A 144,179-nucleotide genomic window follows, 5' to 3' on the forward strand; every position below is an offset into this window, starting at 1 on the left:
GCTCAGTGGGACTTACTTCCAAGTAGACACATACAGGATTGTGCTATTAGTCACCAAGAAGACTGGAAATTCTCCCACTCATTTCCAGTTCTTCCAAACAAGCAGCCTTTAAACCACAAAGAGGCACAAGTGGCTAGAGCTTGCCAGAACCTTCAGAGTGCCCTTTGTTTTGGCAGCCTGCTTGGGGACCTGAGGCTGCAACCTCAGGGAATGTGCCAAGTACCTTCTGGGTTGCCGTGCATGGGTCATATGCTGTGTATGGCATACGAGGCTGCATGCTGAAGAGGCCTATGGTAAGAGTTGCTCTTTCACATTAATGCTACATTCCGATATGACATGACTTGTAGGTCACAATATGCTTAACTTCCTACATAAAAATTATTTCACTCCTAAATTTCATCACTAGAAAATACTTGCAATTTTACACAGTGCCGCCATGTTGTGAGAAGATCTCAGACATGAGCACTGTTGCAGGACTAGTGGCTTAGATGCAATGTCGTGAGTTGTTCTGATGTGCAGCTGGGTGATGCTGATAAGCCCCTGATCATAGGGTGGCTGAAGGAATGCATATGCACAGGGTTAATCCCATCACCCATCATTACTTTCTAAGAAGGATTTGTAATAACAATGCTTCCTAAGGACCCAGGTTGAGGGAGAGATGGGAATGCAGAGAGAACATGTGTCCCACTCAGGCAAGTGTTTCTCATACACTTAGTAACTACCTCCCCAAAATGCTTAGTAGATTTGTAAACATACATGAGACTTCAATGCGCAATATAAGTCCATCTTTTCCCTGAACTCAGGGACAGACCACCATTGACCTTACGTGATACTGCCAGTGAATGCAAGATTAGGAATGGGGACAAACTGGCTCTGGGCACCATTATGTTTTGGGGAATAATATAGGGCACTGGCAAGCCAAAAGCTACTTTAAACCAATTGATTCATGCACATAGAGATGAAAATTCTGTCAGATAAAGCAAGATTGTCACTAGTTTATAGTGATCTGGGGAGCTGTGCAATGCTGTGAGACCCAAAATACCTCTCATCCCCCGCCCCCCGCCCCACCCTCCAGTACATGTACTTTCTTCTCAGAAGAAGTCTGGTTATCACTGAACACAGAGCTAATCAGGGGAGCAAAACACCTGAGCCCCGGCCCAATTTTCACTGCACCCAGTCAGGATCGGGAGTGGGGGACTGCATTCCTCTGGAACACAGCCTTAATGGCTATAAAACAGGAGAGTGTGTCTGATTTTTCTTTTTAAAAAAATCACAATGATGACAATGATGGACAGGTGCTTGAGTCAAACATGATACGCTAGTGCAATAGGGCCCAAAGTCACAATCTCCTTGATTCAGACACAATTCCAAGGACATTATCTGACCCCTCAGCTTATGTAGCTCTGGTCCTCTAGCCTGTGGACAGTAACTTCCTAATTTCAGCAGGAAAGGCAGAGATCCTGCCTCCTTCTTAAAAGAAATATGCTGAGGTAGGGAAACCAGTCATCTAACTTCAGTGAACAAGGTCCTCAAAAAGCAGCAGGCTGCGTTAGGCAGTGATTTTCTCCCTAACCAAAGAACACAAACCACATTGTGGCATCCTTCGTGCTGACATCCACTGTGGCGCCATTAACAAAGCACCTAGGAAAGAATGCCACCTTTCCCCATGCATCTTCCACAACTCTCACTGCCCAGTGACCAGGTCCTCCACATTTTATCCCATGACTCAAAGCATGGGATTGGCTATTTGGGCCCTTCTCTTCTACACTAGAGGGCTGAGATCATGCAGTCCTCTTGTTTGGCAGGGCTGGTCATATTGCCAGTGGGAGTGGAAGTCCGGATTTTGTCAGTGGCCAGACATTCCTGGCTACTCATGCCTGTAGGAGTGAGGTCCATAAGCTCTCCAGAAGAACTCAGAGGGAAAGAAGGGGAAACTGATATGCCTGAGGAGGGATCTGTTGAGCCCGCAAATAACCTGGGGGGCTTTGGGACTAAGTTGGGCTCATACTGTGCTCTTAGCAGGATCTCCTGATCACTGACAGACTTGGGCATCTCAGCAAAATCACTAGTGCTGTCCGATACCATCATGCAGTAGATGTCCTGGAAGGAGCTGCTTTTACTGTCCAGATTAAAGAGGCTGTCTATAAACTCGGCAAACTCCAACACTTGCGGACTGGGGTCATCACTGAGCCTCCCGTTCTGGAGGGTCAGTTCCTCCTGAGCAGTGAAGGAAACGTGGTCTGCATCACTGCCAGCACCGCCGTCACTGCAACGCCGCTGAGGAGTGGTGTCTCCACTGTTGTGCAGGGCCTCAGGAGGCTGAGTCTCCTGGGAGTGTTTAGAGAGGCTGTCAGCAGCAAGCAGCTCTGTCCGTGAGCTGAGGGAGGGGTTTTCCTCAGGGATTGCTGGGTCGATATAAAAACAGTGAGTCTCATCTTTCTCCATGACTGCATGGAGGCTGGGTGAGCCACGGATGCTACGAAAACCAGAGGAACGCCTTGAATCAAAGCTGTAAATGGATTCATTATCCGACAGGCTCTCCATTGTAGCAAGAGGAGCACGCCGGTCCTGCAGTTCTACAGACAGGCGTTCCTTGGTATCTAGAAGCAGCAGCTCCACAGGATCCTTCTGTACTGGAGATAGAAGCTTGGTCTCATAAAACCCTTCCAAACTGATTTCAGAGTGAGCCTTACTCCTGCAAAAGGAGAAGACAAAAATATGAGACTAATACAAGGCCATGCTATGATCTCTTGGAACAAGCCACAGAAGAGAACACCGCAGATACAACTTCTCATTTATGACATCACGATATCCACCAACACCACAGCAGTTATCACATAGCACGAAGGAATACGTCCATCAGGGGTCTTTAGTAGATCTTTCTAGAAAATCAGAGCCACATCCTTACTTAGTGCTGCTGTTCCTTCTGTCCACTACTATGTCTCCAATTCCAATCTGCACAGAAAGCCTAGGCAGAGGCTGATTCTGGAAGATTAACTCCGGGTTGAGGTCCACTTCTGTAGGACTCACCATCACTTTGGCTGCAGAAAGCAAGGCTGTTTTGCCTTTGTTATAATTCTCCAGTACCTGTGCAAAATAAATTGGTAGAGCACAAATTTCTTCAGTTATCATTTCCAACCTAACTTCACTGACTTTTGACATACAGTGGTGCCCCGCTAGACGAAAATAATTCGTTCTGCGAAAATTTTCATCTAGCGGGTTTTTCGTCTAGCGAAGCGGCAATGACAGCCGCGCTTTCGCTAGACAAAAAAAAAAAGACGAAAAATTTTCGTCTTCCGAGGCAGCCCCATTGACTTTTTCATCTAGCGGGGCAGCCTCCCGCTAGACGAATGCCTTCATCTAGCGAGTTTTTCGTCTAGCGAGGCATTCGTCTAGCGGGGCACCACTGTAAAGTCAAATGTCCCACAGTGTGCCTAAAATGGATCGCAGCACCATGTTATAACAATGCTTTTGATTTTCAACAAAATTTTTGTATGTACACCTCACTTTTTGCTGGACTACATTTTGCTGGATACACAATCCCTTCATCATAATGTCTGTCCTTTTCTTCATCAGTTTTGGTGATCCAAATGATTCACACCAAGTTGTTCAGCACGAACTTTTTGGTTTGTCTTCTATCCCCTCTGGTATCTCCCCAAATAATGCCCATTATTACCTTGTTAATTATTACCTTGTTAAGACCCTCCATGACCACATAAGGCAGGTGTTCATGTAGCATTGCTGGGGAAATTATCACTTCATTAAATGCTTTGTTGTCTCCCCAAATGGCAAAGTATGTGGGTTCCTCCTGATCACAGCAGCTGGGAGGAAAGTCAAGAAAGGCACAGTCATGGGAAAGCAAGCAAATTAGAGGTGGGGAAAAGATGACCCCAGAGAAAAAACACTGGGGCACACAGTGGGGCCGGGTGTAGGGGACATCACTCAAAGGACCCAAATGAATAACAGAACAGAAAGGCAGTTCTTTCAGGCCCATATTCTAAGGCAGAAGCATTCCTATCACATCTTGTCCTGCACAATTAACTGACATTATGAAATGCTATAATATGGGACCAGCAGAGAACAGAAGCAAACAAGACTCAAGCAGTTATCTTCTGTCATCCATCTCTTTCCCCACTACAGTGCTCCTCTACTAAATACCATTTCAGGCAGGAGCTAAACTGCCAAGAGAATAAAGCCACAGGCTTCTGCAGATACCTTGGTATCATGGCTATATTTCCAAGGTTACAATGTCATCAAGAGTATCTGGTTATTACATAATTTTGTCATTCTAACGCTCAGTTGCATTTCCCAATTTTTTCTTCTATAGCTTGGAATGTTACATTCAGCAGACCAGGCAAACAAAACTAGCTGCATGTAAATGCATGCACAGAGGTTCTTTAATATTAATAGCTTATCCTTGATGAAATACTCACTGACTGCAGTGAACTACCTGACCTAACCTTTTGTTTAGTGAGTGTCTTCTCAGTTTGGGTCATTTAGTCTCCCACCCAGATGTAAACCATCCTTTGTTCCTGGGTGGCTTTGCTTTTTGGTTGGGGGAGGGGGAGGTGGCAGCTGAAGACCCTGGCAGTTTCCACCCACCACGGCTAGTACTATGGGATAAATGCAGAGCACGTAAAACCAAACTAGAGTTCCCATGGGGAAAATTTAATAATATCCATATGTGCTGCACTATCAGTAAAGGTAACACCAAAATTACAAGTTAGAAACTCTCAGAAAATAAGATCACCACCACCACCACCCCACCCCGGCCACCAAGAAAGCCCATCAAACAGTTTGCTGAATATTGTCCCAACTCTACCCACCAGCACTGTTCAGCAGGATGATTGTGAACGACATGAATGATGCGCCCAGGAGGATAGAGTGGTGTGCTTGCTGACAGGGCAATCGTTAAGTCACTGGGATGGGTCCAGAGGCGGTGACTGGTTACTGAATTCACTTCTTGCTCTTCAGGGAGCTCAGACTTGGGAATGCATTTTGTGGCACCCACAATGATTCTCCACTGTCCAAGAAAAGAGAAAGGAAAGGAGGACTCTGAAGTAATGCAATTAAGTGCAAGGCAGAAATCCTAACATATCATGGTACAAAGGGGAAAAGTTGAGAAAAGTTCACATTAGTATTTGGCTGTCTTAATACAAAGGAATTTCAGAAATAGACTGGAAAGAGAAGTGGCTGAATTGCAACTAATCACCAAACTTAAAACCATGAAGAAACCTGGTCTGAACAAAGACATTGGATTCTTATCTCATTATACTTGACAAAGCTATCTTTAGCCATCTCACCCCTTGCCTTTCCCTGCAAGATCCTGTAAAAATTGCAGCCTTTAACAGTCAGGTTTTCCACACCTATCAGCTGATCACCCATTCCCACCACCCTTCTGAGTAATACCCCTCCCCACTCCCTCACTATATTTAAGGGTCTGGTGACTTCCGTTTCAGTGTACCTGAAGAAGTGTGCATGCACACGAAAGCTCATACCAAGAACAAACTTAGTTGGTCTCTAAGGTGCTACTGGAAGGAATTTTTTATTTTATTTTGTTTTGACTATGGCAGACCAACACGGCTACCTACCTGTAACTGGAATTTATTTTCAGATAGACTTGTAATCTTTATTTATTATTTTACAAATTATAACCTGCCTAATTTCCATAACCTGCCTAATCTGGCTAACAGATTAAAACATCATAATGGAAATATATAGCAACCTCCATTTTAACATCAAAAGCCTAAAAACACAAGAGAGTCCAACTCTTCTTACCTTTGGTTTGTTACTTCTCTGCAGAACATCAAGAAGCTGCCGGCGAAATCCCTCCAGTTGTGAGAGCCCGATCCTGAGGGATAAAGAATATCAGATGCACTGATGCAGGTATAACTATTATGAGCAGCATATACAGTGGTACCTCGCAAGACGAATGCCTTGCGCAACGAAAAACTCGCTAAACGAAAGGGTTTTGCGATTTTTTTTAGGTGACTCGCAAGACGAATTTCTCTATGGTCGTGCTTCGCAAGACGAAAATTTCAATGCATTCCTATGGGAATTAAATTTCAATGCATTCCTATGGGAAACCGTGCTTCGCAAGACAAAATTTTCGCAATACGAAACGACTCGCGGAACGAATTAATTTCGTCTTACGAGGCACCACTGTACAGGAAAGTAAAGAGAGATGGGATCAGAGTAGACATACCCATGACTCAGTATAAGGCTATTTTATACAAATATACTGAAGACAATTCCTAACCCATTAGAAAGATACGAGCAGATACATTACAGGTAATCCAATGAGTAAGTGAATAATACAGTAGGCAAATCTATAGTTTTAGTTAAGAACTATAGATAACAAAAAATATGACACAGGGGTGTGAGAAGACAATACTCAAAAGGGAAGCAGGCTATCAATATCCATTTAACCAAGATAATGATTCATAGATTTTAGATGTCATATGACAGGTAAAACAAGCAAACTAGGAAGACGGAATAGAAGTGTGAAGTACCACTATACAGATAATCATAGATAAACAGGCGGGAGATGCTTCTACATAACGGGTAGAACTTTTTTTCCATCTCAGGCAAAGAAAAGCAGGCAGCTTCCCACTCCAGCATGGAGAGACTGCAATCTTCTCAGCCTCAGATGCATGGAGGAGCATGATCTACATGGGGACAAAGGTACACACGGATGATTCCTCCCTTCGCACCTTCCTCTCCACTGCCATCTCAATAAATTTGGTGATGGGAGGCATTTAGTGGAGTAATAGTTTGGGCATCCATGCTAACCTCATGGAAGGGCTGCATGCCACCCATGGGCCACAGATGTGTGCTAGGACAAAGAAAATGTAAAAGGATATGAGCTTTTAACATAAAAAAGAGCCAAGAACCTTATATACAATTGTGAGGTGGTGAGAAATGAAAAAGCTCACAGGTAAGCAAGAGATGATAATGCACATAAAACAATACACAGTACACAAGTGTAAGATGACACAGTTCACATACTACAGAGATGCTAGGCAGGAGTGAGGTGACAACACGTATAGCTCAAGATAGAGTGCAAAGATGGAAGATGACACGGAAGATATAGCCAGGAGACAATTCACAGGTGTAAGATGGTTCAGAAGAGGTGACCTGGGAGAGAGCACAAATGTGTAAATGACAGCACAGATAACTAAGGAGATGGCAAATAGATGCCAGATGCCACAATGAACATAATTGTGGAATCAGAATATTCACCTTTTTCAGTAATACAGGCAACTGAGAGATAGGGGAGGGATATGCCAATGCACAGGTATGCAATACATCAATGAATGAGTCCAGGTAAAAGACACAGCAATACAGGTAGCTAGGAAAAGAGGGACAAGCAAGAAGGGGTTTGAAGATTGGCAAATAGGAAGATGAGAAAAATGTGAATTGGGATCTTTCAGAAAGGAAGCACGGAGCTTTGGTATAAAACAAAGAAACACTGAAACAAGAAATTGCAGACTTCTTGACTTGCCTCGGGACTAGGTCTTTGCCTAGCACAACTGCAGTAACAAACTCTTTGGAGTACTCCATTGCATCCTCACTAGAAGGGAAACAAGAAGGAACTGGTGGGATTTCATTGTCAGAAAGGGACACTTAATATCCAATTAATTTTCTGAATCAGAAATGTCCAGTTTCCAAATTTATAAGGCTGGCACACTGCCTGTTCGCTAAACCAACCACCGCCCCGCCCCCCCGCCCCGTACTATTCTAGAGATACGACTCTGAAATATACTCCAGTGTGGTAGACCAAACATGAACTAGATAATCAGAGTATTCTTCGTATGTTGTACTTCATATGGGAAAATCCAGAGTGCATTTGAGAAACGAAGAAAGTGAAGAAACACTACATTGACATCTGGATGGAAACATTTTCATATAATGAGAATGAGAGCAATAGCAGAATGCCCACCACCAATATATACCCAGTAACTAAGCTAGCCCACATGAGGCTTAGTATTAGAATGTGGTCTTCATTCCAAATAAGGAACCCACCTCCCCGATGTGTCACGAAGAAAATAAACTTTAGAAATGAATTTCTTTCAGGGTTAATTGACCTGTGATTCCCCGTCCAAATACACTGATATGATTTACATCACTACTGATGTATTGAACAACTATGGCCACAGAGTATGTCATCATAGGCATCCCTCTGGGCATTCAATAGAAGCAACTCCTATCTGTGACAGGGCACATCAGAAGTTCACACCTGGGGTAGGTCAACATCCTATTGACTTTCATTTTTTTAAAAAATCCTTCAACCTCAAGATGCAAGCCTGAAAATGCATAGAATAGGCTTGCTAAAATCTCAGGTGCTATGGCTCCCCCTTCCCTTTATTTAATAAATACAAATACTTACCTTAAGAGTCCACCTGGGGGAGAGTAGGCATAGCACTTTAGAGTTGGGTACTGAGGACGCAGCAGGAAAGACAGAATGGCAGCTGTGCCTGCCCCTAGGGAATGGCCCACAACAATTAGGCCATAGTGTTTTGTTCCTCTGCCCTACAAAACAAAAAAAACAATTATGTATTTGCATAATTTGGCAATTCTTATCAAATCCTTCAAATCCTTATCAAATCAAATCAAAGTGAGTCTAATGTGAATCTCATCCCAGCCATAAACTCACTTAGGTGGCCTTAAGGCAAGCCACTCACAGATCCCTGCCACAAATCTCCAATATGGGGGAAAAAAACCTTTGAGTATTACAGTAAGAGAATGTATGTAAGGCACTATAAATGCACTCAATTATAGGATAAATATAAAAAGCAAATCTTGAGCTCCTAAGTAATTACAAAAGTCTGGAGCCACAGTCTAAAGAACAGCAGGATTAATTCTGAAAACAGATTGATGTGAAAGAAAGGCAAAAAGATTGCAGAGCACTCTAAGGTTGCATTATCTATTTCTGAGTTGTGTCATTTTTGCATGTTTTGCTTTTCATTCTGTTCTGCAATTTTAGAAGGCCCTCTCAAAACACATTAAATACATATTTAAACACAAATTTAAATGTTTATTTTACTTAAAAACAACATCAAAATGTGTATTTGAATATGCTTGAACAGCTAAGGACTGTATCTCAGCATTAGAGAAGTGTTAAAATCCCATGGAAAGCTAAATTCCAATTTGCATATTAGTCCAAGATGTGTGAATTAGATCATTTCATATATATTCACAAAGGCTGAATTCCTTATACATCCTTATAGTAGGCTAATACTTCTTTGAGCACTTCCTGAAGAACATTTAGTATAGGCAACATACACATACTCTGCTGTCAAAAGAATTATAGATGTAATGATACAGCACACATTGTAATTTGCTTTATAGAACAGATAGGTTAAGTTGTTCTTTATGTGTGCACACATGTGTGCAAAATTACTTTGTAATTTACTGCAAAACTCTCAAGCAAGTCATTAATGTAGAAACTGATTTTCAATTGAATTTTACCTGTTTCTAGCATCTTGGAATAAGGTGATTTTTCTGCCTTCCTTTCCATTTCCTAACTTCAGTGACTTATTTCCCCCCCAACACTGTTTCCAGTAACTGTTCAACAGAACAGTAAATTATTCATCTGGTGGCCAAGGGCACAGAACAGCTACAAATGTTAGAAGTGTTCAGATGTTGACATTGTTTCTAGTAATTCAGACATAAAGTTCTACAGTTAACAGAGGAACGTGGGTGGAAATATGAATCTATCTCCTGACCACAATGCACAACAGCAAAGTCTCACCAAATCACGCCCAAAGGCCTGAGAGAGCACCATCTCCTGCTCTAGTTTCTTTTTGATGTACTCAGCAGACAGCACCATCCCCTAAAAGGAGGAAGAAAGGAGAAGTGAAAAGGTGAGTTTTGGCACAGCTGAGTGGCCTGCATCAGCACTTCAATAACATATCTGATCATACTCAACATACTCAAATGATCAATGTGCTCTTAATTTTTCATTTCTTTTTCCTCCAGACCCTCCCTGACTCCTCTTTTTCACTGTCTCCTTGGACCATCTAAAGGGCCCTAGAAGGTCACCCACCTTCTCCAGCATCAACCAGCTATTGGTGAAGTGAGCTCTCAGTGGCTGAGGATCATGTTACCCATGGCTAATGGTTCGCATGGACATCCTGGCTCAGCAACCACCAGGGTGGGAGGGCTGTTGCACAAACCTATTTCATTTTTCTTTTAAAAAAAGTCTTCTTTCTCCTGCTCTAACTACATGTGTCAAGGATAAAAAGGGCATGTTCCACATTCTTCAGTCCTTCTCTAAAAACTCCCCACTATATCCTTGATTATACTCTTCCAGAATTTCCTTTTTTGACATATCTAATATATGGAAAAATAATCAGATTTTTCTCTCCTGCATCTCCAATGCTTATCACAGGGGCCATGCACCACGTACAAACCATTTTGTCATGGTTTCTCTTTATGGTTCGCCTATACTGATAAATTTCCAGGCGCTTACTAACAGTGCTGCAGAAGCATGGTGTCTTGCATTGGGTGTGGTAATGCTGCCTTATATAGCACAGGCCCATTGTGCCCCATTGTAAACCTATTTCTCAGTGCAGTAGCTTTTATGAACATTGGCTTTTTTAAATTCAGTTCTGCAACAGTCAACTGTTTTCTGGACTCCAGCAACCTTGTGAAGTTATTACCAGGCGTTGGTTCTTGATTTTTTTTCTTATTTGACTAGCAACTTCGACGCACTTGCATTGTTACTTTTTCAGCAGCAACACTTTACAATTATGTCATGTCCTTCATGAAAGGATCATAAATCATTTTAAATCCTTTGCTTTCAAGAGGAACTGAGAAAAGAGAGGGCTGAAATTACAGACCAACTAGGTAAAATAAGAAAGTGATGACTACCTTGTGTCCAAGCCAGGTTCCATGATGACCTTCCACAGGGAGACGCTCAGCATCTCCAGTCAGGTCAGTCAGAGCATCCTGGAGAAGTAAGAAGGAGGACCAATTGCATATTAGAATGAAACATAAAATGCTTTCTACAAGAACAGTGCAATGTGAAATGTGGCAGCAGAGGATTCCTAGGAGCCTAGCATGAAATGGCATCTATTGTGAGAGTGAACAGAGCAGGACCCAACATTACCTTTGGGGACAAAGTTCCTCGGATACTGATGACCACTTTCTTCTTCTCATGATCGACAGCAACATAGAAGGGAGTTTCATAGACCTAAAGGAAATGCAGCATCACATCAGTCTTGCCTAAATATAGCCTTACTGAAATGAAGTGAATTTCACCCGCCCAACAAACAAGTAAAACAGCCAGCAGATAAGCCTTCAAAGGACAACAACACCCTTGAGCTCAATCTATTTGAGCATACATAAGGCGTTATCTGTATATCACCGATAGTAACTTCAGGCTATAAATTAGCTGCTAGACCTGTTGGCTTAAAACACAGCTCTGAAATGCCCCAGAAATGTCCTTCAGAGCAAGGAAGCTCTTAGGTGGTCCTTACCGCATCATGACAGGAAGTGTACACAATGTCCACAGAGCTCATGTTTTCATCAAGAAAGTGGCGACGGATGGCGATAGCATTGCAGCCACAACAATTATCTTCCTCAATTGTGACACCAGGTGCATAACGTGGCCGAGAGGGGCAGAGACAACAGCATCTTTAAATAAAAAGTACAGGTAAGTACCATTTGGAAACGAATGGAAAAAGAGATGAAGGATGGAAGAGAAGCAATAGAAGATCCTAGCTTACTGAAGACATTTTACCTACACAAAATGCTAGCTCTGTTTTCATTCTGGAAAAAAACAATATACCAGCAACCTAAAAGATAGCTCTGTGAATTTATAGGATAAAGGAACAAATGGGTAAAAATTAAAGAGAAAGACAATAGGTCAGAAAGGAGAAAAGAAAAAAGAAATCAGACTTTATAGAGGCACCAGAACACTATTAACTATTTAATAATACAAGTTCAGTGTTAAATAAAATAAAAAATTCCTTCCAGTAGCACCTTAGAGACCAACTAAGTTTGTTCTTGATATGAGCTTTGGTGTGCATTCACACTTCTTCAGATACACTGAAACGGAAAGTTCAGTATATCTGACATAAACTTTAACTATCTGTAGAGTTGACATTCTGAATATGTGCACTCAAATATAATAAACCTTCCAAACCCTGATTTAGGCACTTAGGACTACAACCTGTGCATGCTTACGAAGACGTAAATCCCACTGAAATCAGTGGACATCCTCCTAAGTAAACATGCATATGAATACTCAAAGGCCTATTAAGGAACAATGAGATGCTACATGGACAGAAATGACATTTCATAGAATCACAGAATTGTAGAGTTGGAAGGGAGCCCAAGGGCCATCCAGTCTAACCCCCTGCAATGCAGGAATCTCAACTAAAGCATCATAGCAAGTAAATGTGGATAGGATAAAATTACTTTGTAACCTCCTCGAAGTGAGATACATACAAGATATTTTTTAAAAGCAAAGCCTTGTGTAGGCCAAAAATGAGACTACAAAAATGGAAGAGAGAATGAGGAAAGGGAAATTAAGGATTTACTAAAGAGGACAAGGGACAATAAATACATGAGTAGAAAGTGAGGAGGAAATGTATACAGAGACAGACTGGGTGAACACTTACGAGCAAGATCTGGCCAGGCGACAAAGTCCACAGGTAGGTTTCCTCATCAAATACATGGGCCAGCCATAGGCAGCCAACGCAAAGAGCATATAGTAACAAACCTCTTTGTATCGCAGCATCTCTTGCTGGAGGAAACCAAGAGATATTTAGTGTCCTGATGGCATCTCACTGTTTCAATATCAGTTCCCTACCCCGCAAAAAAAATTTTTTATTTGTTGAACCTTCAAACCCTCCCTCCTTCCAGGCTTCTGTAGTTGAAAGTACAGTGGTACCTCTGGTTACGTACTTTATTCATTCCGGAGGTCCGTTCTTAACCTGAAACTGTTCTTAACCTGAAGCACCACTTTAGCTAATGGGACCACCCACTGCCACTGCACCGCCAGAGCACAATTTCTGTTCTTATCCTGAAGCAAACTTCTTAACCTGAAGCGTTATTTCTGGGTTAGCGGAGTGTGTAACCTGAAGCGTATGTAACCTGGAGCGTATGTAACCCGAGGTACAACTGTAACCACCTACAGCCAAAGGCCATTTTCAGATGCAACACTAACCCATAGTTTAGAGCAGGGGTAGCCAACGTAGTGTCTTCCAGAAGTTACTAGATCACAACTCTCATCACCATTAACCACTGGCCACACTGGCTTGGGCTTGCGCTCTCCTGCCCCCAATCTCGGGGACAGCTGAAAGGAGACTGGAAACACTCACTTCTGCTTTTAAACTACATCAAGTCCCACATTACATCCAAATCAGGGGAACGCTGGTTCATTTAAACTACAAACAACATTTAAGCTAACCCAAGTTGTACCAAGTTCAGCTGTAAAGAGGAACAGAAGTCTATGCATCTGAGGCTCTTATTCCCACAGCATGCAGAGACCAAAAGGGTTTGGGCTTCTTCACTGCCTAAGAGGTTTCACAAAGTGAAAGTGCATTTGTTCTTCCTTTTTTGTACTTCTTTTTTAAGGTACATTATTTAACAGGATAAGGACTTTCGTCATAATGCTTTCGTTACAAAAATTAGGTTTGGAAAATTACATGCCGAGCAATTCATGCTGCCACTTCCAGCTTTAATCAAGGTTCCGTTCTTTTTTTGCTGCAACATAACTAATAGGCCTCTCCAGTGCTTTTTTTTCCTTTAAAAAATACGTTTAGGGGTATTCTCATTTTGACTGAAGAAAATCAGCATTTTATAGTTCAAATTGGGGAAAATAAATACAGTAAATGGACAAAAGTACAAAGATTCACAAAATGTTTAGTATGCACACTCCTGTGTCCCCCCCCCCCTGAAAAAAAACACTGGGCCTCTCCATTTTTTACTGTTCTGATTAGAATAAAAGTTTGCATTAAAGGAAATACAAGATGACTGATTTATTGGGTCTGATAAGCTAGTGTGCACTCTGCAATTGTGTCAAAGTAGCATTAGATTATGACTTACTGAGTTTTTCAGGTCCAGATATTTGGTGTTCCTGGTTACTGGCATCCCCGACAAGAAAGCTAGAATATCATTGTTTGCCTGTAAATCACATAATAAGAGACTGAGATCATGACCCTGAAACATTCCATTTGCACTCAAGGAGAGGGAAACCCCATTTGGCTTGGATCACTGTTAAGCAGAAACAAGAGTCTCACTATATTCTGCCAAAATTTCATAATAACTCTGTTTGTCTTCCTAACACCTCCACTCTAAAGCCTAGAAACATGAAAAACTAACCACTATTTTAAAATTGTTTATTATTGTTATTTCAGTTTTGTCCCTCCTTTCTTCACCATGAAATTCAAGGGGGTAATCCATTCAGACACAGACCAGACCTGCTTAGCTGAAGCGTGGTGGTGCCTCGGTGCCTTTAGACTATATCCTGGGACTGCTAGTTTTGTAACGTCTTGACGTTTGTGATCCCTAAAAATCATGATTTCCCACATTCCAGTACCAAGCTGTTTGTGAAGTTTATCAACAAAACACTGAAAAATGCAACATGCAAGTTTTTTTCATTATTGGTCACTGGGAGGTGACAGACTGTTATATCTTAGGGATAGCTAGGCAAAGATTTGGTGATTCCCCACTTCTGAAACACATGCCAATAGGTGATTAAAAGCCAGGTAAACATATTAGTAATACCTGTATTTCAGCAGTGAAAAAGCACAGAAAGCAGCCTGCATACTCACTTCATCCAGTACTGCACTGCGTTTCGCCCTCTGTCGTTGGCGCAGAAGTACCAGGCCTGCTATGATATCAGATGGGACTATGTCAAGATCTCGGAAAAACTCAGCAAAGAGATATGCAATTTCAGAGTAGGCATCCTGAAAAATCCCAAAAGGGGAAGATGATAAATGAACTTGTAACAAGCAAGAGACAGAGAGGTAATATCAATCACTGCTACTGAAAACATAATTCTCAGATGCTCTTCCAAAACATCCACTTTGTTACCTAGGTTAGAACTGGCTTCTCCATCTCATTCTAATTTATTCTTCTAAGAAAATAATTCTGCAGGATTTATCACACTTGTGTTCTACTTTTCCTCTAAGAAACTCAAGGTGGCATACAAAGGGTTACCTTATTTAATCATCACAACAACCTTGTGAAGTAGGCTAGGCTGAGAGATAGAAGCCCAGTTCACAGGCAATGCTAAGAACAGGTATAACAACAACAAACAACAACAACAACTTTATTATTTATTCCCCTGCCACTCTGGGCAGCTAACAGTACATATAAAAACATAGTAAAACATCAAACATTAAAAAACTTTCCAATACAGGGCTGTCTTCAGATATCTTCTAAAAGTTGTGCAGTTCTTTATTTCCTTGACATCTGATGAGAGGGTGTTCCACAGGGCGGGCACCACTACTGAGAAGGCCCTCTGCCTGGTTCCGTCACTTCACTTCTTGCAGCGAAGGAACTGCCAGAAGACCCCTCGGAAGAGGACTTCAATGTCCGGGCTGAACGATGGGAGTGGAGACGCTCCTTCAGGTATACTGGGCCAAGGCCCAGTATACCTGAAGGAGCATAATACAAAGACCAAACAATGTTTAGTCCCAGGTGGTAAGCAAGAGTGGGGAAGGAGTGCTATTCTTCACTCTGGGAACCCACATATTTGCATGTGCATGCTAATCTGTGGTTTGGGGGTACATGCAAATGGGATCAGTGGCTTCTTCAAGGACACTCATTAAACTTTATGGTGTATAATGGATTTGAAGTCAGACCTCCCAGACCTAAGTTCACTACTCTATGTTATGCATCACTCTCACCAAAAGGTCCACCTAGACTACTTTACTGTCTCCAACAGCACACAGCCTGAAGACCTTAGGAAGCTCACAGGTAATGCACAATAAAGACAGACATCCCTTGCCAGAATTTGGAAATCAGATACAAAAGAATCTATAGTAGTTTTGACAACTCCACTTTAACATAACAATTATGTTTGCTCTAGATAAATAATATGCCATGTTTCTGCAGCAAGCACTATAGATATGTACAAAAGACGTGCATAATTTAATAGTACATATTAAATATCATGCCTTGAAACCATGCTTTTAAGTTTAAATCCATCTTTATATTTAAAGTGTTTGTTTATTTGTTTGTTTATAGCCAAAAAGTCTCCCAGAGTAGCTTACATACAATTATTTGAGCTCATTTGCTTTGTCTAGTAAGAAAAATATATACCTCTAAATATAATAAAAAGTTTTACCCTTCAGTGACTGACCACCATTGCTCTGCAGCACCTGACAAGTGACATAGCTATGCTACAAAAGTCCTGATCACCATCAGCACCTGCTTCTTACACACTTGGTGACTGCCCTTTAAAAAATTTTTTTGCACAAGTGAAACAGACCACTAGGTGAGATGCCATTTTATTTATTTTGAGTAATCCAGAGATCTTTATACAGGTAGGTAGCCGTGTTGGTCTGCCATAGTCAAAAAAATAAAAAATTAAAAAAATTCCCTCCAGTAGCACCTTAGAGACCAACTAAGTTTGTTCTTGGTATGAGATTTTGTGTGCATGCACACTTCTTCAGTGTGCATGCACAGAAAAGCTCATACCAAGAACAAACTTAGTTGGTCTCTAAGGTGCTAAGGATTTTTTTTATTTTTTTTGTTCAGAGATCTTTATGTTATGGCAACCTACAAATGTTGTGAATAAATAAGGACATGGCTTCCTTGACATAGGGTTATTATGTTAATTAATCTGATTTGCATCTACCATTGTGTTACATACAATCTTTATATGCCCTTTGAAAAAAATCTTCTCAACTCTTCATAACTGAGAATAATCTAAGTAATACTTGATAATCTGACAGCACATCACTTTTTCAGGTCATTAAAAAGAAAGTGCTGTCCATTTAAAATTAGTCCATCATTCTATGTCCTTTGCCAATTTGAGTGGTTTAATAAGTTCTGGACGGAGTTATTCTTTCTTGCAATTGCACAAATAGCTTAGTTACAATCTGATTGCAATAAATATGAAGCCATGCTGATGGGAGGGGGTTGATTCTTCCTCTACTCTACTGCAAATATCTCACTCTGAGCTCCTCACCCATGATTAAATGATTGGGAACTTTATGTCTGCACCAGTTATTTGTAATTATTTCCTTATATAGGGCATGAGTGACTTGTGCTTGATCTTCCATGCGTGGAAGATCCCAATAGGAGTCCAAAGTGCCATGGCTCCTTCCACCATGTTCACAGCATATTCAGAGATAATACAACTGAACATTCAGAACTGTTTCCAGGTCTCTTAAGCATGCAATCAGGAGATTTATGTACACATCAAATCACATGGGGACTGGCTGACTAAACTCCAGATAAGGGTTATATGAAATATTACATGAAGCAGATTTACCATTGATATCTCTCAGTGTAATGGTCTGAGAAAGCAGATATTTGCTCTGTGATGAAAAGATAGGTGCTACTTACTGACTGGGAATCTTTTGTTCGTGTGCAGCAGAGGAAAACTTTGAGCCGTCGGGTCCAGCTGCTAGCCTGCCCTTCCTCCAAACGGTGCCTTCAACATGCAGAAAGGAAGAGTTTACAAATGGATTACACCGGGCCGGGGGGGGTTGGGGGGAGGCAAAAATTTGGAATTGCCATCCTTTGTGTTCCTCCTTCTTTGCAGAAGGGAGTGAGAGGTTCTTGAAGCAGCTCACCAAACAGCTCAGACCCTGAGAATAGAAAGCTGACTGGCTTCACTTGAAAATATGAATCTACCTCACACTGACTACAGCATGAAACAGCATAAAACAGTAGAGGAAGCTATGGATCTACAGCATAAAAAAATAGAGGAATCTATGGATCTTATGGGAGCATCTGCAGCTGAAGCGGAAACATGAGACATCTTTTTCAGAACATCCTTGATGGGCTTGGGCCCATCCTCCCGTGCCCCAAACTCATCCACCCACATAAAAACTGCCTGGCAAATACAAACACTGTAACTGAAGCCCTAAAGGTCACAAAGCCAGCTTCAAATTTCCTACACAGAGCCCCCTCTACCCATCTGTCACAGGAATCTTTGGGTCCCACTTCCTTTTTAGAAGGAATCACAGCCAAGGAATATAAAGCTGCCATGGGTGGATCAACAGCAAGAAAATGAAGCTGTTGCATAATCTTCTCATCAAAAATATGTTTCTTAGCAACCCGAGACACCAGTTTAGCCTTATTTGGATGGGCCCACTCAGCTTTCTAAGCTGAGTCAAAAATGTATGGAAACGGAACAGTAACCGCCTTGTGAGAAGCACCCACTGAGGAGGTGGTGGGTACAGGAGCTTCCTCCTCCCCAGTGAGCTCCTCCCCAGGAAGGGTCCAACAAACACTCCTCCCCTGCAACTGCATATGACATGAGGATATGTGGGATTGGGTGCAGATGAACCACCAGTGAGAACTGCTGCTCCATGCTTTTCTTGTCCCACTGATAGCCTGAGAACATAGCCATTCTAGCACCTAAACAGGTGCGGCTTATACCCCCACTCCCAAAACACTCAGAGACAAAGAGGAATTGGGTGGAAGAATCAAGAAAACACACACAAGCCAGTGGAAAATGAGGTGCAGGAAGCAACTAGGGAGAGAAAAGACAACAAATACAAAGCACCCCTGCTTCCACACACCAACGGGAGAGGAACAGAGGAACAGAAACCAAAAAGACCGACACAATAACTAGGGTTGCCATATTTCAAACAGTAAAAATCCAGACAGAAAAGTTGTTGAGCTGTTTTTGCAAAATCACATTAAAAATTGACGTTTTTGAACTATTTTTATGGAAAAGCAGTGAAAAACGACACTACCGACATGGGTTGCCATGCACCTGAATTTTCCCGGACATTTAATAATAATAATAATAATAATAATAAATTTTTATTTATACCCCACCCTTCCCAGCCAAAAACCGGGCTCAGGGCGGCTAACACTAATTAAAATCACAGCAAAAACATAAAAACAATCAATTTAAAATACAAATAAAAATACAAATTGAAAATTCAAATTGAAAACTGCATTCTCATTTTCAAATAGCCCACCAATAAAAGAATGAAGCATAAGTACCAAACAGAAACCAATCCAAAGGCCAGGTGGAACAGCTCCGTCTTGCAGGCCCTGTGGAAAGATGCCAAATCCCGCAGGGCCCTGGTCTCTTGTGATAGACTGTTCCACCACGTTGGGGCCAATACTGAGAAAGCCCTGGCCCTAGTTGAGGCCAACCTAGCATCTTTGTTGCTAGGGACCTCCAAAAGATGATTATTTGAGGACCTTAAGGTCCTACACGGGACATACCAGGAGAGGCGGTCCCTTAGGTACGAGGGTCCTAAGCTGCATAGGGCTTTAAAGGTCAAAACCAGCACCATAAACCTGACCCTGTACTCCACCGGGAGCCAGTGCAGCTGGTAGAGCACTGGATAAATGTGGTCCCGCGGCAAAGACCCGGTAAGGAACCTCGCTGCGGCATTCTGCACCCGCTGGAGTTTCTGGGTCTGATTTCAGCCCAGACACTGCTACCAACTACAGTATTCCAGATACGTCTGGGAAATTCCGGGTGTATGGCCACCCTGCAATAACAGAGGAAAGGCTCTAAAATGTAAATGTTCTGAAGAACACAAAACAACCTTGACTACCATTGGCTACAAGCAGGATTAGGCGGGAGAACTCCTCCCCCTGGAGGGGAACCAAAAAGGCTCTAGGCTAGGGACTCTGCCTGCCATGTCCAGTAGGAGGAGTCATTCCTTTTAAGGAATGTCCTCCACTCTCATCTCACCAACAAGCAAAAACGAGACAGTTGACTTTTAATTGCAAGCTTTGACTGAGAGGAGCATAAATTGGACCCATAACAAAATTCAGCAGTGTAGAGTACTCCTGCTCAGGATATTCAATTCCATCCCTGCTCCTGCCAGTTTTCTTTTGTTTCACCCAGCAGTCAATCAGTATCCAATACCCACCAAGCCTGCTCAGTCTGCACTGCGTAATTTTGTAGGGTTTTTTTTTTTTGCCCCTGCTGATTTTCCCCCCTCTACAGAATTTTTGCAATTCTGTGAACCTCATATTCCACGCTCTTGTTGTGAATGGTGCTGTTCTGGCTACCTAAGGACTGGACAGTCAGAAAACTTAGTTTTCTATATATACACACAAGTCAACCCTGCAACAAAATGTTGCTGTGTGGATCCTAGCCACCTTATTCTATCCCCACTCTGACCCCCACAACATTCAGTATCCCATGCCTACAGATAATGCACAGCCCTCACTGGGCGACTGTGGAGGTTGCCTCCTAGGGTTTTCCCCCTGCATGTTTTTATTTTTATTATTATTATCTTGCTACAAGCAAACTTGAGGGTGTCCCCATGCATCCCAATATCTCCTGTTTGTGTGTATGTTGTCATTTTAGCTACATCAGGACCAGCACTCAGAGAACTAGGATCACCATTAGTATATACAGTGGTGGTGGTGGTGGTTGGAAGCAATAGTCTTCAACTGGGTGTGTCTCCCCCCCCCCAACAACAACTGACAAAGAGCAAGCCCTGTCCATATGTTACATTGTAAGCTCCTTTTTAAACTGCCTTGAGTAGCAACAGAGGAAGAGGGATACTTAGGTGAAAAAAGAAAAGGTCCATAAAAATCAGTTAATCAGGTCACAACACAGTTTTTTCAATCATGAAACAAATCAAGAAAAATAGCTTCTGAGTTAGATATATTAGATACAAAATCCAGACTATATCTTGTTGAAATGCTGTTTTGTGACTTACCTCAAGTTGTACGTCCTCAAGTTACGTTGCCTCCTCTTTGTGGCTCGCAGTTTGACAAAAGTTCTTCCTGTTGGATCAAAGACGCACAGGACAGTGATGCAAACACTCAGAATGACGACCCAGTTGCAGACGACCATTCCTGGTAAAACAAAGAAGATTCAAATGCTCAGTTCCTAAGTGTCATCTATGACTCTCTTAGTGAGTTAGCTTTGCGTTTATGGGTTTTTTTCTGAAGCAACACACTCAAGCTGAATTTCACTGACGAAAGTGAAGGCATGCATCCACAGTAACACCAGGGATCTCAAAACCAGATATTATTGAGTGAAAGGAATTATGGATAAAACAGTAGTTAGAGATGTACTGTTGGATTGTTTTGTAAGGACTTGCACTGGTTTCCAGAGCAATTGCAAAAATCCATACAATACCTAGTCAGGCAGCAAAACAACAGCTACTGTCCTTCCACCCATACATACTAATTGAAGTTTGTGCAATGGTTAAGTCTATCTGCAAAACATTCAGTCTATCTGCAAAACATTTATATAGGCAGAAAGTGAATTCATGCAGAAACCTTCAGATACACACCCAAAGTGACACTCTTGGCAGTAACATCATTGCAGGAGCTGTAGTACTGGGTTAACCAAACAATGCCCACAATAGCATAGATAAACTCAATCACCAGGATGGCTGAAACAATAAGAACATAGTGCACAATAGCAGCATTATTCTAATGAATAGCTTGTTTCAAAGATGTCAGAGACCACCACAGTATTTCTTCTTAGCAGTTCTCATGTATCCATTCCAATTTGTTATTTCACTTCCAGCAAAACCAGATTTTTGTCTAAGCTCAATTAAACATACCCACCCCCATTTTTCAAGGAAAAAGCATAAAAAAATAAAGTACATTTAGGAGCACTTTATACTAAGGCTCAAGGAAAGCACCCAAAAAATCTCTCAGCAAAAAACCAAAAAGCGAATCTTTCTCTCATCCCCATTTAGCATCATAACAAATACTTTCCTAAGACTACTGACATATTTCTAGATAGGTAGTACAGCAACAAGAAATACAGAGTTTCATACATAAAATCTTCCTCTGTTCCACTCCAACCACTAAAATGACAGAACAGCTGAAAGAATTGTCTTAAAAGTTTTATGATGGTGTGTATTTTAGATCTGATGTCATATTATTTTTATATGTGTACCCCAACCTGGGAACACTTAGTGAAGGTGGGTTATAAATTTTGTAAATAACTCCCCAACCCCATTTCTCTCCTGAAATGCACCTATGATGTAGTTCAATTCCTCATTGGCTTTAGCCATCTCAGGAAGGTACACATGAGTTTCATTTGATTCTGGCAAAATAAAAAATAAAAAATTATGGGGGGGGGGGGAAGAGGGGGAGGTAAAATGCACAAATATAAATTGTACACTAATTGACTAGCCAGTAGAATCTTGGACCCAGAGATGCTCATGTAATTCTTTAAGCTTGAGCACATACAATTCTATGGTTCTATGATTTTCCCAACCTCAGACTGGCTCAGAAAATTATCCCAGTTGTTTGTTTTTCATTTTGGGGAAAGAACTCTGAGGCAAACTGGAGAGAGCTCACCCATCCCTACTCTGACTCAAAGCAGAGCACGGCAGATAACAACAACATGTTACTATTTCAAGAAAGTAAAAGAAAAAGCCCATTCAGCTACATATCTAATTCATAGGATGTAATTGCTATCATACTGCATTGCTCAGTCCTGAACTGAAAACATTAATTTCAGATAGCAAAAGGTGACATTTTACACAGTCTTAACAAAACTTTTCAGTGACTGGAGGTGCTGCTACCTGTAGCATGTAATTTCACCCCCCCCAATTCCTTTTATCAATAAAATATTAAATGAAATGCTGAAATGTTCTTTTTTGAATGTCACACTACATTCTCAGGTAAAAGCCTGTTTTCTAAGTTTTCACAACACTTCAAGCTAAACAGCTAAAGTGTGAGTGGCACAGCTGCAATAGATGTGTATATATTTTGGTGTAACTGTTGCAGATGTGTAACAGAAATTGATCACAATGAGCAACACGTCATCTCAATGCCTGGAGCAGTCCAGGAAGATTTTTTTTTAAAGTGTTAAAAAAGATGTATTTTTGGATACTCATGTAGCCATTTAAAAAGTAGTTCAAGAAGAAAATGTGCTAGGGTCCATCTCAGCAATGCACCTCAATTCAAGAAAGGCTGTGTGTGTGTGTGTGTGTTACTTTAAAAAAAAATCCCCCAAAATCCCCCCAGATATTATTTATTTATAAATTTGCCACTGGTAAATTAGATCCGGTGCCACGACAGTGAGAAGCCACTCCTAAATGCTCCATGGAATAATCTCTACCAAAGTAAAGTGAGAACCCTTTTCTTGTAACAAATGTGAAGCGGTAACTCACGGTGTGGAGAAAAGCCCCATGTTTTCTTCTTCAAACTAGTGCCTCTCTTTTTTGAGGTTATCATATTTACCTAGAATCCTCAATATTTTGCTGCTGGAAAAATGCAGTTTCCCACCCTGCTCTTCCATCTTTTGCCATTTTGACTGCTCTGTGGGATCAGGCTGCACTTAGCTTGAATCAAGGGCCAGTAGTTTTGACACCAACAGTGATGAGAGATAGCACTCTATCCCTGTACCAACTGCACTTTGCAGATTTTAAAGGGCTTTTCCTCATTTGCTTTCCTAAAGAATGATAACATCTACTATGTATATTCACTGATTAAATATTGTAAGTAAAATTTAAAAAAGAGGTTCTAGCCCCTGCAAGGCCACCCCCTAATGTTCACTGAATGGATGGATTCAAGACATGGAAATGAGAAAAATATGAGAACTTTTCTATGAACAGGGAGGGAGTAATTTAATTTCTTAATAGTGCTGGCACCTACTAAGGAAAGTTCTTCAGAAACTGCAAAAGCTGCTTGCAAGGTAGCATGGGATACAGGCACTTTTAAGCTGAAAGCATTGTTATAAAGAGAGAGCTTCTTGCACACTTCCCTAGAGTGAGTCTTGGATTTTATTTGCTTTTCTCCCCTCTCCCTCCACTTCAGCTCAGTTTTAATTTGGATTCGCAAACTTATTTAAGCAAGGCTCAGAAAAGGAGTAACCATGCCTACAAAAAAAATTTACACCCAGTGAAGAAGTAATTAAACAAGAATAGGCAGCAATGTCACAATGTTTAAAATTGGGTTGATGCCCTTCCTGTGTGCAATGTTTTCTTATACAATTCTAATAAAAAATATGTGTCTCAGACAACAAAAATAAACACCCATCTAGAGCAGGGGAAGCCTGGTTATTTCTATATGATATGAATGGAAGGCCAGTTAAAAATGTTGTGAGTGAGCAATGCCTGTTTCTTTTTTTCTGGTAACATCTTTGAGAATCAGGATGTCTTGAGGGAGACTGTAGGGAAAGGTTATGTGTCCTTCAAAAGACAAAGCAAATTCCATGCACAAATCATCAGTGGAAGAGATTCCTTTAAGTAGTCAGTACCTACAAAGAATATTTTGTGAGAGAGGAGGGTTATCAATGGAAACTTTTTAGGACATGTGGAGAGCAAGGGAAGAAATAAACTTATGTGCTCAAGCACGGCAGGTGGGTTTAGCTTTGGTTGTGTGCATGCTAAGCATGAATTAGATTTATACAAAACAAGTATCAAGGCAGATGGAGAAAGGCAATTGTTACATGCAGTGCCAGCATTTCTGCAGGATGGCATGGTAAATGTAGTTATTACAAATGTAAAATGCTGAAAAGCGGACAAATGAAATGATGTTTTACGTCATTTAACAAAGTGAGGTGAAAGGGGTCGAAAAAAATTAAACTACCATATTTTTTGCTCCATAGGACGCACTGGACCATAGGGCGCACCTCATTTTTAGAGGAGGAAACAAGGGAAAAAAATATTTTTCTGGTTTTCCTCCTCTAAAAGCCCTGGTTTTTTTGAGGATCAGCTAAAAGTTTTGCAGCTTTTTTGCAAAGGGAAAAACCCTGGGGTTTTTTTGAGGATCAGCTAAAAGGTTTGCAGCTTTTTTTTTTGCAAAGGGTAAAGCCCTGTTTTTCTGAGGATCAGCTAAATGTTTTGCAGCTTTTTTTGCAAAGGGAAAAGCCCTGGGGTTTTTTTTTGAGGATCAGCTAAAAGTTTTTCAGCTTTTTTTGCAAAGGGGGAAAAGCAAAGAGGAAAAGCCCCATTTTTATGGGGTTCAACTCACATTTCTGAAAAATCTTAAGGAAAGGGAGCAGTTTCTACTGTTTCCAGACAGATAATCTAATCAGCCAGGCACATGTCCTGGGGAAACAAACAACCTCCCTCTGCAGCACATTCAACAAAGGAGGACGGGGCTGAAAGGGAGCCGGGACTCTTATCTCTCTCCCGATCTCTTGCTGATCAGCTGCTGAGCGGGGTCCTTTCAACACCCCCTTTTCTCTTTATAAAATAAAAAGCACAATCTGCTTTTGGCCCCTGGGCAATTTAGCTCCAGGGACCACCATTCGCTCCATAAGATGCACAGGTATTTCCCCTTACTTTTTAGGAGGAAGAAAGTGTGTCTTATGGAGTGAAAAATATGGTAATCAAAAGTTTACATAGGGTAAATTTATGCAGCGTCATGGGGACATCTGGCAAAAATTCAATCTCTACATTTCCCACATCTGTAGTAGAAGTGAAACAAAAACTAGTTTTATAAATGGCTTTCCCCTGCTTAAAATTCAGAGAATGCTTCTAGACTAAAAAACATCCTTGGTGCTACCAATGAAAATGCCTTTGGATGAAGACAGAAATTCTGGAAAAGAGATTCTCCTCTGCAGTATGTATATTCTAAATCAGTGTTTTTCAACCACTGTTCCGTGGCACACTAGTGTGCCGCGAGATGTTGCCTGGTGTGCCGTGGGAAAAATTGAAAAATTCAAGAGAATTACTTTATATATAGTCAATATAGGCACAGAGTTAATTTTTTTAACATTTTCTAATGGTGGTGTGCCTCGTGATTTTTTTCATGAAACAAGTGTGCCTTTGCCCAAAAAAGGTTGAAAAACACTGTTCTAAATGAGCAGAGTATTTAAATGGCTGAAAGGAATGTGTTTTAGGTTTTGTGTCAGCTTATCAGTGAGCTGAAGGGGGAATCCCTTGAGTGTATAACAGATGGTTGCATCCAGTTCAAAAATGTATAAAGTCCTTTGGTCACTGTCTCTTACCCAGTCTGACGTACAGGACATATTGCATTGAATCCCGAGGTTCTGTGTACAAGATGCTGCCACGCATGCTGAGCCAGATGATTGCGACTTCTGCGATCATGCAGCTAAGCAAAATACCCAGATAGCCTCTGCCGTGGTCCACCAGGTTGAGAGAGCAGGTCTCATTGGGGTTGTATGCCAGTCCAAAGAGCACCACAGAAAGGATTATGAACCTGCCACACACAAACACATACAATATTCCCTTGATAAACCTCAAGGTATCATATACATGAAAAAATAGTATTCAAAGAATGTCAACAGCAATATTATGATTGCAGGTCTGTGAAAATGTCTCTTTTTAATGTTTCCATGAAGTGGTTAGTTTATTTTATGCACTACACAAATAAGTAGTTAGTTTTGTACATATTCACAACTTCATACATCTAATAAAATGAGCTTTTACGTATGAAAGTTCATCCCATAATAAAACAGTTACCCTCAAATGGCATCAGAGCCCTTTTAACATTTTATTCACAACGTAATTATGTTGTTACTTTTAATGAAATAAATTTGACAAGAGTTTCCAGAGTCAGCCACTAAAGGAATGGTATCAGTGGTTTTATATTCAGTATAAACCTGGGTCTGGGTTTCTGAAATTACAGGCAAATATCACATTTAGCCAATTTCAAATGTTCCACTAATGTCATCCATTTATTTGTGGTATATGTTTAGGGATTGCTATGATAGTAAAATCCTGCTGCTTAGCTAGTGGGGATTTTTTTTCCGCCCACATGCAGATTTCTGGATGGCATCCCAGAACACATTCTGTGTCCCTCTATAACTGAGAGAGAGAAAATTCCTTTTGACAGATCTGTCTACTTCTCCACTGTCATCAGGAGGTCTTAAAATGAGAATAGCAAAGGCATGGACATGCTTTCAGTAGTCACTAGAGGGCAGAATAAAATGTGGCAGGCAGACGGTGCTGTAAACTCTACATCAAGATTATAAAGTCAATATGGTATTACTATTCTTGCCTACATAATGGTTTTATTATACATGATACATGAGTATGCCCACATGACAAAGGGTAAAACAATAAGCTGTCACAACTTTCATCACTTTGCTTGCCCTCTGGGAAGATGTGTGGCAACATGTAGATTCCGCAGCACACCACTGCTTGAGTTATCCATAAAGATACTTGTTAGTCAGAAGCAACCAAGGTACAACTGATAAGAAGTGTTTCACATTATAACACCTGACAAACTACCATCCTTGGTTCATTCCAGGACCGCAATAACTCAAGGATTGCCTCTTTCCATATGAACCTACTTGGACCCTGAGATCATCTTCTGAGGCCCTTCTTCATGTGCCTCCTCCTCGAGAGGTCCAGAGGGTAGCAACACGAGAATGGGCCTTCTCTCCAGTGGCTCCCTCTCTGAGGAATGCTCTCCCCAGGGAAGTTTGCCTGGCACCTTCATTATACACCTTTAGGCGCCAGGCAAAAACGTTCCTTTTTAATCAGGCCTTTGGTTGATCTGATTTACATCCTATGTGCTTTTAAAATGTTTTTTTTTTTGAGGGGGGGCTATTGAGTTGTTGTTTTTATTTTTATTATGTATTTTGTGGTTTTATATATTGTTTTTATTCTGTGAACTGCCCTGAGACTTCTAGGTATAGGGCGGTATATAAAGTCTAATAATAATAATAATAATTCCATGGGGTGCCACTGTAGGGCTGTATTTGCAGCAAAAGTTTTCCATGCTAGGTATTAACAGAAATGGTGAGAAGGTATGAAATACTCTTTGCCATGGTTTTATCAAGATAATTCAACACAGTGTATTGCATTAAATTCTGCATTAACTATCTTTCTAATGATATGTAGCTTTATGGCATTAGTATAAAAAAAGACTGATGTTATGAGTCAACACTTGGGAAATCCCACCAACTGATACCTTTACTGTATTCTTTTCAGTGCCTACTGATGACATTCTGAGCTTTACCATCAGACGTTTAGAAAGTTTGTATGAGTTTTAAATTGTTCTGTTGTGGTTACAACTTTATGCTTTAAACAATGGTTGTAAATGATTAGTGATGATTTTATTGCGTTAGCTTTTTTTGTAAACCGCTTTGAGGATTCTTCTACAAAAACAAGCAGAATATACATTTTATGAAATGTTTTTTAAAAAATGCAGCGTTTTGAATGACACTTTTTATAGGGGAGCAGGATGCTACCAATAACTGGAAAAAATAGTAGCAAAACAGAACAAAAAACTCTGTTCATTAGTAGAGTCATGGAAGCTTTCTGCTCAGGTGTATGTTTTTACTTACCAAGTGGTATGAAGGAGAAAGAGAAAGATGGCTGGCAAAACAAGGTCATCACTGCCTACAGACCAGCGACGACGGAATACCACAATCCCTGGCATGGCTAATGGGTCTGGGGAGGATCACCAGGCACAATGCTCACCTTCTGAAACAGAAGAACAAATAGCAATTAAGCAAGGTTTTTATATCACAAAAATACGGCTGTTCACCTGTTCCAAGAACAGAATAGTTGTAAAGATATCTCAAGACATTTCCCCCACACAATTCTCACATTTGTATCCTGTCACTCTGAGTGATAGGTTAGGTGGAGAGATAGTGATCCAGTTTTAAAGTTTAATTTCAACCCAGGGCTCCCCTTTCCAGTTGGACATTCTATCTCCTACACCATATTGGCTATCCAAGTCTCTTTCTCAACCCATGGCCATAAGGCAAGACCAAATTCATTTTTGTGAACTGTCATGGTCTCTGATTAAAGTGGCCGTCCAGATTTTCTTTTTCTTTTTTAGATTCAAACTGGCCCCTCCAAAAGCTGAAAGCAGCCTCTAGGTGCATGACCCAGTGCTGCTGACATTGGTATATCTGGTATGGCTGTCATCAGTACCCATTGGAGAGGCCGTGGTGAGTGACCCACATGTATGCCACCCACAGCAGGATTTTGTGAAGGGTTCTTCATTCCTTTAAAAATTACATTATTATATGAAAGGACAGGTGCCTAGCTACATAGTCACATGTGCATTCATGCTGCCTTTAGTAAAGGAGAGGGGGGCTAAACATTCACCATGTTGTATAATAAATGAAATGGGTTAGGTAAAAATCACTTGCAACCTAGTCTTGTTAGTTTCACCACTCCAGGACTAGAAAATGGGGTCTATTTAGCAATCTTTAGAAGCCAGAGAGCCTCCCCTCCCCAACCCCCTTATAAATGTTCATATAACTACTAAAAGCTAAACACTTACTCTTTTAAAACTGGAGGTTAGGTAGATTCTGCAGTAATTGTCAGGATGATTTCCTTATTTGTGCTTTGATGGTTTGATTATTTGATCATGCCCAGCAAAAATAATATTGTGCCACTTCATTGCACATGATGAAGACGTGGCGGTCATGCCACAATAAATGTGTTACTTTTAAAGATGCTCATAGGCTTGTTGTCATTATTCTGACAAAAGACTATTCTTCTGGAATTTATCCCTATGGGCATGCAGATTCCTAAACTCTCTTGATACTGCTATTCAGAGCTACAGATGACGCAACATCTGAATGTTTAAAAGAGGCATTAGGAGGATCAAAAGAAACACAGCTATAGATGAAGGGAGGTGAGCATTAGCTGAAAGTGGAGTAAAACCCATGCTCACTGGATTCCAATTCACAAGATTAGTGGGAATCTTATTACAGAGCTGTGTATTGGTTACTGATCTTTTCTAGATGCCTGTGGAAGCTCTAACAGGTGGCTTAGCATCTTTATTCCATATTACACGTAGGATAAAAGTACTGAAATTTGGGGTTTGGGGACATAATATAAAGCCAGTCCTATGAACTATCAGACTCTAAATTTTGCATGACTGCTTGCATTTGCACTTGCAAAGGAGTATGGATGCTAGGTTGGCATTCCCAAACTGTTTCCCTGGCAAGAATGCTCGGACCAGTCTGCTAACCTACTTTTTAAAAATTCTGGAATTCTTATCCATATTGGCACCTATTAATTTGTTCATTTTGGTCCAGTAAGTCCTCTGGAGAGTCAGCTGCTACAACATGGTGCTTGTGACCCAAATTCCAGCCTGCAACACAGCCTGTCAAAACCAATGAAGTGGAGATTCCTGAATGGGTGGGTGGCAATTTTTCTACAGAATTATTCTTCTGAAGAAAGAGATCCACTCAATCAGGAAGCTGAAGTTTGTCATACATGAAAAACATTCAAGTTTTTCCCGTTTTGGCAGTGAAGTCTAAGCATACAAATGTATGTCTCCCTGCATGAAAGTCAGCTCCACTGAATGAGGTAGGACTCACTTCAGAATAAATATGTATGGTACTTGTCATATTTAACCTTTTCAAAGTGTGATAAACAAGGTGCACAGACATCTCTGTCATATCTTCATAGGATTGTGCATGGAAATGGATGTTGAATCACAACCAAAAAACCCACAGGACAACATGAAGCCTTTTGATATTGGTTCTCCAAGACCAGCATATACAGTATGCTCATGATGTGATTAACGCAGAAATTCCTACCCATATGTCTGCAAGGTGTTAGTCAGGTTATGGGATTTGCAACAGGAAGGTCAGCCACATCAGTTATAAAGTGTATCAATTTTAGCATTATGAACCAAAGCATGATACACATAATCTAAAATCTTGCTATCAGCTTTTTTATGACTGCAATTAGACACCTAGACTTTTGAATCCATTGGCTTGGATACTAAGCCTTCTACAAGTGGAAGAGCTCCTTCTGTTTATAAAAGACTTTCGAATCAGCAAAAGATCCCACTAATGAGTGGCAGAAGAGGAGATCTTCACGGATTCATATCATACTTTTGTGGCCGTAATAACAGATTTCTCCTAGAATAGAAATGGGAATGCATTCACAGCTGGAGGGAATCCTACAAGTAATATTTTGGCTGCAAGCACCTTGGGCTGGATATTCAAAGAGCTTCTGAGTTATATAATTCATTTTACCACTGGCACCAGTCATCTCAGATACGAGTGTCACACTGGGATACTAGACAAAATGCAAGAGCACTCCTAGTCTAAATCTGAATATCAGACTGTAAGGTCCATAATTTATCCACCCAGAAACAGTAATTATGCTAATTCATTTGGCCATAAGGAGTGATTCATTTTTCTGTGGACAGCAGCTGTACAATAATTCTCTTCACCCAGCACTCTGCTCACCCAAGCAACTGTTCAAAAACTTCCTCTAACCTGAACATCACATAAACAGAAATTTTTGTACACTTCCCCCCGCTCCCCACAGCTTATGAAGAGATCTCCCTATACCCCTTTGTGAAACACTAGAACCAACACAACACATTGCTCTGTGAGTTGCCCAAACCCAGCTTGCATAGCAGCTCCATTCAAATTCAATGTCTAAAGAGCCTATTCTCAGTGCCCTTGCAGCAAGTGGCAGCTGTGGTTTTCAGTCAGCCCTTGCTTGCTTCCAGGCACAGCTGCCACAGGCATACATGCCGAAGGCACGTGCTGAAGCCAGCCCAGATCATTCTTTGGCAAGTCCCCCTGAATATTTCTGGATATTTAATGGCCAGATGCTTCTCTAGTGCTTCCTTTTTTCAGAAGCTTGTTAATGGCAACATTGCAGTCGGGGCCTATGCATATAGTCAGTCTTTCCTACTCACAAATTCTGGTGATGGATTTCAAATTAATCCTTACAATATAATTCCCAACACCATAAGTCAAAGCATACAGCACTTGTCTATATGGCCTTTCCCCACAGAATGTGTCCTTGAAAAACTGGTGATTTTTGTACTGCTTCATGGGTGGAGTCACTACCCTGTTCTAAACATCCAGGTTGGTTGTACTGGCATTGAGTTTCTTTTTGAAAATGAACATCACTTGTCCACAATGTCCTCTTCAATGTCTGAACAGGTTCCGAGAGACTAGGAGAGGTTTTGCTGCTTGAAGCATAGTTGAGGTACCTTGAAGGGTCTGCCTACTAAATCTAGCAGTAGGAATTCAAGCCTTCCACATAAACCAGAGATCCTTTCTCAGCTGAAATATTTGCAACAGATTTGACAGCTGAAAGTGGCTCCATTTCTATTCAGGAATAAATAGCTTAGCTTCCTGATTCGCACCAGTAGTACTTCCTCTGTTCTTCGCGGAACAATTTGGCAAGAGTAGGAACAAGGAGGGGGGATATCTTCCTGATGTCCACAGCATCTTAGTTCTCCTCAGTCCTGCCTGGCTACATCTCAATTTATAATCCATCCTGATTACTTCACCAAACACTAATAATATAGTTTAAGAAGGACCTGAACATGATCTATAATAAGTCTCAATCAGGCCCAACATTTTTGATAATTTTGAGCTACTCTATTTCCTTACCCTCCGGCATCTTGATTCTATTGCTGTCCCAGGAGTATTGGTTCATATATATATATATATATATAGAGAGAGAGAGAGAGAGAGAGAGAGAGAGCAAATTCATTGCTGCTATCAATGTACCTCAGACTTGATCTTATTTAATTGTTCTCTTAAGCAATTAACAAAATGGGTAACACCTCAATAATCTCATTTCTACTATATGCATCACAGTCAGGATTTGCTTTTAAAAGCACTCTTATGGTAAGCACCAATATATATACTTTCTACGTCTATTTACAATTATCATATGATGCTGTTGTTTTACACAAGGTTCACATTCAAATGATCTAAGCAGAACTTCCAAGATTCAAACCGTAGGAACTCTGGTGAAGTGGTTTCAGAGAATTCTCAAAAATGTTGTTGGAAAGTGTGCCTGCCACCCTCCAGGTTAATTAACTGTCTTTTTGTTTCTTAAATCTGAGGGCCCTCACAGAGAAAATATTGTACCTTGAGCTGAACACAAGCACAGCTAGCCCTGCCACCAAACAGTATCCTTTGAAATGAAAGGAGGAATCTTCTCTTTCAGCTTAAAACAGGATAAATGAGATGAACATGCAAATGTACATCTGAGTGTAGATGCAGTCTATCTGTACTGCACTGTTGGAATATATATTCCCCTTAAGGATGTACATTTAGATACATATCCAAGTATCTGAGAGTGGCTCTCCTTCACTGGATTGGGCAAGGAAGTATAGATGACAGAGAAGAATTCTAGAGAGAAGGGAAAAGTAAGAAAGCTATCTTTTTTGCCTTGCCCCTCTTCTGTCCCCTCTGAGAAAATATGTATGTCCTCCCATTTTTATGTAATTAATTGTAAAGGGCAGATCTGCATTCACTGAGTAGCAGGAGCTGATTTCTTAAATTGAGATTCATTCACCTAACCCATCAAGTTGCTGACATTGTGAAGAATTGGTGCCAAGTTGCTCCAGTGAAAATCCCTGGTGATATCTTTCATTCTCTCTTTACACAGCAATACCTCTTCCCACCAAAAAAAATTGGCAAGCATTACTAGCCTTCCCTTCCCTCACATTTTCCTTAGGATCATTGTTCACTTCCAACACTCCTTGTATATCTTTGTAAAATATTACTCCCTCTAGGACAATTAGCTGGACTCTACCTCCTGTATTATATTTTGCAATCATGAAACTTTTCCAGCAATGAAATCTCACAGAAAATATGAACAAAGAATTCATGTTTAAAACCAAGTAACTTTGAATAGGCTACCTTTTTTACCTTAGCAAGCCTACTATTTATATGACAGACATCTGGACCTGTTTTTCTCCAAACTATTGAAGGTAGTGTGGAAGTCAAGAGTAAGAACAGTAGCAACTGAGAATGAAAAAGCATATGGTACATAGGCAGCATAAGAGCTAAATGAAAAAAATATGTTATCCTGAAAGTTAAGGGGCAGATCATTCATGTTTTTTTATTTGAGCAGTTCAAACATCAGGAATTGGTAGATGCACTCAAAATTCACTGGACGTGCAATTATGAGTCCAGGAAGAAAGCAGAAAGAAGGCAACACATAGAAGGTATCATATCATGTTACTCTAGATTAATTTAGTAGCCTGGAATCAATATAACTCTTGTACTCATGATCACTAACACACATTAGAATCCCAATTCTTCCACATGCATGCATTAAAAGGATGGGAAATAATATGTTACCATGTGTAGAATCGTGCAGTCAAATTGTATAAATTAACTAATTTGCTGTGATGATGAGTACATGTCCTGACTACTTAAAACAGTAAAGGATTACCAAGTGTTTGAAAAGGACTTTACACCTAGATTAGAGCATGTATTTATGAAGTCATGGGAAGGCATTTATTTGCACAGAAATGCATTTAAAATGTCTCAAGTGCATTGTTACACAAATTGGGTTCCCAGGCTCAAATAGAAACAGGAGTGTGTGTGAATAAAATATGCTTACATAGCATGTAGTCCAGTAGAAGCACATTCTTCTGTCCCAAGAAGCTTTCTTGGGATAGTCCGTGTCCATGGACGGAGTCTTCATGAGTGAAGGAGGAATCAGCATACTCGCCCTGGCACCACTGAAAATCCCAAGCAGGAGGGAAAAAACAGCTTGGTGACTGTCTGCCAACAAAGCCAGTCATCCGCATCACCAGCAGCAGCATCAACACTACCTCCATCACAGCAGGTCCCTCCCTCCAAGACACAACCATCATTTATTCAACTGAAGCTGCTTCAAGCAAAGCATGTGTGAATCAGGACTCCCCCCACCTCTTTCTACATTTTGATCTCACTCTAGAAGGAAGTGACCTCATTTCCTGCTCTCAGGAGACTTATGAATTATGGGAGGAAGGACTGAGAATGAGAGCACACAATGCTGTCACTCATGAGAAAAATGTCCAAGGGACAGAGAATGCTCTCAGATAGCAAGTGCAGCAGCAAAGAAGCAGCACCTCTTTCACTAGACAAATCAGAGCAACTGAGTGCACTGTAATGACTTTGGAACACTCTAAATCCTTCCTAAATATCAGAAATCCTCTTTCCCTGCAACAGATTACATCATAGACAGAATTGTAGGAGCAAAAGGCTGAAAAGGCTTTGGTCCTTTGGCTGCTTTAATATTCTGTAAATAAGAGGCACACAGGAGGGGCCATCTTCTTCGTCAAAGAGTGAAAGGTCTCCTCTCTCACATGCTGCTTTAGCTGTGGAGGCCTCCACTACATGCTATGTTAAGCATAATATTTAAATGTAAAACTAGGGCTGCCACTTTCCTTTCCTAACCTAAAGTAGCTGTCAGCAGCCCAATCTGTATCAGGACTATAGTGGGGAGGAAGATAACCCCATCTTTCCCACACAGTCATGTTCTCTAGCCTCAATTCCTTCTCTGACTCAAAGGAAGAATCAGAAGGAGGGGAGGCATCAGTGAGGAGGCACCATCCCCCATTCCAGGATTCACCTAACTCCGCATACTCAGAAGGCAACCCCTGAATTAAATGCAGTCTCCACTACTCCTGTGCCATAAGACAGCTGCAGATTCAGGCAATGGCCATTTAAGAAACAGACAGTTCCATAGAGCAGGTGGGAATAATAGCAGATCCAAAGCAGCCAGCCTTCATAAGGTCTCTGCATGCTACTGAGAACAACCATTATCCCTGAGTGATTTCCAGCAAACCCTTGCCATGGTCTCCTGGCCTTCCCTATTCTTTCCAGTAAGTGCTACTGCCTTCCCTGGGAGCCTTCAGCCAAGCTAGGATAAGGCAAATGCTGCAGTCCTGATACGATAAGACTAAGACACACACACCACGGCTGCTTTTTGATAGGAAAGAAAACTGAGGAGTCCAAATCACATTTTTAAATACTGTAGTGTGCTTAATGTAACATATAGTTTGGCTTTAATTCTTTGTGACACGAGGATGTAGCATGGAGTAGGGAAGGAGCACTGCAGAATATACATGTGGAGGGTTAAGGCTTAGTGTAAAGAACAAGAACGAGGCCACAAGATTTCAGATAAAGTCACAAGATTTCAGATAAAACTAGGGAGATTTAGTTAAATCCACAATGCTACTAGATCTGGCATTCGCTGCAGAAGCACAATACATACAGAAGCTGAGCACAGCAGGAAGATACGAAAATTGGCTTATGCATATCCCATTAGATATAAGAGACACCATATGCAGCCCTTAGGTTAGCACACCAGCCCAAAGCTACTCATTCCTAAGGACGGGAGATACTGTGCTACACTGTGAGTTCAAAGCAGCCAACAGCAGCTCATGAAGGGAAGGAACAGCAGAAGTGCCCTTGCTCGGACAAGGATGGAGCAAAGAGAGGCTGCAGCAAGATGGGTGAGCTGTGGGTTTGTGGTGACAGCATCTAGCAGGGGTGTGCTCACCTGTTGAATGGCACTGCTATCAATTCAGAGGTCCAATGACCTTGCTGTCACCTTGCTCCATCACAATCCCAACAAACACAGCACAGCTGCAACTCCTATTCCCAAGTTTTCATTTGGGTTTTCAGATGTCCTAGAATTAGTGCACTATTTCACATAGCTCAATGTTGTGAGTTCTTTTCTCCATTTAGAATGGTCTCAGGTTGACTTCTCAGCATCTCAAATCAAAAGAGCTCAAGTTGTATGAAGACGTATGCCTAACACCCTGGAGTAACCAATACTGTAATTGATGAACCAGTGGTCTGACTCAGTGGTATAGTGGGAGGGGCAGGAGGGCTGTGGCCCCAGGCACAGAGTCTGAGCAGGGTGCAAACCAGGAGCCCCCCCCCCCCGGTATGTGCCTGGTGTGCGAGTCCCATGGGTGAGCACAGAGGGTTTCTTTACCCTCTGCACCCAGCCTCGCTCCTGCCTGCCAGCGCTCCATGCCCTGCCAGGCACTCGAGCCCCTGCCCGTCACCCTCTGTGCCTCCACCTGGCACAAAAGCGCCCACTCGCCCAATGACGAGCTGGCCCTGGCCTGCTGGGTAGAAGTGGGGCCCAGAGGGTAAAGTGCACCCCCACCGCCCTGCCCCCACCCAGCACGTGAGTGCCCACCCGTCAGTGGCAGGGGCTGGGGGAGCACAGAGGAAGTCCTCCACACTTGCCCCATCCCCACCACTGAACTTCAGCTGTTCAAACGCCATGCGGTGACGGGGCATAGAACCCTCTGTGCCCTGCTCCTACCCAACAGAGGCAGCAGTGATGGGGTAGCGTGCTCACAGAATGGAAGATGGCAGGATCCTAAAGGATGTGCTCTACGAGCAGCTGGTTTCAGGTGCCAGACCTGTTGGCAGACCAACTCTGCATTACATAGATGTCTACAAATGTGACATGAAGGCTGGCAACATTAACTCTGCATTGTGGAAATCACTTACAGACAATCATAATGTCTGGACACAGGCAGGCAGTTCGTGTATCCACAGCAGTAACCAGAGGAGGAATAACCACTGGGATGAGCACAGAGAAAAGAAACATCATGGTGCACCTGTATTTTCACTACTGATTCGCAATGACAAAAACAATAGCAAACATCCATTCCCAAACCATATGTCCTGTTTTAAAATTACCAAAAAAATGTGAATATAAAACTCATAAAATGACTTGTCCACCTTGCAATTTGTCTGCCGTGAGCAACAGTTGCGTGAGAGATGTAGAGTGCACATGTATATGTGTGTGAAAGAGAATGTGGTCATTATGTGAGGGGGAGTTTGTTGGATAGGTGCATGTGGAAGGAAGATCAGGTGGTATTTGTGTATCCATGAGAGGAGAAAGAATATTGTGGCAGCAAGATGTGAGAATGTGTGAAATACAGCTTATAGTGTGGGTGGATGAGCATACATTGAGGGAAGAGGAGGGGAAAGGATATAAATGACACCTTTGTACAATATAATCTAACTCCCTTGGGTTAGTGGGCTCTCCTCCTTCAGTCAAGATAACCTAGAGATTCTGAAGAAAGAAGCAGTCAGAGCCAGAAATATGCTAAACCTTCAACTCAATCACCATCTTCAAAATAAACAAGAGAGATTTGTGACACCTTAGGTTTTAACACATTTATTATGGCATTAAGATTCCATGGACCAGAGTCAACTTCATCAGGTGCATGAGGTTTTATCCTAAGCTGTCAGGTACGTATATAGAAAAAACTGCAAACAGTTAGGTCAGAGGGAAATGAAATCCAAAATAAAGGCTATGACAATTACGTTAAAGATTAAAGGTATGTAAAATAAGTACAGTGATCATTGACAAAGCAGTTCTGATGATAATGCAAACAACCTGTCATTGATAAGTTAACACCTGTAATGGAATAAAAATGGTCAAAGCCTATACTTTTTACATTTCCTTTCCCAATGACCTCATTATAGAATTTTTCTCTCTACAACCATGTGTTAACACCTGCCAACTTATCACTTCAAACATTTGATGAAGTAGACTCTTGTTTTGCTCAAGTCTCTGAAAATGGTTACAGCTTCAGCACACAATGTATGCACACACCCAGGCCCAGTAGGGGTTCCCCTTCATTGGGACAGTTTTTGGGTGCAATGGATGACTGCATGCAAACTCAACTTTTTATTTTAAAAAAGGACTTTGATAATGAGTAAGGACCAATAGAACATAGACAGGATGACTGATACAGTGAACTTTCCCCCAAATATAAACAAGCACTATCTTTACAAATATACAGGTTTCATTCAGAATGCAGCATAGCAAGTTTTAGTCTTACAGGCTTTCCTTCCTCTTCTTTCCTTCTTTGTGCACAAGGGGAAGAGAACTAAAGCTTCTGTTTGAGGTTTGGAACAGAATTAGGGAATGGGTTGTTTCCAAATAATAACTGGAAGCTGTCAATCTCCTCCTCTTGCGGGTGGAGGAAAGGGGGGGGGTGTAACATGTGAGCATGAGGCTTACCACAACACATTGTCTAAGTGTGGCCACTTCTTTCATGCAAATCAACCAGGAAATGGAGCAGAGACAAATCAGTGATAGGAGAAAAAATGTGAGTTACAAATAGAATCAGATGCTAATGCTACTTTCAGTGGTATCTTCACCACAGTGCAGACAATGGTTATGAATCCTGGAAGACCTACTCCCTGCCTTGCAGGCCTTTTCCCACCTTTTCCCAGAGGGTGGGGCTTTAACTCACTACAGGTACAGAAACTGACGCTGATGAACAGACTCTTGGGCCTGGGGGTTTTGTTGGGGGGACCTGTTGCTGTTGGTTTTTTGTATCTTTATTTTAGATATTGTGGTTTATGTGGCAATTGTTCAGTTTGGTTGTGTATTTTTAATGTTTTATTTATTGTTTCTAACTATTTTTGTTATGTTGTAGTTATGTATTTTTTCATGTTGTAAGTCGCCTTGAGCATGGTTTGAACTGCAGAAAGGTGGTATATCCCTATGTGGTTGAGGAACCGTGCTCACAAGTATCTGCTGTGCTTGTGGTTCCTTCCCCTGCTCAGTTGCTATGGCTGTGTGCATCAAACTGTGTGGCAGTCCTGATGAACTGTTCAAGAGACGGAGCTGAGCAGGGGAGCAGCTGGATATAATCTTTCCCTGCCCTTAACAGCAGAATAATGGTACCAGCAATTATCTGACCAGAGGCTGCATATATGCAGCCAAGGCTGTTGCACACATTTGTAGCTGGATAAGGGCCAAAGGGAAGAAGTGAGACCTGCATGACCCCTTGTGTACTTTGCATACTACTCCACTAACAGACCACAGAAAGCCAAACCAAAGTGTCCAAACCATTGCTCCACTGTGGTGCCAACAATTACACAAAGCTAGAGAGTGACAGCATGCTAGAGACATCTGTGGTTTTAAGTGATTTGCTCTCCTGATGCATTTGCCATTTCCACCCACAGATCAGACATTAAGCTGAATGTGACATATTTTAAGGCATAACAAACCGACAGCTCTGTCAACCCTGTGGTGGCTGGACCACCTGCTAACTAGAAATGGCCAGCCGTATTATTTTGATGCAGCAATAAGAGGGTTGTATAACACGTAAATACGATCAGACCACTCCATGAATATCCCTTTACTTAATCATTTATTAGGACTCCCCTTTTCAGAAAATGGAAAAATAGCCCTACCACCCACAAAATAATTCAAACTTCACATTGCAAAGTGCTGGCAAAACTGCCCTGGAGTTTTAAAATTGACTTCCAATACTCCACCTTAATACTGTTATGCTATCCAGCCACTGTAAGTAGAGCCAAACTGGGTATATTGGAGCCAGGATTCACATACCGGTATCTGCCTCATTCACATATAAAGAGGGGTGTATGTAAGGTCTTGCTTTAACTTTAACATAAGAGAGCTACACTCCGGCTTCCCAACACTTTGTAGTCAGTTACTTCAACTGCTCTTCTCTAATTGTGGAAGTGAGCTAGGAACAGAGAATAGTGGCTTTGGAAAGTTATAGGAAGGAAAAGATTCAGCACCCCTCACCCATGAAGTCCTTTCACAGTTTTTATTTTTTTGACTAGAATAGTTTTATGAAGTTTTAAAATGCTAATTATGCAAAGCCTGATGAAGGATGGGATGAGTAATAAGGAAGGGCAGAGAAAAACAGTAGCTGAAATAAAGGGGGAGGGTAATTTCAACCCAATTAGGCAGCGTGATCATTTCTGTAAGTGACTACATGAGGTTAGTACTGAGGATAGAGAAGTCACCTAAGAGTCCAAATGGATAGGGAGATGTCCAGCTGTTCCCCCCCCCCCATCAGTTTCACATGTAACACTAAACCATAAGCCATGAGGTACACAAGGTGTATACTAGCTGATGAATGCAGCCAGAGTCCGCTTCGCTCCTTCCTTCATGCAAAGTGCAAGCAAACTGTGAAGGGGTTAGCTTAGTGCAATGTCTGAACCTGGAATTTATTATTTATTGTTTATTTATTGAATTTATATACTTTTCTTTGTCAGGGTGTACTTTATGAAAAACAATAATTTCAAAAGTGTGTCCACTTCTACAACCTGTTGGAGATTTGGAGATATGGAGTTGTTTTTTTAAACATAGTCTTGATAAACTGGAAATGTATGATTATAGTTTATTTATTTAACAACAAGCCCCTGGATCTCATTTTTTACAAAAGGAATGTACATTCTGTGCCCCCTGCCCTCCACATTACAAACTTTCCAGATAAGACATGTTTATGGCTGAATCTCCAATCTTTATCAGCCTGACTACAAATACTCCAGATGGCATGCACTTAGCATGCCCGATTCAAGCGGAAACCAGCAATTATAACATGTATAAAACATCATCAATCTTCAGGCTGCTATTTTAAAGCCTATGAATAGAGCTCTTTCTGTCTCAGAACGTGCATCTTCACAATCTGGAGATTGTTCTTCCTTGGAGGATGTGATGTCATCCTTAGAAAATGTCTTCAGATTGCTGGGAAGGGCTTTCTAACCTATAGCTGATCTAAAAAATGAGCTTCTCTTTCAGAATCTTGGGCATCATCTTTGAAGGAATGTCACTGTGAAATTAGGTGGTGTGCTTTCTCAAATCAATTTCTTGCTCTGGTTGCCCATGGCCATTAGACCATAGAGGAAGGATGAAGCTAAGTATTAGGAGTAATTGTTCTCCTGATGTGAATGGAAAATGGAAGTCTGAAACAGCTACAAGACAAAATGTCAGTGTCTTTACAATATGAGTGGAAAAAATATGGGCTAGCTCATATATTACTGCTGGAGCTTCCTTTGTGGGGAAATCCTGGACTGGGAATATCTATTTCTAAGATGTCCAGAAGACCAAAAGAGGGAAGAGAATGGCAGGGTAGGAGACAGCCTCAACCAACAGTATACTTGCAGAATACTTACAGAAAGAAAGCAAGAGAGGAGAACAAATGCCTGCAACTCAATCAGTGGTGGGCCTGGAGAGAAAGGATAATACAGTGGTTACGTACTTACCTAATTCATTCTGGAGGTCCTTTCTTAAGCTGAAACTGTTCTTAACCTGAAGCACCACTTTAGCTAATGGGGCCTCCCGCTGCCACTGTGCCGCCAGAGCACAATTTCTGTTCTTATCCTGAAGCAAAGTTCTTAACCTGAAGCATTATTTCTGGGTTAGCAGAGTATGTAACCTGAAGTGTATGTAACCCGAGGTACCACTGTAGTGCTAGTGGAGCAGAAAGTGAGCATAGCTTGTTTCCCACTTAGTTAACACTAGGAGCCACCAGGTAAGATGACACTAGGTAAGCTATTAACACACATACTGAGAGCTCTTGAGTTGCAGCATCACATTCTCCAGATCTACTCAAATGTCTCCTCCACCCATGGTCACTTCAGAGGCAAAGGGAGGCAGAACCCTCCTTTCATCTCCACAACTGAGAGAGGAGAGTTGGGTTCACAGGCAGTATGCTACTTTGGCACAGCTCAGTGCCCTCCTCCCAACACTTGCTTCAAGGGCAGGATGGTGGTTTCAGCCCTTTTACATGAACTATGGGGGTGCTATTTGGCTAAGGAAAAGTTTTACCTGAGCCCTTGTCCAACAATATACCTATTGTGGGTAAAAGGAACGAGAATCATTATTTGGCCCCCTTCCTTCCCCTCTCAATTCCTTTTAGATTCCTACCTGCATGGATCGTATAAGGAAAATTTGAAAATTCAAATACAAGCAATAGGCCTCGTTATGTTTCTTACTTCCTCTTCAGAACTGAGAATAAGCATAAATGGAGACTGAAAAATGTCACTCACTGAAGTATAGCCCTGGTGATTTTAGTATTTCATTATCCTCTAACAATTTTGTACTCATTGGTGATGGCTGAGGCAAAGTATTTTAGAGGTTATATCTAATTCCTGAAAAAAACTAGAGTGCCTTCCTTGTCTATGACTGATCCTTCTGTCTAATTCCTGTCAAGTTCAAATTAAACTGAAAATACACCAGATGGCACTAAGCAACAAGCATTTTAAAATCCATCTTCTGTAAGAAGACGTCCCCAGACTTGCACACCCACCAATAATGCCTTGACTAACCTCCTCTGCAAATTACACAAGCCGAACAGAGTGCTATACTATCAATACCCTCAGCATATTTTTTCAGAAATAACATAAACATTCCCAGCAAGTGCACTTAATAGATCTGTTTGCCAATGGTGTTGCCTAAATTCTCAGCTGTGCTTGTGAGGAAACTTTTTCAAAAAAGAAGGAAAACAAACTATCAGGAGCTCTGGTTCCCTACCCACTTCTTAAAGAACATACAAAGAATGCAGCAAGAGGTGGTGTGGGTAAAAGCAACACCCACCCACCCTGCTAAAACATGAGCAGCAAACCACTGCCAACAGCTCTCAGAGAACTAGTCAGAACATGCTTTTCAACTCCCAAAGCTATCTGAGAAAGGAAAAATAAGCACATGGAGAGTAGTAATGCTTAAACTGAGTTCAAATCCAAAGAGAGATAATGATTCAAGGAATACTGCAATTAATTCTAAAAAGAATGACACTATCTTCAGTAGAAGTAGGACTGAGTCCAGAATTCGGTATTACTAAAAGTCTAATGATAATCAAACTCACTCTGTACTGTTATATATTTTTGAAATGGCAACCTGAATCACAGTCTTACTGGAATAAGCATCCTACATAAAACTATTCCATCTGGAAACAATTCTCAAATAATATAACTTTAATGTATGTCAATAATGTGTTTATATAATATATAAACCAAGAGACTGAAATATATCTCAGCTGAAGATAACATCCTTCTAAAGAAAACGTATGACTCCATTAGAGTAGAAACTCCTCTTGCCTGAGGAACATGAAATGATATAATCTGAATTCTTCTCCGTGTTAGTTTCTCTGTTTTTGTTTTGTTTGTTTTTTTGTTTTCTTCTTTGGCTGCACCAGCTGCAGCCAGCCAATCCTTGAAGGGGCTTGCAAAATCTTTGGAGCATCTACAATCAGTCCTGTATGGTGGGACTTCAAAGTGCCCCATCACCTGATGTCATAGTGAAGTCAAGGGATTGACAGGTAGAGGAACCCACCACCTGCTAAATTTGGCTTGTGAGGGCTAAGGGTAGTAAAAAATGTGGCCTGCCAGCCAGATCCAGTTCACCACCTCTGCGGTAGACCTGCAACAAAGGAACACAGCTCCCTGCATTCCTGACCATTGGCCATGTTTGGTGGTGAAAAGAGCTGAAACAACATCTGGAGGGCCACAGTTTCTTCAGCCTGATTTAAAGTCTGAATGTAATTGACTATATCCTTTGTAGACCATTCCTGCAGATTTCTGTGGTTGTAGACATGAACCAACTCTTGTGCATATGAAGGTAACTCCTAAGATGCAAAGTTTTCCATTTATAGGTGATAACATTATGTTACTTCCAACTCGAATTTACCCGAGTACATTCCTTACTCTAAATGAATTTACACCTCCAAAATTCCTTACAATTACAGTAAGCTCCAACGCATCACACTGACTTTATATCTGAACTTAAATGTTCAATTGCTGTTCTTTTAAACATAAACTAAAGTAAGCTTCCAGATAAAAGCAATTTTGTGCGATATCAATGCTAAAATCCTTACAAAGAGGTTCATGGGGTAAAATATTAGACAATATACTTTATAGGTATGAAATGCTATGTAGTTTCCTATGCACACAGGACAATTATATATGCCTGTTTGTTCATAAATAAGCAACACATAATTCAAAAGGATTTACTCTGAATTGCATTGTGCACTGGATAGCAGCCTTATGATTCAATCCTTGCTATGTCTGCTCAGAAGTAAGTCCTACTGAATTCAATAAGGCTTACTCCTAGATAAGTGGGGTCCGGATTGCAGCTGTAAATCATTAAACTGGGGAAATTATTATGAAATCAGTTCCATTCTTTTCATGCTGGATTCTAGCTTAGTGAAACAAGCTTCTACTTCTAAGTGCATACTGCCACAAGGCAACATTTCTTAACATCAAATAACTTGAAAATATCTCAATGGTAATCTATTATTACATGATATGTTCTGAAGGAGGACATCCATGCTATTGCCAGCACATGCCATTTCCCAGTTACAACTGTTTCTACAACATACCTTCATTGACAACATCAATCCATTCATTTCTGGGTCTAGTCTTTTAGCTAAGCTACAGTTCATGCAGCCACTATCATAGACAGGAATCTGAATTTATTTTTTCAATATTTTGTGAGGTGTCCTTTTAAAGGTAAAGGGACCCCTGACTGTTAGGTCCAGTCGCGGACGACTCTGGGGTTGCAGCGCTCATCTTGCTTTATTGGCCGAGGGAGCCGGCGTACAGCTTCTGGGTCATGTGGCCAGCATGACTAAGTCGCTTCTTGCGAACCATGGCAGCGCACGGAAACGCCGTTTACCTTCCCACTGGAGCAGTACCTATTTATCCACTTGCACTCCATGCTTTCGAACTACTAGGTTGGCAGGAGGAGGTGTCCTTTTAGACCATCCTAAATTCTAGGGAACATTACTTTTTAAAGTCAATTTTCTTTCAGCCCGCCATTAATGTAGTCTGCATAGAATCACCACAGAATATTCTCCATAGAGCATTAAAGAAACAGTGTTTAAATGCCAAAGTATCCAACACTGTATCAAGGAAAGGACATGTGCTGTGCACCCCTATGGGAATGCGCATCTATGAACATCTGCACATAGACATGGGAGGTTTTCACAAACCTCTGAATGGTTTCATGCAGTATTGTTTGCCTCTGATGCAAACAAAAGAATTTACATTGGGTCTATTTTCAAGGGAAACAAGAAGTAATTTGATATTCTCAAAGGATTGCAGTATAAAATTGTTGTTTAAACCTGTCATTGTTTTTCTTGATCTACAATGCGTGTCTTCCTTTCATCATCATCATCATCATAATCAAAGATAAGGAAAAAAAGTGAAATCTAGTATTGCCTAACCAAAATATGCAGAAATATATATATTAATGATATGTATCTAGTGCAGTTAGCAGTATGGGGTGGCTTCATTCCTCAGATTAGCAAACAGGTTTTTCCACATTTAAACTTTTAAGCCATCAATGTGATTTCAGGTCATTGTTTGGCCCAAGGACATGAAGCAGAACAAAGGAAATACTTTGGCTTAAGTTACAGGCCCTGGAGAATAAAGTTTTGTCTCACAAAGCAGCCAGAAAAATATTTACTGGATGCTGCAATCCCATTTTTTACTTTGCACTCTATCTTGGAGACTAGGTACAGACCCAACAAGTGAGACAATGCAAGCAGTATTCTCATGTCAGCATTAAGAATGCTCTCTCAAGAGGGAAGAAGGTATACCTAGAGGCCACTTTAAGTTTCCTAGGCCCAAGCTCTTCACAGAAATAGGCAGCAGAGATACATGAGGTTTTTTGTTCGTTTGTTTGAGCTATAGAGGCTGCCTATTCAGTTCCAGTCCCAATTTAAAGTGTTGATTTATAACCTATAAAACCCTAAACAGCTTGGAGCCAGCATCTCTAAAGACACATGGTAGTGTCCTCTAGGTTATATAACTGCTTCTCTATGGAAGTTAGTATAAATGTGACTGCCTGCTTTTACGGAGATGGGGACGGGTGGGTGGGAATGCTCTTTTCCATAGATCTTTTCATTATTTTTAATGTTTATTTAGACTAAATTTAAAGCTAAATTAACTAGTATTACAGTAATCATATTCTTACTGTTTAAGCTGATTTTATTGCATTTTCTAATTTTTGCAGACAATTTGGTTTATTTAAGATGCAGGATAAATTTTTTAGATGAAATAAACTATCTTCACAATCTTACTGTTACCGGCTTTCTTCCACTCTGCAATGCTCATAGTTTACTTTGCAAGATAGAAAAAAGAAGTAGATCGATAATATCATGTACAAGCTGAAAACACAGAAGCAAGGAGAAAATGCCAAGATGCGGATTCTTTTTCTATGCATGCAGAATAAGCTTAATGTCTGCAAGTCTGTGTCACATTTAAATCACACATGCAGCAACCCAGAGCTAAATGGCTTCTCTCTTTGCACACAGACTCTCTAATGACTACACTCCCAAACACCCAGCATATACGCCTCCTACTCAACACCCACACACAGTACATTGTGCACAAATGTACAGCAAGCACATAATCTGCATGCACTTACCTTCTGCATAAGCCCATGTAACAGGGTCCTCAATGTAACTGTGACTTGTCTTCCTATCACACAGAATGTGCTTTTCAAATCACCCCTTATGTTCTCTACACAAGGAAGATTGCTGCAGAAAATTAGAAGCTGTTTCTAGTCTAATTATTTAATTAGATAACCCAATTTTTAAAAATATCTTTCAATTCCCAGTTCCTCTCTCGTTATATAGTTCAGGGCACTGTAATACTCTGCAGCAGCCAGTGGAATATTTTTTTTTCCAAACCTCTTTATCTCTTACACCAAAGTCATGAATCGACAACTGCCCTATATCTTTGCTGCACACTGTCTCTGCTTAGCTTCCTTTATCAACTGCAGGCACCCATAAATTTTGGTTGAATATCAAAGCCAATAACTGTTGTGGTCAGTGACCAAAGAGAAGCTCTCTTACTTCCTGCTCTACAGAGGTAATGTATTTTGGGGATAGCATGGGTTGCTACTGGGTGAGGAAAAAGTCAAAAGTCAAGTCTTTGTTTGCACCTAAAGAAGTTCCTGGGATCATTCTAGCTTATGGCCAACTTGCCCTTGTTCTCCTTCAATATACCGGGTAAATGAAGAATCCTAAAGAAACCTCAACAAGAAGAGAAAAACAGAGCCTCTCTCAAAATCCACAAGATAAACATCATTTTAAAAGGAACTCCATCAAGATTTTGTGACACTGGAATTAATGAAGCAAAGGGATGGGGAAGGGAAGAATGGCTAGCTGTCTCATCCAAGAGCAGGCAGAGTAAAGAAAATAACTGCCAGATCAGAAAAGGAAGATTAAGCAACACACCTATTGTAAGAGATTCAGGTAAATGTATAAAGCACCTGCTTTTGGTGACAACCAATTGGTCACAGGTTTCATTGATACCAACTTTCACAACTACACGTTACGTTTTAGAGATGGCAAAGGTTCTTGTAGTGAACTATGAATTTCCTGGGCATGTATTGCATTGCATTTCATAAGTAGACTACTTTGGGGAAAGCAACCAATATTACTGTATGACATGTTTCTAAGAGCAATGGGGATGAATCCCAAATACAGAACACAGTGAAGCATGTTATACAAATTGGCTTTCAAAGCAAAAATTGCTTCCCAACAATTTGAAAGCTTCAAAATTTCTCACAGATGTCTTCCTTCCTTCTTCTTACAGTGCTCCTTCTCTTGGTCACAGCTGTGTTGTGCCAAAAAGACTGCATTAGCATGCAGAACCCTACTTTGATTCAGGAGACAGTCGTGCTAACTGGCCAAAGTAGAAGCCTTGCTGAGAGAGAAAATAGGAAAGCTAGTGGAATGGAGCTATCAATAATTCACTGAGAGTCCATGGATATCTGCTGACAACAGCCTTAAAAACATTCTAGGCACTTGGAGAAGGAAGAAATTCACAAAAAGATACCCAGAACAGCGTATATCTGTTCTGGAAGGACAAAAGAGAAGAAAACACAACAACACATCCACGTGGAAAGAAACCAAATTCAGGGATAACAGAACATATTATTTGTGGGTGTATTTCAACTTCTGAATAAGAAAATAGTTACCTATTGCATTCGTTATGTGAAAATCAGCTCCATGTAAACCAAGTTCTGGCTGCAGAGAAGTTAGAAGTCTCCCCCAGAGAAAGCTGACAGATCATGCAGCCACCACCCTCTCTTGCTTTCCATTGTTTATCTATGCTTATCATAACTCTTCTTTAGCAACTAATTGTCCCTACTCCTCTCCCTTCTAACTCCTAAGAAAATTTAAACAGGCATAGATAAAGAAGTGGATAATGGCAGTCAGCTTTCACCGACTTTCTCCAGGGAATGCTTCAGTATGTACTTTTGTAACCTCAGAAAATATTTAATAAAAAACAATTTAAAAAAGAAATCTCAAGCTTAACTTGCATATGGTATATGGCTAGTTGTAAAACGCTACATGTAACATTTTGCTGGCATCTTATGCACAAAAATAACCTCAATACAAAGCAAAGCTAACCAGGTGGGCTGTGAAATGCTTCTGAAAACAGTGTGTCCAATTTCACAAAAATCCTAAAGATGGCAGTTGCTTCACACATGCAAGCCAAACACTATTTTTCTCCCTCTGACTGTGTCAAATTAAGTGAGATTCTAGGGAAATGTTGCTATTAACCATAAGTAAATCACCTGCTGGATAGCAGGATATGTGGACAGGTTGCACACAAGAATCAGTCTAAAAATGAAGAGTAACAAAAAATTAAGTAGGTACAACAAAGGCCTTAACTTTTCCCTTGATTGTGAGAACAAACCAACAACTCTGATTAAGATTCTATGGATTCTTTGGTCACAAAACTAACAGAAATCAACATCCGCGGAATGTACATTACACACAACATCTGGGATAACTCCTCCTCCCCATTACTACATTGCAGAATCAATTTGCCTTTGTGCATAATTTATACTTGGCAGCGTTTTGGATGTTATTGTGCAGCAATTCTTCACAATGCCAGGAGTTCAGTACTCTACAGCAACTGGTCACAATGGCAAACATCCAGTGAACAGGTATCTTCTGTCATAGTGCATTAGCCAATTTTAAGCTAGCTCAGTGGGGTTTTTTTGGGAGGGGGGCGCTCGCCCCTGCTGTTCTTTTTTAAATGGTGAAACACAGTGCTAATCAAAGAACAATTGAATGTTGTGTGCAAATGAATTAACACCCATCCATCCATAAATAAGACCATAAGAAGAGCCTTGCCGGATCAGGACAAACAGGAATTTGTAGTTAAACATAAAGTGGGAGTGAAGGGATATGTAAATGAATGCAAGTGTGCAGATCATAAATCAGTCTTATTTTTAATAGAGAGGTTTTGCACAGGAGCTGGCCTACAAAATATATATCTCTCTCTCTCTCTCTCTCTCTCTCTGTGTGTGTGTGTGTGTGTGTGTGTGTGTAAAACATAAACTCTGCCAGAACTTCACTGCACCTGCCAAATGTACAGGTAAGTGGAAGGTTCTGCAGTAGCAGTCTCGTGGACAGGATTCTTTAGGGGAAGAGCTGGGCTGGCAAAGGATCCACTGGATCCTAACCTGGTTCAACTCCTGTTAATGGGACTGATCCTGGACTCTCTATGCACCAGCTTGAAACTGATGCAGCAGAAATTGGCAGTGGCACTGCAACCCTCAACTTTCTGCCCTGGACAGCACAAGAGGCAGGGCTACGGATGTGGTGGTTGCTACACCACCCCATTCAGCCCCACTGCTCTCAGCCAGAAGTTAGGCTTTCTCCCCAAGTCCACCAAATCCAAAGCCATCATGGGTTTCAAGGGTCCTTCAAAACAGTAATTTTAACCAAGTTGATCATAAAAGGCAAGAGCACATATTACATGGTACAAGGAGTTCAGCACAAAATGATACAGGTAATGGTGCCAGCAGTTGTTCTTGGGACATAGTGACTTTAACAATGCACAGTTGTAACTTAAGTCGTGCAATAAGTTCAAGTTGTTCACATATTGCCATCATGGTATATTAATCCTTTATACATTCTACCAGTGATTCTCTATAATCTGTATAATCTATATTAAATTGTGGAAATATTGAGTACATGAAGTTTTGCTTCAGTGGAAATGATATTCAGGTCACTTGCAGCCCCATTTCTCATTTATTTTACATCATCTCTTGATTACATGCTGCTGGAGCGCCTTTTCTGATTATTTTATTTCTGGCAAGCTGCTTTTAAAAATCAAATCTTCAGCACAATGGTTCCATAACCACAAGGTCCTCTGTTGGCAAAGGCTCTACTATCAGCCCATGTAATATAATGCCTAAATAATGTTTTATAAACACGGCCAAACTTAAGTACCTCAGTTGTGGCTCAAATCTAATGGGAACCAGAATCAAGGACAGTTTAGTTATCTTTTTCAACTGCTATGGTCCTGGCAAGTACAACTACTCTAAACAGCATAAAATAGTACAGGATGGGCAATACAACTTGACCATGTGTCCTCCATTTTCTTAAAATGCAAGTAACCCAATACACTTCTACTCACATTCTGTTGTAGTCCTATTCTCCACACATCCACATCCAGATCACAATCCTAACTAGCCCTCACTATACAGAAGAATTGAATAGGCCTTAAAACTAATCAGGGCATCCTTAACAAAAGAATAAAAATCCTGGCCATTTCATAGATAGCAATATATCAGAGTGACAATCAATTGCATGTTGCATGGAAAAAAGTCCTTTAGTCAGCTACAAATATGTGCAATATTTCGTCCATAATTTTTGAATTATGCTACAAACAAAAGATATTCCTCAATTATTTCCTCTGTTAAAGAAAGGAAGCAGAAAATCCATAAACAATTTAGGAATAAACAATATGTCCGCAAAAGAGAAAGCATCCCGCACTACCCACCAATGAGGCCAAGGAACTAGACTAGAGGGCATTCCATGAGTCATCAGTGCTGCCAACTGACCTCAAAGGGACCACTATCCACTAGTGCAAAGCACTAGATCCCAGCTTACTTACTTCTTATAGCAACTTCACACATTACCAAATTCCTAGATAGAAGACATATTTAATGTTAACTCTCACGTGAAGCTACCTATAGACAACAACATGTAATGATACTACACATGGGTTTTCCACTGAGCAAATGTACTAGATGTACATGTACAGTCAGTTGCAACTTCCTAGCAAGTGTACCTCAAGCAAGAATCAAGGGAGTGGAATTGTCAAATGCTACGTTTGCAGAGAGATTTTGGTTGTAGCATGGAAATGCCCTCTGTGCAGGAGTCGGATTGTATGTGGCGCAAGCAGCCCTTAATCAACAGTAAGATATCTAATGAATGACAGAGCTTTGGATCTAGGGCATTCTTCTCCCAGGACAGAGTAAACAGCAAAGGAAGGCTGTCTTCCTTTGAGGAGAGAAAAGACCAAGAGAAAGGACTGAGGGGACAGAACATATGCATCATGTACAAAAGAAGTGCACACACCACTAAATTATTTAAGGTAACTATATTTTATACTTTTTTCATTCTGTTTCTTCATTACTTGGTATAATTAACATATTAATGGTTTAATTTAAAATACTGATCTGTTTATTCAGTGTTAGCTACCTGAGTTCTCCTCCAACTAGTACATTTACCTGTTGTCTAATTCTCCATTTTTGCAATTTCATAAAAGCTCTTCTGATTCTGGAGAAGTTGACTAGAGTATGCCCGAGTCAGCACTGTAGCCCAGGCAGACAAGTGAGTGGGAGATGTAAAATATTTTTTAAACGAAAATTCTATCACACGCATAGAGCATATCAAAATTGCAGCCACATATTCTGGTTTCTGGTGGGTAAATTTCTACTACAACTCTACTACAGTACAGAAATCAGAGCTCATAATTCATCACTGGTAGAATAATTAAGATATAGTTGTTTTCAAGGATTCCTTTATCAAGGAAGCTTTCTTTCAGCTTGTGGCTCCTCTAATCTTCAGCATAGGGTAGCGTAGAAGAACGCAATTCAAGAAAACTCTGCAATGCATTCTAGAAAGATGTCTTAAGAGTCAGAAATAGAACCATGCAGACAAAATACTACTAGCCCTCTCACTGCCGCAGAAGTTTACATTTTGGCCATGCTAAAAGCTCTGTTGTTAAAAGAGAAGTGTCTGTACATGTACAGCATCGAGCCATCAAAAAGGAGCCACTGAAATGAATAAAACAGGAACCGGAGAGACCCTTGAAACTCATTGTTCACTATCCTGACAGCAAATACCTCAAGTGATCAGGAGACTAGATCAGACATTCATAATTATCATCCCACAAACTTTTTTCCCTACTAAAGACTTGAGATTTCAAGCATATCAAGTATCCAGGTAATCAATTGCCGGTACTTAACCTATTTCTTCCGTAAGTCCAACATCCCAGAGGGAGACACTGCAAACTACTGCAAACCTTTTACCAATATATAAAATAACTCAAATAAGACTCTTTCTTTGATAGAGCTGTAGTGGATTCAGAGTGGATTCAGCCTTATACCTCAGTGAGCCATGCCACACCTTTATACACAACCACATTATACCTCTGCAAAGGTTCAGTACTCTCGATACAAGGTTGTGCCTGAAGAGCAGTAACTGGGGCACTATTCATTTGGTACCTTGCCTTTTGTTTGGATTTGCCCCTTGCTCAAGGCAAGCTAAGCAAGTCTCAAGACATTCTGACAACACAGCAAGAGATGCTGCTAAAAGCAGGTTGGAGGGATGAAAAGGGGAAAATATGGTCATCTATAGGAAAAACAAAATCTGTGCCAGTATACAAGGCTAACATCAGGGGAAGCCAACATGTTGTAGGACTACAGTTCCCATCAGCCCCAGTCATGTTAGTTACCCCTGGCTTACATGATAACATCAGCCAAGGTCTTCCAGAACTGCTAGAAAGAGGGAGCTCCTGCATAACTGCCTCTGTCTATCCCTCACATAGACTCAAGCCATCACATTTGAAAATGGCTTGTTGTTGGTTGTTTTTTTACTCCACCCCATCTATTCCTCAGATCAGAGCCTGAGGGCACCCAACTCTTTAAATGATAGGCCTTCTCCCACTACAGTGCCGCAGTAAACTTTTCCTTTATATGAGAGGTACAGGAGCCCTCTTAGGTCTTTTCTTTGGGCAGGGCTTTGGTGTCTTTGACAACAACATGTCAAGGAGAATTTCAGCTCTTCCCACCCACCACCACCAACCTGAGGATGCAGCAATGGAAAAAGCAGAATCTGCTGAATTTCTGTCTTCAATGTATCTGGCAAAGGCACAGAGCCTCTATCAAGGGAACAAGCCTAATGGGAGGTGTGGGGGGAATTTGTTCACTGTCATTGTTTGCTTTTAATCAGGTTTGTCTGCTTGTCTGTGGTAAGAATTGCTTTCAGACAAATAGTTATCATTCCCCCCTTTTAAACCATAAGTGATTTGCAAGGTAGGTGTGGGCAGGTGGGTTAATAAAAAACAAACCACTGCAGGCTAGCAACCTTAGTGGTCAGTGCTACTTTTAGCCATTCTTGAGGGTAAATAACATAGACAGGGTGTTTTAAGTGGTGAATTGGAGGCTTTAATATACCAGGCATTATATTCAAGAAAAGGCTTCTGTCTCAAGTAAAAGGGGTCCCAATCCTTTAGAATGCTATCAGTTTATGTTGACTGCTTGGGGGGAGCTACTAATGTTGTAGTTCGACCAGGTTTGAGGCAGAGGAACCACCATGTCATCGTAAGCCCTGCATAAAGAATGCATAGCTTTCTCACCATTCATTTTGTTCGTTAAAAAAATTCCCTCCCTCTGGTTTCAGAATTTGACTTTGTATCAAAATTTACCATTTAAAAAGGATCCAGAATTCTCCAGTGTGGCGCCTTCCCCGAGAATACTTAAGACCTTTGTGACCTGAGTGAAATACAAATTATAGCAAAAGTGTTCTGCAAATACTATGTAGTCAGGTACAAGACACTTGAGCAAATGCTTCCAGTTTCATCCCAGGCTATGGCAAACAATGGAATGGAGGAAACACTTTCTGGAATGGTTTTAATAATCAGCCACAGGGGGATTTGAGGTGTTTTTTTCCGAGGGTGGGAATTTTGGGGTTTTACATGGCTATAAACATCTGTTTGCAGTCTCAGCTGCTGCTGCTATTCCTACTACTACCCACTAAGCAACTCTTAAAATTCCCACTCAAATCTTAGGGTAATCAGAAGTTGTGTTCTTCTAGCTTCTGGAAGCTGAACCAAACAAGCTGTAGTAAGTGCAATCCAGTGAAATTTGCTTCTACATGTTTATTTCTCACAAAAATAAATGGGACATGACACAACTGACTTTAGTCCAATTCATTTAAATGGGTCTTTTAAAGCCTGATTCTCATTAAGGTATCTGTGTCTGGGGCATAACTTTTCTCAAATCTCACTTGACTGAATGCTTCTCTGCACAATGCTAGATGTCAGAGGGAAAGCCTAACCTCCTTCCTGACAAGCTAGCATTCTATGCACAGCATTGTTCTGGCTACTGAGGATTATTCAATCATGTAAGTCCCTAACTGAAATGTGATGTACTACAGCAGGGGTTAGAAGTGTTTGGTCTGTCAGGGGGTCCAATTCCCCCCCCCAAAAAACCATGCCCATCTGCCAATATGCTGGCATCACTGAGTGGCATCAGCTGATGGGGGCGTGAGTTTTGCCTGGCTGCTACTTTGCCAGTAAAGCAAACTCCTTCCCCCAACTTTCAGGTCAACTTTGACATGTGGTTGGGAGGGACTGCTCATGTATCAGTAACCTAACATCATCATGATACCAGATAATTGGCAGGTAGGTGGCCCCACCCACATGTCAAAGGAGTGATGGGGGAATTAAGATCTAATTTGCTGGGTCAAAGTTTCTCCATCCCCTTTTGACAGCCATAGGTTTACAACCTCTGTAAGAACTAGACCTTATTACTGACTTTGCCGAAGAGATTAAGATCTGGATAGATAATAAATGCAAAAGGGAAAAGGAAAAACTTATTAAATATGAAATCAGTGAAGTGAGCTAACCGAATAAAATCAGAAACTCCTTCCTAAAGAATGCTTAATCCTTGTGGTTTTCAAACTCAACAGGGTAGATACCATCAGCAAGAAAAGTAGTGGCTGTCTACCAGCTAAAGAACATAATGATGCTATGCAACTCAAACCCATGTTCACCATAAGTTAAACAGCATCTTATTTGCACAATCCAGAAAGTAAGAGTTTCTCCCCCTACACTAATTTGGATTTCCAAAGGCCTCCCAAGGTCTCATGACCACAGGACACACACATCATGTAAGTGTACTATGTATTTGCCCTTCCCCTTGCATTCCAAACTGCTTTACTGTACTGCCCAAGCAGTGATCACTGCCCCATTCCATGATGATTCAAAATCTCTGTTTTTAAGCGCTGAAGCAGAGCAAGAGAGTAACAGTTTCCTGTCTTTTGTTCAACTCAAGCATTAAATTACTTCAGAATAGCTCTTTGTTTTAAAAAGCAAGTTTTTTTTTCTCTCTCTCTGTCGCTCTCTCTAAGTAGGAGCATAATGGTACAAGTGTACCAATAATAAAAGGTCTGAAAGAGACAACACTGCAGATGTAGCTTGGTGTACAATTATGCTGACTTCAGAAAGATGCTGTCATGACCAAGTGAGAGACTACTTCATTTGGAACCTGCTGGGTCACTCTGGCAGGACTGGGAATCCCCTTGTTAAGTGATTGTTCAGTGCCTAACACAACCAGGTTCTAGTCCGTATTGAGGGCTATCTATTGTAAAGACATAACAAAATGAGACAATGTGGATTTCAACAAGTGGTGAGTTTTCTGTTCAAGAAAATAGCCCAGCCTCTATTTCAGTGTTTCTCAAACTGTTGTACATGTGGCCTTTTGTTGTGGCAGCATAAGCATGGTTGGTGCAGTCTGGCTGTGGATCATTGTTTCTACTCTTTCCCTTTAATATTTAAACATTAAGTAGTGGCTAAGGCAGGCATAGGCAACCTTTGGCCCTCCAGATGTTTTGGACTACAATTCCCATGTTTTGTAGGCCAAAACATCTGGAGGGCCGAAGGTTGCCTATGCCTGGGCTAAGGAGTAATTCAAGGTCATATTGAACACATCTTATTAGTAAACTACTAAAGGGTTTGTTGATTTTTCCTTGTTTTTAAGCTATGGGTGAAGAGGACATAGACACAACAACAGAACCCTGTAAAGGAGAAAATAATACTTAAACATCTAGCTATGAAAGAAACTGTAGTTTGATAAGTATAGACCTAGAACACTGGATTCAATGTCCTATGCTAATTGGGTGGCTTTGAGGAAATGTCTCTCTGTTGTTGTCTTTCAGTCTCAGTTCCCCCCTTAGTGCATGAACAAATAAGCACTTTGCAAACTAAAGCAAATAGAGTTTTGTACTTGGAAATGAGAAGCCAGAGATCAGAACTGTTCAACCTTAATAAACTCACTGGCTGCTTTTCATAATAATAACACTGGCATTTTTCCAGCAGGCAACACACCAAATGGGTGGACATTTAACATTAAAAAGGAAATTATCACAAAGCTTCAGATTTACAGCAGGCTGTGAAATTTACTGTTGCCACTACCTGAAGCACCCTTTATAACAGAGATTCTGAACTGAATTTATTTTTATCTGTGCATGCCACCTACCTATTATTCCCATCTCACGATCCAGGATTGAAAACTGCTTAACCTCCTATACTACCACCACCCTCAGCACCCACCATGACCCATTGGTCTGACCTCCTGACATTTGTGAATGTTTCATTCATTCTTGGATGCTCTGGAAAAACAGAGCTAATTCAGTAGTATAAAGCTACTAGTTTCATATAAGCCATAAGACTATTATCTACACATTTTTTCCTAGCGCTGCTTATTATTCTCCTGCATAAACTGGCAGAACTGGAATCATATCATATAATCAAAGAAATAAATCACTTGTTAATATGTGCCTATGAGCAATATGTCTTTTCCAAAAGACAATAAGATGAATTGTTTTCCTTTGGTTATTGCCTTCTATCTCGCTAATCACTTTGACTCTATGGACTAGTGCATTAAGTAGCATCTTGGGTCAGGCTAATTCATCACCATACGAGTGAAGCATGTTTCAAAGCAGAAAGGCCAGACAAAACCCATGACTTACAGTTATAAAGGCAGCAAAGCACTTTTGTCCAATTTCAAAGGTCAGTGCATAAGAGTCCTTACCTATAGATAGCAACTGCGCACACATTCTGTAATTCAAACAAGGAGCTACAGGAACAGTAGAAGAGAAGGTGTGCATCTATAAGCGCATTTATGAAAATTAGTATGAACAAATGGAGAGGAGGACAGAGCTCCTATTTCTTCAATAGCTGCATAGAAGAGGAAATATCAACAGGTGCAACCTCTCATGCTAATACTGCCTAACTACCGGTATGTACCAGCTATAATTTCTTCATGAGAAATATTAGCTGGATAGAAATATTGTTCTCTGTTGCATCTTGTCACCCTAATGAAAGTATGCATAATGATACTGATCTGTCCATTCACATATCAGTGCGCAAAGCAATACAAAGGGTATAGACGTAAAATGCCCTAAACTGAACGAAAGCGCTCTACCAAAATACTTGTTTGTTTAGCGTAGCCTTCATCCTGATCCACTTGCACAAAGCTTATGTGGTGGTTAGACTATGTTCACTCTTCACTGAGCATTCATTTTGATTTATTCAGAGGGCAGTTACACAATAAACATTAGTCCTGCATTCATCCTGATTTGCTTGTGAGGTATTTACACATCTTCCGATTAATCATTCATTCACCCCACACTTATCAATACATTTCCCGTCACTTAAATAAACTGCAGTATATCAACTTTTTGTTTATTTTTAACTGAATTTGTTGCACTAGGCTGACAGGGGACTGCACAAATCTAAAGTTCCAGTATGTGCTTTAACTCCTCCTGCTAAATATTGACCTTCTGGAAGTTCAAAAACCAGATGTCCTCCACTCTGCTAACAAGCAAAAATAGATATGCACACCTTAATAATATAATGCTAAATACCATCACCAGAAAGCTCACACTTGCTTGTCTCAACCAACATATATAGCCATGCTTATTTCTATGTAAATACTTCCAGTATCCACAGTAAGCAGGCTTAAGGACATGCAGTGCTCTCCAGAAAATAATTTGGTAGGCTTTGCAGAAATGGTCCACCCCCTACGCTATATACACTTCATAAGACAACATATAGATGTATACTGTACTACCAATCAGGCATCCTTATGCAGAATGCACACTTATTGCAGCAGCCCACTTTTTTTCTCCTCCTCCCTTCACCTACCTTCTCCAGCCAAGAATGCCTGCCTAGTTCTTTTGCCCCTCCTCATACAAAAGAGAAGGCAACATTACATGATTAACTAGGTCATAGACATCCATAAGTGTAAGGTTCGTGTGAAGGTGCTTCACGAGTAACAGAGCAGGAGCCCAAACAGTCTTTTGCCGTTTTATTGTGCAAACTATTTACAGTGCAGAGCTACAAAAAAGCATGTCTGTCTCAGTTGCTGGCAGAATCCGGGAGTGGCCCCTTCCAGCTTCTCCCCCAGCATAATAACTTCGGCACCCCAAGTCTCCTCCTACCCTCCTTGCATTTCACCCCTCTGCGCAACTGGGGTGCTGGATATGGCGTGCCTCCCTCCTGACCAACCGGGCGAAGTGAGCGCAGGGTCTCAGCAACATCCCCAAGCCCTCTCCCCGCCAGGCTCCCTGCTTGTGGCTCCTGGCTAGAAGAAGCGCTGGGGCTCTCAGTGGCATCCCTAAGCCCCCTCCCCGCCTGGCTGGTTCCTTCCCTCTCCTCCCCACTGGAGGTGTGGCGCCTTTCCCCGCTGGAAGAGGTGCTGCTGCTGAATTGGCATCAGGGCTCTCTGTATGCTAACGGACCCTCCGACCCTCCGTTCTCCTCAGTGGGCCAGGTGGCAGTTCCCTGACAATAAGAATACTGCATGCCGGACAGGATTCCTTATCCATGATTCAAACGGAAACCTCTGTAGATGTCTGCAAGTCTGGTTCCATATTTATGCAGACTCTCTTCTGACCCTGTGCACCTATAAAAATCCTCTAGATTAGGGTAAAGAGAAGTATTCCTTGAGCTAATAATGCCCCTGAAAAGAATATTCATAAGCCTGAGTTGGGTCATGTGTGTGACAGTGTTTTACTGTTTATAATTGGGCTTCAGTTTCAAATGAATGCGAGCAGCCAGTTTATAATTGCAAGAAATACATCTATGATATAAAAATAAGACTCAAAAGTCCAAAAACAAAGTACCTTCTCACATAAGATGAAGTGTCACAAAGCAAAATTCCACTACTTGAACAACAGCTATTGTTCCTCTTAAAAGCAAACTTTAGAATGGAACAAGACACAAATCTACAGTAAACAGTAGTTTTAAGACCATGGAACAGTAAGCAGGAAGGATTAGCAGCTGAGATTTGGTCTCCTGTGTACATTCCTCAAAACAAACGCATAGCTTCTGTCTGCTAATACAAAGCAGTGAACTTTCATAATAAACAAGCAGTTGCTTTAGGATAAAAGTCTGCCACTTCCTAAGCATATTGTTCAAAACATATGCAAAGCAAAACTGCAATATATATTCATGTAGAAAAATCGCCTTTAGCGCGTTAGTCAGGATTTGTAGAAATTTAATTTGAACATAGCAAAATACTGCCATATTTATTTGGAAAGCAACATAGTCCCTCATACTTCATGCAATTACCTTGTAAAGTAGGACAGCAAAGCCCTTCTCAGAAATAAGCAATGCAGTACATGGAAACATAGCTGTCAACTTTTCCCCTTTCTTGCGAGGAATCCTGTTCGGAATAAGGGAATTTCCCTTAAAAAAGGGGGAAAGTTGACAGCTATGCATGGAAATAGGAACATAGTAAGTGGGAATAAGATAAATTCATGCCTTCAGATTGAAAGGTATCACCACTTTTTATACATATATAACTGGATGAGTGAATGGTGATTCCCACTGGCCCATCCTCCAAAACACAGCAAACACTTTTTACTGGATTTCTGCTAACCTTATTGTGACAATTTTTACAGCTTGGTTTAAACAAGCTAAAAGCTTATTGCTCTAAGATCAGAAAAATATTAAATCTATTTTTATTCTCATTTTTGGAAACAAGGGCAACAGAACTTTTTTTAAAAAAACCTAAGAAACAGCGCAATGAAATGAAATATCAACTTAATACTAAAAGAGAATTTTAGGAGGAGACATTCCCACCTCTTAAATGTAACATAGTTCATACCAATTTCCCGAGTAGGAGCTTTCCTTTGACTCCCATTTTTGTCTCTCTAACTGTTAAAAAAATGATCACTTGACTGACTAAAAACAAACCATCACAAACATACATATGAAATGCAGAAAGAGAGTGCCTTTAACAGACGCCCCCTACAAAAACTAAGTGACATAAACATTTATATAAGCAAGAATGCAATAAATATCAACTATATCCAAAGTGTTTAAATTTACTGATGCTTATAATTACAGGTAGGTATTTATAGAATGGAAAAAGCACTCATTTTTCAACTGTCCAAATGAGTGGTAGTTAATAAAGTCAACAGTCGTTCTTAGTATGATGTTATAACAAAATCAGCTGATGTGTTCTTGAAGGTATTACCACAAAGCATTTGCAAGCTGTAGTGTGGTAGAAATACAATATATGCTGTTCTGTGTTACTAATATTGGTATTTATCTTGACAGATATGTAATATAAGACAGGCAGAAGTCAACAGTTATCCTTTCAACATTAGCAAACCATTGTTCTTGAATGTGCATGGGAAGCCATCCAAAAACTAGCCCTTTGATCTTTGTTCTAGTCAATTTGGTGTTTCCTGGAACCCAGGACACTGTGGACCTCTGTGGATTCCATCTGTCTGCTTCACAAATTCTAGTTCCCAGCTGGGATCAAATCTACATTTGATTTAGCCATGCTAAATTAAGTTTCAGTTCAGATTGAAACCAGATGGCTTTTGAGTGGTTCAAAGTCACCTAACTCGCAGAATTTTTCTCCTGAAAAGTATGGGTTTTTCATCTGGTTGGCCACTGTGGGAACAAGGTGGAGGACAAGATGGGTCACTGGCCTGATCTGGTAGGCTTTTCTTACATTCTCTGAAGGAGGAACAGCACCTAACTACAAATAAATTGTTATATTGAACAGGGTGGTCCACAAATTTTTGCTGGTCTTGATAGTCAATCAAAGGTGTGCAATCACCAAACCTCTCCTTTCCCTAAAGGACTGCACCCCTGACCTTATACTCAATATCTGAAACACTATGTGAGGTGAAGAACAGTCCCTTGATCTTCTTCCTAGCTTCCAAGTTGGAGGGAGGAAGGATTGTTCCTAGAACTCTGCTGTGCTTCTGAGGCACACCAAGCACCCTGGAAGTAAAGAGCCAAACATGCAGCCAGCCTCCTCCAGCTTGGAGCTGGGAGGAAATGAACTTGTCCTTGCTGTGGGGCTGTGCTTCCTCGGTGCCCTGTGTTCCACCACAGCAAAACTGGAGGGTGACCCTCCAGCTGCTCATCCCAGCTTCAAACTTGAGAGGAGAGCTGGAGCTCATCACTCTCATCAGCTGTGGTGAATACAGTTGCAGAACCTGACATTGGGTGTTTTGAGTGACCCAAAGCAAGGACAGACAAGGCATCCGTGTCTTTAATAGTAATGTAGGAAAGGAACTGTAGCAGCTGTACCCTTCCTTATCCTTGCATGAACAAACTGTATTTACAGAAATTCCCTTTTCCATATAAAGCTTAAAAGCACAAAGGTCTGGCTCTCCTTTATATTTATAAAGCAAGTCCACCCACCTACCCCACCAGAAGCAGCAGCAGAAAGTGGAGCAGCAAATCCAGGAATACATCCGAAGTCCTGCTGCCAGAGCAGAAGGGGGAGTTGCTAATTTGTTGCAGATGAGCTCAAGGATTGGCCCCCTTTGGGAATTCACAAAGCTTTGGCTCTTTCATCAACATCCCAGAGTACTTATTTCCCCCAGCACCTGCCAGAAGAGACCTCTACACACCCTCCTAACCTGCCCTCAGCCAGCAACAGGGGGAGTTAAGACTGCACTCTCAGTCACTTAAAAAAAAAATATAAAAAAAAATCCTTCCAGTAGCACCTTAGAGACCAACTAAGTTTGCATGCACACAAAAGCTCATACCAAGAACAAACTTAGTTGGTCTCTAAGGTGCTACTGGAAGGAATTTTTATTTTGTTTTGACTATGGCAGACCAACACGACTACCTACCTGTAATCAGTCACTTAAGTTTGGGGTAATGGGCAGGGAGCTGGATTTGGACAAGGAAAAGCTGGGCTAAATCACAAAACTCTCTGGGCAGCCTTGGAGAAGGCACTATCTCGCAGTCTGCTCTATATTAGAGGGTTGCTGAGAGGAGGAAATGAGAGAACTCCTATTAATTGCCCTTAGCTCCCTGGAGGAATAAGCAAAAGAAGGATCCCTTAGGAACTCAGGTAACCAAGACTCTTACCTAAACATGGCACACTGAAAACTATTTTGTCCTTTACTAACTAACTCTCTCTCTCTCTCTCTCTCTCTCTCACACACACACACACACACACACACTCACACACACACTTTTATTTGTTTGTTTATTCAAGAACATAAAAGTTCAAGAACATATTAAAATAAGGGGGGAAACAAATGCATGAAAATCAAAATTAAACATAGTCACACACAAAAAGATACAGGTTTGGATCACTGCAGTTGTAATCCCTTGCCTTTAGTAACCTTATATGTTTCGTTTTATACTCTATTTTGCTTCCCCTGAATGAATATTTGAAGGTGGGGATATATTTTAGAAAAACATTCAATGTTTTACTTTGGATTTAACTGAATTTCTTGCCTGCCAGTGAGGCTTAGCTGCTGCTTTGTACCACAAACAGGAATATAATACTCTTCAGGAAAGTACCAGTACCAGTATGTTCCTCTCAACACAGAGCTGAAAAAGTTTGCATGAAGCGATTTCCCATCAGTTGTATATCCTTCTGTTTGGAATTAACCAAAAACATCTATCTACCTGCTCAAAAATAAATTATGGTAGGACAGTGGCAACTATTAGAACTTCCATTTTCAACTAGACAAAACAAGCAGAGATAAGAGGTGAGTAGGTAAAAAGAGATATTGAAGAGAGGCTACACTTTATTTCATGATCTGTCACTGGTTTTAGAACAAAAAAGTTTAATGGTCACTATCTTTGCTGCTAATTTTCAAATGTCTCTTGAATATCTTTGTATGCTGGCAGGCCTATTCAGTTGTTTAAACTTTTTCAAGATGAACCAGTCATTTTTAGTATCATTTTGTATTTCTTTATGGTATTTTTATGTACTTGTGTATTTGTTGTATACTCCCTAGATATTTTACATGGAGGACAGTCTACAAATATGTTTTATAAATAAATAAAAATGTTGTGGGCAGACATATTTGATATCTGATTACCTGAGTAAAATGATTTAAATCTTTTGTGTATGTTACAAGCACTTGTTTGGGGGGAAATGTATGTAAGCACAATTAAGTATTGATGAAAGTGAGATGATTTTCAATATATGGAATTTTGGAATATATGATACTTGGCAAATAGATCGCTTTAAAATCATTTCATGAGCAGGGAGAGGCTGAACAGGGTTCCAAAGCTGAATAGCTTCCAACAGCTAGTTAATTGTTCCCATTTGGTTCCACCTATGTTTGGATTTTTATAGGGGCTATTATCTTATTGGCTAATTGCTACATTTTCATATTGGTGACTACAAAGTAGTAAGCAGAAAACAATGCGTAACAAAGGCCACTAAACTAACAGCAGGAAACAACTGGTTTAGATGACAAATTTCCCCAGCAGAGAGAGCTGATTAATCAAGCTCTGTTTGAAATTCTGCATCCAGGAACAAGCACTAGGATCAGGAAGCTAAATATATTTCGGAGAGCACTTGATTTGAAATTCTACTTCTTTCCCTCCTCTTGGAACTGCTCACTGTGAGACTAGAAGAAGGAGAAACTTCCTGGATTAAACTGACAGTGTTCCACTGGAGAACTCATTCTACACTTTCTAAGATAAATGCAAAATGGAGAAAATATAACACAAGCATACCACTCTGAAGAATAAAGCAAAATAGATTTGAAGTTTTACTCTGTTCTGTTGTCATGCATCACAAAACCTAGCTTTGTTGTTTAGCTACAGTGGAAGATTTTCAGAAGAGAATGAAAGGGAACAGAGCAGAAAAGGGACTAGTTAGCCCAAAGAAGTAGGAATCTTTCACCCAAGCCTTTGTAAAATTGCAAAAGGTTTATCTATTATATCCACTGGTGATTTTATCACCATTGCATACATCTACATATCAGAAATGCAGCTGAATCCAACTATGACAGGTATGGGGGGACCCTCCCCCCCCCCGGATTTGGCTGGACTTCTTGTCCCAAGTTTGCCAGCTAACATGATCAGGGATGACAAGAGTTGTAGACCAAAAATATCATGAGAGCCACAAGTACCCCCTCTACTATACTGTATATGAAAAAGTTAAGGGATTGTCTGTTGCAGCTAACTATGGATCAAAATTGAAAACATACCCAGACAATTTTGATTTTTATTAGGGCAGACCTCTGTTTCAATATATCTGGACTAGAAAACAAAATTAATAAGCAGAATCTATTAAAGTGACTGGAAAAATATTTCAAATTAATAATGAGGGCTTCAGTTTTCTAGGCACTAAAACAATTAAGCTCCTGAATCTTTCCCATCACTATCACTATCTCTTAACAGGTTAAGAGAAACAAGGGGGGTTTCATAAGCCTAACTTCTCTAAATAGCTAAAATCGTACTAGGTATTATACAGACATTATCCGCTCTTTGCCCAGATAAATCCTTTCCTCTCTTCTTGCAGTATTTGAATACGACAACATTATGGCTAGGACCACCTTTTTTCTGGCAGGACTCCTAACATCTTCAACCAGGGCATGACAGGCAGAAATTAAGCAGGTGAAGCTTTTGCTAGCATGATGATAAAGAAAAGCTTTAGGTGAAATTCCCCTCAGCCATCATTTAGTGGGTAAATGCAAGGCTCCTTCCCCCTCCTCAAAAAAAAAAAAAAAACAATTGTTGACAACTCTAATGCTGGCTAACTCATGGGAGTGATAAAGGTTTTTAAAATGTTGGTTACAAAACCCAGTCAGTCCAACCCACCCAAAGTCAAACACTATTTATATCCTCTTGATTTAAATGTAAGAAAGTTAAGCATGAACTCAAATCTCTCCCACAGAAATGAACAGGGCATATAGTGCAATGCTAAGCAGGGACCTTACTGGTGTCTTCTATAGACCTCCAAGCCTGACTGAAAACTTGGATTGTGCCTTCCTAGAGCGGATTATGAAATATTAAAAAATGAGAGATATAGTAGTCATGGAAGACTTCAACTACCTCAATATCTGTTGGAACACAAACCCTGCCAAGAATGTAAGGTCCAACAAATTTCCCAATTCCCTTGCTGACAATTTCATTTCCCAGAAGGTGGAAGAAGCAAGAGGGTCATCTCTCTTGAACCTGGTCCTCACTAACAGGGAGGAACTGATCGACCAAGTCAAAGTTCAGGGAACCTTGGGAGGACGTGATCATGTCCTCTTGGGTTTCATTATACACAGGCAAGAGAAAACTGGTTGTAGTCGGACATGCACTCTGGACTACAGCTGGGCAATATCTGGTTTTCAACACTGTGATATATCACCAGCTAAACATCCTGATATACTGATATATCACAGTGTCTGAAATATGAATGGAGCTATGTAGAGGCATTGGCTGGCTTCACAGTTTTTCCCACGTTGTGATTTTTGCCACTGCCTTCTCTTGTGATTCGTTGCCCCCTACAGGAGGCAGGGCAGGGCTGAGCTGGCAGAGTTAACAGGGACTGCAGAAATCAAGAGAAGTATTGGCTGGCTTCATGGTTTTCCCCTCATTGTGATGTTGGCATAGCAAGCAAGCAAGCGTGCGCGCGCGCGCACACACACACACACACCATGATTTGTGATATATTGCCAGGTCAAAAACTAGAAGCCCTTTAGTGTGGGTTAGACTCTGTCTTCTCGTTAAATTAAGGCCATCCATATGACATCCCCTTCAACCAACTGCAACCTTGCTCATTTCCCCCTCCATGGGCAATCCAACAAATGCTTAAAAATTCAAAACCTAACCACTCCACCCATCCCATCAGTGCTTTTTGTGGGGCTGGATGGATAAATTTTCTCAGCTACTTCCATATCCATGCCCCCTCATTCACCCTTACCTTCATTTCTTTTATGACAGTGCTTGTGTCTATTTCTGGATAGGCTCTGCCTGCCAGGCACGAAAACAGCCACTTTTAAAAAGATAAATTTATTTGTTCTGATCTGTTGGGGGGAGTAAATGTTTTTCAAATAGTTTTGAAATCTCCAACTTTAGAGGAATGAGATTTGTGATCCCTTTTTTACTTTTACTTGCATCCACCTACCTGTATGTACTTGCAAACCTTCTTATTTGTGCACAATATTGGAAGTTAGAAAAAACAATAAAATAGCAACATAAATAAAAGGAGCACAACGCAAATAAATCATAATTAAATAGTTTTGCTATTTTCCATAGATGGTTGTTGATTTTTAAGGGTGTGAGAGCAGGTAAAACTCTCTTTGTACATGTTTGGTTTGTGCTCAAATAGAGGGAATGGAAATAGGCAGGGTCAAAAACACATAGTGTGGATTTATCCACCAAAGGATCGCAGTCAAAAGATAAGCTTGGTTCTGATCAAGTCCACTGTTTTTATTATGATAAAAGTTTATACCCACAACAGATATTTTCTATCTCATACTGGATTGCAACATCTCATCTCTCTTTCCTTGCTCAAATGAAACTACTTTTTTCTTCCAAGTTCTGACTATACTTCAGAGGTTTGCAAAGAAGTGTCAATCTTATGTATTCAAACAAAGACTTGAATCTTACACCTAAACCAATGGCTACAGAAGCTAAGAAAGAGTGGGAGTCACATACATTTTTGCACATATTAGCTTTTAGTTGCCTTACAGCAGTGGTTTTCAATCAGTGTGCCATGGGACCCTGAGGTGCCTTGAATGATGGTCGGGGGTGCCGTGAGCAACACTGGCCTCTGTCCCTCATTTCTTCCCTCCACTGATTTCCCCTCGCGTCTCTGCTTGCACGAGTGTTTGCTGCAGCAGCTACATGCTTCCCAGGCAAATGGTGCCTCTGGGGATTACCATAAGCTGAGAAGGCCTCGGAATAAGCAAGCAAGTGGGTGAGGGAGCCCTTACTGTTGGGAATGGACAGACAAGTGGGAAGCTTGGACAGGCAGACAGGCATTGCACTGGCTTCTCTTGTGTTTTCAATGTGCAAGACCTGCCTGGGAACTGAGTGCCCGGTGCTGAAGGTGAGCCTTTCCACCATGCAGGCGCGGCAGTGCTTGCTGTTGCCACTGCTACCTCCCAAGGTAAGCTGCTGGCCCCATGTTCACCTTTGGTCAGTCTTCACTGGGCCACTAAGACTGGGAGAATCCTCTTCCAAGGCGCCTGTGGGGCAGTGTGAGGGGGCACCTATCTTTGGGGTGGGGTGGGGCAGCTCAGAGACCAGGGGCAGTAGCAGCGGCTGCCCAGAGGACTCCCAAGGAGAGTGGAGGGGGGGGCTGAGGGAAGACTACACAAGGGAGGGTGTTTGAAAAAGGGTGAGAGACTGGCAGCTCTGCAGGCAAGGGGTGACATAACTGGGCTCCTGAGTCCCATAGGGGTGCTGCAGAAAGAATGTAGTTGGTCAAGGGAGCCGTGGACTCAAAAAAGTTGAAAACATCTGTCTTACAGTATATGTTAAGCCTATTAAATGCTTGCCTTCCAGCAAAACTAGTTAGCAGCATCTGCCATATCAGTGTGACTTCTTGAAAAGAAACAACTCACGTATTCAAATTTAGTGTGTTTCTTATTCTGCAAAGCTTCCTTTTGGCATGATGTGTAAGAAGCCATTCAATCATAAGACAAAATAGCTTTTTCACGTTTTTCAAGCAGTTCCCATTGATATTCATGGCACATGGCACTGATTCACATCAAAGAAACCACACCCCGAGGAAGGAAGGAAGACTATAAACTCCATACCATTTGTTTCCATGGCTCACTTGCCCCCAAAAGATGTTAGATACTGGCACAAAGCCTACTGGGAACAATAGCCTATTCACATGGCCTGATCCACCTGCTTGAGAAATATTGGATCATCATAATCTAATACAATATATTTCATGTATGCATACCCCTTGGCATAGCAATATTATATATTAGCATTATACATGCACTGAAGTACATGTGTGTGGATTGAGGTACAGGGAATACCACACAGATTTGAAGTACTGATAGAAGTTACAGCAGCACTTTTCAACTTATGTGTTCCATACCAAATGCACGTTACACTACATCTCCATTGTATACACACAGAATCACAAAGATAGACATACCTCTGGGAACTAACTAAATATGATAGCATAGCTGTTTACCTTCACAGTGTTTCCCTGCTCTAAAGATCTGAGTTTAACTGTGGAAGACATGGTAGAATAGTGACTATTCTATGCAATGGCACCTGGGGTCTCTTGCATACAAAATGTGTGCTCTATCAATGTGCTCTATCAGTGTGCTCTATCAATGATAGAGAGACAGAGAAGTTTATTCTTCCACACCCACCCTTATAATCAATAAAAGTTGGCCTAGCTTCTCAATCTAGTTCATCTTCCCCAACCTAGTGCCCTCCAGACGTTTTGGAGTACAACTCCCATTGACCATGATGCTGACTGGAATGCATCAGAGCTGATCTATTCAATGACTGCAATCCTAAGTATACCTAATAATAATAATAATAATAATAATAATAATAATTTATTTATACCCCGCCCTCCCTGGCCAAGACTGGGCTCAGGGAGGCTAACACTGAATATAAATACAGTAAAAACATTAAAAACAAACAAACAAACAAAAACACAGTTGATTAAAATATGAGTTAGAATACAGTTTAAAATGCAGCTTAAAATGCAGCCTTGTTTTAGTGGTAGTCTAAAGATCAAAGGCATAAGGGGAGAAAACATCAAATATTCACCGGGGCCAACTATCCATGCTGGTCCTACATGGGCCAGCAAAAAGAGCTGAGGGAAAATTTATATATAAATCCCATATAAGGGGTTCCATCAAAAATTAAAAAATGAGAGGGGGGGTAGACTGAGTCCAGCCCAAAAGCCAGGAAGAACAGCTCCGTCTTGCAGGCCCTGCGGAAAGGTGTCAAATCCTGCAGGGCCCTGATCTCCTGCGGTAGGGCGTTCCACCAGGCTGGGGCCAGAGCTGAAAAGGCCCTGGCCCTGGTTGAGGCCAATCTAACCTCCTTGGGGCTCGGGACATAAAGTGTTGTTATTTATGGACCTTAAGGTCTTCTGCGGGGCATACCAGGAAAGGCGGTCCTTTAGGTACGAGGGTCCTAGGCCACATAGGGTTTTAAAGGTCAAAACCAGCAGCTTAAACCTGACCCTGTACTCCACTGGGAGCCAGTGCAGCTGGTAAAGCACTGGATGAATGCGATCCCGCGGCAAAGACCCTGTAAGGAGCCTCGCCGCGGCATTCTGCACCCGCTGGAGTTTCTGAGTCAGCTTCAAGGGCAGCCCCGCGTAGAGCAAATTACAGTAATCAAGCCTGGAGGTGACCATTGCATTGATGATCACTGTGGCCAGATCAGGGCGAGAAAGGTAAGAAACCAACTGCTTATAAGGAAGCCTGTCTCAATGAAATTAACGGACTCACCTCCAAACTGACATGGTTAGACTTAGGTTGTTAGCTTCCCATTCTGGGAGACCAACACTGCGAGGATATTCTCATTCAGACTGTAATGTTACTTGGGTTGCATGACAATCTGTTGCTCATTCTCACAAGTAGCTCTAAGAAATTTCACAGATAAGCACTGGCATATCTCTTGCCCATAGCATTCTGTTGAAAGTACCAGTAAATTATATGTGTGAAAGGGGGGGGGGGGGGGAGAGAAAGTTTCCAAATTTGTATTTTCAACTTTCAGTATTAAGAGACATTTACAACATTACTGAGTCACAAATAAATGCCACTCTATCATGACATTGTTTCCTGTATTACTCAACACACAAACACGTGCAACTGTAACTCAACACTCAAATCTACATACATACATTTCAAAAGTCTCAAATAACATGATACTCTATACACACATACTAAAGGAAGCGTCTTCTTACAAAACTTGGTACAGTGAATATAATGGGCAGGATTCAACTAACCAGTCCCACAGCAGAAGCCCACCCAAGGATATCCACAAGGATATGCAACAGGGCTTTCCCCCCTGAAATTGGCTGGGGAGAGGGGTGTCATGAGGAACCCCAGAACAGCATTCAGGGAGAAGGGGGGGGGGACTATATTCCATCTGGCAAGCTGAAAATCTTGCACTGACTGAAAGATTGCCATAGTGCTACATTGAATTCATTTCAATAACTGAACCTGTCTTCTTTGGAATATTTCTTTTACAAAAAGTGGGTGGGGGGAGTAATTATCTGTACTCATTTAGCACCATTATTTCTGATTCAATAGCAGAAATTTATGTACCCAGATATTATATCTACATTGCTGATTATTCTCCCTAATTACACAATTGTTTTCAGGTCTTTAAAATGAAAACCATCATTTGTAATCATTTGAGGAACTAGCTTTCTTAACTCTCCTCTAAGCTCCACCAATAGAGAAGATAAACATCCGTTTCAACAGTTATTGTCAGATTACTTACATGACTCTTCAACTTTAAGTCAGTAGTTCCTGCTACAAGCATGTGATTATTTATACTTTCCAGTAAGACTTCATCCATGTATGTTTTCTGAGTCAAGTTTTATAAACTTCAAAATCCACAGCTGGGCAATATCTTTATTAGGATTACAAAATAGTAAGTAAGCTTTGTGAAGCGATTGGTCGCATTTAATAGATAGAGAATAGCCTACTTAAGGCTTGCTTCAAAATACTAGACTTTCTGGTATGTGTATGCAGTAGCTTGTTCCTTTGGCCTAAAGTCTATTAGAGCTTAATCACACTACCAGCCAACAACACATGGTTCAACTATATTTCAGCCATTATAGTAAACTACCCCACCTCCTATTCAATACATTCACAATATATGACGGTCACCATGCTGTGGAGGAGGAAAGCTTTGCTACCTAGGATGATGTATATCTATCTATCTATCTATCAGTCTATCTATCTATCTATCTATCTACTTACCGGTACCTACCTACCTACCTAGGGGAGGGCAGATATGTTTCAACATTGATGACAATGTGTTGCTGTCAAAGACATAAGAAATAAGGCAGAAGGTAAGAGATTCATAAATCAATGTACCATTACTACAAAGCAAGGTGGTAGCCTTGCTTGTGTTCTTTTTTTAAAAAAAAAAAATGCTGCATGAGTAGTTCATAAAATGAGTCTGATATGGTAGTGGTGCTATCCAACAGATTGCACAAACACATTCTAAACAGTGGTTCTGGGAGCAAAACTTCTTGTTCCCAAACAGAATAAATTACAGTTTGAATGCTTCAGACCACTGGAATGTTTTCAGCTACACTTATACATTATTACCAACACAGCTTACCATACAGATACTGCCTAGTAGCAACCAATGTAATCAATGAAAAAGCCAAGTTATGGCAGGTGTGGGCTTACCACTGCAGGCGTTTATTCTATCCTGTAATTCTATTATTTCCCAGCTGCCACCACTTCAGAGCATTTTCTGCACAATCTGACCACACAAAAGTTTCCTCCTGCTACCCAATATAAAATGCAGTAACTTCTCTATTACACTGGAGAACTGTACTGTATCAGAAATCAGTATGTGAGGTCTGTGTGATGAGACAAACAACTATATATTTGTACAAGCAATCACTTTTTTCAGAAATGCAGAAGTGTTGTAGAGATGTAACTGCCTGATGACACATACTTCTCTGTTTCTCATTATAATCCCTGGCCAAATCATTGCTGTATACTCCATAGTTTTTCAAGCCTGAAAATAAGGCACAGTCTGACCACCACTTCTGCAACTGCATTTATATATTTTGGTGTAATTGCTGTGGGCATCCACAGACATGACATAGGGCAACTCTTCCTATCCCTAGGCTTTTACTCCAAGTGGAGTATTCCCTTTCTCTCTCCTCCAATTCCTGTGGCACCCCGCTTTCTCCTCCCCAGGTGCTACATTTTCTTCCCTCTAGTCTCTCAGATTGTTCCGTTGCCCTCCTATCCTCTCAGTCATGTAAGTTTCTTCTGTTCTTCTGCTAAGGTGTTCTTCCGAGCCTTTAATGCTCCCAACCTCCTCCTTCAACTCCATGTATGTTTCAGGGCAGGGGAAGTCACTTCATGATGAAGGGGCAGTGAGGACAGCACTTAAGAGGATCCACAGCTGCCATGGGGAGAGCGCAGTGGTTCCACTGTCCCCATGAGTGCCATGTTGGCGACTTCAGAACTATGAGCATCAAAGTGTCAAATAGTTTTGAACTTTGCTGTTGCCTCTGTTTACAGTAGTGCCTTTTTCCACGTTGAGCACGACTCATACAGCAGACCAGTCTCTGCTGCAGTATTAACACTGCAACACCCCCACAAACATCTTATTAACTGAGTTGGTGCAGGGGTAAGGTCTGCATGGGAGTAAAGGCATTTGCCCTGGAATCCATTTCTCTTCACTTCTAAGGGTGGGTGCCCACTGCAGTAAATTAATTCTAATGTAAAAGTACATGTTCAGAAGCACTTTTATTTATTTCTTCACATATTAGAGGGCTTACCCCTAGTACTGAAAATAGATTATTGCAGGGCTGAAACCTAGAACAGTTTAAACCTTGATAATGGCACAATTTTTTAGCAATGCATGGCACCATTTTCTTTTGAAATTTATAAATTGTCTTTTTCTTTGAAGAAACAACATGGTCAAATATATGATGTGTTATTGCTAATGGGCATGATGAAAGAAGGAAGGGTGGGGCTCTGATCAATAAGACCAACAGTAGCTTGCAAGCAACTTTTCTACTTATATCACAGTACAATACAGAAGTAAAGCACTATAAATAAGGCCCAAGCAACAGCTGAAAATGCAATTCATCTCATGGAGAACACTGAATTTCAGAGTATGGGGTGGCTTGCAAACGAGATAATAACAAAACTATTACCAAAACCCTATTGTGGACTTAGTGGCTGTAGCTTCACCACCAGTGCTGAAAACAATTTCACTTTGCAATGAGTACAAGGGGGGGGGGGACACACCTGGGGGGACTTCTGAGCTCACCTGCAGCAGAAGTTCTGATCCACACAATAAGATTCCATTGGCAGTAAGGAGCTTATCTGTGCTATTTTACAGATGGAGCAGGGACAAAATTTGCAAGGCCTAACAGAAGTACAAGGAGGCCTTACAAATAGCGGGGGAGAGAAGGCAAGCAAAATGCGAGGGAGATCGTGAAAGATACAGGAAATTGAATGCAGATTTCCAAAGAATAGCAAGGAGAGACAAGAGGGCCTTTCTAAACGAGCAATGCAAAGAAATAGAGGAAAATAACAGAATGGGAAAAACCAGAGATTTGTTCAAGAAAATTGGAGATATGAAAGGAACATTTCGTACAAAGATTACCACAATTAAGGACAAAAGTGGAAAGGACCTAACAGAAGCAGAAGACATCAAGAAGAGGTGGCAAGAATACACAGAAGAATTATACCAGAAAGATATGGAGATCTCATACACCCCAGGTAATGTGGTTGCTGACCTTGAGCCAGACATCCTGGAGAGTGAAGTCAAATGGGCCTTAGAAAGCCTCGCTAACAACAAGGCCAGTGGAAGTGATGATATTCCAGCTGAACTATTTAAAATTTTAAAAGATGATGCTGTTAAGGTGCTACACTCAATATGCCAACAAGTTTGGAAAACTCAGCAGTGGCCAGAGGATTGGAGAAGATCAGTCTACATCCCAATCCCAAAGAAGGGCAGTGCCAAAGAATGCTCCAACTACCGCACAATTGCACTCATTTCACATGCTAGCAAGGTTATGCTTAAAATTCTACAAGGCAGGCTTAAGCAGTATGTGGACCGAGAACTCCCAGAAGTGCAAGCTGGATTTCGAAGGGGCAGAGGAACCAGAGACCAAATTGCAAACATGCGCTGGATTATGGAGAAAGCTAGAGAGTTCCAGAAAAACATCTACTTCTGCTTCATTGACTACGCAAAAGCATTTGACTGTGTCGACCACAGCAAACTATGGCAAGTTCTTAAAGAAATGGGAGTGCCGGATCACCTCATTTGTCTCCTGAGAAATCTCTATGGGGGACAAGAAGCTACAGTTAGAACTGGATATGGAACAACTGATTGGTTCAAAATTGGGAAAGGAGTACGACAAGGCTGTATATTGTCTCCTTGCTTATTTAACTTATATGCAGAATTCATCATGCGAAAGGCTGGACTGGATGAATCCCAAACCGGAATTAAGATTGCCGGAAAAAATATCAACAACCTCAGATATGCTGATGATACTACCTTGATGGCAGAAAGTGAGGAGGAATTAAAGAACCTTTTAATGAGGGTGAAAGAGGAAAGCGCAAGATATGGTCTGAAGCTCAACATCAAAAAAACTAAGATCATGGCCACTGGTCCCATCACCTCCTGGCAAATAGAAGGGGAAGAAATGGAGGCAGTGAGAGATTTCACTTTCTTGGGTTCCATGATCACTGCAGATGGTGACAGCAGTCACGAAATTAGAAGACGCCTGCTTCTTGGGAGAAAAGCAATGACAAACCTAGACAGCATCTTAAAAAGCAAAGACATCACCTTGCCGACAAAGGTCCGTATAGTTAAAGCTATGGTCTTCCCAGTAGTAATGTACGGAAGTGAGAGCTGGACCATCAAGAAGGCTGATCGCCGAAGAATTGATGCTTTTGAATTATGGTGCTGGAGGAGACTCTTGAGAGTCCCATGGACTGCAAGAAGATCAAACCTATCCATTCTCAAAGAAATCAGCCCTGAGTGCTCACTAGAAGGACAGATCCTGAAGTTGAGGCTCCAGTACTTTGGCCACCTCATGAGAAGAGAAGACTCCCTAGAAAAGACCCTGATGTTGGGAAAGATGGAGGGCACAAGGAGAAGGGGACGACAGAGGATGAGATGGTTGGACAGTGTTCTCGAAGCTACTAACATGAGTTTGGCCAAACTGCGAGAGGCAGTGAAGGATAGGCGTGCCTGGCGTGCTCTGGTCCATGGGGTCACGAAGAGTCGGACACGACTGAACGACTGAACAACAACGAACAACAGAAGTACTGTATCATAAATGCTGTTAATCTTAGTTTGCATGAATACAGCATAATAGGCAATACAACCCTTAACGGTATGACCTCTCTGCTTAAAAAAGGCAAAAATCATCTGTTCCACTAAGCTCATTATTATCACGAGGATGTCTTTGTAACAGATGAATGAAACAAAATGTACATTCCTGAATCGGAGGGTTTGTGAGCCTTGATATCATAGCACACACAGTACTCAGAATACTCTCAATTATTTATTATAACATTGAATTTCATGACCTGCTCTATTTAGCAAGACTTTGGTAGAAACAGCACAGAATTAAGCAATTGTACCAGGTCATCAAACAAAGGGGGGAGGGGAGCACTTGATCCAAGAAATCACTAGTACATCAAATGTTACCCATTTACACTCCTAGAAAGCAGCTCTATTATCTATTTTCACTGAGAGCAGCATTGTCTTCTCTAGGAATACCACTGCACATCAACCAAAGAAATGGCATAATCCAGTGCACTGAATTAGCGATCCACCCATTGACATTGTTTTCCAAAGTCTTAAAACACATTCACCATTTGACCACCCTTCCCACAGGCATCCTTCACAGATCCACAATCATATCATTGGCTGCGTCTTTTAATAAGCACATGTAATATTAATATAAAATGCCCCTCAAGTGGGTACTTGTCCACTCCAGATGACAAGCATGTAGAAACACACACCATAGTTGCAACCTGGCTATAGGCTTATCCCCCAATTCCATTTTAACAATTTTTGCCTGTGTCTGTAAGGCTTTTGAGGCAGCATGTTCCAAAATTTGTCTTGTTCTCATCTCAGTGTGTGACTTCTAGACAATTATAGCCATTTCCCTCCAAATGAATCTACCAGGATCGTACAATAAGGGTGCTGAACTAGAATCTGGGAGAGTAAGGTTCAAATTCCTACTCAGCTGTGAAGTTTACTGGATGATCTTGGGCCACTTACAGCTTCTCAGCCTAGCCTACCTCACAAGGTTGTTGTGAGGATAAAGCGGGTGTGGGAGAAGCATGTATGCCACCTTGAGCTTCTTGAAGGAAAGGGAGGATATAAATATATACAAAGGGCTGTACCTCAGTGGTAGAATACATGTTTTGCATGCAGAAGATCCCCGGTTCAATCCCTGGTATCTCCAGGCAGGACTGGGAATGTTCCCATCAGAAACCCTAGACAGCTGCTGCTTGTCAGTGTTGACAGTACTGAGCTAGATGGACCAGTCGTCTGACTCAGGATAAGGCAACTTCCTGTAAACCTGTGAAATAAATATATCAATCTGAGCCTCTTCTCTGTGTAACTCCCTCCAAGAGATGTCCAAAACATGGCAACAAGAAAACAGGTTTTTTTCTGTGGCAGCCCCCAATTATGGAAAATATTCCTCAGGGAAGCTCCTCTGGTGGTGACACTGTCATGCTGTCAGGCAAATACATATTTATTTTTCAGGGCATTTGGATAGCACTAGTGACCTGGCTTTTGGTGGTCATTTGGTGTCAATTCTAGTTTTGTATGGGGATACTTATTCTTTAGATGATATTTTGGAAGAATCCTGAGGTATGTTTGCATTCTATCGGTTTAAGAAATACTTTAATATACAGTATATTGTATTTTTTGCATTTTATTTATTGTTTGTTAAATTTCTTTGGGGCTTCCACTGGTTAAGGGACACAATTCACAGATTTTATAAACTGAACTGAACTAAGCCAAACCTAATAATCCAAACATAAACACAATGTCCTATCAAAATGAGGCATGCTTAAATTCTGTGTAAGTCAATGGAACTAAAGCTACAATCCTAAACACACAGAAGTATCCACTGAATTGAAAAGGACTTCTGAGCAAACGTGCATAGGATCACACTGCATACTGCAAGGTCTCATTACATTTCAGTGTAATCTGAGCACATGTAACTTTCAACAGATTGCACCCAGTGATAATATTGCCTGATATTCAGGCCCAGCAGGTATGTTCTTGTGAAGACAACCCACTCAAATATAAAGGACCAGTTCCTTCCCCCACTCCCTCAAGATATAGAAAGAGCCCCCCCCCCTTTTCCTGCAAAGTAAATGCCTATTAATACAAATCCAGCCCCCATAATGCACATGCAAACGCGAATGACATTTTCTTCTGCAATCCAAGACAGGAACATCAGAATATATTAAAGAAGTAGCTTCAGACCGCCAGCTCCGCCAAGGGCCAGCATGAGCCCAACAGAAACCACCGTGGTGTTGAGTGTCCAGATTAAATTCAGCAAAAACGGATCGTTATAAAACTGCTGTGCCGAAGGCCACAAAATTCCTTCCTTTCCACGCAAGCACGCGCGCGCACATCCATCTGCGCCTGCTACCCGGGAGCCCCAACCCCGGCTCCTCGATTTCCCGACGCCCAAATGAATCTCGCAACCAGCCCACCCTACCTAGTCCTGGCAGAGGGCGCTGGGCGGCCCGGGGGGAGGAAGGGAGACGCAGCCCAAGGCCACATGAAAAGCCATTGCCAGAGCCACCCGAGGATGCGCTTCCGCCTCCTCCCGCCCCCACGTCCTGCTCCTTTCCCTCCGCTCCAAGCCGCAGGCTGTGCCCCGCACGGTCCCCTCCCCGATCAGGGGAAGCGGGCGGAGAGGGCACCTTTTTGGGCAGCAGGAGAGCTCCAGGGCGCGCTGCTTCCTTACCCGTCCTGCTGCCATGCCGGCAGAGCGGCGGTACCGGGGTTCGGGGAGAGGGATGCTTCCCTGTTCACCATGGCAACGGGGCCCTCCACCTCTGGCAGCGGCGGCGCTGCGGGGGTGGGGGCAGGCGAAGGCACCCGCTGCCTTCCCGCCGCGTTGCCATATGCCAGGGCAGAGGCGCCTCTCGACTCGCTCCCGCGCGGGAGACGCAACGGCCTCCCTTCGCCGCGAAGGAGCGAGGTGGTGTCCTCCGCCCCGCCTGCCTCCCGCCCCGCTCATGCCAGGGGCGCGCCTTCACTCCTCGCCCGCAGCGACAGAGGGGGCACTCGCCCTCCCTTCACTTCACCCCACCCCACCCCGCTCTCCCGGCTCCGCCGCCGCCGCCGGGCACGTCCCCGCAGCCGCTCACCCCTTTGCCGCCGTCTCCGCCGCCGCCGCCACCGGGCCGAAGCCGCAGCCGCTGCTGCCGCCGCCGCCTCCATCCCGGGGCTCGGCAGCCACCCCGCACCCCGTTTCTCTAATGCCGCCTCCGCTCGTGCCAGGGCCGCCTCCGCCCGCCGGGCCGCCCACTGCGTCAGCTCCGTAAGTCCCGCTACGCACCCAGCGGTAACTATGGCGACAGCGGGGCCTTCCTGCGCCCTCTGCTGTCGGGAAGCGCGGGCCTGGCGAAGCGAGCTGGCGAAAAGAGGAGGCCTTGCGGGGGCGGCCGATTGCACGCACCTGGGGCAAAGAGAGGCGGGTGCTGAGAGGGGAAAGAGAAGCCTTCCTTCTCTGCTAAATTCCTAAAAAGAGATTTTTCTTTGCTATGCTGAGCCTGTCTAGAATCCTTGCCATGTCCCCTGAAAGGGACCCCTGCTCTTTAATAATTGGGGGGGGGGGGAGTGGTTTCTCAGTGTCCAAGGAAGAGCTCTCTGCACATGCTTAGAAACCTGTTTATTCTCCTAAATCAGAGGTTAGCTCTGATATGAAAAACAGTTTTCACTCCAGAGCCCTGGCATAAATTAAACAATACAGTAGGAAAGGGAGAGGGGGAGAGAGAGTTGAGTGGTGGCAGACTTTTGCAATTAGTTTTTTTTTTTTTTGTTTCATGGAGTTTGCATAAGAAGGAGCAGCAAGGGCATAAGGAATGCACTTGACATTTGTCATTTGACAATGTGAAATAATCCAGTGCATTTATTGTTCCTTGTGCCTTGAGGAATGTTCAGGCTTGACTGAGAACTACTGAAAACAAGGAAGCACACCCAGGGGCCAGGATCTAAAATGCCGTTCCCAGTGAGCTTCCATATACTTGTTCCACTTCAGTGGCCCTGCAGTTCTGATCACAGCTATATAATAATATAATACTGCCCTGCAAGTTGCTTCCCAAATTCAGTGGACCTTTGAGAACAGCAGTCATCCAGTGGAGGTCTTCCCTCAGTGACACATGCATTGGTTACAATCCAGGCTGAATTGCTGTAATGTGCTCTATGTGTTCCGTGATTCTCTTTGGCTCCTGACACAATATAGTTAGCCTCCTGAAAGATTTACAAATATTTGGCAGCCTCATGAAAGATTCACAAATAGTTGCTTTATTTCTGTAGCACAGGGGTTGTTGCTTTTTACCCAGAGTTCCATGGAACCCTCTGCTTCTGTGAGCATGCCCCAGGGTTCCACAAAATTGTACAACCTCCCACCTTAGGCACTTCACAATTCCCTCTTGTGGCAGGCAGGTAGTCACTCCCACTCGTCCAATCATCTGAAATAATACTCCCAAGTTATAATTATTTAGTACAAATACTTGCCTTTGGTTTTCGTAATTGTGAAAGAAATTGCTTATTACTTTTCTTTCTCTTGCCGTGGAGGCAGGGAGGATTGTGGTTGCGCTGCATCTATGACAACAAGTGACAGATGATCCTCTACCAGGAAAACATAATTTGAAAATAAGTGCTATAGGGCATCCTGTGGCTCTGTGCCAGTAACCAGGGGCAGAAATCAGAATGCAGTTTTACATGCTCATCCTCTGTTAGTTTCTGTAGGAAATGTGAGTCCCTTGGGCTGGATAGATGACAAGGCCAAGGAAGGGAGGGCCCAGAGCTGCACAAATCAGCAACAAAAGATTTGGGAAGGCTGGCCTTTGACAGTTCTTCAGAAGTCTTTAATAAAAGCATAAGTTACACATCAACAAAATAGTGACGTCCACAAGAAGTTTGTGGTGAAAATGCAGAACAGTAGCTTAGCGGTACAGGCCTGGGCTTCAAGAAATATTCATTTAATGATGGTTCACTTTTAACAGTCAAGAGGTGTGGCACAATACAAGAAATGTTTATTCAATCAAGTAGAGAGTCCAATTGGCAGTATACAAATTTAATAACTAAAATGAACAATAAACAATAAAATACAGCCAGCAGCACTCTGGAAACAAGTTGTTCACTTAGCAACCCTCCTCCCTCTTTCTTGAGATACTTTGCTATCTCCACTTCCAGATAAATGTTTAAGTGCTAAATTAACTCGTGAAGAAACTACCATCTGGATGCAGCAGACTAAAAAGCAAGGAGTTTAATTGAATAAAAGGGAAAGCATTCGAACAGCAACAATATACACCTTTTAGACAGAAGTAAGACGGTGGGATCATTTTCCTAGAACAGATCATTAGCTGCCTTGATTAATGTGAATGGGTCTTTCGCTGTAGTTTTGCCTATGCTGGTTGGTAACCAGAGACTTAACAGAAGGAGCTAAGTGGTGCTTATTGCTCTAGAATACTTCTCCACTCTTCGGAATCAATAGAATTGTAGCATTGGAAGGGTCCCAACCAAGGGTCATTTAGTCCAACCCCATGCAATGCAAGAATCCCCCATGCACAGCTAAAGAATCTCTAATGGATGGCCATCCAACCTGTGTCTTAAAACCTCCACTGAAGGAGAGTCTACCACCTTCTGACACAGTCATTTTCACTGTCTTCCTGTTGTAGTGCCCATCAGAGTTTGGAAGTAGGACAGGAAGGAAGAGCTAAAAGGAGGTTTTCCAGTTTTAATTTGGAGAAAGAGAAATGGCACATGGCCTATCCTCCCCCCCCCCTTCCTCTCCCAAGTGTATATCTCAGTTCCACCACCTTGACAGGCCACTTATGTGTGATCATAGGATTGCCCACTTTAATTAAGATCCAGGTTGAATGAGTTGCCTGGAACCAGATGCATCTCAGCTCCTATTCAGAAGTAAGTACCATCAAGTCTAGATAAGGGTGCATAGATTTGCAATCTGAAACAACTCCACCCATTCACCATTGCTAGCTCCTTATGCCACCTCTTTCCTGTCAAATCTCTCTTCAAAATACATTTTCAGGAAGACCTTACCCCAGCCTCTTAACCTTCACTTCCTAGAAATACTAAGCTAACTCCATTCATAGTTTCCATGATTCTATCTTCCCTCCCTTCTTGTCCTTCCATTGTCTCCCTTTTGTTGAGATTTAGATGGCATGTTCCTTGGGGTAGACTGCTTTGCTTACGTTATAATGTACATAAAGAATAAAAAAGAAATAAAGCAGTAACTGCTAGATGCTATTGTGAATAGTACCTTTTACTACAGAGGCATTTTATGTGCAGTGCAACTTACGACTTTTTCTTGTCTGGTTCCTTAAGGAAAGGGCCCATTTGTTAAGCAGCACTTGACTGCTTACATATGCCTCTGCTGCAGGTTTTGCTAAATAAAAGCACCACAGCAAAGAATACAAAATCGTGCACTGAGTCACCAAAGGGAATTCTGTTTAGGAGATTCCAGGCGTGTTGGTGGCTTATTTGTGTCTGTTAGGCCTCTTTGCAGCATTGCAACCCAGCCCTAATCACATTTACTTAATGTTCTATTGATTTAAATGAAATTTTATTCAGAATAAGTGTACAGAGGACATCACCCGGTGAGGAATAAATTCTATTTACATGAGACAACAAGCACATTTTCAAAGCTAGCGTAGAATGTGAAGCCCTGGGTGGCCTTGGTATTAGAACCCTACTTCCAGGCTACCACCAGCAAGCAGTCTAAGGCAGAGGTAGCCAATGGGATGCCCTCCAAATGTTGATAATGCAAAAAGAACAAAAGAAGAGCAAGCCAGATCAGGCCAATAGCCCATCTGGTTCAGCATCCGCTTCTCACGGTGACCAACCAAATGCTTGTGGGAAACCTAAGCACAAGGGAACTCCCCCCCCCCGTGGTTTCCAGCAACTGGTATTCAGAAGCATTAGTGCCTCCTAATGTACTCCAACCAACCCAGCATAGATTTTAGAGAAGTTCCTTACATCAGTGATAGTACATTTTAAATGTATTTTAATGTTTGGTGGAAGCCGCCCAGAGTGGCTGGGGAGACCCAGCCAGATGGGCAGGGTACAAATAATAAATTATTATTATTATATCACATTGTGACGTAATTCTCTTTTATCATATGTGAATGCAACCAGTTAAAGATCATTCAATAACTTTAAAAGGAGAGGGAGAGTACTTGCATTCTACTATATCTCAAGAACATTTTATTTGTTCAGCAGTTTCAGCGATCAAAAGTTCTGCATTGAATTTTGCAAGATGCAACTCCACTCCGGGACCTTAGGATGAAGGGCAGGGAATGAATGATTGAATAAGCAAGACAATGACGACAAGCTAATTGACAGTTTTGCACAAAAGAAATGTCAAAGGAATGGTATACGTTTTATGTATATCTATGAAAATTTTACAGAAACACTTGAATTTTCATTTGTTTGGTTCCTTTAAACAAAGTTCGTTTTTCGATATATAGAAACAAAAAGTACTGTTCAACAATATAATAGTAAAAAAAAATATATAACTCATGTGATAAGCTAACTCTTCTGCATTTAGCACCATAATATTTTTGGACATAGTCAAGTTTATTGAGGTGAACGAACAGGGCCGGCCCCTCAGAAAGGGCTGAGCACAGGCACAATATATCCTCCACTGCCAGAGCTTGATAGTGGTGCACAGGTTGGAATCCTCCACATTCTTTGGCATCTTGTTGAAGGCCAGCAGCAATAGACAAGTCCTCTGATAAGGCTCAACCTCCTTGCTCCATGAAACCACCCCGGGCAGATTTCCTTGCTGGCTTCAGTAACAAGAGAAATTAGCTTGTTGCTGTTCCCTACTACAAAATGTGCCTTGCTTGGAGGACTTTGCTTGCCTGAGTCAGTAGGAGCCAGAGATTATATTTCTGCCTGCTTCTGCTAAGCATCAGCCAAGATTGGAGAAGGACCTGGTTTGCGGTGTAGAGGCTGCTGTCTTGTTTTGTTGCATGTTGCTACTAGTTTGTCGACTAGGTTTGCACAAAATCTTGCACAGCCCTGTGAATTGCATGCAAGGAACATAACGAATGCTGAATGCTCGCTGCCTCTCTCACTAGTGGAAATTGAACCAGTGACAGCTTTTTACCTGTTTGTTCTACCACCCACACTGGTACCGAATGAGAACATTTCAAGGAACACTTATTCTTCAGCGCCATCTTCTGGTAAACCAGGGAAACATCAGATTTGGCCTGTTTTTTGCTTCTGCAAAATGAATACGAAAATGATATTTAAAAGAAATTAAGTTGTAAACAATAAGTCTGCTGTCCACCAGCCTCCAACCCCATACTTGGTCACTTTTCTGCAATTCCCTATGAGATGGTATTATAAACCATTTGTGTAGATTTGATACCCTCCCCCCGGTGCATTTACTGCTATTTTATTGATCTAAAATACAGAGCAGAATAAAGCAACTCTTTTAAACGGGGCAACATTCAGACTAACTCTAGGAAACTGCTGGAGTAGGTCTTGGCAGTGGCACCATTAGGGCTCAACTCTGGGGGCAGAAGACCAGAACCTCAGTAGCAGAAGGAGCAAGATCGCCGCCAAATGCAGCAGGACTGGCTTACCACATTTTGAAGTGGGTAAAGTAATAAACATAACGATAACAATGTCAAGAGGACCATCCCTTAAGTCTCGAGTCTAAAATTACCTATAATTGCAGTCTTGGGTGATGCTCCAGTTTTGGCAGCCTCCCCCCAGCCCTCTCACCATGCTGGGCTTTGGGAAGGAGGCGTTAGGGCTCTGTCGGGGTCCTAGAGTCCTCCCTTCTCCTTCCCAAAGCTGAGCAAGTGCTAACTAGATTTTGGGAAGGAGGCAGGAGGACTCTAGGCCAGGGGCGTAGGAAGGGGGGCGGGGAGCGTTTTGCCCTGAGTGTCACCTTGGGGGGGGTGACAAAATGGCAGCGGCCAAGGGCTACACTCACTGTAGGGCGGCTGAGGGCACACCGTCGTTATGGGCAACCGCTTGAGCGCAGTCTGTATTGGTGCCGCACATGTGCCGTCGGTATCAGTGCTGCGCATGTGCCCCAGGCGGTTTGCCCCACCCCTCGACACCCCACACCAAGTGCTAGAGAGCCTTCCTTCGCCACTGCTCTAGGCCCCTGACAGAGCCCTCACACCTCCTTCCTGCAGCCAGGCAAGTGATTACCAGACACTCTCTCAGAGGTGCCCTAAAACCACCTCTGCCCTCCCCCAGGTGTTGGGTTATAGTTTAGAACTTGTTCCACTAGTGGTCATTGTAAGCAAGTGCCTCTTCCAATACTCAGCCCAGCAATAGCAACAGGATTCACATCAGCTATAGAAATAAAGCACTATCCCAGCCTTTCTATGCCAGAGGCCAAACCTGTCACTGCTTATCAGTCCTATCAAACTGTACACTTATGTCACTTGCTTCAAGCAATATGAAATTTGCCACTTGTTGCTGGCAATTTTGAATTATTCCCACCTCCCTGTGGCTTCTTACTATAGGACTGTCATTTCTTCCTCTTCTTCTTCTTCTTCTTCTTCTTCTTCTTCTTCTTCTTCTTCTTCTTCTTCTTCAATAAGTCATATTGCCAGTTGCAATTTAATTTCTTTTTGTACTTTAATATTGTACAAATCTTCAGGATCAAATATTGATGCTGTTCCACAATTTGTGTCCTGAATAAATGCTATAGAACTGTGGTTTTATCACCTTACATTAGGGATTATATCTTTTGTTTCCTGCCCTTACAGCTGCTTTCTGGAAATAAAATATTTTATTCCCTGGCAATTCTACAGCTGCGAAATACGTTTCTATAACTAACTGCTTTTGAAAATATCTAAGGTATAAATATATCAGTATAAAAGAGTGATGGGAAACCTGACCCGCAGACCAAATTCAGCCCAGCAAGGGACTCCATTTGGCACACAAGACTGTTTTACACAAACTACGCCCACTGGCAGTGCACCTGATGTCAAAAGCAGGCAGGAAGTCCCATCCCATCAGCCGACGGGTGGTGACTCTAAGCCCACTAGATAGGCTGTGCAACCAAGTTCTCCATTGGCAACTTGATCATGTAGCCAATTGTTGCAGAAGACAGACTTAAAGCACCTGATGGAGCTGACCCTGTCTCCACCCAATGGTGTGTACACAAAATAGGAGATTTCAAAACACACCAAGCCATTCCGATGTGTATAGGTAAAGGTAAAGGCCCCCCTGACCATTAGGTCCAGTCGTGTCCGACTCTGGGGTTGCGGCGCTCATCTCGCATTACTGGCCGAGGAAGCCGGCATACAGCTTCCGGGTCATGTGGCCAGCATGACAAAGCAGCAGCTGGCGAACCAGAGCAGCGCACAGAAACGCCGTTTACCTTCCCGCTGCAGTGGTACCTATTTATCTACTTGCACTTTGACGTGCTTTTGAACTACTAGGTTGGCAGGAGCTGGGACCGAGCAACGGGAGCTCACCCCGTCACAGGGATTCGAACCGTCGACCTTCTGATCAGCAAGCCCTAGGGGCTCTGTGGTTTAACCCACAGCGCCACCTGTGTATAGATGCATGCAAATTCAAGTTGAAATACAGCGAGGCAAAAATGGCCAAAGGTAGCATTTTCTGTATTTCAAAATTCTCAAGACGTTGGTCTGAATTAAAAAGCTTGTCCTGATGCTAAAGCTGATCAATGTGAATGTGCAACACTCTCTGTTTTGGTACATTAATTCTATGTTTCCTTCCATAGGCACATGAATTATAATGACATGTTTCTCACAATACCTGATTTTAAACATCCATATTAATCTCATAATGATAGTTTACTTTTGTTTTGTTTACAGGAAAACGAGTAACTGTCACAATTTTATTTTATACAGTCCAGTAATCAGCTTGTGTGGTTAAAATGCAACAGATTTGGGATTCAACTCAGCTTCGTTCCCTGCAATTAAATAATATTTTACCATCTATATGAAACTTTTTATTTTTCTATATAGATTTAGATGTCATCTCCTGCCACTGAACTAATACATGAAATATGTGGTGTTGATAATATTTCCAGAGCATTGGTCTTAACATTCCTATTCTCCTGTTTAACATACTTATTTTGAGAATGGTCTGTTGCAATTCTTAAATTGTGTCACACTCAAGAGGAAAATGTCTGATTGCACTGCAGACATAAATTCATGCTCTTGAACTACTGGCTGATTCTGTGATGCTGAAGGTAGTAAAATGGTATTAATCATTCAAACAGCATTTTTAGATTTCCCCTGTTGGATGCCTGGAGTGGAGCAGGGCAGTAAAATCTTTGCAAGTTCACTTGCAATGCTACCTACATTATGCATAGTTCCTCGGCCTTTTGCTTCTAACCAGTTTTCTCTACTGGCTGCACTTGGTAATTCAGAGCACACCAGTTGCTAATAACTCTATAGACAAATTGATCCTTTAGCTATTCTTCAAACTCTGAGTCATGCTAAACATAGAGTGCTAGCCACAGAGGCTTAAGTATAATTTTTTTTTAAAAAAAAACATTCTCCCTTTGGTATTGTCCAATATCACAGAAATCTGTAATTTTTCTGCTAAGACATTTCCCTCAGATAATTAACATAGTTTAATGAGGATGTTAGACACTGGCTTCTCTTATTGCTCCAAATTGCATACATACTATTGTTAGAAGTGAACTCTTGGGTGTTTCAAGGTCATCCTAATTATTCTTGGTTCTACATTGCACTACTTACAATTCAGGCTTCCTCAAACTCGGCCCTCCAGATGTTTTTGGCCTACAACTCCCATGATCCCTAGCTAGCAGGACCAGTGGTCAGGGATGATGGGAATTGTAGTCTCAAAACATCTGGAGGGCCGAGTTTGAGGAAGCCTGACTTACATAATATTTGTCTGCCATATCCCCTGTGGTCTTGCACCTAACACATGCATATCTTGTGGCAGACCTTATTGGGATGTCACTCAGGATGCAGGGCTTCAATGCCTTTCACCTTCTGAAGTTGAACTATTAAAAAAGAGGGGGAAAATCACTTGCAAGTATTGCACTGTGCCATAAATGCATGGTTTGACACTGAAATGGCAGAATGGCTGCTGCAGAAGGCTATAGTTGAAAAGGGGGTTATTGGTTTATGGGGGGGGTTGTTCTTGTTATTATAATGTTATTTTGTGCTTTTATTGTATTTTTATGTTGTGAACCATCCTGAGATCTGAAGATGAGGGACACTATACAAATTAAACAAACAAACAAATGTGACATCAGCAACAACACCCAAGTTATTTATGTGATGTAATGTCTGAACATCTTTTCTTGCGCTGTGGATATAAGCTGGAACCTTCTTCAACAAACATGAGGAGCAGGGGCTACACTGTGCATAGCTGTGCCTTGAGAAAAACCCTGGATACAAAAGGCTGGAGTGTAGACAAGCCCTTCATTAAAATGTTATTTTTAACTGAGGCTGTAGAATGTGTAGAGTTCAATAGCATTAGCATAAAGGGAGCCGAATGCATGACCTAGATTTGTGTTTCATAGTTATAGGCAGGGTGGTGGAGTCAAGGGGCAGTTGGAACACCTGAGGAATAGGATGGAGGCTTGGGCAATCTTTGCTCCCCCAACACCTCCTGCATCTGCCGCCTGAGGCTGGAAGAGACAACAGTGGCAGCCACCCAATGAGGAAGTTCTGGCCTGTGTGAGACTAATATCTAGCTGCTTCAACAATCCATTCTAGGCATGGAGAGGCAGCTGCAGAATAGCCATCATGGTTGGACCATCAAAGAACAAGGGGGGAGGGAACTTTTATACACCCCTTTGCCGTGCTGTAGTGACTATTGCATCGTTGTCTATTTTATGGTGTTTAAAATATATTGTAAGCCACCCTGTAAACTTCAGTTAGTAGGCAGGATATAAATACTCCTAAATAACAAATAAATAAATAAATAAATAAGGACAAAACAAGCCAGAGTCTTCTTGTGGCTTATTGATTCATCCCATCCTGAGCGCATGTTTTTATTTTCCTCAAACAAGCCATGAGCAGCAAACCAAGAACAAACTTTGGTTACCACTTGTTGTTTGTTGAGAGAGAAACAAACCACGAGCCCTAATTCAGCTGACACAACAAACCATACTCTGGCTCGTTTCATCCACAGCGCACCAGGAACAGGGGAGGTGTACTGCAAGACCTTTTGAGTAGCGTAGAGTAGACCGTCACGCTGCTTGTGCGCATTAAGCCATAGTTGGTTTTAAAGTGCGGCTGGATGTGATGGGGGAACGAAGCCAATGTACAGCAAGATTATACCAAGTTTGTATACCTCCAAGTACGTCTTATGCGCATCTCAAAGCTCCCTCCCTCAGAATGTTAATGTACTTGCTTCCTCTCTCAGCAGCATCACGCCCCCAGAATGTTAGCATGTAACATCATACCCAAAGGACAGATGGAGAGGAGACGTCACAGATCTATGTATGGGATATATAGGGAATGACCTACAAGAGAGCCAACAGAGGTGAGAAAGACACAAAAATGACTGGGAGGGGGAGGGGGTTAACAGCCAGACTTTGCTTCAGATACTTCACCAAGGAGAAGAGAAGGACAAATTGTTGCTAAGGGAAATGAGACAGATGGTTGGAACAAACAACTTGCTGACTCTTTCAGGCCTTAAAACTCTCCAGATCCTGTTGTGAAGGAAGAGGGGGAAATTAATCTGCCTGTGCAAACACACACGCACACATGCACGCACACACAGCCTTAGGCATGTGTTTCCAACAAATGCACAGGTGTCATCCGCACACTGCTTCTGCTCTGTCCATCACCTCACAACATCTCTCCTGTGCCACCCCCCACCTCCCGCTGTCCCCGTTTTCCCCACGATTGCCTCTACCTCCATCTCCTCTGCTTTATTAATTTGCTAAGAGCGCTGGATGGAGGGAGCCTAGCTAATGCCGTGCCTCTGGAATCGAGAGCAACCGAGTTAATGTCACGTCTCTGGGGTACTCCTGCGGAGTAGCTGCATTAAATGACGGTTCTGGAATGGAGTGTCTCTCTGTGTGTGATTGGGCTCTAGGACATACTGTCTCCTAGGGAGCACAGCACCACGACATTTAATGCCATCTGATCCTTTGCCTGATCATGACTGTGCCAAGGCCTGCCTGGCTCATGAGCCTCTCTGACTTGGATGAAGCTCCTGTGATTAAGAATCCAGTCAACATGTCCATATAGCCGTCGCCACAATCCAAATCATAATAAAGACAGGCAGCCATTGGGGGAGGGGGAGAGCTGGGAGGCAGGTTGAGGTGAGAACGGAGCCAATGATTTGTCAGCTTTGTTGAAAGCAAGAAAACAAAAACCTGGTACTGGTATGTAAAGTTGGAAAATAAAACACACTTCCCAAAATATATGCCGCAAGCCTACTGTGGTTGGTTAAACTGCAGTGAATTAGAAATCTAGTCACCATTCTGTATTACAGGTATGGGGAAGCTTGCCTCTGGCCCTCAATATATTGCTGAACTACAACTCCCATCAGCCATGGCAAGCTGGGTCAGGGGTAATAGGAAGTTGCAGTTCAACAATATGTGGAGGGTCAAAGGTTCTATGCAATTGCTATATAATATATACACCTTTTCTTTTCTTTCTTTCAGCTGTAGAAGACATTTTTAACAACTTTTAATTCCTTCAGTCTAAATGTTTATAGGCTGATCTAGAACCAGATTCTCAGGACAGCTTACAACAATGCCATCCCGTTGTAGTTTTTAAAGCAAATTTTAAAATACATACAACACTATAGGACAGCAAGAAAAATGTAGCAGCATAAAAGCATGTGGCAGAGGAGAGAAATCAAACTAAAGGTGAATCAGAAGAAAAGTCTTGTGGTAATAAAAAGGTCTTCTTTCCCTGGCAGCAAAATAGCATCAACTTAGGTACCAGGTAAGCCTCTCTGGGGACAACATTCCATTGCCAGGATGCCACCACTGAAAAGGCTCTTTTCCTGCGGAGACTTGCATGGAAACTGTTACTGTTAGGCTCAATTAACAGCTTCCCTGTAAGTGAAGTGTAGGGATCCAGTGGTTCTGCACATAAGAAAGACATGAGTATCAATAACTCTACATCATTTCCCATGGATTAATCCTGTTTTAAGTGCAGTTCTTTTTCCTCTGTATATAATTGCTGTAATTGCCACAAGCTTTTCACATTTTCTGTAATTTTGTATGCTGTTTTTAAATTGCCACTTAATTTTCTAGCTTTGTATGTTTATAGATTACTTTAAAAAAAACAACAACAACCCACTACTCTTCTTTTCGTTACACTTTGAATAATTCGGCAATGACCAATACTGGTTAACAGCAGGTCTTACGTCCTTCCCCCCATAACTTGCGGTCTTTGCACCTATTTTGTTCTCACAATTTGACTGTAATTGCTCATTTAAAACATGTTCACGTAATTTATTTCCACAAAACGCACTCCCTGAGCCCTCATATCCCAGCCAGATCGCTGAGATCTGGAGGAATGCTGTTAGCTGTCCCTCATGTCACAGAGCCTGGACTAGCCTTCACCAGAAGTCAGCCGTTTAGTGTCGCTGGACCCATGCTGTGGAATGATATTCTGTCCTGCTTGAAATTGACTTTCAAAATGTTTTTATATTGCTTTGCACCACCCTGGTATTTTGTGAGAGGGTGGTATATACATATGAGTCGTCAGTGCCCGGGGTGGCCCAGGTATCACCACCGATGCCACTGGATCAACCCCACTGCCACTGGATCAAAGCAGGGCCACACTGAGCCACCTGCCCAGCCACACAGGGGGAAGCCCGGCCAGCTGATGGGGTCCTTGGCGGGTGGAGAGGAGCACTGGGTTGGGCCGTGCTGGGGGGCACCTGTAGTGAGGGGCTCCTGGTTCACGCCCATTCAAAAGTTATGCACCTGGAGCTACAGCCTCCCTGGCACTGCCCACACAATGCCCCTGAATCTAAGAGTGAATAGGATAATGTCACAACACTATGTAACCAGATTTGACTCCCTGCAGATGCCAAATGAAATCAAAACATGGTGAGAACGATGCTTCCTGAGTAGGTGAACAATTTCACGGCAACCACTGAAAAACTCAGCAAAAGGCCACAATGCGTTTCTGCGGTCGTGTGAAAATGTTCACCAGGAACATTATATAAGATGTTCAGCAATATGTTCATAAAGGTTGATACATTTTATTTTCAATAAAACCAGTATATGGTGAAGCCTGCCTCCAGTGCAATCAGTCAGAGTGAAGAAAACCATAAGACCTTCTGTCTGCTGTTTCTCAGGCTCCAGCCACCTTGCTCAGAGACCCCAGGGCAGAGCATTCACCCTTCAGGTCTGGAACTGAATACGGCCACTCAGAGCCCTTGCCTGAATATATGAATGAACTGAATATATGAATGAATGATTGAAACTGAATGAGCATTGCAATATACGCAGAACATAATAAAAAGTTGATTATATAAAACACAGTTGAAGGTCCTGAATTCCCAGTCCAACAGTGGAACTTAATCTGATGGCCCGCTTTTTTGCTAGGAAGCAAAGTTGCTGAGCTTTTTGGGGAAGCCAAAGTTATTGAGCTTTTTGGGGAGGAGTAGATCACTGAGGGGCCAGAGATCTACCAGGAACACCCCGTGATCTACCAGTAGATCACAATCTACCTGTTGGACGTGCCTCGCCTATTCTATCAAAGGGTCCATAATTTCATTGATAAGGGAATCATCACAGCAAGGTATTTCTCTGTTGGCTGTGTATACAGTTCTTGTTTCCACCGGTTGAAGTAGGTGTGCAGTTCACACCCTTGGTTTACCAGCAGGGTTAAATATGGCCTCCTCTGTGTTATGGAAATTATTGCCAGCTGGGGAACATGCATGGTGTGGAGACAAATGGACAGAAATAATCTCCACGCTGCTCTCATGGAACTCAAACCCAGAGTTTTCCAATTAATGTTGGGAGATTCAGAGCAGACAGGTGAAGTACACACAATGCACAGATGAGCTATGGAATTTCCAATCACAGGATGTAGTGAGGGCCCGCCAATTTGGATAGCTTTAACAGGGGATTAGACCAGTTCATGGAATGTAAGGATATCACCATTGTCAGGGTGGGCAATATATTACCGCCAATATCAAAGTTATGCCTCGGAATATCAGCTGTTGGGGAACACAAGTGGGAGAGTGCTAGTACACATGTATCCTGCTTGCAGGCTTCCCACACACACCTGGCTGGTCATTGTAGGAACAGAATGCTAAGCTAGGTGGACTTTTCCATCTGATCCAGCAGTGTTTTTCTTTTGTTCGTTTATGAGCTTCTGGCCTGTTTTCCTGTTTTCCTGAAGCTTCTGACCTGTTTTCCTGAAGTTGTGAAAGGTGCCCAAGAATTAACCCCCAACTTGGCATTATGACAAGAAGGATCCTTCCAATAGCCATTTAGGGACAGGTTCCAAATTTAGTAACTGGTTCCCACTTTAGAGACCCAATCACCAGGCGGGGACAGTTTACCCAACAGCAAGGAACAAAATGGTAAAACTTCTGTGTTAGCCTTCTACAACTCCATGCTCTGAGTATTCTTCAGTCTTGATAGTGTGTGACTTTCCAGCTGGTATTTCTGTTGAGGGAGGGGGCCGCACCCATTTGCCATCTTGTACCAAACACCTTAATCTCCCATCACCTCACCAGGAAGCTATGTTGGCTATTTCTTGGAATTAAAAGGCTGGATTAGTTTCTAACACTTGCTGGTTCCCTGTCCACCCCCACCCCCCACATTCATAACAATACATTGAAAGAAAATGCTGGCTTTTACAAATATAGTAGGGATTGCCTATATAAATGCCCATGTTATTTAGAAACTGAACAGCCCACAGTGTTGTGAACACCCCGATATAACTTCCTAGATGATTTGTTTCTAGAGTTGACCAAACCTGGCTTGAGTTTAGGGACATAGCCAGCTTTCCTGGGGTGCTGAAAAAGGCAGCCTTGGAAATGGTAGGGTCTGCCACTGCTGGCACTAAAAAAAGGGGCAAGTGCCATCTCTGTGGGTGACACAGTGAAAGAAAATTGCATCAACAATGGGCCTCATGTTTTGCCTGTCCAACTCACGCAGCTGTGAAATGTGGTGAATTGTGCCCAAGCTGCTGGAGTACAATATTCTGTGGTTCTGTGAAATTTGTTGCTACTGTTATGGGTAATTCACAACTCATGATTACTGTTATTCGACTGTAATAATTATATGTATGTTAATGGCACAGTATGTTGTTGTATGTTTTAAAAACAGTGGGGTCTAAAAGACCCCACACATCATCCTTGTATTTATGTATTTTACATTGTGGGTATTATTGACCCTACTTTGCAGTTATGTTAAGGCTTTTTTTTAGTTACATGCAAATGGTGCCGTGCTTAATATTTTCTCACAGGTGTTTTATTTGTGTGGTTTTCTTGGGGTACATTTGAACCTGAAACTGGACTGATATACTCAGTGGAGGATTTATTCTTATACTAGCCTCTGTTAACTTATTCCAGGTTCCTTCAGTTGTTGGCCTCTGTAAGGTTAATAATAATAATATTAATAATAATAATAATATCCCCATTCAAACTAAGGATCCTGGGAGAGTTACAACAACTTAAAATACAATATTAAAAATAGTTTAAAAACTTAGAATTACAAAAAATGCAATCACATCAGGTGTCAAAGGCCAGGGTATATATCATCAGCCTCCCTGCCAGAGGATTGGAAGGTAATAGCCAATGTAATACCAGTTTGCAAAAGAAAAGATCCATAGAGAATAAGACCCAGGAAAAAGCTGGGAATGTCAGAAACTTCATTGGAAATGGGAGTAGAAATTGTCATAATGTGCATGTTTGAGGTCAGGAATGGAAATCACAGAACTGAAATATGAGGGGGGTTAGTCTGCAAATGTTACGCACATAATTATGTTATTTCCTGCATTGTTTTGGACATTTCCCTTCCATCAAAATTAATCACACAATTAATTATAGTTACAGGGTAGCCGTGTAGGTTTTCCACACCTGATCAGCTGATAGGTGTGGAAAACAGGTTTTCCACACCTATCAGCTGATCACCCATTCCCACCACCCTTCTGAGTAATACCCCTCCCCACTCCCTCACTATATTTAAGGGTCTGGTGACTTCCGTTTCAGTGTATCTGAAGAAGTGTGCATGCACACGAAAGCTCATACCAAGAACAAACTTAGTTGGTCTCTAAGGTGCTACTGGAAGGAATTTTTTATTTTGTTTTGAGAATTAATTATGTTAGTTTCAGGCATAGTGCATAGTGAAATGAATAATGCAGGTTTCAGTGGAAGCCGAATGTCAATAGAATAGCACTGATTACGATAAACACAGAATGAGACCAAAGTCACCAGCTCCTTACATCCCTAGAAATCGCTGCAACACCTTCACGTTCTTGCTTACTTGGCTACTATTAACAGCCAAAGTCTGGCACTTAGGTCGTTTAAATACATTTTATGCATAATATCTGACAGAGGCCTGCATTTATTTTGTTGTTTAGTTTGGTTCTTCCCTGCAGCAGTAATGGAAGCACAGATCCACATTCAACATAATGAATGTGAATTTCCCCCCACAATGCAGCTCATTCAAACCCACCGAGTGACTAACAATGGGTGCCTGGCAAGGGGCCACTCGGTTGCCAAGGAATCCCGGATGCCTTTGGAACACAAGAGGCTGTTACAAGGAGCTGTGCAGTTCAGCTACAGAACAAGGCCTCTTATTTGAAACTATTTTCAGAGACATACACAGTAAGAGGCACAGAGGAACATGCTTTTCCAAAGACTGTGGCAGTTTGCCAGTCAGGCTACTGTGGCTATTCTCTTCTTCCTCTGAAGCCACAACACTAGAAACTGAGCTCTGCTTCCCCTGTTGGGCTTTACGGATGCCCTGTGCTGGCTCTAAATGAATAAGAAAGGTCGTTCTTGTTTACCAAATACCAAATGTCTCATTCTTGTAGGTCTCTTTCATGGGTCTTTGCTGGAGGAGCCTTAACTAGGCATTTCTGTAAACAAGCTTTCAAAGATCAGGTGTATGATGTAAAATCTAGAGCAATGTTGGCTTCATCCTTTAGCTGTAGCTCATTTGCATGGGAGAAACAGTTGATGGAGTGCCCAGTGGATGGTCTCTTCAGAGCTGGCAAAGCCTGACAGCAGCCATAGCTTATCTCTGAAATAAGTAGAAGTGATACCTGAGTGTCATTACCTGAGACCCACTAACTAGGGTCAATACGGCAGGCAAGCATTTATGAGCATACTTTGCTCTCATACATTGCTTTCACAGCTCTAATATTTTTGCTTTGAATCAGTTTCTACTGACCAATAGCTTACAGTGGGCTGTCAGCAGCTAGCAGGACACCAAGGAGAGGCTAGGAACACAGGAGATCTGCCAAGTTCCTTCAGGCTAGCTGGAAGGTGAAGTACAGAGTACCCCTATACTAACATGCTCTCACCCTCTGTCACAGAACATGTTTCTGATACACAACTGACCTCAGCCTGCTAAGTGCTGAGGTTGCACAAACATGTTCTCAGTCACAACCACAATGTATCTGTGCCATTGTCCTGCATAAAAGTATATACCGGTACCTAGCTAAGCAGAGATTTTTCATACACCTCAACCTGTCTTTTCGCTAACAAGCAGGGCCTCGCTTATCAGCTTCACACACCAGAAAGGTGAAGTGGCCTTGAAGAAACCAGAAGCTCCAAACTGAGCAATTCATGTAACAGACTACCAAAAATGCAACATTTTGCACGAGACAGAAGAATAATGAATTTATAAACTTCGTTCAGAACTATCTGTTGACATGGTACAGCTGGTAGACAAGAGCGTGCTTTTTTGTATACCAGTAAGGAGTCCACAAGCTGTCCACATGTTCTGTTATCCAGTCATGTTTCTGAAAGGGATCGATCACGAGCTAATCACATAAAGAGAATGTTATTAAAGTGTCTTGAATTTTGTATTCAGGGTCCAGAATTTGGAGAATGCCTCTGGTTCATTTATTCTTACTGCCTACCCTTGCCTCCCCCCAACTATTTTTTTGTCATTTTTTCATGGTAATATCACAGATTTTATGGTCTGTTGTTTTCAGTACACCTATAATATTTTGCTTATTAGGAGCTACCCCACATTTTGTGGCTTGGCTTTTGAAAAATAGGGGGTCCTCAGTAATTAGCTAATTGGGAACCACTGCTGCATAGCATTATGCTGCTTCTATGATGCTGCCTCTGTCACCATTACCACTGATTACCTCCATCTTCTGAAAATACACCTTCCCTCCCTGCCTCCAGGCTTTCCCTGAATCCTGTCTTCTGTATGTTCTAATGCTTTATTGTATTTCTAGTATTTTTACCGATGTTCTCAGTAGTTTGCATGGATGGGTTTATGGTATAGTTATGTAATATTTGTCTACACTGCTTAAACATACTTTATATATTGAGCAGTATAAGAAATGGTCTTAGATAAGTAAATACAAATAAACAAGAGGCGCTCCTTTCAGGGGAGGCGCATTGCTAGGAAGTAAGGGAGGAACAAGCACTGCTGGTGCTCACCTCAGTTCTGTGAATACTGATCAAGAGCAGGCTTCAGTCTCTGGGGAAGTGAAGCCAGCACCTTCCGCCAGCAGTAAATTGACTTTCAAAAGAAGAAAATAAATATTTTAAAGGCTTGCAGAGCAATCTCTGCATAACAGATCAATTATACAAAGGCTTTAGCCGTTACTCACTTGAGCGCAGGAAATAAACCTTAACAGGAAGGTTTTCGCCTTTTTAGAAAAAGGCAACTGGGAGAGCAGAATCTCCCATTTTTGTGTGCTGATCTTTATCCACTCGGGCTTGTTCCATAGGAAAGGGGCTGCCTAATGAATAAAACTGCTCAGAAATTTAAGTTAATGCAAAGGAGGAGTGCTAGGATTGCTGCCTGGGATTAGGCATTTGCGACGTATTTGACCAGCCTTAAAGGTTGCTTTGGGATGTGGGTGGCGCTGTAGTCTAAACCACTGAGCCTAGGGCTTGCTGATCGGAAGGTTGGCGGTTCGAATCCCCGCAACGGGGTGAGCTCCCGTTGCTCAGTCCCAGCTCCTGCCAACCTAGCAGTTCGAAAGCACGTCAAAGTGCAAGTAGATAAATAGGTACTGCTCCGGTGGGAAGGTCAACGGCGTTTCTGTGTGCTGCTCTGGTTTGCCAGAAGCAGCTTAGTCATGCTGGCCACATGACCCGGGAAAACTGTCTGCGGACAAACGTTATCTCCCTCAGCCAGTAAAGTGAGATGAGCGCCGCAACCCCAGAGTTGTCTGCGACTGGACTTAACTGTCAGGGGTCCTCTACCTTTACCTTTAAAGGTTGCTTTGGTTTCACCTTTATAGGTTATTTAAGGCTAGGCAGCAATTGGATGACACGTCCTGGCCCAGGACATTTTACTGCCTGAGGCAGAGAAGCAAATGGCACCCACTTCACCCACCACTCCATCCCAAGCCAAGGTGCATAGTACCCAAAGCCAGCTATGTTATTCCGGCACCTGTACAAAAAAATCCCCAAAAGCACTTCTCCTTGGTAGCAAAAATGCAACCACAATAATATAACTAGCCAGCTGATGTCCTTTCATCCAAAACTTAGGTGTCCAAGGCAGTTTTAACCTGGTACTGCAGCATCTTCTCCAATTATTTTAATGCATTTTTTTAAAAAAACCTGATTACACTGGAGGCAGCCTCCATCAGCCCTAGCTATCATGATCAATGGTCATGAATAGCCACAGGTTCTCTATGACTCTGATGTAAGGTATGCATATGGATGTTTTTGGATAAGGTATTAACTTTCAAGGCAGAGAAACTATTTGACAGGGCACACACAGACACAGAACAAAACATGAGCAAAGCCAAGTGTCTCCCCTCCCCGCTTGCCTATGAAATGCCCATAAGTAAGATTCAGGCAAAAGCTACAATAAGCATACTTCTTCTCGGCATCCCTTGGGCTTACCTTTGAGTACTTGCTTGGGAATGGAGCGCCAAGGTCCTCTTTCCTCTGTGTTGCAGATTCTTTTATATCGTTTTCCTGGTCACTATAAGTCCTGCTGCTTCCACCAAGGGTTCCTTTTTCTGGGCTGTTTGTGCAAGATGAGTCTCCAGCCTCCATGTGGAACTACAGCTGGAATTCATGATTTAAATATTGAGGAGGATTCATACATCTGCTCAGTACATCACAAGTATTTTGCAGGAAGTCCAGAAGAGGAACTGCCTCCCATATGGAATTTGAGACAATCTTCCAGATGTTAATAGGATTATTTATTATTTAGAGGGCTGCCAGACAAGGTCTGTGAAAATTCCCCCTTTTGAAGCTGCATGGTTGCCTAGTTACATACTTTTAAAAAACTCATTGTCTCAAACACTTGTTTTATAATTGGTTTTATTTTGGCTTTTCTATTGTTAGCAATATTGTCAGCTGTAGTGGTGCACTTTGTAACTTTATAAAAACAACTGACCTTCTTGACAACTTGACCTTTTTACATGATGTGGGGCATTCCCCGTGTGCATTTTTTGCTGATATTGTTTTGGCTGTTTATAATGCTTAATGTGATCTACAGAGCAATCCTCAGTGTGCACATGTGTTGTGATGATGATGTGGCAGATCTACCAGCACATTCCAGATCCTGCCAACTCATGCCAGCCAGGATGGAAAGGAGGGATCTTTTTCACTATGCCAGCTGAGTGAGAAAGGATTGGGGCCCTTGGAAGATCTGTGGGGCTTTGGATCCAACAGATCCAATGCTGTTAGCACCCTGCCCCCCAAACACCTCATTTGGGGGCTGACTGCTCCTGCTGATGGGAGTGTCTCCTCTCTGAGTGTTGTCTCTGACACTGTGAAGCCCAGGGAACCATGGGCTATGATGGAAGCTGGATGAAGGCTAAAGCCCAATTGGTGCACGTCTTATTCCGGCTAGTGCACATAGTCATACCATAACCTACCATGTAGCAGTGTGAGTTGCAAAAAGGGCACATTTCATAGCCTACAATGCATTTGCTAGCAACAAGCAGGCAGAGCAATTTATTATGGTCCAGAGGCTGCTGACTCCCATTGTGGGAGAGGGACTTCTGGAGCATTTGAGGACCCACAGTGATCAACTGGCTGCACATTTTGAAGATAAAAGTCTCTCAACATCAACGTGATAACATTGCAGTTCCAGCCAAAATATCCAGTGCTGGTCTGTGATGTGTTATGGGATCCCCCCCCCCAGTTTACACAGCCTGATGATGTGGCCACAGTGCTTGCAGCTATATGCCTGACCACAAGCCCTCTCTACCCCTGACCTCTTGGCTCAGTAAACCTAGGTTTTCCTGGTTGGTCCCAGAGTGTGATGAACACTTTCTTGAGTGTTATTTTGAAAATAGTGATGATATGGCCACTCCTAAGGAAACCAGCCTTAGACCCTTTTGTTTGGACTAACTGCTGACCACTCACAAATACTACTACCTAAGTAAGGTGGTTAAGAGGGTCATGATGGGACAGCTGCAGGCATTCATGGCTATCACAGATTATCTAATTTCAATGAGAGCCAGTGTGGTGTAGTGGTTAAGAGCGGTAGACTCATAATTTGGTGAACCGGGTTCGCGTCTCCGCTCCCCCACATGCAGCTGCTGGGTGACCTTGGGCTAGTCACACTTCTCTGAAGTCTCTCAGCCCCACTCACCTCACAGAGTGTTTGCTGTGGGGGAGGAAGGGAAAGGAGAATGTTAGCCGCTTTGAGACTCCTTCGGGTAGTGATAAAGCGGGATATCAAATCCAAACTCCTCCTCCTCCTCCTCCTCCTCCTCTTCTTCTTCTTCTATCTGGGTTCAGGTTTGGCCATGGGACAGAGATGGCCCTGGCTGCCCTGATGAACTATCCTTACCAAAAGTGTATGAGTCTCAATCTCTATGTGGCTTTCGCCACATGCTTTGTATCCTCCTGGACCAGCACCAAATAATGGGAATTAGGGGCCCTGTGCTACAGTGGTTCTAATCCTACTTACATGACTAGGCCCAAAGAATAGCATTGAGAGAGTACTACTTTTCAGCCTCCCCAATGCTTTGGCATATCTATTTGAAACTTTTGGAAGAGGTCATTGGCAAATCTGGGGCATTGGCCAATCCCTATAGAAGAAGCCACCGTCAAAGAAGATAAAGAAGATTGGTAGAATAATCCAGTGAACTATGCAGGACATATTAGACAATTTGAAACCCAAAAGACATTGGTTTCCCCCCCTTTCTTTTTTCTTTTATATAAGGAGAATGTTTAAAGCATAATCTTGTGAGCTCTGTGTATAGGTTTTCACATTAGTTGAACTTTTAAAAGTCACTTGTAATAAGATGAACAAGATTTTAAAATTAGATTGTTAAGAATATAAGATTTTAAGGACATGCATGAATAAAATAATGGAACCAGGAGGGGGAGCGGAGGGAAGTCAATTAAGATTTATGGCTGAAATTGTTTAAAGTGAATTTTTTGTTGTTATTATTTTTGGAAAATTAATAAAATGTTATCCAAACAAACAAACAAACAAAGGAAATCTGGAGCATGGTTCGTTCTGTATGCTGATGGTACTCAGCTCTGCTTCTCCACAACATCTGAATCAGGAGACACTGTGCAGGCCCTGACTGATAACTTGGACATTTGCCTGCCTTGGATGGGGTTGCAGAAGCAGGTATGCAGTCTGGAGGTGCTTCGGGATCTAGCATTGTAATTGGAGGCCCAGGTGGCCTTAATGGCTAGGACAAGGGTAGTTAACCTTTCTATACCTACCACCCACTAATGCATCTTTCTTGATGGTAAAATTTCCTTACTACCCACCAGTGCTCAATGATAGGAGTAATTCAGTTTGTGCAGTAGAACCCCCTACTGCCCACCTAGAATCCTGAAACGCCCACTAGTGGGCGGTAGGGACAGGTTGACAACCCCTGGGCTAGGGCTACCTATTACTAACTTTGGATAGTACAAGAGCATTGACTCTTCCTGGACTAGGATAGCTTGATCACAGTAGTCTCGGCACCCGTGATTTCAAGATTGGATTACTGCCCTGATGCTTGGTCCAGAAACTGCAATTACTGAAGAATGCTGCAGCACAATTGCTAACAGGAGCGAGCTCCTGTCAGCACATTACATTTGCATATTATACCTGGCTACTGATTTAGATCCTGTGAAATTATATACACACACACACAAACTCTCTCAATTTGCAACACAGGCAACAATTTGCAACACTTACACTGCTGATGCAAGAACTACCCCAATATATTATATGTAAAGTGCTGCAAATACCCCCGCCCAAAAAAACCTGTACAAATGCTGTGCTGTTATCAATTTGTCACGCACATGAAGATCAGCTCATCTGACTACTAGCACAGCATCATGTTAAAGGAAACAAATATGGAAATAGGACTGATTATGCATACCTAATAAATGAGGCCTTGTTTGACATGAAGCTCCTAGAATTCCTCTCAGTGCTGGCTGGTCATTTTCACAGTGGAATGTGAGGCAGTCACAAGACTGCAGTGTTGCTTGTCAATTGAATGGAGTCGTGGCCATTTTTGCTAGCAACACAATAGGGTTTTTTTTTTTTTGCATACTTCATAGCAAATGAAAATGCTATATTGACTAGAACAGTCATTTGATTTCTTAATTATTAGCTTGTTGGAAAGTTATAATAAAACTACGAAAATTCTTTCTAGTAGCACCTTAGAGACCAACTGAGTTTGTTCCTGGTCTCTAAGGTGCTACTAGAAAGAATTTTCGATTTTGTTTTGACTATGGCAGACCAACACGGCTACCCACCTGTAAATAAAACTACGGTAACTTATAAAATGTTCCGCTCTTGAAAATTTTCCGCAGTTTCGGTTCTTGAACCTATAATGGGTCTTGAACTCAGTGGTGTAGGAAGGGTGGGGCATAGGGGGCACTGCACCCCGGGTTCCAGGGGAGGGGGGTGATACTCCCCGGCCCCTCCCACCACTCCCCGCCACCCAGCAGTCCATCCGTGCTGCTCCACAGATGGACAGGGCAGCCCACAAGCCGCCACCCACCCGGCGGCCAGCCTGGTTGCCATGGGAGCAACAGCGCTGGGCCGGATAGACTGTGTATGCGCGGCATTTCCGCACATGTGCAGGCCATTCCGACGTGCATCCCGATGCCCCACCCCCAGGTTGCTCCGCCACTGCTTGAAATGATGGTGTCAGGTGGAGCTATTCTGCTTGCACATCACCACCTAGCTCTGACGAAGGGAGGAAACTGGAGGAAGAACAGCCTAATCAACAGAGGAAACCTCCTTCCTGTAGAAAGCTACAGCAAAACAGATGATACTGACTCCTAAAACGGGTTTCAGAACAGGCTAGCTCTATAGTCTAAGCAACTAGAAGACCAGCTCTTAAATTTCACAGGAGCTGGTGCTGATACCTCTTTCCCCTTTTTGCGTATGCCTGACATTCGTTGTGGCTTTTATTCATATTTCATGTTTCACGGATATTATGCCAGCCTTGTATTTAAGCACTAGCCTGGTAACCATAGATGACAAGAAATTGCATGCAAGGAATTGAAGGGGCTGGTAGAAGTAGGAGAGATCATTCTGTTTCCCCTCTGGGCCCAGTTGCTAGGGGAGGGAAGAACCCTACTTTGTACCCAGAATAATAATAATAATAATAATAATAATAATAATAATAATAATAATAATATATTTATTTATTTTTTATACCCCATCCATCTGGCTGGATTTCCCAGCCACTCTGGGTGGCTTCTAACAAAATATTAAAAATACAATAAAACATCTGGTGGGAGGGCGTTCCACAGGGTGGGTGCCACTACTGAGAAGGCCCTCTGTCTACTTCCCTGTAACTTTGCTTCTCGCAGTGAGGGAACCGCCAGAAGGCCCTCGGCGCTGGATCTCAGTGTCCAGGCTGAATGATGGGGGTGGAGACGCTCCTTCAGGTATAGAAATACAGTGGATTACAGCAGGAGGGGAGGAACACTCCATCATTCCTCTGCCAGTCGCCAGCAGGCTAGTAAGTTTTGTTGCCTTATTTACAAGGCTGTGTGTATCATACTATGTAACAGTACAATACAGAGACTATGGTAGAATTTTGTGGTGTACTCAGCCATCAACTGGACCTACGGTGGGGGTCCTTTCTTCTGTGCATTGACATAGTAGTTACAACCCAGCCACCTCCTGCTTCCCAAGCTTCTTTGCACTCTTGGTCCAATTTGAATTGTTCCTCATACTGAGACAGGAAAATACATTCAAAACCAAAATGGATATATACACACACTAAAAACTTTAAAACAAAATTTAAAACGTGGCTGAGAAAAAAGAACAACAAATTGCAGAGCTTTGTGAAATGTCTCCCCTCCTGCCAAACGAAGTGTCACCCTCTATAAGAAATCACCTGTATTTTTATTTTGCCTTTTATATTCCCTCCTCCGCTTTCTACCTTTTGCTTTGAAATGCTCCTTTCCCCTTTAACATCACATTAATAACACCCACAAGTGATGGCGCCAAAACACAATGCATGCAGTCCAATCCTGTGTATGTCTACGCAGACAGGTAAATCCTATTGAGTTCAATGGAGCTTACTCCCAAGTAAGCATGCTGAAGTATTGCAGCCTATAAGGCATGGGTAGGCAAACTAAGGCCCAGGGACTGGATCCGGCCCAATCGCCTTCTAAATCTGGCCCGCGGATGGTCCGGGAATCAGCATGTTTTTACATGAGTAGAAGTGTCCTTTTATTTAAAATGCACCTCTGGGTTATTTGTGGGGCCTGCCTGGTGTTTTTACACGAGTAGAATGTGTGCTTTTATTTAAAATGCATCTCTGGGTTATTTGTGGGACACAGGAATTCGTTCATTTCCCTCCAAAAAATATAGTCCGGCCCCCCACAAGGTCTGAGAGACAGTGGAACGGCCCCCTGCTGAAAATGTTTGCTGACCCTTGCTATAATAAGGCATTCTGGGTGTCACTGCTGAAAATGCCACCTTCACCAGGTTTCTGTGTGCTAAGAGGCAAGGCTGTATTTGCAGTGTGTCCTGACAACACGTTGACATCCATTTGAAGGGCAGCACAAGCACGAGGCTTGCTCTCTGATCATTCCCGGGAGCATTCTTTAGCCTGCACTGACCTTCACTTAAGGAGGAGCCTGCTTGCCAGTCATCCTCCTTCAAGTCACGTCTAAAGCTGTCGTGAACAGGGAGTGGGAGGGGCACGAACCCTCCAGGCTTCCTTAGGACAACCCAGCTAGCTCAAACTGACGTGTGCCTATTGCATTATTGAGTGGAAACTGGAGCTGAAGAAAAATCACATTGAAATAGCTCTAGCCTGGCCACTGGGGCCGCATTACCAGTGACACTGACTGACTCATTCTCTGAAACACTCCAACTGCCAGTTTTACTTCAGATCATATCTGCCAGTAATTTGATCATGTCTTCTGTGTGTGAGCGCGCGCGTGCGCGCGCGCACACACACCAACTCTGTGGTTACTCTCCCCATCAAGCTTCTTCATCTTCCTAGCTGGAAAGCTCAGGAGCCCTGTGTCAGCTTATTTCTGGCAGAATATATCACATTTTTCTTCTTACCAGACATCAGCAGGTGGCAGAGATATTGGCTGGTGGCACAAAATGATTTGAAGGGAAGGGTATCGAACAGGAAGGCCACAAAGGTTTGTGAAAATACATAATCCCCCAGCTCTAATAATTAGGTTCCCTGTAGCTATGTGGCTGATGAGATGCTTTCTTTGTAGGATTTACAGCAGTGATGGGGAACCTATAGTCCACGGGTCTAATTAAGCCTGTGTGGCCTCAGAGGTTAGTTCACCAGTCCATTTTGGGCAAACCTGTACATGCCCTCAATATTTTTGAAGTTGTAAAGCAAAGGTGGGGAACCTGAAGACAGGGACTGTCTTATTATTAATGTTTCAAGTCCCTCTCTGGGAGTCTTTTCAGGAAAAAGAAATGCTCTAAATAATGAATAAATAGGTATTTGTGTAACAGATGAGACAATTGACACCAATGCTAGATCAGCTGCTGGCTTTTTGTGGCCTAATAATGCTGGCTTGTATACACTAGTGCTTTATTTTACTTTTCATCCACAGTTCATGAGGACATTTCCCTCAAATTACCCAACAGTGATTGGAAGCCTCTGCCTGTCTGACAAAGAACAGAAGTTGTGCACAAACAGCACCGGTTTCGGGAAAGAATGGCAGGCTTGATGTTGTTGTTGCTGCTTTAAAAAGTGTTCTTATATTTAAATATTTCAAGTAAACCTCAATTTTCATTGAGAGCTGAAGGTGAAGCGGGGGTGGGGTGGGGGTTACATTTTATTGAAAATGAGAAATTCACATTTCCACTTTAAAGGAGAGCCCAAAGCCACATACAAAACATTTTGTGCTGTCTCTACTTTTTGATTCAAAGAAATGAAAGTGTGAACATATTCACATTTTGTCAGAAGCTTCCAGTTTGGTCAGTCTTGTAGAGCATCATCACCATAATAATAATAATAATAATAATAATAATAATAATAATAATAATAATAATAATAAATCATCTTACCCAAGCTACTGTGACTGATGTTATCTTATGAAGCTTTGGACTTGAACTTTTGTTTCACCCCCCCCCCCCGATGCTTCACAGTAACCCCAAGAGGAAGATTCAGTAGGCTTTTGATGCTTTCCCTTGCCTCCTTTTGCCAAGGAGTCTTACTATCGGTACAATCCTAACCCCATTGTTTTTCAATAGGACTTGCTTCTGAATAGACAGTTAGGCTTTCCCTCTACTGTAATATATCTCTAGGTGGGCGATTTCTCTTACAGTCAGCTGCCTGCCACCAGTCTTAATCCGTTTCTCTGCTGTTGCTGCCCCCTTGTGACTTCTGCTGGGGTTCACAGCCCACTAGAAGCCCTTTATATAACTTGTGCTTAAACTGCCATCTCCCCGCCTTCTCCCCATGTTCACAATACAAATGGAATTCAAAACTGGCTCTGTTTTCATCTGCTGCCACGCAGTAACAATGCCCACAGTGTTTAAAGGTGTTCTGAAGCATCCATTGTGAAATGACACCAGGTCCAGATCTCTCAAAGCAATCGCTGTAGAGGTATAATCCTCCTTATCTCAGTAAATCAACCTTCAGACTTCTGAAGGGCGGTGCCATTCAGTGACTAAGATCCAGGCTAGAGAAATTCACCTATGAGGGCAGCCCCACTGTGGGTGAGCAGCACAGCCTCTTGACTATTCTACCTGCGATGCCTGCTGGAGAAGGAACAAATCACATAACCTGAAAGAGGAGCTTCTGGCTGCCTTTCTCCCTTTCTTTGTTTATATCTCCTTATCTCTCTTCCTGTATATTGTACGTAGGCTGTGTGTACACACCATCTATTTAAAGCACACCCCTCCCCCAAGAAATAATAAAAAAAAAATCCTAGGAACTGTAGTTTACCCATTCACATAGCTACAGTTCCCAGCACCCATAACAAACTGCAGTTCCAAGGATTCTTTGGGTGTTTGTGCTTTACATGCATGGTGCATATGCAGCCTAATTTTCCTTAGGAGTTGGGAAAGGGTAGAGCAGGGCATCAATTCAAAAGCATCAATTCTTCGGCGATCAGCCTTCTTTATGGTCCAGCTCTCACTTCAGTAGTAATGTACGGAAGTAAGAGCTGGACCATAAAGAAGGCTGATCGCCGAAGAATTGATGCTTTTGAATTATGGTGCTGGAGGAGACTCTTGAGAGTCCCATGGACTGCAAGAAGATCAAACCTATCCATTCTCAAAGAAATCAGCCCTGAGTGCTCACTGGAAGGACAGATCCTGAAGTTGAGGCTCCAGTACTTTGGCCACCTCATGAGAAGAGAAGACTCCCTAGAAAAGACCCTGATGTTGGGAAAGATGGAGGGCACAAGGAGAAGGGGACGACAGAGGACGAGATGGTTGGACAGTGTTCTCGAAGCCATAGCTGTCAAGTTTCGGATTTGAAAATAAGGGATCAGCAGTCTCACCTATCCCGGGGACAGTCACATGTCAGTGGTGGGCGGAGCCAGAAGCAAAAGTGGGCGGAGCAGCAATGTAAACTCCAAGCGGGATTGGGCTCGGAGCGGAGCAAAGAGGAGGGCAGCCATGTGCTCCGCACAATGGAGCCCCATCGTCTTCTTGTCTGATCCCATCAAAACAGGACAAGAAGCAGCAGCTGCTCAAAGGCAGCCAGGCTCCGCCCGCCAGCTAACCCTATTGGCTGGCTGAGGGGCTCGGCGGCAATGGATAGGGGCTGATGCAGGGGGAGGAATACACCCCCCTGTAAGCACGGGAAATGGCTCCCACTTGCTTTGAGGGCTGAGGCTTTTCTCTCCAAGTAGGCGAGGTCTTCCCACCCAGTCCCTGGCCAGCAGGGGAGGAGCTGCTTCCATTAAAAACGGGAAATTTAAGGGAAATAAAAAATAAGGGAGAACAGTGGGAAACTGCTTAAAATAAGGAAGAATCCCGGGGAAAACGGGATACTTGACAGCACTGCTCGAAGCTACTAACATGAGTTTGGCCAAACTGCGAGAGGCAGTGAAGGATAGGCGTGCCTGGCGTGCTCTGGTCCATGGGGTCACGAAGAGTTGGACACGACTGAACGACTGAACAACAACAACAAAAGAGCAGAGCAAATGAAATGCCTAAAAGCGCAATGCTACACAGGTCTACAAAAGGTACATTTTGTTGAATTCAACAGAGCTCGCTTCCTGCTAAGTGGGTATACAGTTGCAGCCTAAAAGAGACGAACAATGGAATGAGAGTCTCTCCTTCACTCTAGGTATGATTTATCTGGCATCGTCTCCTGGTAGGTGGGCAGCCCTCATTCTGCAGAGATTTCATTGAGTGTGGATCCATGTTGCCGATGAAGTATCCCAGTGCTCACCAGCATGCGCGCACACACACACGCGCACACGCACACACACACACACACACACACACCAGACCACCAGCTGCTTTTACCATTTCTGCATTTCTCCTCTGCTTTTAAAAAGTATTAGTCCAAACATTCCTCTTTGAAATTTAACAGGAGACAAGATGCTTTAGGTCAGGACAAAAGAAGACTGCAAATGGGACAGTGTTCTATAAAAAGAAACTTGCTGCTGCTGCTTCTAAGATTTGGTATTGATTTTTCCTTGTGTGTGCTATATCTGTTGTTACGCACAGAGCAAAGCAGGACAGGGAGATGTCTTCAGCGCTCTTCCTCGAGATGCTGCCTGCACTGCAGTTCATTAAGCCAGATAAAGATGACTGGATGTGCCAACTCAAGCAGGAATTGGGTAATATTGCCGAATATTTCCTGCCTCACAGGGTAATAGTGCCTTGTGCCTGCTAATTCCCTCAGCTGACACATTCAGACATCTTCATCTGGCTTATCTGGCACATTTTGATACTATACGATATAAATTAAACGTGTTCTGCAGTGTACTTGACACTCTTTTAAGCAAGAGTAAGCAGTAGAGCGGCCTCCGTTTGTTCTCAAAACTTGGTTCTGGCAGGAAATGCTACATTAAGTCTAGCAGAGGAAATGGGAGTCTCAGGCCCGGGGAGAGAAATAGGGCCAGGTTCTCAGGACACTCCCCTTGGAACACTTCCATTTTTGCACATGCTCAGGTGCTACTTGCTTTCACCCTTTAGAGCACAATCCTACTGCTGTGTTGGTGGAGGAGTTAGGATGGCACAATGTTGCTTCTTCCCTGCCAGCCCCCACCAATTGAAAGGACCATTACTGGAGGGAGTGGGCTCTACTATGGAAGAGGCCCCAGTTGCACCCAGGCAGGTTGGCAGCTACTATTAGAGGTTCTTCTGCCAGCAGTAGCAAGCAGGAATCCCCAAATGGGATGGGGTGGGTTATTCAATCCTTGAGCCCCTTAGATATGCCAGCCTGGAACTGGTGTAGCAAAAAGAGGGCTGCCTCCCCATATTTTGCCCTGGCTGGTGAGAGATTTTGCTCTTTCTAGGTTAGGAATCGCCTGTTAGTTGCTCAAGGAACTGCCTGCTGCTGACACATCTTCAGGATGCTTTATAGCCAAAGATGCTATAATCAATGGAAGTGTTCGTTGCTGCTTCTGCCACCTGTTTCCTCCCAGCTGCCTCTTTCCCTTGCAGCTCTATGTCAGTCTGGCTGGCTTGTAAACAAAAACTCACAACAGCCAATCAGAGGATGACGCATCATGACAAACGGGTGGGAACAGAAGGCCGCACTAAGGGCTCCTGCAGACTGCAACATGTCACTGGTGCAATAAAACTTCATTAGCGGTAGATTTACGTTGGAGCATCTACACATCATTCTGCTTTATTAGTTCTGTGCTACTTCCCCAGCTTTGATGCATTATTGCTACCTGGAGGGGCAACCTTGAGCTATAGCACAACAAAAGCAAAGCAGGACATACCCTTTATTCCTTGAGCATAACACATAGCATGTGTGGCACAAACTGTAGTCTAGGTAAGGATGGGCGAATCTCTTCATTTCAGTTTCTCTCAATTTCTCATTTTCCCAGTCTTAAATTTGGTTCTCCACATTTCCACATCAGTTTCATGATGATGATTTTTAAAGTCCTCGTGCCAATTCACCAGGATTTTAGGGTGAATTTCTCCTAATATACGTATATTTGTATGTAACTTTGCTTAACATACACATTTTTGCAAGCAATTTTCCTGAATGTAATTAATTTTGGGGTATATTATTTTTTTACCAACATATGCATTTCTAAGGCACATTTTACCCTAGTAAATGGACACATTGCTTGGTTGGAAAGGTGCACTGCAAAATTCAGAGAAATGCAAATTTTGAAGGACAGTTGCATATCCTAAGAATGGGAGTAAAATTGTGCAAATGACTGACTGATGCAGCTGGGCACCTGGCCGTGCTCTGAACTCTTGCAGTTTGATCTTCCCCTAGATTCTCTCAAAGGAGCAACTGGGTATCATTGAGCAGGAAAGAGACAAGCCATAATGGAGCAGGCCCTGCCCCTGAATGAAGGTCACCCGGCAGGCTACAGAGCCACAGCCACCTGCATGTCCTTGCACGACAGAGTGTTTGATTTTCCTGGCACGTCAGAGCAAAGTTCTGAAATGTAACTGAGCTCAGCCCTGGCGGCACTAATTGTTCAACTTTCAGATTTTGGAGTTTTTTAATCAGCTTGTGCCAACGGGAACAAAATTGCTGCTACCAGCAGAAGTGGTTTTTGTACGCACAGTTCCAGCCTCCCCCCTTGCCGCCCAACTGCGACTGAAAATCATACTCCATGCATTGACTTAATGTCTCCCTGCAAGCAGCCAGAAACCTTAGCCTTGTGACGCAATTCACGTGGGGTTATTCTGGGGCAGAGATGGAAGCTGTTTATAGAGATGCCTGCAGCCATAAGTCAATTGCAGCCCGCATATCAGTGGGTCTCTCTGCACCACCTATCAGATTACACATGGCAGGGCAATTGGGGTTGCAAGAGCCAGCACTGGCATGACGGTCTCTCTCTCAGATATTATCTCTACCAGCTGGTTTGGTAGTTATATTCTCAAAAACGGAGGCAGACTCTTCACACAGCGGCAACATGCAGCACAGGGCCAACAAGAAAAGGGATCTGTCCCCCTTGCATCCACTGGGTTCCCCCACTCCTTTGAGACAGGTAGCTCTATGCCTCTAAAAATGATATTTGCCAACTAAAACTGAAGTTTCTGTAGCAAAATGCTAATCAGCTTGTAACAGACCTGATGGAACACACTATACTATACACACACACACACACACACACACACACCCTGCTCTTTGACTTTACCTTTGAACTTCCTTTTTACCAATCTTCTTGTTTGGGGGGAAGTTTCCTCTTCTGAAATCCAATGTGACCATGTTGGATTTTCTTGGCAAGCGGCTGTTTACATGTATTTTTAATTTAATAGCACCGTGGTCATTGCACCCAGTTGGTTCAACAACCCTTGCATCTTGCACAAGGTCCTGGGTGCCACTTGAGGTTAAATCCAGGGAAGCTGTTCCATTTGGTGACCAGCTGTTCTAGAGCACAGTGTTGGAGGACATCTAGGAAATTTGCCTCTTTGTCATAAGCAATGCACATATGTCGCCAGTCTATGTCAGGGTAGCTGAAGTCACCCATTACTGCGACATTTTCTCTTTGGGATGCTTCTTTGATTCCATTCTTCCTCTCAACATCTGAAGCATCATTATCTGAAGAAAGGTAGATCTAGACTCTAAATACATTTCTGTTTGACCACAGAGACCACCAACATCACAGACAGAGTAAGCAACAGTCCATCTCCACAAAGAGGCTAGCTTTTACTTGTCTCAGAGTCACATAAAAATGTTAGATTTCACCTGCAATCTTTGTATTTTGGAACCATCCCGCCAAGTGACCAAATATGCCTTCTCTTAGAAATCTGCAGTAATCTCTGCACATGCTCTGAAATCCTGGACTCTGTTCAAGCAGGTAGCATGCTGCTAGTTCAGTTAGGCAGACTTTAAATTTTTCATTTGCAAGTACGTGTGTGGGATAGTTGCCTTTTCTATTTTTCTCCCTTTTACCAAACAAAGTTCTTCTTCAATACTTGGGATATTTGCCTTCCTGGGTTTAAAACAAAATTTCTCACTAATATATTTCCCGTGTTCTAAGACTGCACACAGAGTGATTAAACCTGCCCCTTTATGTTCTAACGATGGATTTAAAGTTCCTGTAAGGTTTTATGTTTATAACATGGGTTTTGGTGAAATAAATCAAAAACACCTTTTTAATATTTTCCTAGAGCAGGGCTAGAGGGAAGGGTCCCCTTCAGTAGGGCCCCCACGTAGCTGGGATTTTTTAAGGTAGTGGTGACAGTGCATTGTGATTCTTTTTTAGGAAACATTTGCAAAAATAGAAGAGGTCTGCCAGTAAAGAAAGTATCCTCCCTTTTCCCCGCTGATCCGTCACAATGTAATTGGGCAATTTGGGCACTGAAGGAAGTTGTCCTCATTCTTTCATGCTCCATGTGTCTCATGTCATATGGGATTATCTCACACACTGTACAACAATAAGGAGGCCAGATTTGCAGCATACCTCCCCCCTTTTGCTTTCATGGGGTACATCCAGGACAACTGATCCCTCACATCAGACTCCTTTCCTGCAGCCAAGGGCCGAGTGGGAAGTGCAGGCAGACAGAAGCACCCATTATGGAAATGGGTCGTGCCAGGGGTGTCTCTTGATGTCAGACGCTATGGGACTCAACAGAGGGTAATCAAATCAAACGCTGAATATCTGCTCTCATTAATCAGATGGATTAAAAAAATGCAGACTTGGGGGTAAAAGCATGAATATGGAGATGAATCAGCATAAAAGAAGGGGCTGCTCCAGGCCTCAGCTTCCTCAGGTCACCAGGAGAGCAGGGAGCAGGGAAGGGCTCTGTGCGGAATGAGCAAGGAGGCTGAAATCATGCCTTGGGCACTGCTAGAGCCTGTGGGGGGCCAGGGCTGCTTGTCACGCTAAGGATGCATCTGAGGGGTGAAACAGTCAAACTGGCCTTGATCCTCAGGGTTGCAAATGCCCCCCCCCCGCCAGCCTTGACAACCTAATTCTCAAATGAATTATGCGAAATTAGCGGGTCTGGTTTGCAGCACTTCAGGCTGGCGTCTACCAAGAATCAGGGAGAGTGAAAGGAAGGGGAAGGCTATCTTACTGAGGGGCTATTAGTCCTCACTGCCAGGGCAGCAGGGCTTCTAAACACCATTTTCTGAAGGCAACCGCTCATTAGGACCAGGGTGGGAGGCTATTTTCATCCCAAGAGCCACATGCCCTTCTGGGCAACCTCCTGGGGGCCGCATGCTAGAGGTGGACAGTTGGCGCAATGAATATGCACATTCATTGGAGCAATAATATGAGTATTACCTTTGTAGAGTAGGCTAGTTTCTGTACACACTCACCCACACTCCTCTCTAGCTTCCACCCAAGAGGCAACCAAGAGGCATTAAGAGTTCAAGGACATATTGTAGCCAAGCAAACTCAACTAGGGTGAAAAGCACAGCTGAGCAGGGGGGGGGAGTTATATGGAGCTACAAAAACTTGGATGGACACATCTGGCCCCCAGGCCTGAGGTGCCCCCCACTCTACTTTAGGGGGTGCCATCAACCGTGGCCGCGCGCAGCACCCTGATCCCTGAGACAACGGCAGAAGTTCCTGGTCCACCTCCCCACGTGACAGCCCTTTGAGGTTCCCGCCAGCCTCAGTTCTAATAAACCTATCTGTGGTAGGGGGAGGGGGAGCTCTTCGCGTAGTTAAAAGGGGCAGAGCCTACCTGAGAGCACGCAGTCTGCTCCAGAGCTTCACCCTTCCTACCTTCCCTTTGTTTAATGCTCTTTTATTATAGGTTAACTTCTTTTACAGGTATTTGGGCGCTGCTACGGTTTTAGGATGGTTGCTGTTAAGGGACCCGTAGCAGATGTCACAACTTTGGCTGCTTTAGGCCTTGGGTGGAATCCTTTACTCTATCTTCCCTATATGGGGGGGGGGCGTGAAGTGGTGATGTGCCCCCCCCCCCCTGCGATGGAAATCCCAGGGTTCCCTGTTAAAGGGCCATAAGCTGAAAGGTTGTCAGTGCACTCCCCAGTATTGTGGTGAAATGGGGGCAGACACTCTGTGTAAACAAATGTCTTCCAGAGCCAGTCCACTTTCCAGACAGACCTGATTACCCTGATGTGCCCCAGATCCCTGGCTGGGGACTGGGAGGGATACACGCCCAATGCCTAAGCCAAGGCCTTCCTACATCTGAAAGTTTAAATAAAGTTGTGGCCAATTTAATCCCATAACACGTTGTCATGAGTCATTCATTTCTTCTGGGTGGCTCTTGGGGTCAGGGAGGGGCCTCCTCCTGGGTACGCAAAAAACACTGTGACAATCTATGGAGGTATTAGTGTAGACTTTCCATTATGCTTTCTGACACCTGCTGCCCTTCTAGCTTATCATTCTAGGAAGTGTCATCTGTTCTACGAGGTCATCCCAGAGGCTTGCTGGCTCAGACAATTGCTGATGGTCCAAATCCTAGAGTGTTAATCCAAAGCAGCACTATGTCTCTTTTTCCATGAGCACAAGGATTCCCCAAACCCTCAGGAGCAGATTTGGGGAGGGTGCAAGAGAGGAGCGGGTCTGTGTAATTATGTTGCGCTAACCAAACAAGGTTGTTGGATAGTGCCCATTGCCAACAGAGTCCATTGAAATGTGGGGTTTTTTAAAGATAGATTCCCCCTGCCTTATCTCTGTGGCATTCGTCTCTCCAGTAGCCTGCTTGCAGAGCGGCACGCTTTGAATTCCTCCTGCAGGTCCAGAGACTGTCCTGCTGGGTTCAAGCTGCTCACAAAAACTGCCCACAGGAGCTACTGCAGGGAGATCCAGAGCCATGTCACATCTTGCTTCAGTCTGCACAGCGTGCATTGTGTAGCCCTCCTTGCTTTGCTGGGTGACTCAGCAGTGGAAGAGAGTGGACGGCCCGTGTCATTAATCCTCCATTTCCATGGCAGGTTTCTCCAGGGCAGATGTCCTGAATGCAGAATTCAGCAATGGCCGCAAGGTGACCCAGAGATGCCACTCTCCAAACATCTCAATTTTCAGGATCTCTACCTTGCCCTGGCCCACACCATATCTACCAACCCTTCTTGTTTTTTCGTCTTAGTACATTAGCGCTGATATGCACCCCCCAAAAAAAAACCACCCCTATTGCGTATGTAAGGAGAGATCTAGCAATCCATATAGCCAAACATATGCAGACACCCAAAGCCCACCTGATAATTAGGTTAGGGGCGTTGTAGTCTCTAAACCACTGAGCCTCTTGGGCTTGCTGATCAGAAGGTCGGCAGTTTGAATCCTGCGACGGGGTGAGCTCCTGTTGCTCGGTCCCAGCTCCTGCCAACGTAGCAGTTTGAAAGCTCGTCAAAGGGCAAGTAGATAAATAGGTACCACTCTGGCGGGAAGGTAAACAGCATTTCCGTGAGCTGCTCTGGTTTGCCAGAAGCGGCTTAGTTATGCTGGCCACATGACCCGGAAGCTGTCTGCGGACAAACGCCGGCTCCCTTGGCCTATAGAGCGAGATGAGCGCGCAACCTCAGAGTCATCTGCAACTGGACCTAACGGTCGGGATACCTTTACCTTTACCTAAAAGTCCCATCAGCAGGCACCACCTCTTCAGACCACACCAGCTTCTCCTTCCTACTGTCAACTTATCTGTTGCTGCCCTCCTAACAAATAAGACACAGAAGCCTCGAACCAATGAGGCACTGTGAGTCCTCCTGGGCAGGGTGCTTGTTTATTGCGTGTGGGAAAGAGCCTGGGCTGAGTTCTGTGACATCATTGCCATGGGCTGATTGGCTTCTTCTCAGAGCGATACCATGAGGACGTTGTTCGCATACAGTGTCACACACACTATGGGCGTGGCTGTCATTGTTGCTATTTTGTTTTTCAGCCATGTTGGCTAGAAACTTGCTTTATTATAACAGCTGAAGTTGACACATTCTCAAGATGATAAATTCCGTGCCCAGTACCAAAAACGCTGCACCTGGAGTTGTCGAGTTCACACAGTCCTTCTAAAGAACAATTTGGTTGTTTTGGGGCACTACATTTCATTCCCCTTCTATTACAACTGAATCTGATAATGGTGCTGGATCTGCTCATTCACTGCAAAACACACCCACGGGTACTCTATTTCAGATTTTCAGTTGGAGTGCAAATATCCAAGAAATTACTGTTCTGTGAACAGCCAGGATCACTTGTAAGGATTGATTCAAAAGTCCATGACTCCTTGAGAAGTTCCCCAAAATCTCCAGCAGGGGGAGCTTTTAGATTGCTCCTGGTGCTTGGTCAGACACACCAATACTGCAAGCGGCTTCTACCGCTGCTTCCCACCAAGTAGGAGAGTTTGGTGGACATTATAAAACACACCAATATATGTAGGGTTTGGTGTCAGCGTGGTTTGTGCAGGTTCTCTGTTGTTCACTTGTGCTCCTTTGGTGGTTAGAGAGGTCGGGGTTGGCGTAGGGTGCGATTGTCCGTTTGTGGTTGGCTGTGGTGGTCTTTGGTTTCCTGTGTGAGTGGGGTGTTACATGTAAAAAATACGAGAGAGACATTGTACTACCTTTGTAAATCAAGAAAATCTTTAATAATAACAATAATAAAGCCCCACCAATTTATTTAACCCGTTTCCCCAGGGGTTTCCTTTACAACAGTGCCCTAGAGTAGAAAAGGAAAGTTTGACAGAGAAGAAATTATGATGCCCGTTGAATTTTTCTACCTGCTGTGGCTCACTATTTCCTTTGTTTTACCATGGAGTCAAATGCAAAAGAGGCAAGACTCAAGAGAGCCACTGGACACCATTGCCTTTATTATGTGTTCACCATTCCTCCACTGATTTTGAGCACCAGCATCTCTTGACCTGACTTGATTATATTGAAAAGGCTGGACCTAGGTTTGTGTATTACTGTGTTGAAAACTGAGCCAGTTTGAGCCATGTACATCTCGTGGTTTGGGCATGTCATGCACCATGCTGTATACTCAGGAACTCAACAGAGTCACAAAATATCATGTTTGGGCAGAGCCAAGCATACCCATCTTCTCCATCTCCGCTGCTCAGTTTGCAGGACTCCTTCCCACCCACCAAGCCATGGTCCAGCCCCTGGCATGAAACATTTGCATGCTTGAGAAGCACCCATCCCACAAAAGCCACCTGTCTGGAAGCACCCTGAAGTCCTCCTTCCTAAGTTCTCCTTCAAACAATGATCCAAATGCACTGCCATTTTGTACATCCTTTCCATGATGGAAGAAGAAGAAGAAGAGTTTGGATTTGATATCCCACTTTATCACTACCCAAAGGAGTCTCAAAGCGGCTAACAATCTCCTTTCTCTTCCTCCAAACACTCTGTGAGGTGAGTGAGGCTGAGAGACTTCAAAGAAGTGTGAGTAGCCCAAGGTCACCCAGCAGCTGCATGTGGAGGAGCGGAGACGCGAACCCGGTTCACCAGATTATGAGTCTACCGCTCTTAACCACCACACCACACTGGCTGATGGAATAAGATGTTCAATGTATGGCGAGTCTCTTTGTTGTACCAGCCCCTGGACTGCCTCACTAGTACATTGCCACTGGCAGAGAGAAGTAGGCATGGTCCTTCTTGGGAGACAAGGCTGCACTTTGGGTGTCTTCTGCTCTCCTTTCTTTAGCTCCCTACAAAGTTGTGTTTTCATCACGATGTTTTCACAGCTCTGCTAGAGAGAGCTGAGTTCCCAACACCAATTTTGGTGGGGGTGGGGCAATGCTGCTGTGGAGATTATGAAAAGTAGGTTTCCCGAAAAATCATTTTCTTTGAATGAATAACCTCTAGACAGGGCAGAGCTTGAAGCATGAGAAATGGGAGATGCCGAAGCTTTTGTTCCAACATTGCACTTTGCACTTACCCAGCGGAAGCTGTCCCTCTGTGAGCAATATGCCTGGAAAGGCCAGGCATATTTGTAAGAGATTTGGGAAAGTAGAAGCGCAGACAGATGACTAAGGATAAAATGAACATTAGACTTATGTGTAAAAGGCCTGTCAGCCAGTAAAAGGATTGCTTTAATTAATTTAGCCAATTAATTGATTTAATTAATCAATTAAATGTAAATAAATGTGCAGATGGCTAAAACCTCAACAGAGGTGCCTTTTTGAGATAACAGAGGAAATGCAAGTTAAATTAGAAAGAAACAAAAACTTACCACTCACGGACAGAAGAAATGGCCATCTCTAATAGGTTCTTTTTTCATTCCTCCTTTACAGTAGCATAGCAGACTCAAACTGGCCTAAAAACAAACAACAAACAAGCGTGTATTGAACTTGCAACCCTCCTGGTTTAAAATGTCTTCCTACTGATTTAAAAGGAATATCCATTTAACAAGACCTTAAATTCTCGCTGGAAATGTCTATGGGAAATCCATTCTGAACTGGCCCATGGAGGGAGAACAGAAGTCTAGGGATGCTGCTGCCAGTGCACTCTCTCCTCCATTCCCATTGATGGAAACATTTGGCACCAGCTCTTGTTATGGCAATATTGGATTAAATATGTTTTCCTAGCAGGTGAGCATATTGAGGCTGGGCTGCAAAATAAAGCAATCATTTCATTTTCATTTGGCATGAATTTAAATAAATTAATATGTTCACATTAGCAATATTTCGCTCTGGATGATGCAAATGATTTTTAGTATCCTACAAAGGGGAGAGCAGAAAAGGACATGTGTGTGTGTGTGTGTGTGTGTGTGTGTGTGTAGTGAAGGACTTCTAATCAATTCAAAGGGGCAGGATCAAGACAGCTGTGACATAGGAGAGCCACCTGGTCATTTAAAAAAACGCAATCACTTTTTTAAAAGTGGCACCTTGAGCCCTTCAATCACAGAAAACCTCCAGTATGATCAAATTATGAGCACTGGAAGGGGCACTACAGAGTGGGACCCTAGCATAGGGGTAGGGGACTTTGCCTTGGTGGTGATCTTCATTTGGATTGCTGCCCCACCCTATACCGCACCAGCAATCTGCACCGGGGGGGGGGGGGAGGAGCTTCCCATTCATTTTAATGGGGGCTTTATTCCTATACAAGTTGTCAGTGCAAGAAGCCCAATCTGAATTGGAACCATTTTTTAAATAATACTAAAAAACCTGACCTCCAATCTAGGGTGTGAAGCTGCCTCAAGACCACCAAGTTGGCCATTTGTGTTCAGAAAGGCACAGCTACAGCTTTCATGTGTCATCTTCTTTGGCCTGTGATTTGAAGAGCCCTTAAAGCAGCAGCTATATTGAAAGCTACACCAAGACAGAAAGAAAGAAAGAAAGAAAGAAAGAAAGAAAGAAAGAAAGAAAGAAAGAAAGAAAGAAAGAAAGAAAAGAGGCTGTGGCTCCACAGTTTAGTCAGAAGAAAGACTATCTGTCATATGACTCTTATGGAAGTAGGAGTGTTTGCAACACGCTGTTAGAAGTATTTCTCATAACAGTTTCCTTGTTTGCTTAGACAAAGCGAAGCAAAATACACCCAGCTGCGTTCACATCTAAAGATCAGCACACACTATCATTAACATGCATTCAGGACTTCAGGGGCTCCAACTGTCCACAAAAAGATTGCCTTAAGACATCAGCAGCAGAATGTCTCTTTGGAGACCAAAAAGCAGAGTCATAGACACATCAGGCCTGTTGCCCCACTCCTACCAATCTGTCAAGCCACCTCCTTTTTCTCCCTTCCAGCTTTATGCCACAAAACTTCCAGGTGCTGTTTCCCCTTCTAGGATGATAGATGTGGCCAGTTTCAGCAGGAGGCAGAGCAGCCACCCCTAGCAGCAGGATTACGGGACAGCAACGTCAGCCGTTCACAATTTAACCGAGCAGAGCTAGGCCAGGCCATGAGATAGGAACCATCTCCACCTTTTTTGCTGCAAATTGAAGATACAAACTCTTTGAGAAAGAGTCCAGCTGTAGCTATTTGCAAAGACAAGGTCAGATCTTATGGGATGTATTGCCCATTTTTTTAAAAAAATAATGGGTAAATTGACAATGTCTGGAGATAGAACAGAACAGGCAACCAAAATAGCCAAAGTAACTGGTTTCTTTCCAATAGTTTATTCCTTGCTTGTGGGCCAGTGCTGCGTTTTTCAGCATACCTTTCTAAAATCATACTTGGAATGAGGCTCAGTGTGAACTAAAACAAAAGAAGAGCAATGCTGATCAGGCTCCATCCAGCCTAGACTTTGCCAATATGGTGCTCTCCAGATGTTTTGGACTACAATTCCCATCAGCTCAGCTGTGCTGGGTGGAGCTGATGGAAGTTGTAACCCAAAACAGCAGGAGGACACCAGATTGGTGAAAATGGATCTACTCTAGTAACCTGCTTCAAATAGTAGACACCCAGAAACTTTTGCTTAGCCCATACACAGTGCATGGAGTCTACAGTCATAATTTAGCAACCCCAGCAATTGATTCTCAGAGCTATTTTGCCTCTGAACATAGACCCATAGAACCAGGGGGGTACTTCAAATGTCATCTAGTCAAACCCCCATGCAGTAAAACTGCTGCTACAGCATCCAGCCACTGCTAAAAAACAAAACAAAACAAAAAAACAGAAAACCTCTACAGAAAGTTGACCAGCTTCTGAGCTGATCTATTCCACTTTTGACCAGCTTGTACAATATTTAGTAAAAATCCCCCAATCAAGCCTAAAAGTCATTGATAGACCTACCAATCCTACAGGAGTGTGTCTAATTACATTTTAAAGTCATCTAACCTAATGGCTGTCACCACAACTTGTAAGAGTGTGAATTCCATAAGTTTAATAGTTCCGTAAGTACTTTATGGCCCTGAGACCTCTGGTTATAGGGTGGTATATAAATATATACCACAATGAGCACAAGGAGAAGGGGACGACAGAGGGTGAGACGGTTGGACAGTGTTCTCGAACTCGAAGCTACTAACATGAGTTTGGCCAAACTGCGGGAGGCAGTGAAAGATAGGCGTGCCTGGTGTGCTCTGGTCCATGGGGTCACGAAGAGTCAGACATGACTGAATGACTAAACAACAATATAAATATAATAAATATAAATATAAATAAATAATATTTCTTGAATCTATTGCTGGACAATTTCCACGGGTAACCCTGAATTCTTATGAGATTACTTAATCAAATTATGAGTCGTGTGAAGGAGATGATTCTCTCTATACATTCTTTCCTTCACACAACACATTTTATTAAGTAATCTTATATGCTACTCATTATCTTCTTTTTCTAAACCTGCATTATTTTTGTGCATACCTTCCTGCACCTTTTTCCAGTTCTCTTTAACAGCCTTCACATTAAATTTGCCTCTCTCTTTTTTCCTGTGTGCATACTGAGACTGCACCCACATCACGCACTTAAAACACATTTTAAGCACATTCCCCACTCTCACGAAGAATCCTGGGAGTTGATGTTTGTTAAAGAGTGCTGGGAACTGTAGCTTTCTGGGGTTTCCAGGATTCTTGGGGAAAGGATGTGCATTAAATGTGTTTTAATGGTGTGCATTCAGCTTGATGTAAATGTTTTCATTGAGCTAGCAACCCATGACCTCCAGATCTTTCCTTGGAAAATCACTGCCAGTACAGGACCTGTCACTGCATATGTGAAGGCTTTCCAGAACACATCGCTTTATGCTTACATTGAACCTCATCTGCTGCCCTTTCACTCATTTTGGGATTTCTTCACTGTCTGCTTGGGTTCCCCCAATCCCATATATCTTTTGGGGTTTTATATTTCAGCACGCGTTTTGGAACCCTGGAGAAATCAAAGGTTCTGCAAAGAACGCGGGGACGCGCCCAGCTTCAAACAGCAGCCCGTGGAGGGCAAGAGGGGTGGCGACGGGGGGCGGAGCTTACGGGCTCACTCCCCGCAGTCTCCTCCCACTGGTTTAGTTACCGGTAACTCGTTTACAGAGCGCTCGAAGAGGGCTTAAGATTCACTAGGAACAGTGCGCTTGACGGTAAACGTGAAACTCTCTGGATTTAGTGGTTTCCCACGCTGGCTTTAGACGGTCGTGTGCATTACTGAACTTCCTTCGAAATGTGATGATTCTGGCTGGCTGCACACCAGCGCATCCCTGCTCATTCTGCCCAGCTGGACTTCTGCCCCAGAGCCCTACACAGAGGAAGAGAAACGGGTCTCTTTGCATCTCGTCTGAAAAAAATAATAACCGAAGAGAAGCAGGCTGCGGACTGATAGGGAAGCTCGAGAGAGGGACTCGTTTTTGCAAATATGAGGAATGGGATCCGCGACACTTCCGCCTATGATCTCCCCTTCACTTAAAAAACAAACAAACAAACAAACCCTTCCCGCTCCAGCCCCACGGAAGCCGTGTAGGAAAAGGGCGGCGTGCAATAGAGCGCTGTCTGAGCCCCGCAGCTTGTTGTCGCTTTTGCAGTGCGTGGGGAAATCTGCTCCTTGGGCAATGGTGCTTCCCGGCACTTCAGAGCACAGCTTGGCAGGCGGAGGAAACGGGGCGCTAATTACCTTTGTCACCAGCTCCTTTTCTACCCTAAAGTGAGCAGGAAGCATATAATCTGCCCTGTCAGAGAGGAGGCTGCGGAGGGTGAAAGCCCCGCCTCCGCCCGCCCCCGGCCTCCTGCAGCCCCACATGCCTCGAGTCGCAGGGCTGTCATGGCCAAAACACAGGCTTGGCTGACAACAAACATTGGCGAGGAAAAGCGAGGTGGGCGGGGTGGGGGAGAAGCTGATTAAAGGGGGAGGGGCCGCGTGATTCACAGGATTAATGGGCAGTTTTGAGCTGGAACAGAGAAAAAGCAGCTCTCGGGAGTAGCTGCTGCTACAGCAGCAGCCTTAATAGGCAGCTTCTGCCCATAGGTGGTGCCTGTGGGGGTAGGAATTGTGGGGGGAAAGGCCGGAGCCCCAGTCAAAAAAATGAGTAGGAGGGCCCCGCAAACACAGCAGGGCCAGTTTATCGCATTTTAACTAAGGGAAGCAACGCACGTTACCATATAAAGAGGGAGGGAAAGGAATACCCTTAAACCCAGAGTCTAAATTGCCAGATTGCATCACTGCCTGCCTAACAAAGGGCCCATGATGGCGGGTGATTCTGCAAGAGGGACCCTTAAATCTCTGGACACTGTGATACATAGTTAAGTCTACAAACAAAGAGCCAGTGTGGCATAATGAGCAGTGTGTTGGCCTTGAGTTGAGGAAACTCTTATGTTATGAAACATCCTGCGGGGGCAAGTTGTGAGACTGACCCCCAGGTAGGGACGAAGCCTGCGTGCCCTCCTGGCTACTCGAGTCCAGGGGCACATTGATAATATGCGATTGTCCCCCAGAGTGAAGAACAACACACACAAGCCATTAAAAACAGACACACAGTCATGTGAGCCTCGCTGCTGAGGCTTTTGCAGCTCGGCTTGTAATAATATCACAACATCCTCCCCCGATATTAGATAATGAAAGAGCGGCAAAAGCTAAGGCATCATTGCAGTCCCATGCAGGCAGAACATTCACTGGAACATTCACTTCTGAAGAAGTGTGCATGCACACGAAAGCTCATACCAATAACAAACTTAGTTGGTCTCTAAGGTGCTACTGGAAGGATTTTTTTTCCTATTTTGGGTGACTTTGTCTTTAAAACAAATACAGAGCCGTAGCCTCTCTCTCTTTCTCTCTCTCTCTCTGTGTGTGTACACAAATGTATGTGTGTGGGAGTGCCAAACTGGGTTTTGACCCAGGTGAAAAAAGCCTAGTTTAACCCCTGGCAAATACTATGTTCAATGTATTTTATGTTCTCATTATCTACTTTTATTAGTATGAACAAAAACATACAAATCACAGAATTCTAACTTAGGTAAGATAGGCCCCCCCATCCTCACTTAGAGACTTCATGTGCATTGTAAAAGTGTCCATCTCATTTGAGTCACTGTCCTCCTTAGGGGCAATGCCCTTTGGTCAAGTGCATTCGATAAAGATATTGTGCTGCAGCCTTCATGACCAAAGTCATGCCTACAAGAAGAAAAAAAACCACTTCAGCTTTAACAAATCCTTAGTGTTACTCAGATTGTGTGCCTGGGCAAACACACAGTCTATTCTAGACTATTGTAAAATGGAAATAACTGCCATGTTGGCTATCCCTGCCCTAGCAGGTAGGTCCAGATCTTTCTGTTGCTTCCGTTGCTGTGATTTCTCCCTCATACACTCAGAGTGTTTTTCTTCAGTATTTACCATATTTATTAATAAAACAAATGGGTAGGTTTGTGGGGAAAACATATTTCTAAAAATAAAATGCTTTAATTGGAATGGGGACTCTAGATTCACCTTGAGTGAATGGTCATTCAGATGGAAAATATTAAAAACCTCTTCCACTTTCTGACCAACAGCTCAAATCCTCTGACCTGAATGTACAAGTAAGAGCTTCTAGATCTGATACTGCAGATGTCCATTCCAGTCATCACTGGCATTTGTCAAGAGCTCACATAGGTCAGCATCATGAAAGTCAATGGTGTAAAAAAGCTGACAATGGCAAGAAGAGCATATGGAGCTATATAGAACTCCTTTATTTCTTCTTCCAAGTGCATTTGTTGAAATTTCACTGGCAGGGCCAAAATAAAATTAGAGGAATAATTCCAAACTTCACAATTGATTTTACAGTCAGTCCTCAGGTATTTTATCCAATGTGCACTTCACAGTCAATTTTAAAGTTATTGTGAGCTACCAATTTGTTACAGTTGCACAGAAAACAAATGAAGTCTTAGATGTATTAGAGTACTGGCAAGTATTGACACAAGGCCCATCCAGAGTGTCACTATTTTTGGGTGGGATTCAGTCACACTCTGCCAGAATCAGGCCATGCAATGAAACCCACTTCACCAGAATATCAGACTTCTTGTGATACGGAAAGTGATGCAGAAATGCATTGGAAAGTGGTGGGTATTTGCTTGAAATAATGCAATAGAATCATAGAATCATGGATTTGTAGAGTTGGTCAGGAACATTGAGACAGAGCAAGTAAGAAGGGGGACAAAGCTAGGAATAGAGCCTAGTCCGACCTGAGGCTAGCCTTGTGCAGACCAGGATTCAGAAGTGGACATAGCTTATGAGTTTGGTGACCACAGTGGAGAGGTTTCCCCCAGAAACAAGGTACCTAGAGTACCAGCGGGATCCAAATCTCCTGAGATGCTGAGTACAAAAGGGTATGTTGTGCAAGGACTCCTCCAAGCGCATAGCTGGAGTGCAAGTTCCTAACTTTGATGGATGCTATTGAGTGTCACAAAGGCGTAGCTGAAGGGGAGGCAGCAGGCGGACTCCCTGCAGGCTCCTCGTTGCTCAAAAAAGCAATGCAGGCCTGCAGAGTGCCAGAGCGGAATGTGGCTCGGGCCCTGGGATTCTGGCGAGCCCTGCCCCACCCCACGGTTACCTTGCCCAGCCCCCTATGTGCTGGGTAGCTAGTGCATGCTAGTTACATTGCACCTACCGGTAGTTACATTGCTGGAGTGTCAGTAGTTATACCAGTGGTTTGCAGGGCCTCAGGGCAGGGCCCAAAGTAAGCCGATTAAGGATGTGCCTTGGAAAGATTGATTATGTGAGAGATCAGGTACAGAGGAAGTCCTTTGCATTTTCTAGAGGTCTCATACTGCTATGTATAATGGGCAAGAGTGCCTGCTTATAGATTCATGTAAGCACAGGTCAGAAACACCCAGCAGCTTTCTTGCCTTGCAGGGCAATGCTCTTGCTTTGCAAACTTTTCCAAACCACTTGGGAGATTTCACAGTCAAGGTGCAAAGGGTATACATAAAATGACAGTGAGGCCATGCTCCTTGGTAATAATTGCAAGCTAAGTGTCAAAGGTTTAAATTCTGGCTTCGGGTCTAATGTCTGGGGAATACAGTAGGCCCTAAAACCTCCCTACACTAGATGACCTTCAGATCTTCTATACACAAAAACAAATCTTTCAGCTGCTAAACATCTGTCCTGGCCGAGCTGCAGACAGTGATTGAAGATGAGCCAGGAGGTCAAAGACAAGGAACTAATCGGGTATCAAAGCTGAGGACAAAGCAGGAAGTAGCATCAAGGCACAATCCTGAAGCCTGCACCAAAGGACTGATAGAAACACACCAGTGCTCAGGAAGACCTTGTTCTCATGAAAGGCTCAACTGCAACAGAAAGCTTTTATAGTTCTTCCTGTTCAAGCAGGTCCAATGGCCAGCCTGTATAGGTGGGGCAAGTCAAAGGCTTAAGGGTACCCAGTTGCCTAGGAAACTGCTTCAACTTTCTGGCTCACTGGGTGTGGGGCAGCCACACACTGATATGAAGGTTCCTAGTTTGAGTCCTGACAGCATTCTCTCAAGCACCCCCATTTCCCCCATGCAGGATCTATCTCGTAGCACTATGTGATGGTGCAGGCTTGTCCCATGGGGACAATAAAAAGGATGACCCGTTGTCACTGCATGGAGCTTCAGTACTTCTGCTGCTTCTTTTTCAAGCATTTGTGAATAGTTGTTTATAGTTTGCTGTTGTATTTTAAAACTTGCAATACTCTTATGAGCATTAGTAATGGGAAAGTAGGACAGAAATATTTTAAAGATGGAATTTCATAAATATGATTGTTTATTGGTTCTGCGTGGCACATTAAATACATGAGGGCACGATCAAATGGCAATATTGACCAAGTGAAACAGATGTGGTACAAGTTAAACCATCTCCTGGTACCTTACCACATCAAAAAACTGACAAATGACTTGGCCCTAGATCCACCATTTTATTTGGCTCACTCTCCCACCCCACCTTCCTCCGAGTGCTCCATTAGCATCTTTAAGAAGATGGAATCGTTTTCTTGGAGGGTGTATCCACCTCCGTCAAAGTTCTTGAAGGAAACGGATTACTGGAATGAGACATCAACCCATCTTTTAGTACCTGGGGGTGTCCAAGCCCTCCCTGCCACTGTCAATAACTAGATTCTAAATCTGTCTCTGACTTTTGTGGGGTGGGAGGATTTGCGTCAGTAGGTGACTTTTATAGCTGAGAGACTGGAAAGGGGGAGACTCCTGGAATGTGAAACAGCTGGTGCTTGAGTCATGGGCTAAGGAGGGCCTCCTCACTAGTAGTTTGGAGATGGGGAGCAGGCGGCATTTATTGTAATCAATTTTGGACACAATGAAGGGTTCGGTGGGTGGACTTGTCACCTTTGCTGGGTGTGGGCAGGAGGCACTTTCCTGGAATTTGCCTATGTAGGTTCCCTGCAATGTTCACTTAGGTAGCGTGCCCCAAGGTATGTCTGGCATGCTGGGGTGGAAAATGTGTGACTCAGAATTCCCACCTCCTTCCCCAGCTTTTCCTTTTTTCTACCAGAATCCAGGAAGCTTCAGGGGGCATTCCTCCTCTGAGAAGCACTGCCTTGGCAGATATTTTGAACAGATTTGGGGACAGCACAGGCTATGCTTGGTGGAGAAGGGGGTGGGGAATTCCATTGCACAAGTCTTATCCTAGCACTAGTGCAAGAGTTATTAAACACCTCCCTATTCAGACCCAAACTGGGTCTTTGACCCGGGCAAAGTAAAGCCTAATTTGAAGCTGTTGTGCAACAAACCCACTCCCAAATCATACCTTTTGTGATAAGGAAAATGAAGGGGAAATGCATCAGAAAGTGGGGGATAAGGATTGCTTGATGCAACATCATCTAACCTCCCTGCAAACCCATCAGAAGGAGTAAGTAACAGAAGTTGTCTAATTTACCTGCAAACCAATCAGAATGAATGATCAATAAGCAGGTTGTCTGAAAGCAGTCCCAGTCTCTATGTCCTTTCCTTGCGCAGTGCCCCTTAATTTGCATAAGTTCTATTAACATAAAAGGCTGCCTTATATCATTGGTCCATCTATTTCAGTACTGTCTACACTGACTGGCAGCAGCTCTCCAGGGTTTCAGACAGGGAAGCTCTCCCAGCCTATCTGGAGATGCTGGAGATTGAGCCTGAGACCTTCTGCATGCAAAGCAAATGCTCTGTTCCTGAGCTGTGGACCTTCTGATTGCAGAATTGAGGTTTCCTTGGGGCAGAATTTTGATTTCTCATCCCTCCACTGAGCGCATACAGCCCAGGAACATACGTTGAAATCCTTGTGTTGAAAGATATACAGAGACTTGCTTTAAATGTACATACAGTAGAACATTTCTCAGCACCAAGAAAATGTACCGGTAAGCTGCCTTTAGTGGGGCCTTCTGCTTATTACCCCCCCCCCCCCCCCGAGCGAGGCTCATTTGGACTCGTTAAACCCATCCTGCCCTATCTCAGCAGCTGTCCTATGCTTATCCACCTCGTTAATTTTTAGTGTGCCTGGTCTTATGTCGGTATTGTAGCAAAGACTAGAGGAGCCAGCTGGAATTAAGAACTGGCAAAGGAATGAAAGGATGTCCCTCCCAACTTGTGCTCCTAGCCTAGATTATTTTCATTCCCTTCCAGCAGGTATCATCTGGAGCCTTTGCACTTCACTAGGAAGAAAACAGGCACATAAGGAAGTTGTGCTCTAAATTAGAAAGATCAGGTACTCTAAATCTGCATGCATGCATGCATTTAGGCAGGCAGGCACCTGGCCACTTAGTACTTGGCTGAAGGAGAAAGAGGTGGTAGATGGTGGGGTAAGGACAGAAAATGAGGGGGGGAGCCTGGTTTGGCAAATGCTGTGACATTTAAAAATAAAGAGAGATGATTGTTGAAGGTGGGATATCATTGCCTGGGTGTGCAAATGCATTCATTTCCTCCCCCCTTGGCCCAATATTGTCACAGAAGCTGCCTTATACTGAGTCAGAACCTTGGTCCATCTAGCTCAGAATTGTCTACGCCAACAGCCTACCTGGAGATGCTGGGTGCTGAACATAAGCCCTGCTGCATTCAAAACAGATGCTCTCCGACTACACTATGACCCTTCCTCTGTCTGGACAGATCTTGCGGGTTTTCAAAGCTCCAGCTTGGGGCACACAAAAGAGCGCACCGGCTTATTGAGCCCCCAGACCAGAGGTCCCCTCCACATCCACCTCAACTAATTCTGTGGTTTGCCAGCAGCATGTAGAGTCGGTGGCTTGCTCTCTCCCACTGCTGCACTCGGCCAGCTCTTCACCCTTTCTCTCCCATCTGTCATTCTGGCTCATGGAAAGCAACAATGGCATCAGCGAGGGTCTGAAGGCATGCACACCTTCACTTTTTCTGTGGCTTTTGAAAGGCTGCACTTTCCACACTGCAGTGGAGTGGGAGATATCAGCAGTTATTCACTCCATGTGGTGTCAGGAGGACGTGAAAACTCCTCAGGCTGAGTCCACTGTGTTGAAACACGCACCCGTTTGCCTCAGTCGAAAGATATAAGAGCCACCAGACTTGTGTGGATTGCTGGGACTTGGTTCTAGACCATCCACACTCCAAGCTGCTCATCAGCACCCTAGGATGGGTGGATCTTGAGTGAGTGAGAACTCGTACCTAGCTATAGATCTACGCAGAGGCAATGTGATATAGTGGTCATCGTGTCAGACTAAGAACGGAGTGTCCCAGGCTCAAATCTACCCACAACCAGGAGGCTCACTGGGTGATGTTGGATCAGTCACAATAACCTTCATCTATGAAATGGGCACATATGCTCTCTTTCTGTTGCAAGGATGCAGTGTCTTAAGAGAAAAGGCATCCCCTTCGCAGAGGCAGCCAAGCCTCATCCTAATCCAGTTGTACAACACTGAATCTCTGGAGTAGAATAGGAATGTGCATTTCATTGAGAAACTGAATGCTCATCCCCACTCCCAACCTGGCCCAGTTATTAAATAAATAAGTTTCCTGAGAACTGTAATTTGTTATGGTTACTGGGAATTGTAGCTCTCTGAGGGGTGAGATGCAGTTTTGTACAATGTGCATAAAGACCATAGCAAATTAGAAAACTATTTCAAGTTAAGTTCCATGGGGACAAAGGAAAGAAAAAGCACAGAGGTTGAGTCAAAGGCCCGTGTATTTTCAGGCAGGATACTGAAAGAGAAAAAGACTGCTCCATTTCCTTTTGGCACAAAGGTTTGTCTAGAAGAGGGTTGAGGAGCCTGTGGCTCTCCAGATATAGCTGGACTACAACTTCCACCATCACTTACAATTGGCTGTGATAGCTGGGGCTGATGGGATCTGGAGTCCAACAACATCCAGAGAAGCACCAATTCCCCACTGACAATCTAGCAAGGGTCCTACCTACATAGAATCTGGGTCAAAAAACTCTATTGTCTGGCTCATCCCTGCACAGTAGAATTGAGCAGAAGGAAGTTTTAAAAAGGAGTCCTGGTCACACATCATATGAGCAGCCTCCATCCATCTGGACCTTCTGTGTGGAGGAGACAATCTGTAAGAGAACAGAAGTTGGAAAGGGGTGCCGGAAATTACTGAAAAGGGCTTAAACTAGTAGAATAGTTTTATGGGAATGGAAAGCCCTCAAAAGCACTTCCAGGTTATTTTATTTTATTGGTCAAACACAAAAAGGTTGAATCACTAACATCTAATTATCAACAGTAACTTTAAAAAAATTCTTTCATTAGTTGCCTTAAACAAGGATTTAAACCTTATATGCAAGCCTAAATTTGTTTTTAGTTTTTATATCCCATCTCTTTTACCCAAAGGTCACAGGGTGGGTCACAACTAGGAAAGGGCAACTCTGTCAATTTCAGTTTCTCAGTTTTCCAGTCCTAAGTTCAGATCTCCACATTTCCACATCAGTTTACAATTTTGTCAAAAAAGTCCTCATGAAAGTTTATCAGCATTGTTGTATAAATTTCTCTTACCATCACTTCAAGAAACTGACCAGCAGACCTCTTTAGGGTTGAGAGGAGAGCCGTGAAAATGAATTTATTGCCAAAAATGTTGTTTTTATTTCAAGTATTGCCTATTATTGACAATGTGAAATGTTTTCAGGAGTGGCAAAAGGTATTGCCCAAATTTATCTGGCAGGGGGGGGGGAACCAAGAATTAAATTTAAATTATTGACAGATAGTAAAGAAAGAGGTGGCTTCTCCCTGCCAGATTTAAAGTTATACTTTGAGGCAGTAGCATTTTGCTGGCTCAGAGACTGGTTTATGTTGGAAAATACCGATTTGCTAGATTTGGAAGGTTATGATAATGTGTTTGGTTGGCATGCTTATTATGACAAGATCACGGCACATAAAGGTTTCAAAAACCATGTGATTAAAAAGCCACTGTTTAATGTTTGGATGAGATACAAAGATCTGCTAGCAAGGAAAACTCCTAGATGGATCTCTCCATTAGAGGCCAAGGCTCGGAAAAAGCTAAATATGGAGACTAAGTAGTTGAAATACAGTGATTTGCTGTTGCAAGAAGGAAATAAGTTTAAGTTAAAATCTTATGAACAACTTAAAGACAAATTAAATGATTGGTTACAGTATCATCAGATCAATGAAATGTTTAGAATGGATAGTAAGATTGGTTTTCAAACGGATGAATCCAGATTGGAAACGGATTTGTTGGAATCAAAGAGTAAAAAAAATTCTAGAATGTATAATCTATTGCTGGAGTGGCATACGAAGGATGAACAAGTGAAATTGGTGATGATTGATTGGGCTAAAAATATGGGACATAATACTGTGTTGGAGGATTGGGAGAGGTTGTGGGAAAATGGTTACAAGTTTACTGCATGTACAGCGCTGAGAGAGAATATGATGAAAATGATGTATAGATGGTATTTAACCCTGGTGAAACTTGCTAAAATGTATCAAACATCAGATAACAAATGTTGGAAATGCAGAGAGAAAGAAAGAACCTTTTACCATATGTGGTGGACCTGTCCCAAGATATAGGACTTCTGGGAAAGGATTTATAATGAAATAAAGAAAGTGTTGAAAAACACTTTTATTAAGAAACCAGAAGCCTTTCTATTGGGAATTACTGGGGAAGAAATTCCCCCCAAAAACACTATTTTTTGTATGCCACAACAGCAGCAAGAATATTAATTGCCAAGAATAGGAAAAGCCAGGACATCCCTACGGTAGAAGAATGGCAAATGAAGATGATGGACTTTATGGAACTTGCCGACCTGACAGCAAGACTACATGACCAAGGAGAGGAATCGGTGCAGGAAGAGTGGAAGAAATGTAGATGTTATCTGAAAAAATATTGTTTTATTTAAATTTATATGCCCTTAGGGAGGTTGTTATAGGTCTTCAGTAGTGAAAGGAATTATATAAAATAGAGCGGCAAGATAAAATAATACATGATTGTATGTATAGGGAACTGCTAACAAAAGATTTATAATGAAATCCAGAGGGAGGAGATCAAGAGAAGTCACCTATAAGATGTGAAAGGAATTATGTTAGGATTATATAAGAATTTTCTTTGTTTTTTAATGTGTTGCATTTGTATTTTTGTTTGCGTTTGTTATAATTTGTTTGTATTATCTTTTGTAAAATGAATAAAAATCATTAAAAAAAGAAAAGAGAGAGAGTGGGTGGCCCCGATTCCAGGTCGGCCGTGCTTAACGGGCTTATAAGTGATGGAGAACTCTCCCAAATAGTGGCCAATCATTTCAGGCTTGATTTCCACCTGGTTGAAGGTCTTCCCATTGTACACACCAACCATGCCATCCACCATTTTTGGAAGGATAATCATGTCTCGCAGGTAGGTCTTAACCACGTCAGGCTTCTCTATGGGCAGGGCCTCTTTCTTGGACTTGCACAGCCGCTTGAGGAGGGAGTGCTGCTTGTGGCGCAGGCAGCAGTTGAGCCGCCGGCGCTGGCGGGCGCTGTACAGCTGCATCAGCTGCTCGTAGGATATGTCGAGGAGCTGATGCAGGTCAACACCCCGATAGGTGAACTTCCGGAAAGTACGCTTCTTCTGCTCCACTTCCACCATCTTGGCCGCAGTCTCCTCCAGGAAAAGCAGACCTCTTTAGGGTTGAGAACAGACTGGTCAGGTCCAATCTGGAAGTGAGAACAACCAACCATTTGCAGTGCAAATTTGCAAAGCACTTTAGGGTCAACATTGCTCATATTCACTCCAAACTTGACATTGTTGAAACAGGTATAGTGAAGTAATGCTTTGATGGTGTTTCCTGCTTGGCAGGGGGTTGGACTGGATGGCCCTTGTGGTCTCTTCCAACTCTATGATTCTATGATTCTAAGTTGAAGGTGTCTAGAGCACTACTTGGCCATTTTTTGTGGGATCTGTTTCCATTATTATGGCATGAGTATGAAGAGAAGCTACTTGCAGTAATTTAAGAGAGTGCCTCTCCCAATATCTGATGACCCTTGCCTTGAGACCTGTAGGGAAGACATGTCCCATAATTAGTCACTTAGGTGTAGCTCACTATGTGGTGACACGGGACAGGGCTTTCTCAGATGTGGCACCCTGGTTGTGAATATTCCTTCCTGTGCAGCTATCCTCCTCGTTGAAACTTTCTGTTATCAATTTTGAGGTGCAATTGTTCCCATGTTTGGGGAAGATGATTGCTTTCTGGAGCCCAAAGGTTAGCATTTTGTTTGCACTGTTCTGGACTTATCTATGGCTGTAGTTTTATATGAATAATTATTCCACAATATGCCATATTTTATGTTGTATCTTATTTGATTATTTTTGTAAGCCCCCCTGGAATCCCATGAAATGATGGGTGTTTAAAAAATGAAATATAATAATTGATGGTGGTGGTGTTGATTGTGATAATATAGCCTCAGATGTGGCCCGTTTTCCTCTCTTTCAGAGTACAGGAGGCAAGCTTTAAAAAAGTGGTGTTTAGAGTGGCATTTGATTGGAGCACACAGTGGAGTAATAGGAAATGATTGCAGCTTATGTTTTTATTGTGGCATAATACTGCTTCTGATCTATGATGTTTGTATTCAGCATTTTATTGGGTTTTTATGCTGTTTTATATGGCTGTTATGCTTTAAATACTGATAGTTAGATGCCCTGAGGGTCCTATTACAGAGAAAAAGGCAGGCTATAAATAGTTAAATAAACACATGAATAAATAACTTTGAACAATAATAACTACAATGGTTCTGTTCAGATACTGTTAGAGATGGGATATGGTGGTGCATCTACATGTCATGTCAGTTCTTATAGGGCATTTTTCCTGTGAAAACAAGGAGCTTGTTAAGTATGTTGGCTGTATGCATTTAAATGCTGACAAAAATAAGTTTCTTTATAACATTTGCATTGCATACATTGGGTTGCATTCAGCATTAGTTCAGGGTAGAGCTTAATGGACATGACTCACTTAGGCCCATTCATTTCAATGGGTCTACTCTGAGCAGGGCTAACGTTGACTACAGTGGACAAGCATTACACCAAGTTAAGGCAGAAAATCTTCTAGATAAGTTACAACTATTAATGGGGGGAAAAACTTCAAGAAGGATTGGTTTGATTTTTAAAAAGATTTTTTTTTAAAGGCAGAGCACTGATAAGGTATAGAAAAATGAGTTGGCAATTAAGGAATGTTATACTGCACAGGTCAAAGAATATAAAATTGCTGGAAGATAAAAGCACCTGGACTGATGCCTAAACTATTAACGAAGGTGAAAGGTTTTGAAGTCACATCAATAAAAGGAAAACATTAAACAGAATACATGAGGCAGCTCCCTACTGAAGATGCAAGATACAGCCACGGCAAGGAACAAATAATGCATTCTTTGGACTCGGTTTTTCATTAAAAAAAAAAATTGACAAGGGTCATACTGGAAGGAAAATGGACATAAGGTGAAGGCAGGGAGGTTAATGCACCTCAAGACCATGCACCCAATATTAGAGATCATGCAGGATGAGGCTATCTGTAGCTACTAACTGTGATGTCTATGCTCTACCTACAGTGTCAGAGGCAGTGGGTCTCTGGATAGCAGTTGCTGGGGAACACAAACAGGAGAGTGTTATTGAGCTCACAGCCTGCTTGTGGGCTTCCCATATGTATCTGCTTAGCTGCTATGGGGACAGAATGCTGGACTATACGACTTTGATCTGATTGAGCAGGGCTCCCTTGTGTCCTTGCACATGCTTGCTTGGAAAGCTAACTAGAGTTATTGGAATTTACTCCCATTGTAAGTAGGCGCTGCAGTCTTGTATTTTGAGGTTCAGATACCCTTGACATGTGAACACCAGAGGTCCACACGAAGGAGCAGGTCGAGCTGCAATAAATCTTTTTAAAATACAGTGACCCCCTGACAGTACCGGGCAACCATAAATTTGCTGCTGATATTTTAAGAAAAAGAAAACGAAGGAACCCTAATGACTTCTACAACTGAGTGTTTAAAATTAAACTATGATATGCCAGGTCTAGCATGAATATTAAAGGAAAGAATAATTAAATTTATTACAGAAAAGGGCAAATTAGATTTAATATAGCGTATGCTGATCAAAGGCAAGGCAAGCCGGATTACTCTGCTGTCCTTCTTGGAGAAGGTGGTTGATGTCTTTCCCCCCTCCACCCTTTGGTCCAAGGGAAATGCGGTTGATCTAATCAATTTAGATCTTAGTGAAGTATTAGATGCAGTGCCATGTGGGAAATTATTGCTGAAATGGGGAATGTTGGCTACTATGCAAGCCATAAAGCAAAAAAGGAATAAGGAACTGGTTAAATGGAAGATGCAAAGGTTTGTGCTCAAAGGCAAACCCACAGTTTCTAGAGAGATGAAACAAGTGGAATTTCTCATAAGGGCCTATATTATTGAATACACATTAGTTGCTCAGGGAAATGAGATCTGCTGATGACACTAAATTGGGAAGCATTGTCGATACAAATAAAGATTCTGTTATTCAGGTGGAATTGAATGGCCTCATGACCCGTTGGAAGAATTTTCAAGAATGGAAGGTTTGCCACTGCTTGCATTTTAAGCATTTTTGTTATCTTGACACGTGAACTGGGGAAAAAAATAGAAATGAGGGCTTGGGTTAATTACACAAAAATGGATTAGCATTGGCACTGCATTTCTGCTTATGATGGTGGTGAATAATCTTGTACTAGGCCATGTTAAGACCGCAGTGGTGGTAATATTTGGACTGGAAGCAAATGACCCAGTACCAAAAACCAAAAGAGGAAATGGAAGTCCTCAAAATGGTATTTAAAAAGCCAATCTTTATTTAAATGGCACAGTCCTTATAAAATACTGAAAGCACCAACATATTTGGGTTGAAGGCAAACTTCATCTAATCCTGCGGAAAGCCATCTAATTAGATTTTAATTTGATCCTGACTTGTTTTTAGGAGGTAATTTAATTACCGGTATTGTTTGATTTTATACCAATGTTATATATTTGATGTTAGCCGCCCTGAACCCGGTTTCGGCCAGGGAGGGCGGGATACAAATAAAAGTTGTTGTTGTTGTTGTTGTTGTTGTTGTTGTTGTTGTTCAGGGGCATTGTCTGGGCTGGACATTTGGAAGCATTTTTATAGAAGAGCAACTTGAATGATTTCAAGAATGTTTCTTATGAGGAAAGGTTGATATAACTTTGCTATTGTAGCTGTGCATAAAACAGGCTGAGAGAGAACATAGCTGAAAGAGTGCCGTCTAAAGTGCATTCAGGGTTATTGCAATAGGGATGAAAGAATAATTGAGGTTAACAGAAATTGTGGGAGCAAAATAATTTTTAAAAGCTTGTCCAAGGTAAAGCCCTCAGACAGGTGGGACAAAGGGCACCTCAGCCAAACCCCAAAGAGGCAGTTTCTGTCAGCCACAATGGAGTGTACAGGGATGGGTAGCATCTCATGTGAGGATGGCTGCCCTCAAAGAATCCTGGAAACTGTAGTCTGTTAAGGGTGGTGGGAGACGTTAGGAGACTTCTTGCTGCCTTCACAGAGCTACAATTCCAGTGTGATTTAACCATCAATCCCACTTCACAGGGAACTTTGGGAACTGTAACTCTGTGAGGGGGTCACCTAACAACTCTTAGAACCCTTACCTACGGATTCTTTGAAGTAGGTTCTGACCATTTAAAGTGGCACGATGCTGCTTTCAATGTATAGTGCAGATGGGGGAGTGTCTGTGAGAGCTCAGATATACGGCTGTCAATATTCCTCATGTCTTTCTATTACGCTCCATCCTCCTCTGCCTGCAAATCCTTTGGCAGATAGAGCTCCATTTCATGGGTCTTATGGATTCTCCTGCAACTCCATGTGGGTGGACACGGGGATGTCACAAAAATGGCAGTCACCCTCCTGCAGCGACACTGGGACACAAGATGCTAACTGTTTACAGGGAAAAGACAGCATGCCCTTATGTCAGAAGAGGAGATATCAAGATGGAAGGTAGGGGATAAGATGTATATGAATATACATAAAGGGGTGAGTTGGTGGAGCAGAGGATGCATGAAGAGTGATGGAGATGGGGAAAGTGGTACAGAGAAGGAAAGTAGCTCTTTCTCACCAGCTGTGAGGTTGGCAAAGCATCCCTCCCTCCCATGGAGAGCTAATGGGTACAAGCAAGGCGAAGACCTGGATGGAGTTCTCCCCACACCTCTCTCCTCTTCATGCCCCAGGCAACATTGACTGCAAATCCCCCTGGCCTGCCAGAAAGGAAACCTTCTCTATCTGTGACTCAAGCAGCAGCTGTTTCGCATTCCAGGAGTCTCCCCCTTCCTTCCTTCCTTCTCCTTCAGCTATAAAAGTCACCCACTGACGCAAATCCTCCCACCCCCAAATCTGAGAGACAGATTTAGAATCCTGTTATTGACAGTGACAAGGAGGAACTGGACACCCCGAAATGCTGGAGATGGGCTGTTGCCTCATTTCACTAATCCCATCCCAAGAGGAAGGAAAATTCCCCAGTCCCACTCTTGGTGCTGAGATGATAAGATTTTCCCAGATGGAGATGGTAGGCAGTGGAGGAGCAATGTGTGATTGATTGATTGATTGATTGATTGATTGACTGACTGATTGACTGACTGACTGACTGACTGATACGGCAGAGGTGCCTGTTGCCCAGTGCTTGGTAAGGATGTTGCATAGAACTGTGCCACCATGGACTTCTAGCTCTGCTTTAGAGCATGAAAAGTGGTGCACTTCTGGAGGCAGTTTTTGAACACATTATTTGATATAATAATGTGTAGATGCTCTAGAATGGAGGTTTTCCAGAGAAGTATTTATGCATTATATTTATATACTTATAGAAAATGCATCCCACACATTTAAGGCTGTTAGGTGACTAACAGTAGCTAAAAATGACAGGGTTGTGTCTACTCCCTTGGAAAGGTGGTGGACACTCCTTCATTGGAGGTTTTAAAGCACAGGCTGGATGGCCATCCATCCCAGATGCTTTAGTTGAGATTCCCGCACTGCAAGGGAAAGACAAGATGACCCTCGGGGTCCCTTCCAACTCTACAATTCTATTATTCTAATGCTAATCCCGGATGTGGGTGGCGCTGTGGGTTAAACCACGGAGCCTAGGGCTTGCTGGTCAGAAGGTCGGTGGTTCGAATCCCCGTGATGGGGTGAGCTCCCGTTGCTCGGTCCCAGCTCCTGCCCACCTAGCAGTTCGAAAGCACGTCAAAGTGCAAGTAGATAAATAGGTACCGCTCCGGTGGGAAGGTAAACGGCGTTTCCGTGCACTGCTCTGGTTCGCCAGAAGCAGCTTAGTCATGCTGGCCACATGACCTGGAAGCTGTATGCTAGCTCCCTCGGCCAATAAAGTGAGATAAGCGCCGCAACCCTAGAGTCATCCGCGACTGGACCTAATGATCAGGGGTCCCTTTACCTTTACCTTAATGCTAATCCTGTTCAGAGTAGCCCCAGTGATGTTAATGAGCATGACTCAGAGTATAACTTGGTTGGATACAATGCACAATATCAGAATAAAATGACAGTATCAAACAAAGCACAGTGGAGGCAGGCATATAGCTGATGAGTTTTCAGCAAAAATATGCTCTAGCTGGCAAGGCAGAAGAGATGGGGCCACAGGTCTCTTGCTTTTCCTGTAAATATCTAGTAAATAGCAAGGGAATTCCACATAAAGCACCTGTGGGAATAGTTTTTTTTTTGGGGGGGGGAATGATATTTAATCTAATGCATACATAAGATCAAATAAGCAATAGCAAAGAGGTAGGGAGAATGGGAAACGGGTGCCTAAAGAGGTGCTGTTTCCACTTGCTTCCTTGCCTTATTTGTGTTTAGCTCGTCTCCTGGTGTGCTGAACCTCTTGCTTTCATTGATTGTGTACAACCTTTGTGAAGGCCTCCTGCTGCTTCATTCTCTCTAGGAAACTGAATCAAAGCTCGCTGAAGTCAATGGGAGCCTTTTCATTCCCTTCTGTGGACTTTAGCTCACAGTCCAAATCAATGCAGGTTCATTCTTTCCTCTTGGGTTTCCTGCTTCTCCCTAGTATTTGCATTATTATCAACCCTGTACTAGAAGAAATATTTGCCGTAAAGATGAAATAGGTATTGGAGGGTGGGTGGAAATCTTAACTGTTGTTTTGCTGATTGCAAATCTTTCACACAGACTTCCAGACTAATCTTTTGAGGAGGACAAGGTGATGTCCTAGCTTTGGAGCAGAACATTATCAATCATGTACAAGTACTTTAGAAATAACAAGCTCTCTTGACCTTTCTAGATAATCAGTTGTAATGCATAAAATTCTCTGCTACTTTATTTGTTGTGCGAAATAAAACCCAGATTGCTTCCTTCTTTCTTTGCAGGGATATTTCATTTCCCTACTTTCAAAATGCAAAAGGTTTGTTGCTGAGAATATACAATTTACCACTCAAGGACCCAGGAAGTGTTTTCAATGGGAGGGTTCAGGCAGGTCGATATTCAATTCAAAATGAAATTCAGAAGGGATTCTAAGTGCACTGCAAAGATTCAATTCATAAATAGCATATAGAACAGTATACACACCGTTAAGACCATGTTCATGGAAGACAATCTTACTTGGCTACAAGCGATCCCCAAAGAAGATAATGAATGACTATGAATAGTATACAAAATGGCATAAGAATTGGAAACAGGGCTTGACCTCTTCACTTTCACCTTCCTCTCCACACATTAGAGCTCAGCTCAGCTACTTCTTCAGTAGTAAAGCTCTGCTCCCAAGGCATAGCCAGCAAGATGGTGCAGTCAGTTGTTGGGTCCTAGAAAACAGGCTGTATTGGAAGACATAGCCTGGCTTGAGACAAGATGGCTCCCTGAAGCATTGGCTCCATCTAATGGCCTGAGACTTCTGCTCAATGAGCACTCTCTCCCCTAGAGATACTGAACAGGTTACAGTGCCTGCTTTTAAGACAAAAATGGGCAACCTTACTTTGTTTTCCAAGCCAAGAGATAGGCACAGAGAAAAAGCGGGAAAGGAGAGTGAGGAAGTAGACAAGATGGCACTCATCCTTTCTAGAATGGTAGAGATTACAGATGAAAATCTTAAAGAACAATTTGCAGCTCAGCTTACATCACTCAAAGCAGTGTTAATAGATGTATGGAATCTCCATTGGCACACACTAGGGATATATTTTGAAAATTAATCCACCATTGGTATTTAACCCCAAGACACCTCTCTTTTGTGGCCTTGGTCCTGAATGTCCTGGGATGTCAGGCAGTTGGTTCATACAAACACATTGATGGGAGTGTATGGTTGGACTGTCTACCAAGTAAAAGGATTCTGGAATCTTTTAGAAAATATATTTCATTATTAACCAAGCCATCGTGTTCACCCCATCCCTCGGTTGGCCCAATGAAACCTTTTTGCAGCCAAAGCCCTAGCCATCACTACTATGGAATTAGTTTCTCACCTGCTAGTGGCAGCCCATGGCATGACTGGGAAATTTTGGTAAGCATTCTCTTAGTGCAATTGGTGGGACAGTAGTTCATGCTACTGGAAAATATTTCTTCTAAATTCAGGGCAGCCAGGGGGCAATATAAAGCTGGAAAGTTTTATGCCACTTGGTTTCACAAATAGGGCAGTCCATGATTATCCTCTTCCTTCTGTTGATGGGTCCCTGTGGTTTCATTGATTGTAGCCTTGTAATGTCTCCTTAGTTGTATACCCAGATGCATCAAAAATATTTATTTAATGTATTGCTGCACTTAGTTATGTGACAATTATTTTCATGATTCCGTATTGCACTATTGGTTTTCTCTTATGCTTTATTCTTTCACTAATTTGTATTACTCTCTGCAGTTTTTATCTATATGCAATTATTGTATTATAAAATCAATAAAAAATTGCAGAGAAAAAACAGGCTGCACCTCTCATTCTTCCTTTTCAATAAGGGTTTTTTGGGTTGTGGGGGGAGCTCTAGCTTCTTCCTCCCTCTTCTGGCAAGATAACACAACTCCCTCCAAGTCTCTAATAACTTTTAAATTTGCATTGGGCTTTTTTAAATTAAAAAATGTTATGCCTGTAGTGATTCTGCCCTACCACTCCATGTTATCACACCTGGGGTGGGTGGGTCTCAAGCACATTGGCTTCTCATTGGGTGAACGCAAGTAGGCTAGGCGCATAGCCCCTGGGAAGAAAAGGGCTACTGAAACTACCTTTGAGCAGGGATGCGGAAGCTGTGACCTTCCAGATGTTGTCAGACTACAACTCCCATTAACCCTGATCATTGGGCCAATGAGAGTTTGGCTTCAATGATCTCTGAGAGGAAGGTAGTTTTCTCAACCCTGCTATAGGAGGTGCATATGGGCCTTGTATTGCCTGAAATGGCAATTGCAAGCCATGCTAGCAGAGGCTGATGGGAGTTGTAGTTCAGCAACAGTTGCTGGGAATTGCTGGTTGGCAGAGTGCTGTTGCACTCATGTCCAGCTTGCAGGCTTCCCACAGGCATCTGGTCATCCACTGTGAGGACAGGATGCTGTACTAGATGGGCCATTGGCCTGATCCAGCAGGCTCTCCTTATGTTCTTAACATCTGGAGGGCACCAGTTCCCCATCTAAGGCAGGACCCTTAAATTATGCTTATTACATTAGCAGAGCATTTTACATGTTAAAAAAAAAACTTTCCCCTTTCTCTAGTAAATCATGGGATAGAGAAACGTATAGAACAAAAGAAGAGAGGTAGGGAGTAAATGTGATCTTATGAATATTTACATTATTGACTATGTAAGAAATTAGTCAAACCATTAATCTCAGTAGAAGAAGTGTACTCAATAATGCAAATGTTCAAGAGAAAGGCTTTGCATAGAACAACATCGGCTTTATGTTACTTTTTTTTAAGGTTGTAACATAGCAAAACTCACTGACTTTTACTGTGTAATGGTCACATCCAAGACTTGAAAAGGCTAGTTGTTCCCAGATGGTTACATGGACCAAAACATCTGAATAGATTTCAACCGCATGTTCCTAATGGGATGCCCTGCATTGACACCCAACATTGCGCAAAGGGTCATATTCTCTGGACTGAAATTGAACGATTTTTCCTAGAATAGGTGGGAAAGCAGCCCTTGCTGGGGATTAACAAGAAAGTTTCTCAAGTGGGAGCTATTGGGAGGAAATTGCCAGCGACAGAGTTAACAGAAAGCTCTTAATTTACAAGGCTGCTGTTTTGGAGTGCTCCTCCATAGGCGGATATGCTGCAAATCTTGGTTTTATGACTCTTTAGAGGTTTTCTGAATGGACCTTTGGCAGAGAAACAAGTGTGGCAGCACTGAAGTTCACTGGTGGGAGATGAACCTCAGGCTTGGTGTCAAAGCACTCCCTTAATGAGGTGCCTCGCAACCACCTCCTTACACATTCATTGCCTGGGAGACACGTTGCTGGTCAGATCAGCCCAGTGATCTGCAGCCTTTGAGTAATAACGGATTATTAAAGCTCTCTGAAGTGTCTGGTTTTTCCATTATTGCTCAACTGCAGAGTCATTACCATTTAATAACCGTTAATCCTCTCATTACCGGTTATCACTGCTCAGTGGGTACTCAGCCATCCCCAAAGCTATACCATACCCGCACCCCCACACCTGATTACATTGCAGAGAATACACATCTGTGCCCCCATGGAAAAACCCAGCCCGCTGTTCTGGCACAGCTCTCCCAAAGCAGAAAACAACAAATCTGCCTCATCAGTCTAGAAATGAGAATCTGCCCTGGAAGTTTTCCACTGTTGTTTTCCGCTTGGGGAGAGATTGCACCTTGCTGGAAAGGGCCCTACAGCCCAGCATCTGAACCAGCCTACAGCTGACACATCAGTGCACATCTGCTTTGCCTGTTTAGATTCCTCTCAAACCAGCTCAGAGTTGTGAGCTCAGGCACACATGGTCATTCAACTTGAGCGCCTATTTCTCCTGGGCTGTCAGCTCTACGTTCTGCCATTTTACAGAGAACATTCGAAAGGCTGCCAGAGGAGAGTTCTCTGTTGGAATGGCTGTCGGGTCCAAGTGTGGTTTGAAGATGAGGATCCACAAGAAAGAAAAGCCAAAGCCTTCACATTGGCCATGAGCAGTGAGTACCCAGCAAAGTGAGCAAACACACCAGTGCCTAATCACAGTCTTCAACACCATTCTGAGATATACTGTGTTTCTATTTAAATCGTATCAGTTATATCTATGCATATAAATCAGGATATGTAAATGCTGACACATAAGTGGCCACCCTACTCTTGATTCACCAAACCGAATGCAGCCACACCAACTGTAGATCTGCCAGGTGCTGGACAACTCCTGCCATGGCCTCATTTTTGTAATACCAGGCATGCAGCAAAAGCAGAAGAAGGATAATAAGCCACTAGTGAGTGGTCATGCACTTCGCTTGGGAGGTCTCATGTTGCTCAGGCCTGCCCTAGGTTACTGGCATGCAGCTGGACCTCACCAATACTGAGATGGGTACACACAGGCAGAATGGATGGATGGGTGGATGAAGGAAGGAGCAAGACTGTGCCTTCCAGCCCCACCCACACTACTGGTGTTCCTGCTGGACACCTTCCCCAGCAGCCACATGT

General features: G+C 42.7%; 2 protein-coding genes and 1 long non-coding RNA gene across 5 annotated transcripts; all 3 read right to left on the reverse strand.

Moving 5' to 3' along the window:
* Window positions 1-1,247: 1,247 nt before the first annotated feature.
* Window positions 1,248-78,998, reverse strand: DAGLA (diacylglycerol lipase alpha). 3 transcript variants are annotated; one of them, XM_033157036.1, is made up of 23 exons: window positions 78,943-78,998; window positions 76,948-77,126; window positions 71,315-71,446; window positions 34,374-34,494; window positions 28,355-28,493; window positions 26,048-26,259; window positions 21,420-21,521; window positions 20,838-20,976; window positions 17,533-17,620; window positions 14,787-14,921; window positions 14,059-14,136; window positions 12,630-12,754; window positions 11,484-11,640; window positions 11,114-11,197; window positions 10,876-10,953; window positions 9,755-9,835; window positions 8,390-8,532; window positions 7,505-7,573; window positions 5,779-5,851; window positions 4,827-5,023; window positions 3,692-3,821; window positions 2,909-3,087; window positions 1,248-2,695 (listed from the first exon to the last, which is right to left on the reverse strand). In XM_033157036.1, the coding sequence occupies exons 5-23, from the start codon at window positions 28,447-28,449 to the stop codon at window positions 1,768-1,770; spliced, it is 3,093 nt and encodes a 1,030-aa protein (XP_033012927.1). In that variant the 5' UTR covers window positions 28,450-28,493; window positions 34,374-34,494; window positions 71,315-71,446; window positions 76,948-77,126; window positions 78,943-78,998; the 3' UTR covers window positions 1,248-1,767. The 3 variants fall into 3 exon arrangements, with proteins under 3 accessions (XP_033012927.1, XP_033012936.1, XP_033012945.1); XM_033157045.1 differs by lacking the exon at window positions 34,374-34,494; XM_033157054.1 differs by lacking the exon at window positions 21,420-21,521.
* A 3,996-nt stretch (window positions 78,999-82,994) lies between these two features.
* LOC117051032 lies at window positions 82,995-106,437 on the reverse strand. The gene is made up of 4 exons (XR_004427143.1): window positions 106,374-106,437; window positions 98,789-98,956; window positions 83,934-84,049; window positions 82,995-83,098 (listed from the first exon to the last, which is right to left on the reverse strand). It is a non-coding gene; the product is annotated as an uncharacterized LOC117051032 (long non-coding RNA).
* Window positions 106,438-132,782: 26,345 nt separating this feature from the next.
* On the reverse strand, window positions 132,783-133,214 carry LOC117041488 (40S ribosomal protein S15-like; the record flags this gene model as incomplete). Its single annotated transcript, XM_033140382.1, has 1 exon — window positions 132,783-133,214. A coding segment is annotated over exon 1 (411 nt), but the record flags the coding sequence as incomplete, so codon positions are not given.
* Between the last annotated feature and the right edge of the window lie 10,965 nt (window positions 133,215-144,179).

Source organism: Lacerta agilis, chromosome 1 (genome assembly GCF_009819535.1).
Source record: "Lacerta agilis isolate rLacAgi1 chromosome 1, rLacAgi1.pri, whole genome shotgun sequence".
In the NCBI taxonomy this organism is placed as follows: domain Eukaryota; kingdom Metazoa; phylum Chordata; class Lepidosauria; order Squamata; family Lacertidae; genus Lacerta; species Lacerta agilis.

Excerpts from the sequence above, each read along its gene's own strand:
- DAGLA (XM_033157045.1), bottom strand. The coding sequence starts at position 28,449 with ATGCCAGGGATTGTGGTATTCCGTCGTCGCTGGTCTGTAGGCAGTGAT. Across the intron at positions 14,922-17,532 it reads GAACAAAAGATTCCCAGTCA|GATGCCTACTCTGAAATTGC; the intron begins GTAAGTAGCACC and ends GGGATTTTTCAG. Across the intron at positions 8,533-9,754 it reads AGGCCTTTGGGCGTGATTTG|GGCAGAGGAACAAAACACTA; the intron begins GTGAGACTTTGC and ends TTTGTTTTGTAG.